Below are 144,179 nucleotides of genomic sequence, written 5' to 3'. Positions count from 1 at the left end.
ACATAGAAAACTTCAGAATGGTAACAAGTGATAACTACTGAATGATTTAATAATTTTAAATAAAATGGCTAGAAATCCATACTGACACCATGAATACCAGGAAAGGTCTACAGTAATTTTGGTGCAGGATTCCATGCTCACAGCTGAAGAGGGAATGGCACATACTCAACCCCAAACTTTAAATCTGTAAACACTCAACACGTGGGCACTTTGGCATACTGCTTTGCAGAATGTCTGAAGCAACAATCTAGGTTGATGAGATTTTTACAGCTTCTTCAGGAAAAAGAGCAAACAAAAAAATCACAACCATCACAAAATTCAGCATCTTCCATATAGGTCGTTTAGTATTAGTATTCCTACACGAATCATTATGCATGAAGTATTATTTGAAGTTCTGAATTGGAGGTGGTTCTTTGATTTACAAAATGGATGCATATGAGGAAAACACGTTACAAATAGGGACAAAGCTTAGTTAGGAACAGTCTTTCCTTTTAAGCTCTGTTTTTTGGCTATTAGTCATTAATATTCCCATAATGACTTTCATTCTTTAACTTACTATCTAAGGAGATTTTGGTCTGTCTCTAAAAAGCAAACATATAGTCTGAATGTATGCCAAAGTCTAACAGCTGTCTTCTGTTTGACATAGATCAATGCAAACACTGCCTCATTCTTTGCATTTAATTCTGCTTATCAGTTATTCCACTTTTTCAGTTTTAGAAGTACTGCATATTCAAACTGCTTTAATATCTCTAAATTAAAAACTGGTAATGAATACACCTATAGCAAATAGTAAACTCACAGCTTTATAAAAGTAGTATTAGCTGGAGAGAATAAAGAATTTATCCACAAATAACTGGAGCTTTTTAATAACTAAATACAGTACAGAAACCAATATATTCTGACAGGAGTTTTTGGGTTTGATAATTATTTTTTTTCACCACAGAGTTTTCCAGTATATTATTTGACCAGCTGTATTACGAGACAATCACATAATGACAGAAACATGCAATTATCTTTAATCACCTGATTTGTTCATTTCACTGAGATCAGTAAGATCAGCTCAATATTCAGTTTGTGTCTACATGTCAAAGATAAATGATTCTGCAAGTGATCCGTGAGATAATGGTGGCTACTAAATTAAAAAATAAAATATAAACTTTGCCCCCAAGACGTACTGTATTTGGGTCTTCTTACTCTCTTATAATTCAATCCAAGTTTTTAGCCTCTCTCGAACCCTTCACAGGGATGAGTCTGTCTTGAGAGGGTCATTTTGGTAAAACCTGTAAGTTTAATCATTACTATATGTGCCATTTTAAAAGTTGAGCTAATTTTACTTTGATTACTTGATAAGAAGGAGAAAACCTGGGTCCCTTCTACCCACGAAGGCTTTAAGCAAGGGGTGACCACCCTAAGTCCTTGAACAGATAGAGCATTCTAGGTGCAGTTCTTGCGCCACAGATAGTAATATTTTGCACAGGTGGGGACTGCTGCATATCCAGACCCCCACATGAAGGCTGATATGAGCCAAGAAGTGTCTCAGTGTGTCTTGGGTTGCCTTGAGGTCCATAGGCTAACCCATCCTAACTCCATCTATAATGGCATAATCAAACGCTGGTGATCGGTATTATCTCCTGCCTGTGAACAACCCTGGAAAACCCTGCCTCCTTGATCTTCCGTGGTGTGTTGCTTCTGGTTCTCTGCCACATGAAGACTGGTATGTTTCTCATGTTGCCAGGAGGCTGGGTTACCCTTGCTTTCAATCTTACATTAATGTGAGCGATTGCAATATTTTTCTATCTATAAATCATCCCCTGGGAAAGTCTGTTCATCCAGTAACTGTTCCCTTTTTTCCTCTTTCCATAAAAATACCTGGAATAACTCTCTGATGGTACACATCTACACTGAATTACTCAGCTCCCTAGTCCATTCCTTGTCCTGGTTTCCTGATGTCTGCATTAAATAAATGCTAGTTTTTGTAATCCTCTGGGGTTTTTGGTTTTGTTTTATTTTGTTTTGGTGGGGGGGTTTGTTTGGTGGTTCATTTTGTTTTGGGTTTTCGGGTTTTGTTGTTTTTTTCCCCTTGAGATAGCAAACTAATTCCCTCTTATATAAGACCTAAGTGTAATTTTGGAGGTAGCTCACTCTGGTCAAAAGGCAGCCTGGATAAGACAGCATCAGGTCTGCCACATGTAATTTTTTAGTCATATCCCAGAAGGTTTTGCACCCTCAAAACACCTCTACACGCCCTCATGGTACAGCCTAAGGCATGCAACATACCACTTCAGTTTCATGCTAAAAAAACTTTACGCTGCCAGGCTGGAAAAACACTGACCACCACAGAAAACAGTATCTGCCTTATGCCCACAGGGCATCATTACACCAAGTGCTTATGCAGTGTGCGTGTGACCTCCTTGGTTTAAAGTCCCCAGCAACTGTGGACATAACTCTACATCACTTGAGCTGAAGGCCAGGAGCTGGATGCAGCCAGCCAGGATATATAGCCAAGAACTCTTCCCATTATCAACTGACTTGACACTTCATCAAGCTTCTCTTAGTACCAAACTTGAGCAGTAGCCTCAAAAGTCAGTGGAAGACTAAGCTACGTATTGCTAAGCATAGCATCTGCTTGAAGAGGAAGTGAAAGTCTCAGAGCACTTGAACTGTATCCTGGATAAGACAATATCAGGTCTCACCACAATCCTGTGCAGGGAAAGAGAAAGGGGACTTGGTCTCCAGTTTCACGCTGGGGCTTGTTTGCTGCAGCAAAGTCAAAGCAATAAGACTCAAAGGGCATTTCTTATTAGTAACTTTTCTCTTGGTGTGGTATTTCCGTGCTTATCAAGGTGATTGATAAATACTGACATGCAGACCACAGCTGCTACTGTCAAGGTTTTTACATGTATATTCTCCTAGTCCTGTTAGCTGTAGCTCAGTGTGGAGTGACCTAGTATATTGGTCAGGTCAGAAGATGGTTTATTCTGGTGACAAGTAAGCAAAATATAACTGGTGATTTGCCACTGTGCCATAATTTTCAGATCAGAACTGTGAAGGTCTCCAAGTCTGTGTGTTAACAGAAGAACATGAGGATGGTTGCACCAGTCAGATCAGAGCTCCGTCTCCCTCAGTGTCCAGAGGGCAGTAGCAGGCACCTAAGGATGAATATAAAAAAAGAGCAAGCATATAGTGGTATTTCCCTGACATAACCTCTCGGTCTCCAGTGACCTAAAACTCAGGGATGTCAGGGTCTCTTTAAATTCTTTTTTTTTTTAAATGTTTTACATTAATGCCCTAAAACTACTGGCATGATGGCTGAGTTTGAAACCTGCCCAGGACTGTATTACTGACAGCATCGACTGCAGTAATAATCCCTACCAATCTACTTCGGCTCCTACAGGAGGAACTGGGTCTTCTTCCATGGAGACTTGCGCACTACAGCTGTAGCATTAAGGAGAATAAGCTGGCCTTGGAGTGGAGCTTAGTGGTTATAAAGAGTGTTAAAACCCCCCATATTTACATGAAGGTGAAAGAGTTTGTCAGGTCTGGTTTGAACTAAAGGCCTGGGCTGTATAAAGGTTCTTTATCAGCTCTCTGATAACTTATTTCAAAAGTGGGAGGATGGCTTATGTATGGCTGCCTTCCAGGACTCTGGCTCATGTGTGGGTCTACAATAAGGTGTGTGAAGTACATTTGAATGAAAGTGACGGTCTAGAGAGCTAGACCCTGCTCTGAGGTGCAGGGCGACAGGATGAGACGTAACAGGCACAAGCTGCAACTTGAGAAACTCTAATGTGGTATTAGGAAAAACTTTTCGCTATGAAGGTGGTCAGTCCCTGGAACAGGGGCCCAGAGAGGCCTGTTGGGGATCTCCATTCTTCAAAACTCAACTGGGTAAGACCCTGAGTAACCTGTTGACCTGCTTTGAGCGAGCAATGAGACCAGAGACCTCCAGAGCTTCCTTTCAACCTCAGTTACTCTAGGAATCAATGATTCTTTCAAGTTTGTCGAAACTGCAATGAGAAAATGTGGTTCCCTGGGAAAAGAACACAATATTCTCTCTAGATCAAACTAATTTGCATCAAAGCACCAAGAAAAAATATACTTGCAATCTCTCTGTGATTTATTTTTACTTTTTTAAAGGATTATTAATGAAGTAGTGATTAACAATACCAGCAGAGACACACCCAGCAAGACTGTAGCTATTGATGTGCACTTTACCAATGTTTTTGGGTTTTGAGATTTTCGATTATATTTGGTTCATAGGCTCTAACTCCTTCTTCATCAGAAGAGTTGGAAATACCTTCAGAAAAAAGTAAGAGTGAAAACTGATTGCCAGTCACATGAATCCTATTCTCCCTTTGATGACAACATATAATCTAGATCTCCTACAGTGTTCTTCATCCATGTATCTCAAAGCATTTTGTAAGAGAGTCTGTAAACGTTGTCTTCATTTTATAAAAAGAGACTTGAATATGGAAGGAAGCATTCAAGGCCACACTGAAAAGTACTGGCAGAGGTAGGAACTGAACCTGTCTCTCCTAAGTCAGGGAAACACAAATAGTGAACTTCTTATTTGACGATCACACCAAAAGCTGGGGAAAGAACTACTCTGGTTCAACCTAAACCAAAAGACGTGTTGGTAAGTTATCAAATTAGTGCTCAAATGCAAAGTACAAGTTACAACGTTTCCCGTTGGTTTTTCTAGCTAAAACATTTCCTTGAACTCAACCCAGATTTGGAACTGTTTTCTCTTTTCTACTTGGTGACTGTAATTATTTTTGCCACTACTAGGTGAGAGCTCCAGTTCAGAGTGTTATGTGTGTTTGGCCACAAATATCCCCAACCAGTACCAGTGAAACATCACAGAGCCAGATGCTAAAAGAAAAGCCTGAACTTCCGTCTCTTTCAAAGGACAATCAGTAAAAAATGCTAGATATTAAAATAACCTGATAAATAACCTGATAAACAGAGCATTATTTTCTTTTGTCTAGAATAGTTACTGCAGTACAAAGAGAAAGTGGACTAGATCTTCCATCTGTGCAACTTTTCTGGAAAGGGCAAGAGAACAAGAAAGGTGCCAAAAGAGCGCAATGCATTCAAAGATGTTGTCTAAAGAAACCATAATGAAAACTGCACCACTACCAGAGATGTGAGATGTCAACAACAATCTGACTCTGTTGTATATTAACTTGTAGGTACAGCTACAAATATGGGTCATATCAGACCAAATGTCCATTGATCCAGCATCTTGTCTCAGACAGTAGCCAAAGAGAAGGGTTTAGGAAAAAAATACAAGAATAGAACAATCGTGTAGAAATCTATTTGCTGATATACTGTCATCTTTCAGTGGTTTGAGGTTTAGGGAGAAACTGTATCCTCACCTTTGTGTTTATTAGCCCATGATGGACTTCCATTAATTAATCTAATGAAATTTAAACAAATTGCCATCAGTACTTAGGGGTGATGCAGTACGACCATCATGTGTGATGGAAGTACACACACTGCACTGGCAAACATTCATATGGAGAAGGGCTAACACTACTCTAACCCCATGTAAATCTGGACCTGTGCTAGACACACCTTTACAAATAAAGGCATCACCCATTTTGCTGATAATGTTCCAAAGCTGGGCTTTGGCTGGTTGTTCTTGTTTTCAAAACAACTCGCCAACACAGTGACTACCTTTGTGACCTATGTTTTGAGTAACACATGAAGAGTATTGAAAGAGTATTGTCATAAGGGGTGTTGGAAGTTACTGATCTGTGCCTACAGCCTTTTGCTGTGAACACTTCCTCTCCCCCCGCCCTGTCCTGACAGAAGATGGCTGTCATCTCCTCAGCTAAACTGGGAAGACTAAATCATCACTACGCTTTGATGTGGGTGCTGCCTCAGTCATCTCTGGTGTTGAATCCATGTCTTTACGATGAAGCCTCTACAGGCAATACTCTGCAAGTGTTAATAAACTCTTTGCAAAAAAAAGGCCAAAACAATTAAAGCAAGGAACAAATATTTATCAGCTCAGTAATTCACTTTCATACCTTCAACAATCTGTCTTTCGATGGGAAACATTCTACAGTTGCAGGGACACTCACCTGTCCTTGGGCTATGCAAATGTTGGAAGAAAAGATTAGTCCAATCTCCTGTACACAAGACCGATACCATTCACATTGAATTTACATAATGCCGGAAACAAAGGGTGAGCAAACCCAGCTGCCATGCTTTCTCTCTCTTTCTTGTACGTAAGTTATTACAGGAGATGACTGACCAAATTTTTAAACCCTTTAAAGGGCTTAAGGTGCCTGGTTCTTTTTTTGTTATTGTTATAAATTTTAAGCGTAAGACATTTCAAACAGCAAACATTTTCACACAAATGGCGCAGGTTCCTAATTTAGCACTTTGGGCAATGTTTTATTGGAGGGGAGGAGCAGGAAGGGGAAGGATTTCAGCCAGATGCACCATTAAGTTTAGGTGCTACTGACCCAAATACTGTATTCAGAGACACTGAAGGTTGCATGAACATATCTGATTTGTGTGCTTAAGTATAAGGACATAAATAAAGTGTAAATATAAAGTCCTTCTTTAAAACTCTGAATGTAGGACAGGTTTCCAGAGCTGATGATCACATGTAGCTGTCACTAGCCTCCTTGGGAAATATACATACTCAGCATCTGGAAATCAGACTACTTTTGTTAATTTTTTCAGCTTCAGGTCCTGGACACTAGTGTTTTGCTCATTGTTCTATATGTATGAGGAACACAGAATGGTAAAGCTAAGAAAGAGAAAAGAAACCAAAAAGCCAAGCTATCACTGTGGGGTTTTTTTTAACGTGAATAATTTCTAGTCAATCATGAAGTCTGTTTTCTTTTGTTCAGCTTTAGTAATGTTATCAACTCTTAATTTAAAAAAAAAAACACAAAAAATTCTGTGTTCAGTGAAATATACCCCAATGAGTTTGCCTCCTATTGTCAGGAACTACTTAATTAAAGTAAGAGAACTGAGATTTTGAACAACATATTCATTATAATGAAAGGGCTCGGGATCCTGAAAGGGTGGAACAACACCAGAAAGAAGGCATCTCTTTTGTCTGTCAATTATTTTGTTCTAAACAAGATGACTCAGGGCATGAGCCACAATAAAAGCTGACAATACAGAGGAAGATGTCCTACTTCCCTGTTGGCTACTGGCTACTCTTTCAGTGCCTAGGAAAGGATGGGGCTTTCATCCTGTGCCACTTGCTGTTTTTATCGATGTTGTCTTTGGAGAATGACTCAGCACTGTCTGCTACTGTTTCAGTGCTTGTAAAATTCCCATCCCACAAATAAAACCACCAGCAGTGATACTTGTTTCTTGCCTGCCTGCTGATTAACAAGCAGGTCTGGGTCAGCCTTACTTTGAACATAAACATCCATTTGCCATTCAATAATTTGTATTCAAAAATCAGTGTCAAGGGCTCCTTGCAGACTTGCAGGAGACGTATGTTGTAAAAGCTTTGTTTCAAATAAAAAGTGTGGCTTTCCCCAGTTGTGCATGATATTTGGGAGTTGTGTGGTCAGAGCTGTGTACCTGTGATGGTTCCTGCTTACTATGGTTAAATAGGGCTACCAGCTGGCTGGGATTCATAGCTGTGGGCGTATTCTGATTATTGCTCATACTACAAGCCATAAGCACCTAATAAACTGCAGTTCTGAAGCAGTTTCAACATACAAACCAATAGGAAAATCCTGGCTCTTTGAAAGCAAAGGAGAGGGGTGGAGGCCCATTGGCACCTCTGGTATTCACGCACAGTTTAACCTATGTGTTCCAAGTTGGCAGATCTCAGCCAGGTAGCTTGTGGAATAATTTATATCTGCAGACATGACTCTCGAAGAAAATTCTCCACATCACTCCACTCTCACCTTGCACCAACAAAAGATGTCCTCACAGAAGGTTTCTTCTGAGACCCATCCCATTTCTGCTTGCAGCCAGAGGTAATGTATAGGTTGCCTTTACTGCTGCTTGTGGTCACTTTCCTTCTAGCCTTAGTCAGAGCTTGTCCACTCCATTTATATTTGGGTTTTGCTGCTGGAGTAGTTTTCTCTTTTTATAATGAGCCAAGTCAGTTCATAAAAGCTGCGTGGCTGCCTGTGGCAGCACAAGGGGAAACTGCAGGAGTGTGCAGTCAGCAGTAGGAAGGGAAAAGATGGGAAGGGGAAGTGATATTATACTATATTATTACCTACTCTCTCTAGAACTTTCCTACTCTCCCCTAGCCTTGGTTACCTTAAATAATTCTGTGTTCTCAGCAGGTTTTGCTGCTTTAATGAGAAAGGGACTTTTATTTTCTAACTAGTAACCAATTTTTAATCCTTCTCAAAGCTTTTTCAGCCTGTGGATTTCAGCCTTTCTTAATAGCTTCTAACAAGGCACTTCACAAAAGCTATTTAGAAAACTTCACTTCTTTATCATGAATGGTTTGTTTCATCCCCCCTTAGTCTATGTAGCTTGGCCTTACACCACTGAAGTCGGGGACTCTGCTGTTTTATATTGGTTGGGAACCTAGCAGCCAAGAACCTGCTCCCCTAGTCTTCCTACGAAATTTACTTCAGAAGCATGATTTATAAAGGCAGGAGTATTTCAACCGCTATTATACTGTTCACATCACAATGCTATGTAATTCCATCTCTAATGATTTGCTTCAGAATATTTCCTTCCAACAGTTTTTCTCAGAAGACTAGTATAACATGGGCGACTCTCTAGCCAAGCAGCTTTTCTGAACCACAAAGAGCATAATTTTAGTCACCAGCATAGCTATTTTATTCCTTGGTTCCTTAGGAACTCCCAGGCAAACGACATCCAGTCCTGGCAAACACTCACCAATTCCTACAGTTTTTGTATCACATTTCTTTTTAATGCCTCTCCCTATGACAATGCTCTATCAGCAGACAAACATCAGCATATCTTTTCCCTTGTTGTGAGGACCACAGCAAAATGCCCATTTTGCTGCTGCCTTTTGATGTTCTCCCTTGACAGAAAATGTGTACTTTGTCTGGATTATGTTTATTTTTCCTTAGAGGACACAATAAGGAAATAACAAATGTAATGTCCAGAGAAAGAGCCCCTCTCCCTATTTTCATACTATGAGGACAGTGCCAAGAAGAGGGGAAACTACAGCCCTGGCTATGGGTGGAAACGCAACAAATGCCAACAGTTCAGATTATCATTTAATGCCATTTATAAGCGGGCAGCCCCCATTGATTCCCACTCAGAATCAGAGCCTTACTATGCAAGGTACTGCCAAACAATTAACCACGAAGAGAAGCAGATGCTTACATGGAGCTTATTAATACCTAGAGAGCTTATGTAATTTCTGGCATTTCCTGTTTCCAGCTGGACTATAAACAATATTAATAATTTACATCTTCAAAATTTTAATTGCTCTCCATAGGAATCCCAGTGAGATATGTGCTATACCTATTATTATCCATGTTTATGAGGAGGAGGAGACAGGAATGGTGAGTTGTATAAACACTGATGAGAAGTTCCCGGCATCTACCTGCAAAAGAGGCCACTAGATCTTCTCTCAACATATGCCTTCTCCCAGCTGCATCATCTATTCCACCTGAACTAGGAAATGAATGAAGGATGTAATCACATTTTGAGGGTGTAAATATTCATTCACATGTGGGCTAAAGAGATACTTTCCACTTAAAAACTATCTGGAATCTCATTACAACCAAATATGTTCAAGATGCCCTTCCCTTTCCTTACATTCCTGCCCGTTACCGTTGACAGCATACCTGCTGCACAGGCATAATGACGAGTTCGTGAGGAGGCTGCCTGCAGACTGAGTCTGGTGTGCCTGTTCTGTTTGGAGATACATACCCTCAGATACCAAGGGCTCCCAAGAGTTTTCCTTCTAGAAGCAGCAGCAAAGTTGTGACCAAAGAGGCTGCAGACAGGCAGGTGTGCAAAGAGGTGGGGAAAGGACGAGTGAGTTTTAACAGCACTCAAGTCTAGAGCAGACTGCTGAGTTTACCAGGAGCAGATCAAGGCATGGATGTGGATCCCTGGAAAGACAACGAAATCCTGTGCTGAAGTTGGAAGTGTTCCCAAATGCAAAGCATGCCACTTAAGAGTAGAAAACCCTGTTTGCCCATCTGTTGGTCTACGTGTCCTGGTGGTATCCTATGGGAAACCAAGTTTCAGCAGTCACATGCTGTGGATGTATGTGTTTTCATTAATAACTTCTGAATCCATAGTCCAATTACAGTCAAACTTGACAGAGACAGCAATCACAAAGATACAAAATTCCTTCACATTTTAGGAAAATAGGTGAATAGGTGGCAGAGTGACTCTATCAGCATGCTCACTAAGGGAAAGGCTGCACTAAACACTGATTAACAGCAAAGGACACACATGGGACAGAGATGCTACCAGTTCCCCAACCACAGGAAAGCTCTAGGCAGAGCCATGCTTAACTGACCAGAAAAACTCACTCTGCAGTCTTTTTACTGGTGTCTAATAAGGAGTGAGTTGACAAAGCAGCTTTGATATAACTGTTAAAAAATCAAGCAACTGTGAGATGCACATCCAAAAAACCCAGGATTTATGAATTCTGCTACTTGGGAACTAATTATTTTGATTCAAGAAATAGGATCTAAAGGGGGCAGCATCACATGTTCACATTTTTATTTCTATTCAGAAAACCACATCAATTCAGTGTATACAAGCACAAGCAGTTAACCCATCCTTGTTCACCTTTCTAGTCCCAAGAATAAAAACTTTAAAAAGACCTAAGCATCTTAGGAGCAAAAGTTACTGGAATGCCCTGGATTTCAGCACTTTTCGATCTTTTGTTTCCTGAGTACACCTACTGGCATTTTTTTGAGTGTTTGAGACCTACATGAACATAACAAGGGCTGTGTTGTGCCCTTGCATGGAACCTTGGAAATGAAAGGGCTAAGATAAAATGTTATCCAAACAACATAACATGAATCCAGAGTCTCCAATGAACTTTTCAGAAGATAGTTAACATGTAATGTCCAGCCTTGCTATTCCCATTCCATTCCCATTCCCATTCCCCCCTAACAGAATTTCTCAGGGTACCACTGACCTTTAGGTTCCTGCCAGAATTGTGCTGGCTGTCAATTACTTCCAGAAGTTTTCAAAAAGATCTAGATCCTGCTCTGGAGTGTAGTTTCTCCATCAAGGTAGTCAACATGCAGTCTTTGCTATGGATTCTCTGATTTGTTAGCACTTTAATACCTTACAAGTGCAAAACCCCACAATACCTTTCACTCTCCATATTATTATGATCTGAATTTCATTTTATGTTTAGCAAGGGTACTCATGAGGTGTCTCTTCTACTTTTGATCTGCTTTTCCCTATTTGAATCCCAAACTGGAGAGAAATACAGAAAGAGCATCTCTGAATTCTCAGCCTAAAAGCCAATGTTTAGTGAGTTAAATTTTCAAAATAAATCTCTTCCTAATGTAATATGGAAAATATATAAATACAGATTAAAATAAATTCAGTAAATATTTTTCAAACCTTCTGTGTCTGAAAATAAACCCCAAACCCATAGACTACCATGGCAGAACTGTCCAAGATAGTTGTATTTCTCTGCCCAGCCTGCAAGAGAATCCTTTGGATGGGCCTTTTGCCGGCATTGCATTCCTTGTCTCCATGCAGATCATCTGAGGCAGCCGGGAAAGAGGAACCCTGCTTGCCTACATCTTTACAATGGTCCATAGGTGCTACCCAATGCCGGTAAGGTGACTGTACCACCAGCTCATATTCTCCCTTTGAGGCAAGTGTTTCCCCCAGCCTCAATCCCTGTCTAGAGTGCTGTGGATAAATGGTACAACCCAGTCTTCTGATTATTATGAGACAATTAATGAGAAAAAGTATTTGGGATTTGCGAGTCAACACATGCTGAACATTTTAATCCATCTATTTCTGTGATGTTTTTGCCATCCTACGGCTCTGCAGCATGATATGAGAGAAAAAAACATGCAGGATAATGCAGGCCTTAAATAAACTTTCCACATTTTAAGTCTGATTTCCTAAGAAAATCCAGCTAATACTAAACCACTGACTATCCATCTGCTTATTTCTACTGGGATGAAACTCTAAAAATGAGCTGATTGACTTGTGGTCTAAGTCCCTAAACATAAAGTCTACAGAATAGTCTAGTCTGGCAAGGAGAATAGTGCTGTCTGCCCATAAGATGTTCACACTGCTTTCTCAAAAAGCAGACTTATTTAGTACTTACACATCCACAGTGAGGAAGAAGAGGAGGGTGTAGATTCATTTGTTGTGCAGATGCTGACTCTGCAAAGTTGAAAATAGCTTGTGATGGGCCAGCCTGCTGCACTGGAGGTCTGGAGCATCACTGAGGGTTATGGAGCAGGTATGCAAGGCAGAGGCAGTGAAGATCAAGGGTAAGGGCTTGAGTGGCTGGCATTTCCAGACCCTCAGAGTTACTACCTCAGAAACAGGAAACTGCAGTGTCAGCAAACAAATTTGCCTGCCTCCTGTTACACCTGAAGAAAGCCAAAAGGGAGGTTGCAGACAAGAAGTAGTATTGAGCAATACTCCTGACTCCCTTGAATGCAGAGCCAGCTCCTCTTCTGTAAGAGAATTGTGCTATCTGCCTGTAAGATGTTTACACTGCTTTTGCATTTCAAAAACTGAGTGCCAAGCAGCTGGATCTTTCCAGTCTCTTACTTCTGCCAGTTTGTGGGTGAGCATTCCACAAGCCAGTAACATGTCAGGCAGGATGCAGTCACGAGGAAGCTGGAGGAGAGGGAGAGAACTTTCTCAGAAAGCTGACTTGTGTACTTTTTCGATTCAGACTGAGCAGGGAATGGAGGCTTTATTCTGTGCAGTGATGCTGACACTGCCAAACTGAAAACACCTCATGTTTTCATGGGCCAAAGTGCTGCCATGGAGGATCTTGAGCATGATCTCCTCCACAACCTCTTTACGTTTTTAATTTCCCAATGGAGGCATAAGCGGTATAGAAATATAACTTGTCCTTTGCACATCTAAGTACTATAAAAAATCTGCACGGAGAAGCAGCTTTACAAAAGAAGCTCTACAGTCCTAAACAGCCTCATACAGGTACTCAATAAAGCATGTTCTCTGTTCTCTGTTTGAGCAACCTGCAAAAGTAAAAAGCATTCAGCTATAAACTGCCAGCCAAGAGCTGCCAAACTTAATTTGCCAGAGCATCAGTGATGGCCTGAACTACAGAGAGAACTAGTGAGGAAATGTTAACCTGTGTATGAGACCAGACAGCTTACAAGGAGGCTTTGCACCCACTCTATTGCTGCAGTTCAGACACAAAATTTATTTTGGTTTCCTTATTTGACCCTTTAAATTGACTGCCTTTGGTAAAATACTGTAGTCAGGATTTTGGAGTCACTGGACTCTTCCTTGAATTCCTTCCTAGGATTTATACAGATTGATATGCTGTGTTGATAGAATAGCTTAACGCTGGAGAGAATTTTTATTCCAAGCCAGCGCTGGTGTTAACCTGCTGACATGAGTTTCATTTGGCAGCTGTATTACTTTACTCTTAAATAAGTATTATCAAAAGCAGTATAGCTTTGAAGAAATGTTTTCTTGATTTTATAGTTAATCATTTTCATAAAATTGGTCCTAAGTTTCCTTTTTTAACATAAGCAATGTGAGTCAAGGCATCGTAGGCACTTGTAGAGGACATCAGTGATTTCATGTAAAAGCCTCACCAGCACCCTTGATTAGTCTCAGGATCTTACTCTGTCTTTTAAAAAATGCTAGCTGTGTTATTAATGTCTCTAATTAAGGGGGAATATAACTCCAAAGACATGATTTCGTGTCTAACTGTGCCATGAGATAAAATACACTTCAGCTCCCCATGATTACACCATTGGCAAAGGGTGGGGAAAAGACATACTCTCCCTAGGCAAATGCAAAGCTTCAAAGGCAGTAAGAGCCTGTCAACCTGCTAATCTCAAGTGGCACCAGAATTGGAACTGTCAGGAAGCACTAAATACTTCCCCAATAAATGTTTTTCCACAGTAGACATAACTGACCATTGAAAACACAGAATACTCCACATCATTAAAAAAACCCCAAAACACGGCACTATTATTCAGTACAATGCAAACTGAATTCCATTCTTGCCATCTCACTCTTCTTTTACTTATGTTAGCGATTATATTCCACTATACAGTGAGCACAAAAGGAATATTATCTGTTGAAGTGTGAGGACATCTTTCAGTCAACATCACTTAATCATGGAATAACAGAGTAATTCAGGTTGGAAGGGACCTCAGGAGCTCCTGAGTCCAGCCTCCTGTTCAGAGCAGGGTCAACCAAGAAAGCAAACCGGAATATATGACAATGGGTGGGGAAACTGGCCCAAGTCACTCTTGAGTTAATCTGCCTTTCTAAGTCAACAGAGCAGTACAAATATTATGCTGGAGTAATAGGTAGTAATTATGTAGAGGGCTTTCTTTATCTGTAACAGTAGTTGCAGCAGCAAGCAAGAGTTGTACCAGTCTTGTAGCAGGGGGTTACATGTGGAAGGCATTAGGAAGGGGAAGTGGATGAATAAGGAAGTATTCTCCTTTGCTTGATGGAAAGCAACAGAGTTTGCTGGGTTGCATGGTGTGGCCTGTGAGAGGACATGTGGTGGCCCGGCAAAACAGGAAGCAGTGAAATCTGCTGAGCTTTGGTTACTGAGGTGGTAAATTACAGGAAAGGGGCAAAGAAGTTTTGTGCCATTCCTGCCTCAGACTAAGTCAGTAAGAAAAGTCCACTGAAGAAAGTCATGCTGTAGTGAGTTATCCCAAAATCTTGCCTGTGGGATATGTATTTTTCATCCAACAGAGAAGAAGTTCAATTCAAGACAACTACTGAATTCCTATTTTCTCCTGAGCTCTTCCCAAAGAAAGGTTTACAAAAAATAGCAAGGTTGGTATAGGACAGGGTGACATGCAGAATGAAAGTAAAGGCCAAGGAAGGTATGTTCTAAAGCAACAAACGTGTATAATAACTACAGATAAAGACAGGTGGGTGAGTCCTGTTGATGCTTTTGTGGATGCCAGTTTCATCATTATCTTCTCTGCCACATCTGTCATGCTCCACCCCCACAAAAATTAGTAATGAAACCATGAAGGACCAAAGAAGCTATCCAAGTGTACACTAACTGAACATCTGAGCCAAAAGTCAAATATTTTACATCGATTTTGGTGAACTGTTACTTCCTATCAGGTTGGATTTAGTGTTGTTTATCCCCAGGAACACCCATCATACATTGTTTGTATTAGGATAGGCTCAAGAAGAGGAGAGAAACCATGTCAGAATTTCAATCTCTGTGATTATTCTTACCATAATAGAAAAGAAAGTTTCACAGTAGACAGCAACAGAAATTCTGTGTACAACCTTGCAAACTGGATTTGGTTAGAATCAGAAGCCTTTAATTTCTTTCAAAACAACTTTTGTATCAGTGAACCTAAATAATATGTGAACCTAAATAAATAAAGCTTTTGGGTAATACCTCTGCTGCCTTCTATAGAGCCATCGAAATGGTGCCTGTGACTTTATGAAACCATCCTGCGGCCCCTATGTTGACAGCCCATGTTTTATAACAACCAGAGGATGGCTGTTTCACATGGCAGGATGAACAGCCAGATAATCCTGTAAGGCAGAACACCTTCCATCTCACTCGGAAGGCATCCTCTAAATGCAGATAACAGCTATTTATCCTACAATGTTCTCCTGTTCATTTGGCAGCAAAAGCTCTGTAAGAATTGAGTAATCCATGCTTTCTGCAGGCCTTTGGTGAACTGTAGTAACCCTTCTGCCTGCCACTACTCACTTATCATGGACTATACAGGCAGGTTCAAAAATTCCCTTGTGGGCTGGCACTGCTCAGAACCACAATTTTGCAAACAGTTGTTGATCTGGGTGTCTTCCATTGCACTAGAATAACCCCAGGACTGGGACAAAAACACCCATTGATAAATGCCCTCCCAGGGAGGCCACATACACAACAATAGCATATGTTCTTCATTTAATTATGATTTTGCAAACATGCATTGGTAGTAAACACATCAGCTAAGCAATAACTATACATGCAAGCACAGGCAACGCAGGAGACCTATTAAACAAAGAACATCTACTGAAAATTGTACCTACTAACTCAGTGCTTGCTTGCAGCTAATTACCGTAACATCCAGGGGATGTTGGGACATGTTAAATCAATGATTTCTGTTTGTGTTTTTTTAATTGCTGTTATTCAAATACAATCTACATGTATCTTTTTTTGTCAAATATGCAAACTGGGCACAATTAAGAGGCAACAGGCAGCAACAGTGTAACTCAGATTCAACTCCAATGACTCTAGCAGTTAGACAATATACCATCAACACAATTACAGTAAGAAATGGTTCAGCTAGATCTACTGTTGAGGTTAGAGCACCAAGCAGCTGAAAGGCTTGTACTAGTGTGACCCTTGTTAAAATTTAATATGTACATATATATGTATATATCTGCATATTTTACTGTGCTTTTGAACACAGAAATATCACCAAAATGTTAAAGACAGCCTAAAAGGAATTCCCGTGAAGGTCATGGGATAATCTAGGTTGGAAGGGACCACGGGAGGTCTCTAGTCCAACCTGCTGCTCAAAGCAGGGTCAGCCATGAGATCAGACCAGGGTGCTCAGTGGTTTGTCCAGTCACATTCTGAAATGCTCCAAGGATGGAGAAGGCACAACCTCTCTGAGCAGCTTGTTCCACTGCCTGACTGTCCTCATGGTGGTACAGTTTCTCCTTATAGCAATCTGGACCTCTCCTGTTTCAAATTATGCTTATTTCCTGCCCTCCTGCCACGCATTGCTGTCATCTCATTCAAGTTGCAAAAGTCAACCACCAGGAATCTGACATTAAACCTTTATCAGTTTGCAGACTCTCTATTTTTCAGTGAAAGTACAGATCCCTGTATGATAAATTTAAGCCTTCTGAACAGGTAGTGATTTTCTGTGTCCCCTGACAAGTTGTTGAGGACCACCAGCTGGAAAGCACTGTCAACATACATTCCCAATTAAAGGAGAGAATGGCTTGTCAAGTTTCAGCATGGAAGACTGGGGAGCAGAAGGGTAGAGCACCAGTCTGAGTGGAAAAATGAGACTTGGCAGCAGATGGCTAGCAATGGAGAAACCTTAACATAGCAGACGAAGTAATTTTATTAAGCTGGAGAGGACAAAGATATAATAGAGAGAACATCATCTCTGTTCACTAATGAGAAAGAGCTGGCACCCAGACTGCTATAAATCAGTTGAGCTTCAGTTCATTCATTGAAGATATATGCCTCTTACACCACCTCAGGATTAGGCCCGAAGTATCTTATTCCCTAAGGAGCTATTCCTTGTCTTATTCTATGCATCATCTTCCATGTGCTGGCACATTATACACCAGCAGGGAGTTGCTTGTTATGTCTTTACAGTGCTGCACAGCATGGTAATTCATTGCTCACTGACATGTCAGAAATTTTTTTAATGATGTGCCTCTGCTGCTACAAAATACGGTGAACTCTGAATATTAAGTTTTATTTACATTGAGCATTCATTTAGATCAAGTGGCAAATCCAACGTCCTCATAGCATAGCTCAAACTCCTTTTGCCACATTCCTGCTGTTTGAACAAATAATCATTATTCATTTTTCCTTCTTTGGCACAAGTCAAAGGTGGAAAAGTCATTACAAGGACAAACAGTTCTGACAAAAAGGTTGTAGGATGCTAGAAGGACTGCAGGCAGTCTACTTGTGCCACTGTTTAGTGAGATTGAATGAAGGCTACATTAAACAGCTCTTACTTGTCTGCAGAATGGAAGGAAAAAGTGGAAGGATCACGTTCAGGTTTAAAATAAGAGCTATCCCAGGGATATGGCGGTGCGTATTTACATTCTAAGTCAAGCTGAATTTGCAATCTGATGCAATTCTGGTATCAGTCACTGAGTCAAAAGTCATTCCATGGTATCGCTCTAGATCTTTAATTATATCCCCTGTCTAGGCAGGTACTTAAGTACATGCTAAACTCTCACTTCAACAGGATCACTCACATGCTTCCAAGTTAAGACACATGCTTGACTGAGTGTCTTGCTTAATCATGGCAGAGCTTGATTAATTTCTAAGTCAAATGAAGTAAAGATTGTCACAGATTAAAAGGAATTTAGATTTGCCCCTCAAACTAGGTGCAATATCCTGTGCCAGGGCAGGTAAGGCACAGGGGTTAAACAGAAGCATGACACAACATGATTCACATCGTATTGATTTTTTATGAGGCTGTTAGGTAGATCGTTCACTGATGTAAATCAGCATAGCACCATCAAAGTTCACAAAACAATGCTGATATGCAATTGCACAGATTTACGCGCAGAACAGTTGGATGGCAAAGTGAGGAGCACAGAGGTCCAGTATCCCGAGGCTGCACACCAACTCTTACCTCTGCCGCCTCATGCCAATGCGGTGCAATTGCAATACAATCTTCAATACTGTAATACCTATTCACAAATTCTCTGCATAGCAAATGACAAAGATGAACTACATTTACTGTTATGCCAGTGCTCCTGGTGTAGCCTTTCCTCATTCATCAGTTTAATATCCAATCCATCTGCTGGACACCAAATGAGATCCAGGTCTCCTAGTGATGTCTCAGTTAATACGCACACAGTCAAGCAATTGTCAAGGCATGCAATTTAAATCTGTGTGACCTGAATAAACCAAACTGTATTTTTTTCATTGAGCCTAATGGATTATCTCCCTTCCAGATTTCAGGTTTCCAGTGTCTCCTGTTGAGATGCTTTAGTCTACTCATGAAAAAATACACCTTTCTTTATAAATATAAAAGCTAGAAAGAAATTCTATCCTTTGCACCAAACTGCTTCTGCTCAAACTTCCTAAAATAATTCTCTTTCAAGCAGAGTTCAGGTTCAGAAAACCTCAGCTCTATAAAAAAAATGAAGCAGTCATCATTTTTTTTGAAAAAGATCTTTAGATCAGAAACAATTTGTTTTAATTCTAATTCACTTTAGGTTTCAGCTATAACCATTTATAATACTGTAAATCTTAAAGCACTCCAGGAGCATTATAAACCATTTGATAAACCATTAGCAACTGTTTTCCCATTGTTTTACAACTAATCAGAAGAATGCATAATTACTGTACAATCAATAATAGTAAATAATAAATTAAATCCATGCTTACAGTATTGGCTTTACCTCAAGTATTCCAATTCCACTGTGATTAGATTTGGGATGTGAAATGTTGGGGTTTTTTTGAGGAAGCCAGTATTGAAAGGAAATAAAAATGCTTAGAGAAAATGCTTAGAGAAAAATATTAGAGTTTTGCTATAAGTGACAAACCTGTGTCATCTCTTATAAACTGTCTCTCCAACACTAAAAAAATATAAAACAGTTAGAGGGTCTTGAGATATATGTGAAACTCATCTGGTGAGAGATGCAAAAAATATATCAGTTTAGATCAAGAATAAAAAGGGAAAGGCAAAGTTCATGCTAAAGCTACATGAAGTCATGACAGATATATAGATAATACGCTTTAACCACCCTGCTCTTTTCTTGATTGTTGTAAACAGGAGTCACCACTGACTGTCAGGAGTACAAAGGCAGGAACAGATAAAAATGCATTTTTAGTATAGCTGATTCTTGGTGCTTACATTCATGAAACATTTATAATAACAAGAGCTTAACAAAATCTCCCAAAAGACCATACATCGACAAACTGGCACAGAGTTGCAACTATTTCAAATTAAAAGCTATAACCAACAGGAGTTAGGCTCTGAAGAAGGAGGTAAGATCCTGTTAAGTCTTGTGTGTATGGTCCTCCATATGCATTTTCACCTCTGACCCTTAAAAAGAGGAGTTGCCCAAGAGAGGTAGCGAAGACTCCTGAGTCACCTTAAAGAAGTGACACCATTTTAACTTTTTTCCTCCTTAATCACCCTGCTGTTACGTGGTGTTCATCTGCCTTCCCTCAGCTCACATAAACACAGAATCTCCATAGTTTTAACACCAAATAGAAAGGTAAATTGTATGGAATAGTTATTTTTAGGAAAGGATAAACACACACAGTTAAACACAAATAAGACAAGGGCATGTCCCTTGTCTCCAACAAAGGTGAAAACAAAAAGCCCAGTTTTCGCCTCCTTTCCACATCTGGTGTAGGAATTGTCACAGAATAAACACACAGTCCACTTTGTGGATTCAGGTCAGGCAGAAGCAGCTTCTCTATAGCTATAGGAGAGAACGCAGAGCAACAGAGTTCAGCCTTCTATCTATATGAACTCTGACTTAAAAGAAAGTACTAAGGCTTATATAAATTTAGAACACCTATAAATTGCTCCATGAAGGGGCCTAATATGGCAGAGCAGCATCGGCATAGAAGGGAACTTTGTTCCAACGGATGTACCTGTGTGGGCCTGGTAACTCAGAATCTGCAGCCATGGGGCCTTGACATACCTCTGTTCAGCTGGTCCATCTCGCTTGTGGTGCTGTTGTGCCCTTGACTAGCTTTCAGGCCTAGCAAGGCTTCCACACAATTTATTATCTGAAAAATAACGATGTTTCAGGCATCAGAAGATGCTTATTTTGCTCCTCCTGTTGCCAACTGGTTTATCAAGACTTACCAATAATTCAAGCCTTTCATATTGTTTTCCCGGCTTGTGGTATCCAAAGAAGTAGAGGATTTACAGCTTCAGATGTTACTGATGGAGTACAATAGAGCAGTGTTCGTTGTTCTTTACTAAATCCTACTTTACTTCTCTTCACTGTGTTTATACAGCTACTCCCCATCTGACCTTCTTCAGGGACCACTCACCCTGTTGCCTATGAGGCAATTAGGTGAATGGAGCTTGCAGGCTGACACAGTACAGTCCTCTTCCCATTTGGCAATCATTTCTGGCATCACCAAATACCTTCTCTCTAAACTGCTTTTGTTAAATAACTTGCTAAACTAGCAAAGTTAAACTAAAAAGCACATGATCCTCCAGCATGGTAGTACACCTACTGATGTAAAGACACGAGATCTGCCATCTCCAAAAAATACTTTCTGTGAAAGTAGAGAAAACCATAATTAAAACCTTATTCAGGGAGGCATTTTCTGCATGGTGGTTAATTCAAGGCTGGTGGTAGTCTTAAAATATTTTACTTTTTTAAATTGAGTTTTGGGGTACTAATAAAACTTGTCATAATACCTACTGACCTAAAGCCACAATCTGCTTTTGTATTTTCCTTCACAATTAGGCAAAAGTTAAAAGCTCCCAGCCCTAACTCAGAGCTGGTATTCTTCCTCCACCCTGAAAGGACAGTTTGTTGCAACATAGCACCAAGAAAAAAAGGTCGTCAGCCTTTCAAATCACCTCTTTGGCAGAAGACTACGCTACAGATTTCCTTTCCCCTGCTTGAGCCACGTGAGCTGTCTGTCCCTTTCTCCCCCACCCAACTCTCACCATGCAACTTTCTGTGTTGGGCTCCTTCAGCAGAGCTCACTAGATACCAGCCCTTCTATGGGGCTTGGCCCTAAATGAACTCAAGAGAGGGCCCATCACTGAAGAGCTGGGAGCTGGGGTAGCACATGGGAGACTTTCTTTGCTTGACTCCAGATCACAGCAGCAAGTTCCAAACATGACTTGCGAAGGGGTGAGGGGAAGAGGCAAGGGGACAGGGTTAACCACACATACCATCAAGCAAAGCCTGCAGAAGGGCTATGTAGCCACTGGGAGTCAAGCTAAGGACTTTGTGGTGTGAACAATCACTAAATCTGAGCTCAAAGGCAACCTAAAATTCAGCCCACAAGTACAGTATGGACAGGACCTAAATGCCAAGGCCGGTGGGGGAGGCTTGGCATCATTGCAGGACTCGCTGTCGCACATGGATGACTTGACCTTCTAAGAGCATAAAGGTGGCGGTGTCCAGGTATTAAAGTGTGAAATGAAAATGTGTCTGTCTGAAGAGAGTCTATCCTGGCAGGCAGGAAACAGAACCGGCATGTCCCAGGCACAGGCAGTTCCCACCCTCCCACCCACCCACATTCAGACACCCCATTTTAACTTTCAATAGCCAAGCAATGCCACTTGTCTGAGAGGGTAAGCAGCAACAACCCAAGGAGCAGCAGCTGGAAAGCTGTACCAGTGCAATGCTGATTTACCTGCAGGGTGACAAGAGGAAAAAGTTAAACATTTCTGTCTTCGGGAATTAAAATTACTGTCTTACTGCTTCATCTCAGTGTGTGAAGAGCAGGACATTGGGAAGCTGCAGTTCCCAGTGAAGGAGCTGCCCAGCAAGCTTCCAGATGACAGCTGGAGCTGCAAGCAGAGGAGCTGCAGCTTAGCAAGAGAACAGGCTGTCTTCAGCTGTTTTTGGAGGCTACAACATCCTGCTGTATCTACAAAAATAGGAGGCAAATCCTCAAGTGGTGTAAATCTGCATGGCATCAATAACTCCAAAGGATTGGTGCAAGCTTATATAAAAGGAGGAGTAATCTCAGTTTTGGCAGGTCTTAGGGCACTAATGATCACTTTGTCCCCTATTTGTACAACTCTAACCACAGTGGTACTTTGGCCCACATGTGGCCCCTAAGCTGCTAGGGCAAGTAGAAACAGTAGTAACTAACAGTTCTCACAAAACACTACACAACACCAGAACATGCAAAGGGTAAATTAAATGAAAAATTATAGCTTTACCACCCTGTTTGCCCTATAAGTCCTGCACCGTGCCCTACAGAGCAAGGAGCATTGGCAAAAGTATTAATACTTCAGCCACAAAATGCTATATTGATACGGTTATTCCGCTTTTACTTCATATTAGTTTTCCTTCCACTTTACACAAGATGGTTGCTGTAGCTTAGATGGCCTCAATCAAGTTTCGTGCTCTCTGGAAATCTGAGTTCATTTAGAAAACAAAGATAAGCCAGACTCTCTTTTACATGGTGGTTATAATTCAGCATGCAAAAGGTTAATGATCTCTTGAAATATGTGTATGTATATGTGACTTCCATACCTTTTTTTCCTTAACTTCTACCCAACACAAATCTCTGATCTTTTTAAGAGTCAGGCAGGAAACAGAAAACAGAGAGAGGAGGGAGAATACCCGAATTGGGGCCTGGGAAGGGGAGAGAAGCTTGCAATATCACAGAGGTCAAACTGCTTATGGAACAGGTTTTGGCTTTTTGCTGGCACCAGTCTAACAGTGTTTGTGATATCCTAGCCTAAGACTCCTACCAAATTCTACACCATAAAAAGCAGTCAAAATGCAGAAATACAGTGCCATGCACAGAAAATTCTGGTATTTCAGAATTCTTTTCTTCCCAAATAGCAACAGTATTGGTAGACTATTTTCTGTAAAAAGATCTGGAAAAAATCCTTTCTGGAATTACCCAAATCTGACTATGTTGAAGTGCTTTGTTTAATCTCTGTCATCTGACATATTACGCGCTGCAGCATGGCATGGCATAACATGTTAAACAATATTTGAATTGTCAAAAAATTAAATGAAAGGTTCTTAAATCATCCAAACCCCCAAACATTTCATATCTTGCTCCCAGTAACATTAGTTAAATGTTTCTGACTTTGCTGAACTGAGACAAAATTGCCATTAAAAATTCTGCTAAGAAATTTTTATTCTGCTTTGCTTTCTACTTTTCCTAATCGTTCTCAAATGTGTAAAGAGGTGACAAATATGTTTGATATGCTCTGAAACTGGAATAGAACCTTTTTATGTCCTGTTCACCCAGGTGTGAAGGACAGTACAAGGTACAAGTAGAAGGCCTGGCAAGCCAGGCCTTCAATGAGCTAATGGTGCTTAGAAGGGACCAGGACACTGTTGCAACATGCCTCCACTACAGCAGCTATTAGTCTGCTGAAAACTGAAATGGCACAATGATAGAAAAAGCAAATTAGAAACATGTGCAGGTATTGGGTTTTGACCCTCTGTTTGCAAGTCTGACTTAATAAAACTTCAATGTTTTTATTATATCTGGATAGGTTGCAGTTATGTTGTTAAGACAGGCGTAGGAAGTTAGCATTGCTCTGATTCTTTCTGGCTCATTTCTTAGCTAGTATTAATACTTGTTAGCCTTTGATAGCTAAGAGCAAATTTGGGCCTAGTTCTCCAAGAAGCATTGTCAGTGCTGTGGACTGGACTCATGAAAGAAGTGAATCATTTTGTCATAGATGAAGCTTGCAATATTACAGAAGTCAAACTGCTTATGCAGCGGCCTTGATCTGGGATACTTTCTGTGCATCTTTCATTACCACGCTGTTTTCCAAAATGAATGAGTAGTCCAGCCTGCAGAATTGATGTTCAGCTTTAATTGCTTAATGCTGTATCTTTTGCCTTATCACAGACAAACATCCCCATATATTTTAGCCTTGAATTAGTTCAAGTTTCTTTTCATCTGCTGTTAATTCAAAGGCTTTGTTACAATAGTCACTTTCATTCTCTTTCTCTTTCATCACCTGTCGCTTCCACTCTCTCTCAGTGTCAGTCTTTACCCTATCTCCAAACTGCAGGAAAAAAGAAAACCAACCTCCTCCATACCAGGGAAGAACGCATTTTGAATGACCTACATATTTCTACCTTATCTTGCAATGTCTGTTTCTACAGTGACTGTAATGAATACACACACACATCCAGCAACCTCATTTTTTTCACTTTACTTTTCTGTTTTCTGAAGGTGATGAAATTTAATGTCTATGGCTCCAAGAGACCACAACAATGTCAGGTCACAGCATGGGATTGGGAGAGGTGAACGCTATCCCAGCTGCTCGACTTATTGCAGTCCTTGTTGTATCAGAAGCAGAGCCTCAGAGACTGGGAGCAGTGCTCTTTGGTATTCAGGCTCTGACGAAGATTTAGGTGTTCCCACACGTTGAAGGGTTTCAGCCCCAAACTCTGACACCAGTTTCCTCCGTTATCTTCGGAAGTCACCAAACTTCTCTATGCCTTTGTAATGGGAATTAACAATTCTTGCCTGTCCGCTGCAGGATCTTTGAGATGGCAATCATTTTTTATTATTAGTCTCTGCCATGCCAAACACAACAGAACACTTATCTAGATCTGCAGGAATGACTGTATTGCAAACACTGGGAATAATTAGGAATAGCCATTAATACTGTTTTGTGTCATGGCCCATCTCAAGTAGTTTCTATTGCTTTGTTGGGACTACACAAAGATGGACTACGTCGGGGTCAGAAAGCAGATATCCAAAGCTGTAAGCAAAGTCAGAAGATGGCTTCACCTAAATTCCCAGTGAGGTTTTTAATTTCTGAAAACATTAAGCACAAACAAAAGACTTGGGGCATGCTAGGGATTGAGTTTATAGTGCATCCTATGCTCTGCTGTTAACAGTTCTTTGCATGGAGCCATACCTACACAGTGGAAATTAAAACAGACAAGACTGGGACTGTTCATTTACCAGGCTAGCACTTCTGCTGGGGACAGCTGTGTAAATCAACTTAGCAGCTACTCAACTAAGCTAAAGCAGCAAATTTCCCTAGTATAACCCACTGACCAGGTAAGGATGTAAGTCTTTCACAGCCTTGTAGTGTGGAGACTGGCTGTGTAGTGCAGGCTGTAGAGACTGAGAGGAAATTCCTCATTTAATCCCTCGTAGCAGCCATCACATCATCAAAGATTAACCAGCAGCTATCTACATCTTCTAGCAGGTGCCTTTCTTTCAGAAGCAAATAACTCACTCAACAAATTCTCACCAACAGTAGCTGCTAGAAATATTGAGTCCTTTTAAGACATCTTAAAAAAAAATTAGCCAACAAACAAGAAGTCCAAAAGACCACAGTAGATATTTCATGAAGAGTGGGGGCACTTCCCACGTTGAGGATCTAATTCTATGAACTCCACTCATCCTGTTCATGATATAAAGTACATGAATTTACAGTGGCAGATTATGAAAGCATTGGTCAAGTTCATATGCTGGCAACAGCCTTCTCCCATCAATGTTGCATCCTGTGCAAATAAACCTACCACTCAGATCTCTGAAAGTTCAGCTGACTTGAAAGAGCAGATGGCTTATGTTGGGGAAGACTAAGGCAGCCTGCATAAGGAAGCATTTTGAATAATCCACTGTTCACCATCTACTTCCTCGGGGGTTGTATGGTCTGTATTATCTAAGCACCATGCAGTCTGCCTGTTCCAGTGAAGCAGTGGCCTGAGACTGTGCTCAATTTAGCAGTTTATCTATCAAATATCAAGAAACAAATGATTTGCCAAAGTCACACAGTAAAGCTGGTAGTCAACTACCTGAATCCTTCCTCTTCCTAACTATTGCAAGGTGCTCCTATGAGGTGCTCTCCCCTTTTGTTGAAAGGCTGACAGTTGTACAGATTTTCTTGTTTCCTTACTCAAATAGCCATTCCCTGAGGACTAGCAAGAAGCCACACCCATCCTGTCAGAGTCAGGCTGAGCGACATTGGCCCGGCACTTTTGACTGCCAAGTCTAAATAGCATCAACTGTTATGCCCCTTAAAACAGTCACAGCTGGTTTACTATGCAGCAGGCCATCTGCTCATGCAACACAGATGGCTAAGAACAGAGCAGCTCTGAGCTTTGCTCTTTTCCCTGGCTCCAGGTCAAAATAAGAGGAGAGTTTTCATCTTCATATTATCAGAGAGATGACCTCTCTCTGACTGAGGAAGGCTTCTGCAACACGTAGGACAGTGTCACCGTCAGCACAGAGAACGGGCAGAGCAGCTGCAGAACGCTCCAGGGGGCTGCTCCAGCTACCTGGGACGTTCTCCCAGAGGAGGAGAAGATGACCACACAGCCCACCATTCCTCTAAGCACATGCACAGGTACAGAAACAAAGAGTTTCTGGGGACCCTCATGTCCTCAAATGTAAGGAGAAAGAAATCTTTTTATGATCAGACTTTACAAAATTGTGAAACACTCAGATACCACAGCAGTGTCTAAGAAGAGAAAGAGATTTAAAAAAAGAGGCAAGCTGTGGAAATAATGAAAAAAATATGGCTTGAAGAAGAGTACAGACTAGGCCTAAGCCTAGGACTTACAGCTCTAGAGTCTCATACCTCTCCTCTAACTCATCTGGAGTGTATTTAGCTGACTGTGTTGCACTGTTTTATATTCTGAGGCTCCTATTCAGAAAACTAGAGAGTTTGAGCAAGCTTGAAATCTGGTTTCAAGTACGTGGATAATCCAGCTGAAGTAAAAAAGATTACTTATGTGCCTAAAGTGAAGCAAATGCATAAATGCCTTGCTGAATAGGGATTAAAGTAATCAAGACAATTTCTACAGGTGAGAGATTTGCCACTGATACACATGCATACTGTTCCTGAAGCACCCAGCAACATATGAATTTTACTTCCAGCTTTACAAAAAGACAGAAACTGACAATGACATAGAAAAAGGATATATGCAAGATAGCTGTTCAGTGGCTAGAAAAAACAGTTACGTATGTGCTAAATCTTTAGGATTCTCATTCAAAAATAACCTCATTGTTGCTGTGAGACAAAGCTGAACATGTACACTTTGCTGAAGTTCTTCCTATTAACGTATGAGGCCTACTGAGATCCTATAAAGACCAAAAATTCAAGTAGTGCCAGGAAAAATGTTCCTTATTTAAAAACCTGGTGTCTGACTTAGGCCTGGGTCTTAAAGAGTTCCCTGGAGCTCTAGATGAAGTGGGATAAAACTACATGAATGGGAATTTTAAGGGAACAGGAAGGGTAGGGATACAGCAAAGAACCATGCTCCCAATTCCTGTTGTAAATGGCAAGCAGCGCTGAGGTTATTACTCATCTTCACATGAACCCTATTTCCTATAATAGTGACTTCAGTGTGTTCAATTATCATTTCACTTAAATAGGTAAAGCAACATAACTTATCAGAAATTACTTACTTCATCTTACGCTTCAAAAAGGCATCCACAGAGTAGAGTTGAGTAAACTTGGAATTCACTCTCTGATTTTGATTTCCTAAACCTCAGCATGAGGCAGGGTTATGAGCTGCAGATTGAGAGTTTGCCAGTACTTTACAAGAGAATGTCCTCTCTTGTTCCTTTCAGGTGAACTTGGGGTCTGGATTGTTTATTCTCAGCACCCTCCATGTTCTGCACATCTTCACAAGTGTCCCTCAGCTTACTCTCAATGAATTTTAATTTTTCCCAGACCACTGTCAGCAAATTTAATTTTCCTCAGACCTCAGCTGTAGCAAACCAAACAGTCTCGACTCAAAGCCAAAGCAGCACTGCAGGTGATTGAAATGAGTAGAAATGCTCTGCAGAGCATACACAGAGAGGACACCATTCTGCCTGTGAACTTTTTTCTAGAGCTAGAGGAGCCCACCTGCAAAAGCCAAAAATGGTATCTCCCATTGGCTTTCACTCAACCAAGACCAGAAGCTCCTTGAGAAATGGCTGACAAAATCTTCACTGTAGTAGTCTAGAAGGCATCTGCTTCTTTTGGTTTACACAGCACTTCAGCATTTCCTGTATTTGAACACACGTGTCCATGCCACTCCTTAGGAGGTGAGCATGGGTTCTGGAAATTGAAAATTTTCTTGGAACACAGGCATTTTGAAGCTTTAAAATCACTTGCAGCACTTTCACACTTAGGCTGATCCTGTCTCTCATTTCCTTGTCTGTTTCTGAGAAGCTGGTATAAGCCCTTCCGCTCTCAAGCTGTGATCACAGTATCAGAGCAGAACGTCACACAACTCGGACACAGTGAGATAGACTAGTAAGTAATCTCCCTCTGTAATGGCCAACAAGATCTCATCACTCATTCTGCACCTATCACACATAGCATTCTTATTAGTGTCACTTTATTCTGCATCTAAACTTTCCTGGAAAAATGACTGGAATGTGAAACAGGCAAAGACAGCAAAATAAAAATTACAGTTAACGAGTCAAAACACAGAGAGACTGAAGCCCAAAGCTGCTTACTCTTTTGCCATGGAGCTTGTCTGGATTTGCCCCATATAATCAAGGGCAACGTCTGGACAAATAGGAGAGTGACTAGAAGAAGAACCAGCACAATGAGAAGGGGAAAAAAAAAATCATACCTGTGAATTTTAGCCTAACTTTCAAGTAACACTGTACGGTTGTTGCCTGTACACAGATGTAGTGTTACATTCAACTTTACAGATGCACATGTTCTGTGAAATACTCTCCTGTGACGTTCTCTTACCTAACGAAGTTCTCATGATAACAGTATCCTGGGAACAAGGAGAAGGATAAATGAGATTTACAGTTCCCCAGTGTGATATTTAATAACATGACAAAAAGTTGATTGGCTAGTTGTTACTTTAGCTCTCTGCTGCTGGACATTGATCATTCTTTGGGTGACTTGAATTCATGACATTTCCACTCACTGTGGTTTGTTACATAGCTTGCAGCTCCTGTAAACAAGCTGTTCTTCAGCTGCAAGTCCCTGTACTTTGGGCCTTTAACTGCACCTGTTTATATTTGCTTAAAGGCAAGAACTGATAGAACTATGAAGTTGTGCTGCACCTGCCGGCCAGTGTTACGCATATGAATCTTGTTAGGTAAATCTTGTCCAGTGCATAAAGGTCCCTGTACAGATAAACTGCTGGCTTTCAACGGCATTCCTCACTGTAGTCTAAGAAGATATTATTTTATAGAGACTTCCCAGATTCAGGAATTTGCTCTTCCTTAAAAATACAAATGAGAGTAGGTCTAGGATGCTTTTTTTACAAATAGTGTCTCAAAAAGGTTTCCTTTGTTGTCTCCTTGAGTTAATGTATATTGTTTTGAAAAAAAAGTTCTTTGGGAAATGAGTGGAGATTCTTAACATGGTACTGTTAGGAAACATCATGGTCCCATGAGAAATGCAGGGACAAGACTATCAATCAACTCAGTCTCCAACTTGAGACTAAACTTGTTCTGTTATATCTCAAATCAGTGACCTAAACAAAAGCAGCGAGATGTGACACCCTGGTGCCTTTCAATTCTGGTCTTCAAAGACGAGACAGTCCCCATTCCTCCTTCTCTGCTATACCAAGCTATATGTTTTTGCTATGGCAAGAGGGAACCGTTGTTGCTGTTGTTGCACTTTTACTATCTTAATTTGGTACTCTGGTCCTGAACATAGAGCTAATTCCTACTCTGTGAAGGTGTTTCTCAAAGACTCTTTCTTTCAAAACTTCAGAGTACTTCATGTACTAAATATTTGCTCCAGCCGAATATTTAATGACATCTCAAAGTTTTGGACATGAAGAAAACAAGTTCACATTCATCTCTAATGTGGTGGGGTGAGAGAAAAATACTAACAGGTGTTATGCACACAGTAACATTTGACTGACTACTGACAAGTAGGCTTGACAGAATCCCACAGACATGCACATGGGAGGGACAATGCACAATTCAGGTGAGCACTCACACTGCCCGAACTGGGACTGGCAAACAAGACTGGACAAAATGCGAGGCATTCAGTGGCAGACATGTATTTGCATGATAAACTGGCAAGTGCCACTGAAAAAATATGTGTTGCTTGGTTCATTTGAACAGGGCTACCTTCTGAGAAAGATCTTCTGCTTTGCGCGCTTTCCCTTTGAGTCTATAGTTGGAAAGCCAAAGCTTTCTTTCTGAACACTGCTACCATTAAGCAGTGCAGAGAAAGTGGGATTCAGAGCAGCCAACACTTCAACGGCTGGATTGCACCTCTGAAGACTGCAAAAGAGAAGCTATGTGTTGCAAGTGCATGTTGACTCAGTGGGCAAGTGGGCATATTGTCGTGGTTTAACCTCAGACGGCAACTGAGCACCACGCAGCCGCTCGCTCACACACACCCCCCCCCCCCCCGGTGGGATGGGGGAGAGAATTGGAAGAGCACAAGTGAGAAAAACTCGTGGGTTGAGATAAAAACAGTTTAATAATTGAAATAAAATAATAATAATAATAATATGATAATAATAATAATACACAAAGCAAGTGATGCACAGTACAATTGCTCACCACCCGCCGACCGATGCCCAGCCAGTCCCCGAGCAGCGGCCCCCCCCGGCCAGCTTTCCCCAGTTTATGTACCGAGCATGACGTCACATGGTATGGAATGTCCCTCTGGCCAGTTTGGGTCAGCTGTCCTGGCTGTGCCCCCTCCCAGCTTCTTGTGCACCTCCAGCCTTCTCAGTCAGTAGAGCATGGGAAACTAAAAAGTCCTTGGCTAGTGTAAGCACTACCTAGCAACAACTAAAACATTGGTGCGTTATCAACTTTGTTCTCACCCTAAATCCAAAACACAGCACTGTACCAGCTACTAGGAAGGAAATTAACTCTATCCCTGCCGAAACCAGGACACATATTTAACACTAGCAGAAGCTTACAAGTGCTCGTCAAAGTTAGCTCTGAAGTAGAGTTTTATGTCTACAGCCAAGACTGGGCATAAATGAAAAGATGTAATAACTGGCATTTTCAGGTTGTAGCAGAGGTTACAGTGTGGTGCTGTTACATATAAATCCAGATGTATGAGCTTCGTAAGGTACAATGAGATTCACTAATTTTAAGGATACACCTCATAGATATTCCTACTGAACTCATAATGACAATACTTGGTACAGCCAAGGACTGTGGTAGAAACAGGTTGAAATAAATAGAAATAGGTAGAAAAAGGAAACATGAAAACACCCATCCCAGGCACGGACATGTCCCCATCGGCCATCTGGAAGAAATATTGCTCTCCTACTAACTATCCGACCAGTATCTCCATCAAGTAATTGGTCAATGACAGGCATACATTGCTTTGAAAAAGACTGGGAAAGCAACTGGAGGTGGATGCTTTTAAAAATGAAATGCCTAGATGGATGCTCTAATCCATCTCTCATACACGTGTTAGTGGCTGCATTCTGTTCCCAGATGCCCATGGAAACTTTACAGAAGAGTCATATGCCTTGTTTCTTCACTTTCATGAAGGCACAGGGCAGGATACAGGAGGCCTTCAGCTGTGTTATGCCACATTAATCTATGCAGAGATTTATGACCAAGAAGAGCAAAGCAGTCAAGCATGACTCAAGGCAAAAAAAAAAAAATCTTCTATTTTTTTCTTTTTGTGGTGGTACTTCTCTTCCTGCTGTCTGAATCCACAGAGTTAATCTGAAGAAATTCATATTTTTTGCAGTCTGCTCACCTGATACTGGCCAGTCAAACCTAGCTGTTGCTCATACTCCATCCCTTGACTTCATGGGGCATAAGTAAGTAATTTGCCACCTACCTGTTGTAGATGAAAAGCCAGAATTATACACTCAAAAGCAAGCCTGATTTTAGTTTTAGCATTGCAATCCCAAGCCAAGGCCAATGTCTCTCTACTATCTCCCTGGGAATGGTTTGCATTTCTTTCTTTGCAGTGCTATGACTAGCTCTATATATCTTCCTATTCATTTCCTCCTTCAGCTCTCCACCGCCAACTGCATGTCAGACTTTTCAGTACAAGGTTATGAATGCTTTATTGGCCTTCTTGTCTCATTGTTTTTGAAACTGTGCAGCGAGCAGGATATGCTTCTGTTTCAACAAAGTGAACATTCAGTCTTGGTCTAAATGCCAGCAAAGTGAACTAGGGAAAAGAACAATAAGCCAAAACACCCAGAGACAATAAAGTTAAAAGTAGGCTGTCACATTCAGATCTTTGTTGCATTCTTCTCTTCATCAAGAACTTTGAATCATGAATCTTAGGCAGGGCAGGGGACGTGTCTAGCATTATTTTCATGGCACTGATGCATGAACTTATTCAAGATGGGGGAAAGCAAATATTATGATGCTTGGCACTGGATCCCTATAGCTTTGATGTTCTTTGAAGTTTCATACTGCTTCAAAGCAGGAGGAGTAGTTACTTGTGCTGTTCAGATTACAAAGGCCTGCCAACAGGGGCGTAGCTCACATACTGGTCTATCGAGATCCTGAGTGGCACTGTCATCTGGCACTCAAGATTCTGCTTCATTTCTTCTCATGCTTATGCTAATAAAAAAGCACTATTGACACTTTTAGGATCTTGTTCATCCAGGGACTGCAAAACGCTTTTCAAAAGGTCAGTAAAAATATTGACAACATGTTAATGAGTGCAGAAGTCATCCACAATTTAAAGGGCTTTGTCATAATACTTCAAGGTATTCACTGCATACAATGAGCCCACTGAATCCTCATCAGTCAACTGTTACGGGTAATAGATCACTTTTGCACTGTTATAATATGCTGACAGCTAGCTAGAATAGCCTAGCTATAAAAACACCATCTTCCAAAAAATTAAAAGGGTGGGTCACAGAACATCCATCACAACAATCTAACTGAGACATTGCTATTTTGCTCTCACTGGAGCTTTCCATCCACTATTGCACAATGGCTTCTCCTTCTTAGTATTTTGTTGGCTTCTTAGTTTACCAGTGAACAATGAAGATGGTATATTGAGCCATCTGTTAGGGAAGTCCTTGATTTGATCAGAGATACATTTATACAGCTAAAGACATTGTTTGGTACTGAGCAAATCTTTCTGGAATGACACAGATTTAATCTCAGGTGAATATTATGCAAGTAGCATTTCAGTGACAGGCAGACAAGCTGATAAGATCTTTGTCCTCACTGTACAAATGAGTTTGGGTGCATGTGGGCAGAGGAAGAAAAAGTGGCTAAGAAAACAGGGGACATAAAGCTGGATTATTTAATAATAAATAATAATAATGCTGAGAAACAATGCTTTTTCATCTGAAACAAACAGAACAAAATATTGAGCAAAACTCTCAAGGAAAGTTGTTTAGAGAAAGAGAAAACATTTACCATGAACTGAAATACCACATATATCATTAGGAAAACAGTTAAATGTGAAGATCTCTCCTAACTCCACACAGTCACCTCTTCAATGAGTCAAATTGATTGATGACTTTTTGAAATCAGTGTAATAATAACAAAGTCAAACCTGACCCACTGAGTTTAACCTTAGCTGCCAAATTTAAACAATGGAAACAAGAGATTAAAGTATGCAAAAAATCTCAAAGTCAGAGCTGCTGAAATATATATCTTTCTGCTGCAACTGCCTCTGGAGACCTTGTCTGAGCCCCTCAGTGCCAAGCATTATGTAAAAACATTTCTTTTACTGTAGAGTTAACAGTCAAAATCAAGGAAGAGATAAGATTGGGAATGGAGAGAGGAGAAGCACATTTCTGAACTCGCAATCTTCTTCAAAGCCACTATGCAGTATTGTCTTCTTTGTGGATTGTTGTGTGGTTAGAATCAGATTTATCAGAAGACAGAAAAGCTGGTAACAGATCATCTTCAGTCCGAATAGCACTACATGAAAAGCCAGACTGTTGCCTGAAAAAAGAATCATATACCCAGTCCTCAGCTTTCACTGATGAAATAATCTCTGACACAGCCTGCCAGAAATAATTGCATCTAATAAACTGAATGAAAACACAATGGAATCTGTTATAATTGGGTGAGCTTAGGCAATTTCAGTTTGACCATTCTATGCAAATGATCCCTACATCCTGATCCACAAAACAAACTCCCCAAATCAGAAACTAAATGCAGTGTTGTGCTGGCTAAGTTCCTCTGTGCTGAGAAGGACCAGTCACATGCTGATGAATTGTAAATAGCACTCTGAGAAGTTGCAAGACTCTTAGGCTTGCAGCCAGTGGGTAACCAAAAAGATGGGCAACCATTTCCCTCTTTTGGAATCCTTCCAACGTCACTTCAGAGCTGGGAGCTGTCACAAGTGCTTTCACTGGCATAGGAGCTGTATCAGCTCAGTACACTATGGAAAGACCTGCACAATTGGCGGGCAAGTGAAAGGAGGGAGAAGAGGAACTCCCCCAAGCCTCTGTCTCAGTGACCTGCAGTCGCCTACAGGAGCACCACAGGCCTGCATTTCTGCTCTGTACAGAAGCAGTGACACTCTCAGAAGAGCACACCCTGCCCACAGCAGCCTCTGTGGAAAGAAATAATGGAAAGACAAGGTGTCTTTGGTGCTCCCCTTTTTCACACAGTCTGCCCTCAATACCTCTGGCCATTTCTGGAAGAGGTAAATGCTACATGTACTGTGAAATGGGAGAATTGGGCCTAAAAAATGTCTGCAAGTTCTCTACATGGCTATCTACTGACATCAGTGGAGCTAGCTCACTTCCAGAGTGACTCTCTCCCCACTTCAAAAGTAAAGACAAGGAGAGTCTGTTGTGTACTGACAACCCATTTCTCCGTCACAGTGTGCTGTCTGTAGCCAATAATTTGGCCCATTTTTATGGGTAGTGTATAATCTGGTATCCTAAAATAAGTCAAGAGTATGGCTGTATAAATGGTAAAATTCAGCAAATGTATCCCTGAAAGATTGAGTTGCCTTTGAAATATGACCTTTCTTTTACATGTCCCCAGCTTTTACTGCTTGAATATTCTTCAGGCTTTCTGAACATATTCACATTTGCTTTTAAATGTAACAACTTCCACGCCAAATTATACTTCAAGACAAAAAGGTAGAGCTTACTAATGGAAATGGGTTGCAAGGTTAAAGGCAAAGAGGTTACTGTTTCTCCATTATGCTCTGTGTAGGTGTTTTTACAGTATTTATCACATAATGGGAAGACTTAACAAATGTTCAGCATTTCCAATTCCAAATATTAAAAAATGAACTTGACTCAAATATCATAACACAACAGAAAATGTTGGTTCTATTCATCTGTCTTGTAGTTTTAAGTTTGTCGGTGTTTTCTTTTTCTCCCATTTGGGCCGGAAGTACTTTTACATTCAAAACAAAGGTATTCACTCCAGAAAGTCCTTTCTCAGCACCACATCCCAACTCAGGGAGTTTTTTGAGTCCCAACAGCAGCAGCCTCCTTGCTTTCCTTGAAACACAGGTAGCCTAACTTCTGCTTTTTCTCCTCTCTTCTGGGATGAGGCAAAAGCTGTAAGCTGGCTCTACCCAGGAGCAGAAATAACTCAGGCCACACAGAAAACACAGAGTAGTTAAAGATCTGTAGGAGAAAAATCCCAGTGGCCAGATCAAGTCCTCTCAGTAGAATCTGGGGGACTATTTAAAGATGTTACTGCATCCTTGCTCTGTTCTTAAACTTCTCCCGAAACACTGTGTTTTGGCTTATGTTGGAGAAAGACCTGGGGTCTGACCAAATACGTCTCTCCTCATGTTCTTATAGAATAGGGCAGGGAGGAGAGAAATGCTGTGGTCCCTCTTTGTGAAAGGGCAGGCCAGTCACTGATTTAAAATACCCACTTTTTGACTCACTTGCACATATTGGTGTATTCATACGGGGGTATGGAGTGCTGCTTTATTCTGCCATAATGGCTTGGAGACATGTCTCCTTTCTTTAGCACACTGTCATCTATTTACATGCTTTGGTCAGTGGCTCAGCAATGCCACCACTGCAGATAAGGACACTGCTTGGAGAGGAGAAGATTCTCTTTGTTGCTAACTGCATGCCAGCTCCTTGCCCATCCAGCACTGCTCCACTTAACTAGACACATGCAAATAGTTTCTATATGCTGACTTGCAAAAGCATTGCAAAATACAGGAAGGAGGAGAAAGGCAGTATTATTTTGCTGACTGGACAGAGAAGGCAGAGCCATCAGTCCTGTTCGTGAGAGCTACACAAATATGCGTGGCAACTGGATGCTCACAACGCAGTAAAACTGCTCTTACTGAACTGCTCATCTTCCAATCCTGTCACGTTAAGCACCATTATTTCCAGATAAAATAATGGCAACTAGCAGGAAGCAGGAGTCCGGACAAATTGTTCAGTGGCTATCTGCAATAGATCTCCTTCCAGAGACAAATTCCCTCCTCAGGGAAGGCAGGCTTGAGTTGTCTCTTTCACTGATATTACAAGGTTAATTCCATTTGTCCCAAGTGGTATTAACTCTACTCATGCATTCTGAGATTTTCTGTTTGACAGGATGTTCCAACTCAAAAACAACCATTGGGCCCAGAAGCCTGAGCTGAGAGCACAGGCCTCATAGATGGTCCTCAAAGTACCAAATCAGCAATGCACCAAGCAGACAGTTAACATTACACACGCACTTAAAGTTCATCATCATTTAGCCAAGCAGTTAAGCACACGGTTGAAATCAACTGCCTGTGTAAAGTGCTTTGCTAGACCAGATCCTTACATCCACCAAGATCTGAGACTGAGCTCTCCTACTAAGACGCCAGACAGGCCTGCAGGAAGGTGTAGTGGGAAGCCTTTCTCTTAAAGTTACTTGATTACATATTAGATAAAGTCACCACCTGTGGAGAGAAAAAAAAAATCAGAAGCCTGTGGGCATTGATTTTTGGCAATGATAATCTCTGAAAAGTCATCAGAAGTTCTGAAGCATTCTGTTGTCTTCAAAAGCCCAGAAATCAAACAAATCAAGTCTTATATCACTATATCCTAAACTGGAAAACCTCCTGCCTTGCAAGAACAGGCAAAATACTGGAATATGAAAACATTGTCATTGCAAAACTATTTTTAATACAGTAGTTAACAACACTTTGCTGACATCCAAATGCTGGATGCTAAAAATACTTTGTCTTCATTCTAGTGCAGAATTTTCGTATGCACAAAGAAATAGCTGCTGTCTTCTTCGAACACAGAACAGGTCTGACTTCTAAGGCTAGACACTGAAAAAAAGCAGAATCCCAGGGCTGTGAGCATACTCTTTTATTCTAAATTAGATATGCAGCTACTGCAGCTGTGTGGCAAATCAGGTCTTTGAATGTACAAAATGGCAAGAAGGCCATCTCACTGCAAATTCCGGATGAGGGTAAGTAATATTTTTACAAATTCTACAAGTACATTGATCACGGTGTTGTAAGGGACCCTTCCATCCTCTTGAAAATAAAGTATCGTAACATTTGAATAGTGAAACGATACTTAAAATGCTTTCTTGTGTTAAGCAACAATACTTATAAAATGTACTTATTCCCATAGACAGCAGAAATGGAACAATTGGATCCTCCAGTATTTCAGCCAAACAACTTGTCTTCAACAGCTTCCATATATGTCAGAGTCAAAAATAAACCTTGCTTCCATTTCAAATGTATAGGGAGATGCTATTCCTGATTCCTAATTACAGGCATAATCACAGTATGACTTGTGATTCTTGCCTGTCTTAATGGAGAGAAGAGCAAACTTACTATAAGGCTGTGAGGTTTTCCTTACTCTCAGGTTTTCTCTCTGTACCACTCTCTCCCTCCCAATAACCAGCAGTGATGGCCAGGAATACGAACACAGAAGCTTTGCCTTTGGCTCCTTGATCAGAACGTGTAGAAGTCTGGCTATTGGGACACAATGCAAGCCTCAGGTTTCTGGCTGTGGAAGGCAAGCAGAACTGATGTCTGATGTGATCAGAGTTTGGATTTCATCTTTTGCTATGCATGTTTTGAATTTGAGGGAGGAACAATGCTGAGCTTTTCTTGTGACTTTTCTTAATATCTATGATATTAAGATGCCACTTTCATAGAATCATAGAATAGAATCATAGAATCATTTAGATTTGAAAAGACCTTTAAGATCATGAAGTCCAACAATAAACCTAACACTGCCAAGTCCACCACTAAACCATGTCGCTAAGCACCACATCTACATGTCTTTTAAATACCTCCAGGGATAGTGACTCCACCACTTCCCTAGGCAGCCTGTTCCAGTGCTTGATAACCCTTTCAGTAAAGAAATTTTTCCTAATATCCAGTCTAAACCTCCCCTGGTGCAACTTGAGGCTGTTTCATGTCATCCTAGCTCTTGTTACTTGGGAAAAGAGGCCGACACCCACCTCACTACAACCTCCCTTCAGGTGATTGTAGAGAGTGATAAGGTCTCCCCTCAGCCTCCTCTTCTCCAGACTAAACAACCCCAGTTCCCTCAGCCGCTCCTCATAAGACTTGTGCTCTAGACCCTTCACCAGCTTTGTTGCCCTTCTTTGGACATGCCCCAGCACCTCAATGTCTTTCTTGTAGCGAGGGGCCCAAAACTGAACACAGTATTCGAGGTGCGGCCTCACCAGGGACGAGTACAGGGGCACGATCACTTCCCTACTCCTGCTGGCCACACTATTTCTGATACAGGCCAGGATGCCATTGGCCTTCTTGGCCACCTGGGCACACTGCCGGCTCATGTTCAGCCAGCTGTCGACCAGCACCCCCAGGTCCTTTTCCGCCAGGCAGCTTTCCAGCCACTCTTCCCCAGGCCTGTAGCGCTGCATGGGGTTGTTGTGGCCAAAGTGCAGGACCCGGCACTTGGCCTTGTTGTATCTCATACAGTTGGCCTCGGCCCATTGATCCAGCCTGTCCAGATCCCTCTGCAGAGCCTTCCTACCCTCAAGCAGACCAATGCTCCTGCCCAGCTTGGTGTCATCTGCAAACTTACTGAGGGTGCACTCGATCCCCTTGTCCAGATCGTTGATAAAGATATTAAACAGAACTGGCCCCAGTACTGAGCCCTGGGGAACACCACTTGTGACCAGCCACCAACAGGATTTAACTCTATTCATCACAACTCTTTGGGCCTGGCCATCCAGACAGTTTTTCACACAGCAAACAGTACACCTGTCCAAACCATGAGCAGCCAGTGTCTCCAGGAGAATGCTGTGGGAAATGGTGTCAAAGGCTTTACTAAAGTCCAGGTAAACAACATCCACAGCCTTTCCCTCATCCACTAAGGAGGTCACCTTGTCATAGAAGGAGATCAGGTCAGTCAAGCAGGACCTGCCTTTCGTAAGCCCATGCTGACTGTGCCTGATCGCCTGGTTGTCCTGTACGTGCCGCGTGATGGTTCTCAAGATGATCTGCTCCATAACCTTCCCCAGCACCGAGGTCAGGCTGACAGGCCTGTAGTTCCCTGAATCCTCTTTCCAGCCCTTCTTGTAGATGGACATCACTTTTGCTAACCTCCAGTCAACTGGCACCTCCTTGGTTAGCCAGGACTGCTGGTAAATGATGGAGAGTGGCTTGGTGAGCACTTCCACCAGCTCCCTCAGTACTCTTGGGTGGATCCCATCCAGCCCCATAGACTTGTGTCTAAGTGGTGTAGCAGGTCGCTAACCATTTCCCCCTGGATTATGGGGGCTTCATTCTGCTCCCCGTCCCTGTCTTCCAGCTCAGGGGTCTGGGTACCTCGAGAACAACTGTTCCTACTATTAAAGACTGAGGCAAGAAGGCATTAAGTATCTAAGTATTATACTTTCATGTATAATAAATCCCCTTTCTTTTTGCTAAGAAAAATGAGAAAAAAACTCACTAGAGAAGAATGGTAACAACACATTTGAGTACAAAGACCCAAGGGAAGCAGGAAGAAAATATAAAATTACTTGAATCACCACAGCAAACCAATTTCCTTCAGAGCCTTCAATACTCCTAGCCAGGGGGAATACAGCTGATGCAGGTTAAAAGCACTGAATTGCATGCAGAATAATTCTCAGTGGGCTCAAGGCACAGAGTTGGAATCGAGTTTCAAGCCTGAAGACACTGAGATCCGGGAACATGGTTCAGAAAACTATGAAGCCTGTGAAATGCAAAACTGGAGCTAGTTAATACCATAACTTTTTATTGCAGTTGAATTCCCCTCAAGGTCCAAAGATTTTGGTTCAAAATCTTGAAATCTCACTCAACCTTTGTGAATACTTGAAAGAAGTTCTCTCGTACTAGCAAGATCTCCTCAAATGCTGCTACTAGTTTGATGGCTGCTTATTTGGAATGAAATGCCAGGCAAGACAGACATTCCTTCATCAATCCATATACTGAAATATTATGCTTCCTTGTGGACAGCCAGAAACTTAAGTGAATGGGCAAGTTGTACTCCTTCCTCCTCCATTCTATTGGGAGAATTATGCAAGAGTCTCTCTCTCTCCAAAGTGTATAGGACAGCAAAATACGCCTATTACAGGATTAAGGAAGGTGGCAAGAGTGTTTTTTTCTCTATGTTGCATGATAGCCCTGGTGCAGAACAGTTCTTTACCCTGTCCTTCAGCCAGCAGTATTTCCAGATCTACCAGTGCAGGAAACAGCAGTCTTATTCCAGACTGGGAGATCTTGTTCTCCCGATTTGCTGCTCCTTTTGACCAACCCTTGCTATGGCCAAGCACAGAAGATACAGCAATTTCAAGATTAATTTATCAAACTAGAAGCTGATTTGATCTGGAGCTGCTTCATGTATCATTATGTTTACCTTTTCTGCAACATACCCAGATTTTGTAAGTTTAAAATCTCTCTGTAAAATCACATTCCTGTTATACATGTTTCCTGGACATTATCCATTTATCAGAAAGGTGCTTGGAATGAAAAACAGTACTGAAATGTTCTCCCTATATAGTGTGACCTAAAGATCCAAATCAACCTAAAACACTTTGGCAGAAAGAGATTAAAGGAAAAAAAGCTCTCCAAACCTGAATTTTCCAAGTGCTTTAGCTTAGCTCAGAAAATATATCCCCTATGATTCCTTGTGATGTAGTGTGAGCTTAGATTTCCACTAGTGTTAGCTAAAAGCACTACAGCACGTGTTTCAGAGACAGATTCCTCATGATAAAACGTGCAAATATTGTTCAGCAAATAGGAAAGTCCCCTGGAATCAGGGTTGAGTCTCCGTTGACAACAGACCAGCAAATCAAAGCCTGAAAGATTGCATTAACAGGAGAACCTGTCAAATTTGCCCATGTCTTGAATCCAGCACAATGCAAGTGACACATCAGTTGCAGGACAGATCATATCCTTGAGAGGGAGTCCTGCTTGTTCCTTTCACACAACTTCCTCTATCAGGACTTCGCAATTCATTTACAGGGAAAGAGCTGAAGTAGATTGTAAGCATTGAAAAAAAAATCCTGCACGGTTTAATAACGCCAATTCTGCCACCTAGTGACCAAGGAAAATTAACCTACAGTTTATGAATGGGCTGAGGGAGGATTGGCTCAAACTGCTACAACTGTGCCACAGCTGGCGGATGGGCACTGCAGCAATGCCATCAGTACCCACAGTTTACCCAGGCAGTCTGCCTACACGCTCAGAGCATAAAAGGGAGTAAGTGTGTGCTGCTCAGCAGTGCATGAGAAGGATGACCAAGCCAGTATGTAAAAGCCCAGTCTCCAGGTTCATTCATGAGCACAGACTGGAACTGCTGATGACTCTAGACCTTGTCTTCAGGGAACTTAGTAAGTAGGTTCAGCTATTGCCTGCACAGAAGCACAACACAGGCAGAGGAGAAGGCAGCAGACACTGATATTCCTTCCCGGTCCTTTGGCCTACTGGACAGTGAGACTGATTTGGACCTCAAATCTCCAGCGTATGGGTGGTGGTTCAGCAGGACCTTCCCGTGTTCAGAATTCACACAGGGAACCCTTAAAGTAGCTGCTCAGAGTGAAGCTTCACAGTACTGTTCTCCAGATCGCTGCCAGCAATCAGCACTCTCTGTCTGTGAAGCGTGTTGGCCATGGAATGATTCAATGCAATTTCCTAAACGTCAGATGGAGTCCTCTGAGCTGAGCCATGCATGAAAAAGACATCATCTGCATCCAGTGGAAATGTATGTGCTCTTCTCTGCCCAGGATCTTGTGGCCTTATTTTCATTGTCCTGTGCCATGCGCACAGGTTCTAGGAGGAGAGAAACCATTTAGGGTGGAAAGGTTGCTGTGCCTGCTGTTACGAAGGGAAACAGCAGATAGCATGGTGTTTAGAAATGTGTTTTCAGAGCAAAATCATGTGGGTTAAAACAACTAGCTTCTACACATCTGCCTTGGAAGCATTCCTATGCTAGATAGGTGTAAACTCATTGCTACCTGCTGCATTTCTCAGTGCTTACCTATAGCAAAACACTCTTCAAGCTTTTGTAAAGGGGATGGCAAATGGATAGAAAACTACAGCTGAAAGACTAAAGATGCAAAAAGTTGAGCTGCTTACAGGCCTGTATTACTAATTAATGAAGTCTGCAATTAATCATTAAAAACCTGGCAGGGCCAGAGCTGCAAATAGAATCCAGGCTTGCTGTCTCCATCTTCCTTGCTCTAACGACTTGAAAATCCTTTGTCCCTAGGTAGTTGTGCATCTGTTTTACACCCTTAGTAACACTGCTATAAAAAAAGCTACTGGAAGTAAAGCTAGCTATACAGCTTTGGTTTCAGGCAGCTGGTTTGTTCTTTCTTATACATCTGTAACTCAGAAAATTTCATCAGAATCCATGAAACCAAAACAAGGTGAGAGGAGAGTCCAGTCCAGTGTCTAAAGAATCCCTATCTCATACAGCTATTCAGCCTTGTCCCAAGAAAATAAAGGTAGCTATTCAGGAAGGTGTTTCTATTGCACTTCAGTATACACTTAGCTTTAGCTGGTTTCCCAGTTGAAGCTATAGCATTTAAGCAGAGCTTTTTCAACTGTGAGCTGGAAAAAAAAGGGAAGTAAAAAAATATTTACTCTCTCTGATGAGTGACAGACTTTGTGTCATGCAGCTACTTCTAAAATCTTTGAAAGGCATTCCCTCCTTTTGTACATAAATTCCATGTATTTGCCACATGGAATCCAAGGCACCTGGGATTATCACAGCGATACTGTAAAATACATGTAAATCAACAGCCACTTTGGTTTTTTTCTTCTCCATACTGTCACACAAAATAGAAATGCTACATTCTTGGTGATTAAACCACGTATTAGAACAACAGCAAGATTCTGGTAGGAGAGAGAAGGATGCCCGATTCTTGTTCCACAGTATACATATTTTATCCTCCAGCTCCATCTGGTTTCTCAGCCTGTCCTGTTTTGTTTGGGGAATAGGAAATTCTAGCTACTATTTGAAAGCGGAATCACTAAGGCAGTGTTTTTCTTAGGGGCACAGTGGAGTGGGGTGTAGAGATCTCTTAAGTGATCCATCTAAAAGATTCAACTCAGGTAAGATGTCTACTATATGTCTCTACTGTTTCCTGATAGGAATGTGTACGCAGCTTTGGTTTTTTGAACATACTGTCCTACATGTCCAACTGAAGGATCAAGAATTCCACAGTTAGCCTGGATGAATATTCCTGGATCTATTCTGCAGATGATCCCTAAATGACTCATGATTTTGATTCTCCATCCTGAGGTGCTGTTAAAAGAGATCTGATTTTCAGAGCTCATACTAGGTCTTGCATGTGTGTGCATGGTGGTGGTGGTTGTTGTTCATTTTAAATAGAAGTGAACCAAAGCACAGGTGCCTCTAGAAAGCGTGCAGTGAGAAGTCTTGTACACAGACAATCAGCTTGACATTAACTGTGCATCAGTACCACAGGTAAAGCATTTGTAGTTCTTCACATGTCAGAAGAGTCACCAGGCCACAACTCAGGACTCGGTACAACCTTCCTACTCCAGAGCAGTGAGGCGCGCTAGAACAGACAGACACAGACATGGAGCTAAAAATTTATTTCCTCCCAGAATTCCTTTTTTTTTTTTTCCTGATAGAAAGGGGACAAAACAATCCTTTGCAGATGTCATAGTCAGCTCTTCATAAAAGTGTCACTGAAATGGCTACAATCCAAAACAACTATTACCCTAACAAACAAGTGCTAATGACTGGTACTTCATGCCCACCTAGAAACTCACAGGGAGGAACAACTGCTGCAAGAGGTATTTAGTCAGACCCAGGTAAAAGAACACACAGGAACAGCAGGGGCCAATATCCTCTCTACTTAGAGTGAGGGTAGCTCATCTGCCTTTCCTTTACCAATGTATCACACACACTGTTTGACACCTACTTAATGACTTCCATGATGACTCACAGAAGAAACCCTCCTCACAACAGCATGAATCTGCACTATAAAACAAACGTGGTCCCTTCTGCAAGCTCAGTAGCTGAGGTGGAGGTTGTTTATTCCCCCAAGTCTGAGAATATGTAGAAATGTGACAGGAAAATACTTCATGGGCAATCCACTACCACAGAAGAGTTGTTCTAAAGAAGGACCAAATGCAGTCAGCTCTCCTAATTCTTTCATAGGTTAGCCTCCCCCATTGAAAAAGGTAGATCCACTCATTAGGGGGGTGGAAGAAGTCCCCTCTTCCCGTACCCAGCCACCAGCGCTGAGCAGCAGAATGCTTGCTTTGGAGACGTTGTGGAATTGGTCACTCTGATCAGAGAAAAGCTTCACAGTAGGATGACATTTATCCTAGGAAAGCCTCTGAGGTTAGGCTGTTTGGCAAACATGATGGAATAAAACCTGAAAAGGAGGGCAGGTCTCTCAATCATAACTGAAGCTCTTTGAGACTTTTACTTTACAATAAAATCACTTTTATTGCAATTGAGTTCTCTTGTTTTCAGAAATATTTTGACTAAGCAGTTTCTCATTGAAAACCGCAAGTTCTTTGAAACAGAAACTTCTTGTGGCAATGCATAAATCTTGCCCTAAATCTGTCAGACATGAATTTTGATACCTGAAGTACAATGTCTGATCTATACTAGAGTCCGCCCTTGGTCATTAAACCAAACATAACCAACTCTTCAAGGAGTGAGGCATTCATTTGAAAAACAAATGAACAGCAGCACAATACTTCCAACAGCATCTGCAATACCTTAGTAATTAGATGATCAACTCAAAAAGCAGCTTTTTTATTTTTTAAAAAGAAAAAATGTGGTGTCAATTCCTTTTTTTCATACTGCAGAACAAACAGCTACTGAAATCTGTTTTTGTGGGATGGTCACTGTTTACCACTGATAAGGAGGTTTTACTGTGTAAAGTCCAATGTCTAACATAAGTCGTCTGAGAGTCAGAGAACCTGTGTTTTCTCTATCTACACACAAATCTTCCTGCCTTTCACTGTTTTCATTCATTCATTGCTCCTGTTTTGCAAACACAGACTTGCCATACCCTCAACCTGTCTCAAATGCACAGTGCATCAGGGACCAGCGAGGGGGGCAGCTGCTCCACAAGGGAGGTGAGATTGTAGCTGGGAGCCTTGTTATGGTTCCCATGAGCAGGGACCTCACCAGCGAGGAGCCGGGATGCAGAGCCAGGGCCAGAGACAGTGATGAGGGTCAGACAGACCAGGGCAAAGCAGTCTCATGTCAAGACAGGCAGCCCAGCCAGTGGGTCTGGGTCAAGGTGAAGACCAGGTGCTGACACATCTGCTTACACAGCTGTTATGTGGCATAGCAATAGAACCTCAGCATAAGAGCAGCTCCCAAGGGAGAGGAGGGGCAGGCCCTCACCTCTGGCCTTCTCTACAACAGTTCTTACTAATGAAGGAGCTGACCTTGGGCTCAGACAGCTAAACTTAGCCAACTAAACTCCTGGAAGGTGGATGTGCTCTGGGCTCTATGTAACGCAGTTCTGAAGCAAGAAGGGAGAGGTTTCCTCATCTACTTCTAAACCTTGCAAGAGGCTTTCTGGTAATGAGCTATTACAAGCATCCATCTTGGATAGACTTGGTCAGTAGACTCCACCTCTCTAAAGTATACAACATTCCCACAGCACTGTTAAAAAAACACTTCTTCCACATTTAAATGTTTTCCATTTTTCAGCTTGGAAGCTGTCTCACCAAATCTTTTGAATTTCAAAGTGACATACTTTTTCACTCTTCCCCAATCCCTTCTACCAGAAATAGCTACAAGCACATCCCTGCCAGACACTGCATCCTGCCCTGGAGCTGCACTGTTTCTACCCAGGGTCTTTTGGAGGCTCTGTGGTCAATGCCTAGCTAGCTGCCTTGGTCAGGTTTCTGGAATCTAATCAGCAAGGTAACAGGGACAGTGACAGGAGGAATAAAGAAAACCTCTCCAGTCAGTCATTAGCACTCATCCCACCTTCCCCCATGTTCTTAGCATGCTGCCTGAGTCCCTTCACCCCAATATCTCAGTTCTGTGTCATTAATCACATGCTCATTAGTCCTGCAGCAAAAGTTAAACACTTCTGCTTGTCTGCCACAACTGTGATGATGTCACAGCAAAAGAGCTATTTCTCAGTGTCACCTGCTCAACAGTGATGTATCTTCAAGTGAAGCAACGTTTGGCATGTCAGCCTATTATCTACAGGCAAACTGTTTCTGCTTTTATTTTCAAAGTATTCTCCTACCTGGGAACTTAAAACAACTGTCGACGGAAGCGTTAATAGCAGGAAAAACTGGTGCAGGTGACTAGAGGCTGGAGTTTGAATTGTGTCAGGAAGAAGCAAAGAGCAACCAGAACATTCTGGAGTACTGTTAAGGCAATGGTTATGGGAAAGGCAGAGAAAAAAAAATTCCCGCAGACAAATCCTGGCTTTCTACACATTCTAAAACAAGTTACTTGGTGGATATTATTCCAGTATTTAGGGGAATACTTTGCCAAATGAAACAGATGTAGCCAGAACAAAACAAAACAAAACAAACCTAATAAAAAATTGACTGATTGTGTTCCTGTAAAATACTTCTGAGTTTGAATGAACAATCAGAAGCAACTGTATCTCTGCAAATTCTGCAGGCGAGCCATAGCCTCCAGGTAATCAAAGATCTGGTAATCAAAGATAGTGCTGACAAGAAAAAATGCTTGAAGAAGTTAATAGGCCTCACTCTTCTCAAGAATACTGTCAGCCAGTGTTTCTTCTTTGGTGTTTATACCACAGTGAGTATTGCAGATGTGCAAGTTTTTTTTTTTCCGCACCTGAGCTTTTTGTGGCCTTAGACCCCATAGCTGTTAGTATGAAGCTGTGTCAGCCAGCACAAGCCTGATTCAAGGGACACGGGCAGCCTGATATCTGATACTGCTCAGCAGATGCAACCTAAATCTACTGGAGCACATACATTGTTCACAGTACCATCCAGCTGTCCAGGACCAGTGAGGATGGAAACCCTCCAACTAGACCAGCTAGGTCACCCAAGCTCGATCACTTGCAAAGTTTAAATTACTTTCTTAAATAAGCAGTATGCTTTTTTTCAAAAAGAAAGTAAAGATTAACAGGAGCTGATGGATGCACAGAACTTCAGAAAGTCTCCTTCTTTTCTGCAAGCCAGAAAAATTAACGTAACACCAGATTTTCCAAACATTCTTATGATCACTTACAGGTTTTCACTAAGCAAAGCACTTGCCATGAGTTTAAAGTTAAGCATGTCTACATGTGTATGAAACTTGCAAATTGAGATCCTCAATTTCAAATAAATCTTGATGCCTGTTTATATATATGTACTTATTTTTGTAATTGGAGTGGTGGGCATTGTATAAAAAGAAATTGCTTTTCAAATTTTTAATACCCTCATTTTAAAGGTGAACATGAGTGACTCAAAGAACAACCAAGCAGCGAGGCTGGGACCTTTAAAACCCACCCTAGAAGGAAAACATCCAGTGAAATTCAGTGTGAAGCCCCTCATATCTTCTCCTGTTAGCTGTCACGCCAGCTGCATTGGCTGTATGTTTACTGCTGACTGCAGTATGGAGCTGAATTATGCTGAGCCCTGTGACAGTCCCATCTCTCTATCCGCCTTGCTGGTTTAAGTCAGCCTCAAAGTTTCAAAGGAGTACTTTCAAGGACTCATGCACAGGATACCCATCAATATTTTGAGCTCCATCAGTGTCTATTTACCTACATTCAGTATAGGAATGACGGCTTGTGTCCATGATAAAGCACTGTTTGGTCTTAAGTCTGCATCTGAGTTGAATGCCAATTCTGAGCCCACTGCAGTTGTTCTCTACAACAAATAGTCCGGACCTGTGACAATCTAGCAACCTCTAGTTGGCCATTACTATAACTAAGCTATAAAATCCATCACAGCCTAAGTCAGCCTCTGGAGAGCGATGTCTCTGCTTCTTCTCTCTCATACAAAATACTATACAGAAAGCCAGAGTGACACAACACATCAAATATTGCCATGTCTCCTTTCTTGTCTTACTCTGAGAAAAAGCTGAATCTTCCTTGATGAATGCTTCCTTGCATAACATTAAGGAGTGTAGAATGGAACAGCACCTCCCTGCACAGCCCCTCTTCCCATCTCGCCTAAGAAAACAAATGACAGGTCCCTTTAGCATAGGTTTCTTTAGGTAATGACTTTTCTCCAAGAGATTTACTGCAGCAGCCTTGCAAGAGATTTGTAGCAGGCAGTCCTCCATCTGTAGTCTTACATCCTCACTGTGAGAGCCATAATTCTCCTAGAGTTAAATGACAGGAGATCATAATGGCTAATCATGTCATATGATGATACTGTCTCTACAGGAAGGATTGCACTTGGCTTTCTGTGTCTCCTTTGGGCAACACAAAACTTTCTTACAAAGCTGAAACAAATTACATTTTTCTGGTTGCTACTGTGACATCAGTTGGACACCCCACCCCCACGCAATGGCAGTGTCCCAGCTATTTTAAAGAACACCTTCTGAAGAGTGGATTTCTTGGGTGTTTGGATACTGGATATGGAACATTTCAACCACAGATTGCTAGCACGATTCTGGCTCAGGCTGCTAACTATGTAAATGTGTGACAGGTGTTTCACTTGCATGAAATTATCTATTCATACAGTTCTTCATGCACAGGTGTCCAACATCAGAATGAAGTCCAACAGGTATTAAATAGTGCAAAGCAACATGTTTTAATATAGAAAGGATATTTATTTTACTTTCATTATGGCATGAATGGACTACTGTAGGCACAAAGCATATGCTTAGAAAGCCATTTTGCCAACCCACCAAAATATTATTCTTCTGATAAGTCTTGAACATTTTTGATAGCCACCAACAGACAGGACCTCCACTGTATACCTCCGTCCTCTCACCAAAAAGTTACATCCCTAAGAGTACAATGGACCAAAATTTTGATTCAGAACTGGGGAAAGATTTCACCCTCTTGATTCATTCAAAAAAACCCTCTGCTGCTTTCTCTTTCCCTGGAGTCTCCCTTTCTTAAATTGAAACAGACCTCACACGACCAATTTATGGGGCTGCAGCACAAAGTAGAATCATAGCAGGTTTTTTGACTTTCCCAGTAAGTTCACTGAATTGACCTGTTCCTCTGTAGTCAGACAGGCAGCAAAAAGAAAATCTTAGCTTTAACTTGTGAGAGCTCAGACTTACTGAGCAATATGCAACTTTTCTTACTCGGAGATGAAAAAGGCTGCAAGAATCCTGCCATTCTAATTGCAAAGCAGGATCACTCGAATGCTTTTGCCATGACTGACTAAAATTCATAACTGACAGGATCTTCAGTGTACAAGCTGGAGTTTGTAAGATACAGCCTCAATTCTCTTCTTTGTAACTGGTGTCCTGTGTGACTTGACAAAACCACCCATGCCATAGTTCCCCAACAGTAAAAAAGTGCAATGGCATAGTTGAACTTTTCAAGAAGACAATCAGTTTCAGGTGGATTCTGAGATATACAAAGTAACAGGGCCACAGGGCTCTGAGTGGGTCAGTGGCCTTTATCCCCACATTGCTCACAGAGACGGGCTGACATCCTATTTGCCACTTGTTTGCTGGAATGCCTTCTTGTGTTGTACTTTCGTTAGTATTCTGCTGAAATGAGCAGAATCGCTCCTAATCCTGCATTGATACATGTGTATGAAAGCTAACAGTTAGTTTGTTCACTGGGCACGTTATGGAGGGAATATGTGTGATTCTGTATTTAAATAGATTAAAAAAACCCCACAAAACAAAACAGGAATATTGAGGCTAAGCACACAGAATAGGATTTTTAAAAATGCAGAGTGGTTGCCAAGCATTCATAACTGCAGATTTATTCGTAGGTGGAAGAAGTCAGCAGAATGATAATAAGCTGAGTTTGTCCATTAGAAGAGGGAGGCAAACACACGGACTGTAACAATGCTTTGATGGTGCAATACTCAATTTTTAGTCTGCATGATGCAACTCTTCCCTTTTATTAACAGCAAGGCCAGGTTTGGGCCGCCTCTTGATTGAGCAGTTAGCCCACTACCAAGCCTGTTTGAAAGCTCCATCCCGAAACTCATACTTAAGAACATATCCAAATGGTCTGAATTTTATCTACTGTTATTTTAAAGGTATTTCTCTCATTAATATGGAACAAAAGCTATAGATTGTTTTGTACCTTGGAAAATCCTTAGGTGTTTAAATATGGGTGCCTAAGGTCAGGATCCTACACCTGGTGAGAAAAGGTAAATAATATCACACAATTCATGCTTTCTGGAATGTTTCCTTATCTTTTTTTTTTGTCCTCCCCACACTTCCCAGAGTAGAAGCAGTCTGAATACAACCTCCAGTTTACTCAAGTACTAAAGGCATTTTTATCAGTTTAGGGCCTTCTCTCTGTTGCTGTCTCCCTTTCTCAGTATCAGATGGTACTTCAAAAACCCTAACCTGTCATTCTGAGTCTCGCAATGAAATGAAAATATGGATAAAGCTCATCCTTCTTGGCTAAGGGGAGAAGGGCAGACTCAAAACTGTTATAGAACAAAAGCTAGATTCTTATAACACTAAATCTGGGCAGTCAGATTTGCACTTTAGCAGCTTGTGATGTAACCATGCCTTAGAGCAGATTACAGTCAGCTTCAGAAAGGAATCCATAGAGCACAATTAAAAAAATGCACTTAGGCATATGCTTAAAGTTCAACTTACGTATTACTGAATTAAGATTCAGCAATTCCCATTTCAGTCCCTTCCAGTTTCTTCCCGAAATACTAATCTGAATAAATATAAAAGCAAGTACAATCATGAATAAACAAGAACCTTTTAACTTTTCCTCTCCTTTGTGTGACTGGCCAAACAAAGCACAGTTAAACTAATGAAAGCCAGACACCTACAGCTGCTGCTATTACCACATCCCTGTCAAAAACGCAACTAATTTCCTCGGGCCAGAAGTGAAGAGAAGGGCAATTACTCTGGATATTATTTCTAGCACTTACATTTGTCCAAATACTTTCTACAGTTGTCACATACTTACACTAAACCCCAGTTACCTATGCTACAGCTGGTATGTCTTTACAAGCTTTTCCATAAAGGCTCCCCCAGCCAATGAAGGACTGGCATTTTTTAATCACTATAAAGCTACCATTCCCCCTACGCAGCTGCGGAAAGCTTCTGATTATTGACTAGAATGCCTTTTTGTTTTTTTTTTTTTAAGTCTACAAATTTGGGGTCAGAGACTGTTTTAATCCATTACTATCTTCTGATAATTGTGCTGAATGTATTTCGTCTAGATGCAAAAAGTAGGAGGCAGTATTTAATTTCCATGACAACACTTTGAGGTCCTAAATGAAACTATTGAAATGAAAGTCCGAAATGAAAGGACTATTTCAAAAAATTGAATTTGGTCTATTTAACAGACTGACTAAATCACATCTGTGGCACAGACATCATGCTGTTGTTACCCAAGCAAACGAAAAAGACAAACACTGGGACAAAAGTCAATTTTATAAATGGCAAAACTGAGGAATAGAGGAACTGAAGTGACATGTCCAAAGTTACACAAGAATTGACTATGGATTTCTTGTTATCTATTCCTGTGTCAATCACAAAAGAAACATGCCTCCTAGAGAGTGTTCCTGCAAAACAGTTCTTTGATGGTCACACCTTTGAATACAACAGAAACATTTGGATAGAATGAGGTGGAACAATGAGAAATAATGGCAATGTACATGTAAGTGGTAAAAAGGTATTTTATCTAGGTGTTAGAAAATATGAAAATTGTGTGAAGTGATGTTACTTGCCATTAAACTGAGAAGAGCTAAAAAAAAAAGTATGATTCACAGTTCACCCACATGCCAGTTTTTGTTCTATTTCAGAAGTCTTAGCAAGACTTCTTCTCTAGTCACAAGCTCTTTTGCCTCATTCTGCCTGCCAAAGGATCATTTTAATCTTAAGTCATCGCAATCTTATTTCTAGTAATGGATATTCTACTATATTGATAGAATTAAACCTGCTACAGAGTTAAGATTCAGCAAAAAAATACTTTAACTTAGAGCATCACTTAATACGTTTAGGCCATGTTCAAACACAACTGCTGGGCCAGTAAACTTACCTGTAGAGGGATTGCCAGTTTCCAAAGAGAACTCTCTTTCATTCTGAGGACAGCTGTTGCCTTTGTTGCCATTAATGACAAGATGCAGCCATGCAGTGACTTTACTGATTCAGAAGCTCTGAGGCATTTGTTGCTACCTGCATGGCTTAGGGACATGTCCCAGCCTACAGTTGCAAGACTGAACTTGCATCAGTTAGCTGTGCAGCAAGCATCATCCTGATGTGGTTTATGAAACCAGTTTTTTGTAGTTACTGAGGCATATATCTCAAAAGCGTGACACCTCCATTCGTGTCTCTGGGAAGGCTACAAAGCTTGCCAAAACCAGCTGCAAAAATGTGGCAATCAGTTGTGAATCCAGGGGACAGATTCACATCTCTTGCAATCACTCAAGGCTACCATTTCAGATGATTGGGTACTCTGCACGTTGCACCAACAGTAAAAGCTAGTCTGGAAAATGGGATAAACCACACTAAAGGCAGTATAAGACACAGGCCTGCCGGGCTGTGGATTTCTCAAGTGCCTCCCACCAGTAAGCAGAGGCACCTCAAGTCCTCTCTCACGCCTGCAAGTACTACAGGGCCACGCAAGCTGGCCAAGAGCCACAGCTCTCTTCTCCCTTTCAGGTAGTAGTAGCCACTGTGAAACCGCCCTGACTGGAGCACGGCTTCCCCACGCAGCTATTCCTCATGCTGTCCCTGCACTGGGCAGCGCCCCCTCCTCCGGGGGGCCGAGAGGAAAAAGAGGGAGGAACGTCTGGCCATGCCCAGCTCCGGAAAGGCGGCAGCCAGGGCCGCCGGGCCGAGCCAGGGCCGCCGAGCCGGGCCGGGCCGGGCCGGGCCCGCCGCGCGCCGCCCGCTACCAGCCCCACCGTCGCCTTGGCGACCGGGCAAAAGCGATTGCGCCACCGGAAGCGACCCGCGGCGCGCGGGGCGGGGCGGAAGCGGGGGCGGTGCCACCCGGCCGGGCAGGTACCCCCCGCGCTGCAGTACTCTAGCCCCGCCCCCGCAGGCCCCGCCCGCCTCAGGCCCCGCCCCCTTTCCCTCAGCCGCGGCCGCCGCCGCCGCGGGGGGAGGATGAGGGGGCGCCGCGGCGGGGTTGGTGCTGCAGCCGCGCTCGCCTGATCGGGCCCGGCGGTTCCCCAGCGGTCCTCCGCGCCGCCTCGCACCTCGCCGCCGCCGGAGCCGGCCGTCGCGGCGAGTGGATGCCCAGCGCCTGCCCGCCGCCGCCGCTGCCGCCGCCGCCACCACCTGGCGCCTAGCGGGCACCGCCAGGGCAGAGACCCGCGGACGCCATGGGCTGCTGCAGCTCCGCCGCGCAGGTGAGCGGCCCGCGCCCTCCGCCGGATCCTGCTCTTCCCCTTCCCCGGCCCTGCTGTCCCCCGCTGCCGGGCCCTGTTACACCCGCCTGCAGGCCTACTGTCCCCCACGGCTGCGCCGCCCCCCCCCCCCCCCCCCCCCCGTGTCCCTAGGTCTACCTCTCGTGCTGTCCCATGGCTGTGCACCCGCTTGTACCCCCCATAGCCGCGCTCTCCAGTGGCCGTGCATCCCCTTTTACGCCTCATAGCCCTGCTCTCCCATGGCTGTGCACCACTTTGCTCCCTCCCACCACCATAGCCCTGCTCTCCTATGGCCGTGCATCCCCTGGCTACACCTGTAGCCGCGCTCTCCCATGGCTGCGCACTTGCTTGCATCCCCTGTAACGATACTCTCCCATGGCTGTGAACCCCTTGCTTTCCTTTCCCCCCTCACGCCCTGCCAACAGCTCTGCTCTCCCATGGCTGTGAACCCCCTGCTCTTCCCTCCCATAGTCCTGCTCTCTCATGGCAGTGACCCCCTTTACACCGCCCCCTCCCAAGCCTTGATGCACGTAACTGTGCAGCGTTTTGCTCCCCTCTGTAGCTCTGCTCTTGCCCCTTATGGCTGTGCACCCCCTTGTTCACCCCCCGTAGCCTTACTGCCACCATGCTATGCACTTCCACCCTCTGCATTGCTCTGCACACTGTTCTGTGTGCTGCTTCCCCCCGTGGATCAGCATCATCTTGCCCCTTCTCCTCCCAGCTCTGCTATGGCTTTACAATCTTTGCCATACCTTGCTCCGGTCCCCTGCCATGGCTGCAGCTGAATACCTGCAGCTCTCCCCTGCCATCCCCATACTGCGTTGCATCCCCTGTCCTATGGCTCCGCACTCCCTCCTCCCCTCTGCCATGCCTCGATGCACCCCCCTACATAGCTCTGCACTTCTTCCTCTTCCCTGCAGCTTTTTCTTTGGGGTCCCTACTGCCCCACCCCAGAGAGAGGAGCCATCTCATGGGAGGAAACTTTCCAAGTCCAGGGCCTCCCCCAGGTCCACTGCCTCTGGAAAGGGAGACGGTCCTAATCCCAGCCCTCTTCCCCACTCCATGACCAAGGGTTCAGGTGCCTCCCTGCATCCTTTTCCCTGTGTGTGACTGGCCCCATGCACATCTCTTATTTCTGAGCTCGGTTTTTCTTTCTTTCCCCTCCCCCCTTGCTCTGCTTTGCCCTTACTGACTCCTTTTTTTTCCTCCAGAGTGGTGCTGCCAAGCAAGGCACAATCGGGAGCTCCACCCAGTGCTCCAGTTTGCGGCTCTGCTTCCCATTTTAACTTTCCCTTTGAACAACACAACCAGGGCTGTACTGTTTTTCGCTTGGCTCCTTTCTGAAGGCTGTAGGACGAGCGATCATGACTAACGCTATGGCTGTGCTTTGCTTGCCTGTAAATGTTCGTTTCCTTTGGCTGTGTCACTTGCGGTGGCTGAATCCAGCTTCCAGCAGACTGCTTATGTGGGAAAAGTCCATCTCTGCTGTCCCAGATGACTCATCACAGAGATGAGTTTTTGTAGCTCATCCGTTCAGGCAGGCTATTTTTTTTTTTTTTTTAACAAGGGCTCTGTCCTTCCAATGCAAAACACTGCAGAGAGCTGTCCAGTTGCAATAGGGGACATCCTTTCCGTACAGCAAATTTTGCTGCAAAGAGGAAGGCAATCAGCTTTATGGTGCATGAAGAAATGGTTTTGAATTTCAGAGAGGGAGATATATGCCAAACGTTAGGGGAAGATTTTAAAATTGTTTGGTCTCTGCAGTAGACTGCCAGGGGAGATTGTGGAGTCTGTATTGTTTGAGGTTTGCTAAAAAACATGTTAGATAAACATCTGTCGGGAGTGGCTTAAGGAAAGCTGATACAGACTTGGAGCACTGAGAGTGAAGTTGATGTTTTGAAGTAATGTTTTGAAGTCTTTTCCAACCTTATTTTCTGTGATTCCTACTGATTGCTTTTCTTAAGTGTTTAATAGGCCCTTTCTTATGAATAGGCCCTTCTTCTTTATGAATTTGAATTACTGTTCGCTGTTATTTTCTTAAATGAAAATGCAGGCTTATTTGTGGGTAACATTAGACCAAAAGCAGAAGAAATAGAGGATCAGATGGTTTAAATATCTGGCTTGTTCATAGGTTTCAACTAACTGATTTTCTTTTTCAGTGATATTTGTGTTCCACTGTCAGGGTACATGATGTTAATAGTACGCTACTGAACCTTTCATTTGCTTTCCTTATGTGTGGCAAGATATGGTACAGTAATTGAGCTTTGTATCCCATATATGTAACTGAAGTATAAAGAATGGTTGTTTATTTAATTCCTTAGCCATGAGCAATTGTGTGTCTCCTCAGGAAATCCAAATCAAAGGCTAGTTGCTGAATATTTTATCAGCAACAGTTTCGTCTGGTATATCGTTTGCAGAAACCTTGCTGCCAAAAATACAGCATTACATTAGAGCCTAATGTCTGTCTTATCCTCCCTTTTATCATTAACAATAAATGCTGTGTTCCTCATCTACCACTGTCTTTATACTTCCCCCTCTGTTATTTCCTCTTAAGCTTTCCTTGAGCAGGGGTCCATCAGATGTTCCTTCATGTTGCCTCACTTACTTCTTGCTTCTCCCTGTGTAGCTTCATCTTAGTCTGACATACAGTCTCTCTTATCATGGACTCCTCACCCTCATTCCTTACGACTTTGGTTTTCAAGTTGATTTCTCATTAAGTTTATTTTTCAGCTCTCTAGCCTATTTGATCTTCATATGCTAATCCCCATTTCTGTTTCTGAGAGAAGTGATTACTTCTGTTTTGATTTTGCCAGCCATTTTATCTGATTACTGCATCTCCAAGTCCCTTTCTCATGACTGCCACCTCCTCATCTCATTTATGATAATGCACCTACCTGTGACTGGTTGTTGAACCAGGCAGATTTCTTTGACATCTTCTTCCTAACTCTTACTTCATACTCAATTATCTTTTTTTTTTCCTGAATGCATTTCCCAGTTCCTTTGCTTTGCAGGCTGTCTAGAGCTCTGCCTTACGCTTTTCCCTGTATCTCTTCCCCTGCAGAATCTAAAGGTTTCCAAAGAAAAACTGATTAGAATTGGCATGTTTACCTTTGCTCAGTGCTCTTGCCTGCTGCTTACAGTGATGGATTCTCATGTTTGCTCTCTGCTTTTTCTGCCTTTAACTGCTTAGCCTGACCCCAAAGCCCCATTCATTCAATTTTTCTGTTTTAATTCCAAATTTCTGCTTTTTACCTCTTGCTGCCATCTTATTCCCTTCCTAATTTTATTCTGAGTTACTATCCTCCATCCTTAAAGCTGACAGTCAGCTCTAGTCTTCTTCCCTTTTTTCCAAACTCCTGGAACAGAAAAATTTATGTTTGTTGTCGTACATTCTCTCCTCTTTCTTTGTACTAAATTCATTCCAATCCAGGTTCTGTGCTCTGCTGAAATTGCCTTCATTAAGATCTCCACAGGCTCCTTCTGGCCAAGTTGCAAGTTTTCCCCTCCTTTCTTACCCTCCTTGATCTCTGCTGCTTTCGATACTATCTGTAATCCTTCACCACTTGATGTCTTATTTTCCCTGGGCTTCTGTAATACTGTCCTCTTGTTATTCTTCACTGCCTTCTACTCTCTGATTATTATTTCTTCTCCTCTACTGCTGTCTGTGCAGGTATTTCCAGTCTTTCTTCCCCCTTTCGTTAACTTACCTCCTATTCTACCAAATTTTTCAACTTGAACTGCTATGAGTGATGTTAACTTAAACTTAACACAACCATACCAGGCTTTCTTCCAGGTGTACTCATTCTTTTCTGTTATTCCACTGCTGTTTTACCTGTTGAGGTGCTTCAATCTGGAATACTTCTTTCCAGTGTATTTTTTTTTCCATTTTGGTCTTACTCCATGCTTGCACGAAGTTCTTTCACTTCCCCTGGTATAGTACCTTCTGTGGTCTGCACTTGTTCCTTATCATCACAACCAGAGTTCTTGTTTATGTGTTGTTCCTTTTCAGCATTACAACTGTTGTCCTCTTTGTTTCTTTAGCGGCTCATGCTATTCTCTACTTATTTAGGTGGACTTAGCTGTATTTTTTTGTGCTTGCTGTCTCTTGACTCTCACCATCGTCAAACTTGAGCTCATCAGGAAAACCTTGTGCAATGTCAGCTACACCTTACAGTTGTTGTCTTAGAGCAGTCTATGTACTCTTCATTAATTATCATGACCAGATCCTCCTAGCACTTCTTCGAACTGTAGTTGTTTGGCCAAAGTGTGCTGGCCTATATGAGACGGAAACCTTGTAAAGGATAAGAGAAAAAAAACGTACCTCTGTGTATCTCCTGTCTTGCAGTGCTTTTGGTTGTCAAGACCTTCATGTGGTTTCAGGCCACTATCCTCCTTTGCCATATCTTTAACATGAGCTTCTCAGACGGGCAATTCTGTCTAGGTGCATCTCTTTCAGCATGGATCTGCTGTGCAACAAATCTTAAAAAGTTTTTACTCATTTTTGATACAGGTGGTTTTTTTGTTGTGCTGTTTTGGAATTGATCTTCTCTTCCTAAACGTTGGGATCTTTTGAGCAAATGGTGCTGAAGCTCTGAGTTGATAAAATAATCAAATGTCTTTCAAATCTTTAGTTTCATTAAAAAAAAAAAAAAAGGAACCTGCAGTCGAGTGGCAATGCTCTCTTCCCTTCCTTTTAATTCTTCTCCTTCATCAGTGGTATTTTCTGCTATCTCACAGCATTAGTCCATTATAAAACTGGATTTGCAGGAGATAACTGTTGGTGTTCATTGCTCCCGTCTCACCATAACTGTCAGGTTGTGCTGTAAATCTGTTTGACTGAAATAATCTGTACAGGTTTTGGGGGTTTTTTGGTGTGGGTTTTTTTTTTAAGCAAGCAAACTTACTTTACAGTGTAACTCAGATTGCTCCACTGATCTGGTTTATAGCACAGCTCCACGGTTTGCATTGTTATATCTGAGGGGACAGAAATTTGTAGTTCATGAAAGGGAACAAGCTGTGGGGAGAAGTGAACCTTAAACTGCTTTCTCTTGGAGTAGCTGTGATACAGAATCCATTCTCCCTTCCTGCTCTTCTGCAGCTGAATTGAAGTGGGTGATTGTGGTTAAAAGGCATTTGCTTTGGCAAGGTGTTATAGGAAACAGGACAACTTACTGAGGTCTTTGTGTTGGGACTAGGAAATACTGTGTGTGTTTGTTTATTTTATTCTTACAGCTTTGTATGTTAGTGGCTTAATCCAAGATGTGTGTGAGAGAAGCTTGAAATCTTGCTGGAAATTGGAGGCATGGCTGGGACAAACAAAGCACATGTTATTCTTGGTGGTTTTAGCGGTGGCCTTGGTTTTTACAAGACTAAAAGGACTTCCCATTATGAGAGGAGATGAAGACAGATCATCCATTAACTTTCCCTTAAGCATCTGCTGTCAAAGCAACGCAGAATAAATCTGGAGTTCCTAACTTTTAAAAAAAATTTGTAGTTCTGATGAAATGTCTCTTCTGAGCTGTTATGGACAATACAGATCATTAATTGTACTTCAGTCATATCTTCAATTGTCAGAGGTTCTTGCAGGCAAATGTCTGAATATAGGGGGCATCAAAACATGCCTGTTTCATTGTGGGCATGGGTACGATCATGGAAGACGACCAGCTGAATAACCGTGTTGATGGGCAGAAACAGAATGAGTTGTGAATTCTACTTCCAGGAGCGAGGAAGCTTGACTTCCCTTTCAGCACATCGACAGTAGATGAAGCTTCTGTTCTAGCCTCTGGCAAGCAGATACAGTATGAAGGATGAAGCGTACAAGCAGGATCCAAGAACAGTGCTAATGAGTCAGGCATCTCATGAAGTTGTTGACTACTTTTCTGTATTCCTGGTCTGTGAGCTCTGTTCATTTCCTGTGAAGCATGAGGTGTCCTTTTACAAATGCCGTCACAAGCAACTGCACAACCTGTGCAAATAATTCCTTTTGATCTTAATGTAGAAAGAAATATTTCAACTACATAGATACTTGTAAGTACTCTTTCAAATTTATTGAGTTTTTCCCCTGAGGATTAGCTCCTTCTGAAGTTTAGACTATCTTTTAGTTGTATCACATCTTAAAAGTTTTAAATGGCATCTTATTTCCTTTACTTTGTCAGGTAACTCAAAGATTGACTTTTTTTTTGAATGCTTCAAGCAATGATAGTTTGGATTAAGGACAAGCATGGGACATTGTGTCCTTACAAGATGTTTTTTTTTTGTAAAGTGAAAACAGTTTGGAAAAGATTGATTATCTTTCATTGTTAATAGTGAATGCCAAATCCAGAGCTTATGTTACTGTAATCTAATTGGCACGTGGAATGCTGTCAGCCATCAGACTTTTAGGTTAGTAATTGTGAGGGTATATTGAGTATCAGCCAACCGACTGCTTTTATTTTTCATTATGAAGAAATGACAATGTTTGTTATGTAGTGAAATTGTCAACTGTCTTTATGCTGTTTACCCTAAAGGTGAGCTTTGCACTACCTGTGCATGCCTTTTTCTCCTTTGGGCTGACTATAATTTTTGTTCCTTTGAACTTATCTCAGTGGTTTCTTGTGTGAAAATCAAAACTTGCAAACCAACTTGACAGAAACTGTCTTCGTTATTTTGTATTTGAATCTTTCTCACTTGAAGGAGCTGTTGGAAAATTGTGTAAATCTTATGCTTTGCTTCTAAAAAACGGTTATGCAGTGTTGCCAGGTGACTTCTACCCACTGACTAAACTGATTGCTAGTTTCTACCTCTGTTTGATGAAACTATACTGAGACCTTTTTTGTGTATAAATTTTAGAGAACAAGTCTGTGTTGGTGAATATATAATAAGGTTCCTTTATGTTTTCCAGCCACTTTAAAGTTTCACTGATTTATGCAGTAAATAAATTTCATTGCATTGATTGGTCTCCTAGGCCCTCTCTTTTTTTTTTTTTTTTTTAATCTTCTAGGTAAGCAAATTTCTAATGTGGAATAAAAGTGTACAATTGTATGACAACAGCCTCAAGAACATATGTGTTCATATTTAAGAAGAGCGAAGAGTCAACTTCATTTTGAAGTTCAGCTTTGCAGTCCTAAGATTAATTTTCTCTGCTTCAGTATGATTTTAACACCCAGTGTGCAATGCACTCAAGAATAGGAGATGATTGCAGTATATAGGAAAGCTGAGATTCCATACTGCATTTTGAAGTGCTAGGTTCTAGCTGTCACTATTTTAACCAGTAATATTGCTAGAATATAGTGGAGGGTCATGGTGAGCAGAACATGGTGACTTGTGCCTGATACCCTCTCTTAATAAATGTGATGTAGTTAAGCAGCTGTTTACAGCAGAAATGAACTCTGGCCTGTTTTGTTTTTGTTTTAAATTGCAACCACTCTTGCTGCTCTGCAGATACGTTATTTGACTGAGGAAGAGACCTCTGAATGTCGTCTAGAGATCCGTAGAAACAAAACAGGAAACCCATTAAAGTGTTTTGTTCAAGGTCATGATAACCATGTCCTGGGAATGCTTTGTCAGACTCCCCCTAGTCTGCTATGAAAAACTGCAAAATAATTGCCTACTTATAAGGAAGTATGCTTATGTAATATGCTAATGGCTTGACACATTATTTCCCTTTACATTCTCCTCCCACCCTTTGTTCCATAAATCAGATAGAGCCTTCTTAGCGTTGGTTCCTGTTAATCTAATACGCTTTCAATGTCCTCGAGCACTGCCCTCTTATTGTAATCCTGAGTGGTTTTCCTTCTTGTTATGCCAGTATTTTGGTCCTGTAAGTCAGGATTTTGTATTTAAGAAGCTAAGTAAGTTTCCTCCCCCCCTCCTCCTCCCCCAATGTAAGCTTAAATTTTTTCTGATCTTTGTTAGAGGAAACAGAGAAAAAAGGTTCTGACAAGTTTTTATGGTGCTGATGACATCCTTTAAATGTAACTGGATATGGCTATTGGCTTCTCAATTTCCAACATAGCTCTGTCTTTTGGCTTTCGTACACAGTGATATGGAAGAACCCACGTCGCCAATGTATGCAGCAGTTAGTTCATAGTGTTCAGTGTAGTGCCCCAAGGCACGTGTTTGTGTTGACACGTCGTAAATACAAGCCTCTAACCTCACAGAACCCTCTGCCAAGTAGCCCTTTGCCTTAGAATGGTAGGAAGTTCTTCTGCAAGGATTGTAAATGCAATACAAATTTACAGGATTTTATGATTTTCAATTGACAAACCCATTTGAATGTAGGATGCATTTTGAAAGATTACTTAGCGAACTGCTATGAATGTCTCTAGTAAGTGGCAATGTCATTATTTTTCACAGCAGTACTGTGCAGGCCACGAGCTCTTAAAGAGCTGTGATGTTTTTGGTCTAGAATTTGGCTTTAGACACTTCAAAAGGGTGAAAAAGTTCTTTTTGAGAAGATTACTCATCACACACGAAGAGAGTGCAAAGAACAGGGGCAGTGTTTTCTATGGAATGTCCATCTTCTGTGGAGACCACTAATTGGGGAGTTCTGCTATGGTTTTTTTTTCTTCTGCTAATGTCATGTATTGTAGTTGGAAAATGTTTTACTAGTCCAAAATTTGAAAATATTTTGTAACGTGGGACTTGTCGTCTCGAAGTAAGAATAAAATCTGAGGATCTGTTAAACAGGTTGATGTACAAGTAGAAAATGCAATGTGATGAAGTAACTTGGTAGGCGCAAAGTATCTTCAAAAGTGAACTGTTGTTTTGTTTTTTTTCCATGACTGCTTTTTATTAATGATTAAGAACTGTGGAAGTACCAAACATGCATTGAAATTGATATTTTAATCCCCTGAAAAATATTACTGTGATATTTGTAAAGCATCCTTATTTCTTGCTGCTTTCAAATCAGTACTTAACAATGTGTAATGAAGAAAAGAAACAATGACTAAATACTTTGAGGGTTAAAAACTGGGCTTTTGTCTGCAGATGGCCTTATTTCTAAACTTCAAAACCTCAGCAGGTGTGCTGATCATGTCAGCCCTTTATTTAATCAGCTGTGTTATGTTTCAAGATAAATATTTAAGTTGTAGACTGAGGTCGAAGCATGTAATAAAGGAGTTTTAGAAGCAATGTTTGATATGAGTTGACTGAAAAGATGATATACAACACAGCATATGTCAGATTCATGAGTGAAGTCTCCATGTATGAGTTTTCAGGGTAAACATCTTTATATTACACCATCAATAATGTTGTCAGTGCTGTCTTATGTACTCTCAATTTTGTTTACATTATGTTGAAAACTCATAAATGCTGTGTGTGGAGTATGAGAACATTAGTGAAGTAGCACGTGTGGACATACTGAATTGATGGTACGCTTAGTCTCTGAAGAGAAGCAAGGTATAAATTCATTACCCTTTGGTGGATAACTTTAAAGCAGTATTACCCCATCAGAATCCTAGCAGGAACTCTTGAGTTTCGTATTTCTAAAGACCAGGTGCATCTTTTCAGTGGACAAGGCATCGGAGAACAAGTGGTGAATGTGGAGTTGTTAGGCAAATAAGGACGTGGGTGCTTATATGTAAAGTACTGGCATGTGGCTCTCGGTAAAATCCAAAAGCGTGACTAACGTCTGCTTTGCAGTATATTGAAAAATAACGCATTTTGGAATGCGATTGAAGCAGAAATTCCACAAAAATGGGCGTTAGACACCACCATGATTTGCATGTTCTGTAATGCAGTCCCTTTTGGAATTGCCCAGAGGTGTTCAGGCTTGTTATCCAGAGGACAGTGTCATCATGGAGGGCACTTGCAGGAATCATTGTATTGTTTTCCTTTCTTTCTAAAAACGACTGCCACTTGTAGCTCTAATAGTATTACAGTGATAAGCTCACTTGCCCCTGGAAGTGGGAGACCTACCTTTAGTTCTGTAAGTCTGGGGGAATTCAAGCCTCCACCTGCCAGGAGAATGCTGTTATCGGCAGGCTCTTTGGGATAGGAGCAATGCTGCTCTTCCCCAGAGGTAGACCCAGGACAAGTCTACACTAAGATTTTTTTGTGCGTGTGTGTTTATGGAGATATTTTTATTGATACAGCGTGGTTCATTCTTCCAGGGAACTGGTATAGTTTAGTAGAGTAAAAGTCTGGGTTTGCTGGTGCGTGTTCCTCCTCTAGTAATGGAGGCAATGATTTGCTGTATAATAAATCAAATTTATTGTGAACCTGAGAGAATCATCTGAATTTCTGGTAAAATGCAGTAAGCTACTGCTTGGTGCTTTATCTGAACACCTGTAGGTCATACACAGAAGTCTGTAGGTAATGGTGAGCATTTTAACTAGGGCAACTTTGTGCAGTGTTCTTAGGCTTTATGGTGCAGACTAAGGGGTTTCTGTAAAAAAAAAAAAAAGGTAAGATAGTTGATGAAGTCATGAACTAAACATGGTTTTAACATGCCAAGACTTTGCTTTGGACGCTTAAACAGAGTGCATTCACCACATGAAGATTTTATATAGAGAGATAGTTTACTTGGATTGCTACTTTTGTTCTCAGAAGTGTACTTGTGTGGGGAAGTGAGTGTGTTTTTTTGGGGGTTTAGGTTTTTTGGGCTTTTTTAGGAACAGTGTCATCCAATCTTCAGAGTAATAGAAGATCCTAGAATAATTACGACTTCATTCTCCCTAGAGGTAACAATCACAGACCTTCATATTGGCATTGTCAGGGACTCTAGGCTCTGTTTATTTGTGAAGGTATTAGAAAATGTCTGTGTCTTTTCCCTCCCTCTCAGTATTCCTTTGTGCAGTGCCTTTGACAGGTTAAAAGTTGCCTAATGTTTTTGTTTGAGAATATGAAACAACTTGCTAGATTTTAATTTTATATTCTGATGTTTTACACGCTTGTTCAGATCAGTCATTATCTACTAAGTTGGCTTTGTATGCAGAGAAATGCTGTATTTCATGAAGTAGTTACTGATTCATGTTTATAGGGAGACATACTTAGTCTACGCCTGTAATTGGTATCATGTATGTTTGAACCACTTTGTGGTCAAAATGTAGTTCAGATGCAGCATACTGGTCATCTTATTCACTGCAATTTAACATTCATAATGAAAGAAGAGGAATGGCTGGTAACTTCATTTAATGTCACAATGGCTGCAGCTGCTTATGGAATAGAGGACTTAAGTCTTGGTTTTAGGCTTCAAGTTAGAGTGATCTAGAAATGTCCTAAACTATTAATGCTTGGGATCAGGACTTGCTTCCTCTTCCTCTTTAGGCTCTAGAATTAAGATCTGTTCAGAGGTGGAAGAAGTTTCACTAGGACGATATACAGTCGCTGCTAGTTCTTTTCTTAAACAGCTGAATAGTGTAGAAAGGTGTGCCATGTCTGGACAGAAAAATGCCATGCTCTCTGATAAACTGGAGAATTACATTCTTGCATTGGAAACATTTTGGTAAACTAGTAAATTATGGTTCCTCTTTTTCGTATGACGTATGCTTCATGGTAAAGGCCAGCATGTGATTGGGACTGTTCTTTAGCTTGTAAAGATACGTAAAATGAGTAAAGAATCAGCTCCTTAAACGGTTATTAGGAAATGCTGACGAATGTTTCAAGAACTGCCTTTTTTTTTTTGGCAAGGTGGGGATGTTTCAATAGCATGTGAAATTGTAGTTTTAAACTTAGCTTGCAGGACAACTTCTGGACTGATGACTTCTTGGTAGCAACCTCTTTAACCTGGCTTGCCCGTTTCCCAAGGAGAACTCAAGAGTGGACCATGCCTTACGTGTCATTTTGTGGTGTGCACAGTACTGCAAATGGACCCACCAATTCTGAAGCATTGAACTTGCATTGTAGGTGTAAAATGGGTGTCTAACATACTCACTGTGCTATTGGAGTAAACTTAATGCTATTCATACAATCAGTTGAATCTCTGGCACTTCATGAAAACCAGCCTTCCTTCTAGGAAAGGTAGGTTCTGCAGGACTCAGTGGCAGTTTCCCACAAAAGATCCCAATCAGGATGAGTATCTTTTTTTGCCTCTAAGCACTGTTTATTAATGCTATGTGCACGCCATGGCTGTTTGTCTCCTATGTAGACGGATAGCTACACAGCTATTTCTGAATTCCTTGATTTACATATGCAAACAGCAGTCATTTCTATTTACTCTCCTGTATTGAGCTACAGTCGCATATACTCTGAATCCGGATGTTGCATCAAGGTGATAAAACAACAGAGAATTGAAAGGGGATGTAGGTAGGTGAATGTGGTTCTTAGGATGGGGGTTTATAACAAATTATCTTAAACTGCCACGTCAGTAATAATATCCCTGAGGATTTTTAAAAGTACAATAAAAACTATCCTTTCATTTAAAAAGAAAAAAACCTGAAATACTTGCAACCCAAAATTTTCAGTATCTTCTTATCATTACTGAAACTGGTTAGAAATAATAACAAGGAATATTCCAAGTTTTTCTACAGTGACACTGCAGAGCAAACAAACCTAAATTAATTAAAGCTATTTCAAAAGTTGACTTATGTAATCCTTCTGTAGTAATTTAAACTGCTGGCAACTTACATTTAGAAAAAATAAAAATCTTTGGCACAGATTACACACATTTCATTCCTTCAAGAAACTACTTGTTCCCCCCAAATAGTTCTTAAAAATCATTGATCCAACTTAGCTAACTTTGCTAACTTGGCAGTGATAGCTAATTCAACAGTGATAGTTGATTCAAAGATTCAATTGCGTTCCTGTGAGCCTAATGAAAGATTGAGGTCAAACTGTTGCTGCAGAGAAGGGGGCTGTAACAGAAGCTGAGTTATTCTTAAATGTTAGAAAACCTAAATGAGAAGGAAAAAAAGAGGATCAGGAATTGTTTCCACTGCATGAACTATAATCAGAACTTTTCCTTTGTTGGATATCAGAGGATCTGATTGTACTGTGCAGAAAGACCAGAGGAAATAAATCTTAACTAGTTCCATGGCTTCTAGAACTATCACTTTGGTTTTTGCCTGGGTTTTGTGCTTAAAAAACAAACCTATGTCCCACTGAAAAGAATAGTCACAGACACCATTTTGAGGAACAAACAGGAGCTCAGATATTCATGCATACCATTGTTTGTAACTGACAGCCTAACACAACAGTTCTGTGAAAGGAAGATGCGTCCTAAATTTTCTTAAATTTTGTAAATGATCTTAGGGAGGAAATCTTTTTAAAGGGCATGCAGTTGCTGTCATGGTTGAGACATTAAAAACTTGGAAGGTGGATGTAATATAGAAGGGAGACTAAGGGCCAGAAGAGGTTAAAAATTCAGTGTGCAGTGGTGAGGGGAGAGTAGTGGATGGATTTATTTTGTGAATTTATCCAGTCTTTAAGGAAAGGTCAAATAATGAATGAATGTAAATGGTGAAAGCAGCGGTGAAGTTTCCATACACTAGGTCTGTGTCTGGCAGTACTGTAACCCACCAGTTGAACCAACAGAAGTTTCAGAAATCATTAAGTGGTCTGAAAAGTCACATCCTTAAAGCATGGTATGAACTGCTAAGGGGGGAATGGGCCAAATGCTGAAGTGCCTGAGTATGCTAGGATCTGAAAAAACTTCGTAATTCTAGGCCTGATTGTTTAGGTGGGTGAATCAAAATGCCATGTCTTGTATTCAGTATTCAACAGAAAAAAAGTGGCCATTCCTAAGCGTAGAAAATATGAAAGCCTTTTCTCAATGTTTGCAAATGGAAAACTCGATGTTTTGCAGCATCTTCATCTTGTGTTAGAACCAGGTTGAAAGAAAAAAGGAAACTAAACCAAAAGAATTTGCTGCTTTTTAAGAGGGAATGTCAAAATTATTTGTGTGCATCTCATTTAAAAACTATTTCAACTTTTCTGTCTTATTTTCTGTTATTTTTTACTTGAAATGGAACTGATTTAAACCAAATGCTGAAGTAGAAGAATATTGGGTGACTATGTTTCATCTGCATGTAGGGTTTTATCTAGCATTACTTACAAGTAGGGGTAATGAACAATTTGTCATGGATGTGGACCTTCCAGGAGTTCGGAGCACCTGCACTTGGAAGCCTTCTCTTGAGCCAGAACGGTATAGCTCATGTAACTGGTGTCTCGTGAAATTTAACTCGGTTTGGCTTTGCTGGCTGTGGACATTGCTTAAAAATTTTGTCTTCTGTTGGCTTTCTTAACACTGTGTATGGTAGTCCTGGAGTTAGATTAGCAGTTTGGAAGACTTCCTCATGACTAGGGAATCTTCCTATAGGATTTTGATGGGGCGTCCTTCATCCTGGGTCTGTTCTGAGACTTGTTTTGGGCTGAAAAATGTGAGGGTTGTATTTTCTGGTTTGGTTTTGTATTTTGTCCTTAACTACCTGAATGAAGCTATGGCTGTATTCCTACAACCTGTGTGTTCATATGCAAATCAGAATAGTCCTATACTCCAGTTACTGGCTTAAACTCACTAGCCAGAGTAAAGCCTAGAGTCTAACCTCTCCCTGCGTCTCCCTTTCATCCAGTGGATGTTACTCAGGCCAGTTGTTCACTGGGTTGTCCTTAATTCAGCCCGTCTGTCTCAGCAGCATCTTCATTTTCTTCTTCCTGAAACATACAATCTGATCACAACAAGATTTTAGGATTTCTCTCTGCTGCCCTTCTCATGATGTTGCAACGTCTTCTGTTGGTGGCAAATTCCGTCTTTATCCTGATCTTATTCACATCTTTGCTACTTACCCACAGCTTGATTATCCATATATATAATACTGCAGATGTTCTTTGCTTGGCTTCTTGCTTCAGTCACATCACTCCCAAATTGTACATTGCATGAGACATTTTGTGTTTAAAAAAAATTATCTGTTAACTCCTTGCATCTGTAGTCTCCTGCTGACATGCTGTATTTTTACACTTTTTTGTGCTCTTATGTGTGTGTTGCGCTCTGATTGGGGCAGGTGAGTGCTTGTATGGTAGCATCCAGTACAGCTATTACAGTTAACAGTGAAAGTGGTAACCATTGGTTTTGTGCTATGCTGATACCTGTAAAGAAGTATGTTACAGTATGTAGAAGAGACGTAAATTCAGACCTGCTATTTGGTGCTGCAAAGGTATATTTTGGAAGTGGCAGGGAGAAAGAAATCTGGAGGGCAGGTTTCTATGTTTGTTTTGAAGTGATTGGATGCAATGAATACCAAGAAAATAGCCCCTTTTTATCCAACTTTCTAGGTGTGGAATTAAGACATAATTGTAAAATTGTGCTGCACCCAACAGTTCTGATTTGTTTTTGAGAAGTGTTGAGTTTGCTAAGTCTTCTGTAAAATGGACAGACATAAACTTCTGAACACACTCATTTGGGTTCTTGAGTAAATAACTCTTAAAATTGGCATGGAAGAGTTGTTATGGGCAGGAAAAGTGTTCCCAACCTGCAAGTTTGTCTTGGAGAGACACACTCCTTTGCCTGCTTTCCACTCTTGACTGATAGTGCTTCTGATTCTTTGTGCTGTCATAACAGCGCACAGGTATTCCTGTGCTTTGTTAGTGGCAAGAATATCCGTAGAGAACATAGCATAAATTATGAAAGCTCTGTTTTAAGAGAAAACTTAAAATGAATCAAATCACTTCAAAAAATTTTCTTTCTCCTTTCGGTTATCTAGCTTTCTTGCATCAGCAAATACTGAAGGCCCTTAATCTGTCTGGAGGAAAGGCTGAAATCAGTAGAAGTGCAGATTTAGGATTGCAGGCAAAGCATGTCTGCTAAAATTTTATGGTATTTCAGTTATAATGGAGACAAAGTATAGTTTCGAGACTGCAGAACAAACAACATTTGTTAGACCTTCTGTTGACCGTAGGTTAGCAATTTGCGTTGCCCAAGCATGAATATCATGGTCTGAGTAAACGTCTGAGGGTGTAGAGTGGACAGGGAGCAGTCACTAGAGAGACATAGACACCAACATCAAAGATGAGGATGAAGGGCTGTGAAGCTATGGAAGAAGATTCAGTGGAAATCCAGAATACCAGCAAGCAACTGAGAAGAAAACAGCAGATAGATAATGACAGCTAGCTTGGGTTGTAGCAAGGTCTGGAGAGAAGAAAGATTGGATAGGCTACTGGAGAAGGGCATTGTTCTAAAGATGTATAATTTCATACCATGTTAGTGTGCTAGCTGGTTAAATTGAAGGTTGGTGCCTTCTGAGTTGCCTCCAAGGGTACTTTTTGTTTAAAATACCTTCCTCTTTTTTTTTTTTTTTGTAATTATGTTTTGGAGCAGAGTAAAGGCTATGGACACAGAATGAATTCTTCTGTGTAACCTTCTAACTAGGTGCTACACCGTGGCATTTCAAGTTTCTTTTTGACGTATAAATTGCAGTTCACTTAGTAAATAAAATGGATTACTTATGGTAACTGTGACTAGTCAGACAACCTAAATCTTTGCCAGAGCTATTCCAGAGGATGTCCAGTGGCTTTTAAAAATCCTATTAAAAGATTTTGTTTGCAGAAGGTACAGAGAGGATAAAAAAGGTCCAACAAAACAAACAAATCACGCTATGTGGTGCATCTTACTGCTCCCTCTTATCAAGGGCAGCTTACTCTTAAGGAGCAGCTATAGCTGAAATTTATCTCTGCTGTTTGTAAATAAAAGTAAATCTCTAAAGAATCCAGAGTTCTTGGAGTGGATTTAGGAATAGGAAGCATGAAGCTTTACATATTTTATGTAATCATAATTATGCTAATTATAACAATATAAATGTCACAATCTTGTTGTAAATGTTACGTTTGAATAGTGTGTTAGTTTTAAGTGTGAACTGCCAGGATCAGAAGATGGTTTTGTTGAATGAGTGTAGTAGAGTGCATAATGTGACCTTTTAGCACCTTTCACTACTGATTATTGAGTAAAATAAAAAGAAGTTTGACTGCTCAGAAGTCAGAGTGGATTTGCACAGTTTTAACTGAAAATATAAATGTAACATCTGCAAGTGGAACTTCTTAATACAAGATTGCGAAAGTAGCATGGAATTCCCTAATGCAAAGCCAGACTACTTAGAAAACGGTGCTTTTTGAAGCATGGTGCATGCAGGATTTCGTTTATATTGTAGCCAGTTTGTAGTTTTCTAATAGTACTATTTTAAAAGGTTGCTTTGTGCTTGTGAATTAGCAAAAAACAGTCATGAATAGCAAAAAACCACCTTGCTAATATCATATGAGTTACATGCGATAGCTTTTTTGATAAAAATCTGCAAAAATACAACTGGAGATAAAAGCTGTTGACATTTCATCCAGCCATTCTGTTTTAATTCAGTACTGATGTTTGCTACCTTGCCAACAGTCTTGAAGATGCTTCAGAGTCCTGAGAGGAAAAAGGAATTCAAAATTTGAACAGGTTACCCCTTTTGCTCTGTCTCTGAAGAGAGCTGTTCTGTATTCTCCCTGTATCAATCTCCTTTTCTTCCTCAAGTATGAAAACGTGTGCATTTTTTGGGTCTTAGTAGATATACGTGAACAGTTAGTGCTTGGGAACTAATTGAAAAAGCTTGTCTGTGTAACTGTGTTTTTAAAGTAGCTATAATCAATATTTTTGTTAAAATAAGTTCTGATACGGTGGTTAGTTTTGTGCTACAGCCAATGCTCATTCTTTTCTTAAAATCATTCTTTTCTTAAAAACATTTTGCCTAGATGGCAAAATGACTGTTTTTAACAGACTTTAATTATCTTAGCAGTGTATACACACTTGAGAAATTTTACCTCATGAGCAGGAAACTATTTGAATTGCTTACAACTGACTCTTAACACCTTGCAATAGAGACTCCATCATTGAGTATTTCAACCTTTAAGTACACGACTTTCCTTTCTGGCACCTGGGCAATACTGACTAGGGATTTCTTTGCTGAAATGTTAAGCTCAGCTGCCTCTTAGCAGGTAGAGAACTGTTCCTTTAACAGCAATTTATTACCTCCTTTCTACGTGCACTGTACTTGTTAAACCTGTCAATAGTGTTTTAAAACTCAGGAGCTTTTGAAAAGTTTAACCTTTTATCCTTCTTGGAAAGCAGATTACTGGAAGTTAGCTGTGGAAAACTGCAATTGCAGATATTGTTGATTCCATGCCATTAGGTTCTCTTTTCTGTTAATAAAAAATAAGTGAAAATAACCTGTTTTGTGGATAAATACCTGTAAATTCCTGGGTAAATTACCTGTTTTCTGGATAAATAATTCTTTGTCGATCTAGCTTCCAGTGGAGGTACTTCTTTTGAAGTGTCTTTCATGAGCCTCACTCTTTAAGTTTTTTGACCAAGGTGCTTCAGCTATATCGGACTTTGAAGATAATACCTGCTGTACGTTAATGCCATGGAGAATTGTTTTCTGCCTTTTTCTATTAGGAGCAGAAGACAATTAAAAAAGTGTTGTTAACCTCATCTCTCTCTTCTCACGCAAGAGCTCCAAGCGAGAGTGGAAGCCTCTGGAGGACCACAGCTGCACAGATGTACCATGGCTGCTCTTATTCATCCTCTTCTGTGTAGGAATGGTGAGTAAAACTCAAAGGATTCTGTGAATGTTACATAGTTGAAGAGTTCGCACTCATTAGAAAGAAGTTTTAAAACCCTTCAGTAACTTAGTCACTGGGTAAGGTCAGGGTATACTGGCATGGGAGCCATCAGCTGTAGAACAGAAATGGGTAGTATGTACTATCAAAGACCTTCGGTAGGGATCCATAATTTATTGTTTGTGCCAGTTCTTGCTCCAGCTCCTCTTCCCCTGAAACTCCAGTTTCATTTGTAAGTGATTTTCAGCATGGTGAGGTATCACTTGACTCATGTTCTTTATGTGACTGTGGATGTCCCAGAAATGATAGCTTTGAGTCTGGTAAATGGTTCTGTGAATCACAGTAAACTTTTTGCTGAGAAACAATGATTCTGAATATCACACAGTTGACTGTTTTTTTCTTGGATGCTTAGTAGAAGCACCTACTATTAACAATCATATTACTAATGGTAAGATCTTTCTTTCCAAGTTATCCCAGCTTTGTCCTGTATGATGAAACCATCACCTTTCTCATGGCAGCCTCACAACACTGTGCACTTTATATTAAAAAACCAAATATCCAAGAGCTGCAGATTAGTGAAAACTAGAAATACATGTCTTTTAATCTTATTTTGTTTCATGAATCTACATATGCTGTTCTTCCTAAACAGAGAATATCTGTCACTGTCTTGCTGTCTTGTACTGCTGTGTTGCAAGCAGTAGCCCTGAGGACTTTGAGGCTTCTATGCTGTCAGCTTTCTTTTCCACTGTCCGGTGGTCTCTCGTTTTTGGAATTATTCCATGGAAAAATTTTTCTTTCCCCGAAGTGTTTGTCATTGGCTGTGCTTCAAATGCAAAGATAATAATGTTTTGTTTAAATCATATGAATCATATTCTCACTGTAATGTGAATATCTTAAAATCGTAAAAAGCACAGTACTTCCTAAAACCAGCAGCTCTTTTTTGTGGTTGTTTTTTTCCTGCCTTTTTTGATGTTCCCTGGCTACTCAGTCTACACCTACCTGTTCCCCCAATTATAAATTAGTCTGCTGTGGCTGAGTGTCCCAGATTTTCCTGTCTAAGCGATATGATACACAGAGCAATTATCCCATTGGGTCAAATACCCTGTTAGTTGCTGTTCTAGGGGACTTCACGTGAAGGGTCAGATACCATGATGGGTCAGGAGGGCATCCCCGCACTGTTATAAATTAGCTTAGATGGGAGAGGAATTGCATGGTTTCCCTTACCCTGTGTGTAGGGAGAAAATTCTTGAACCAGCCAAGAACCTGAGTACTACTGTATGTAAAATGCATGCTAGTAAGTCCTTTACAGAATAGTAAGGGATCTGAGAAATTGAAAGTGAGTGCTGGAAATCAGCTTTAATTATTACTTGTGATAGCCTTTTGCTCACTTTGCCCTTGTTTTCACTTTGAGTATTAAGTCTGTAAGTGCATTAGTGCGTTAGCAAGAGAAAGATAATGACCAGCTTGCTGTCTGGAATTTCTCTATAGTGATAGCCTGTCAGAGAAGGTCACTCTCCTGTATCTTCAGACCTTTAAAACCACCCACATTTTAACTGTTCCATGCCGACTTCATTACCTGTTGTCATCATCTCATCTGATCCTGTCACTGCCATCTGTTGCTGCACGCATTTGTCTCAGCTGCTTACTCTGCTTCTCCTTCTCAAATCTTAACTTGCCTCATCTGTAAAAACAGTTCATTGATGGTAGTGGAGCGAGCTGATGGTTCACTTCTCCTTGTCAGTGGTGTTGCTAGAGAGCTAATGATTATTTTGGGCCAGTCTCCTGTTTGCATAATCGCCGCCTTGATCTTGGTTTTGCTAGTGAAATATCTCTGAAAGTTCACAGCACGACCTGCCTGACATTGGGTATTTTCCACATTACTCTGACTGAGCCACTTTGTGTTCGCTTGCTCTGCGTCTGTTGCTTTCCTGCATTTGAACGCAGCATCTGGAACCATAGTGGCCTTGACCTGGTCACTTGTTTTAGAGGATTTCCTTAAAAGGAACTTATGTCAGATAGGCCTCTTCATTCTAGCTCATCTTTGAAAGCATATAATTTGAAGGGAAAAAAAAACCTTAAAGCAAGGAAATCTGGACTGTCTGGAATCCTCTAAGATGCATACTAACCCTTGACAACTCCAGCTCTGCTCATAGCTCTCCATCACTGTCTGCCCTTAGCCTCACTTCTGCTTCATGCACGACTTGCTGACAATATGACTCTCAAAAAAACACCTACAAGATTCTTAACTATGCTTGGATAACATGCCGTGTTAGATGTCTGAATCCTCTTTTGCCTTGCATTCAATTTTATAATTGCACAACAGATCTCTGTGGACGGTCCTTGTCTTTCCTTTTTCAGTCTGAAAGAATTTTTAAAGAACCTCTGCTTAGAAACGAACTAAACTGACTTTTCCCATCTGTCAGAGTATTACTAAACTGTTTTCTTTCCTCCTCCAGGGTTTTATCTGTGGCTTTTCAATAGCTACAGGAGCAGCTGCAAGACTGCTTTCAGGATACGACAGTTACGGAAATATTTGTGGACAGAAAAATGTCAAGGTGGAGGGAATAGTCAACAGTGGTCTGGACCTCACACACAAGAAGTGAGTATGTGATTCAGTTGCTTCATTCTGTAAACCAGGAAAGGCAAAATCTTTCTTCCTTTGAGAGTGGTTTTCAATAAAATGGGAAAAGGGATACGCTAACTCATTCCTACTTGTCCTCCACTCTTCTCACCTAGAGAACAACTATCTTTTGTAACAACCATCAAAAGTACTTGGAGAGTGTATGCTGACAGATGTACAATATGAGTACAGCTAAGACATTGAGGAGTTTCCCTTTCTTAACATCCACTTCATGTAACAGATTGTATCAGGCCACTGAAGAATCTTTTTTGTTAGTTTTAGGTATGACAAGTATTCTCAGATTTGGGAGCAGGCCTTTGATATCTGTGTAGAAGTGGTTTGCTTTTGATGTTGTATGCTCAGTTTCTGCCACTGAGTTTAGGGGGAGATGGGATATATCCAACACATGAAAATGAGACTGTAAAATTTAAACTGTGAGCAGAATATATGTAAGTGGCTTGTGGGGAAAATGCACAATTTTAAGCAGCACACAGCTCTTATTAAGCAGTGTCATGTTAAAACACATACAGGTCAGAACTAGCACAGGTATTTCCTATCTATTGTGCAGAAAAACATACTGCAGTAGTAGTTCTGGAGCTGAGTAGCAAGAATTCTGGACTGATGGGTTGAAAACCTGTGCATGTCTGTTGGGGTCTGTCTGCCAGTCAGTGCTCAGAGTGCATCTGTACAACTTGGGTGACTTGAGAAAGTAAACTATTTAGTCTGATCTTAGAACAGTGACAAAAAAGATGTTTCTTTCACTGTTGATTACTTCAAACAACTAAAAAGTCTTTAATTTCTGAGAATGATAGCCTTTTACTTCACGCTTTACCTTCAGACTAACAGAAAATCCGTAATTTGCATGAATTATTTTGGAAGGATGCTTTCCTAAGATCTGCTTATTTTCAGTTGCTATACTAAAGATTTCTAAATATCTGATTTAAGATTTAATATGGCTAGGTAATTGGTGTGTTTCCAGAAGAATTTGAGTTAAATAAAATAGCCTGAAATTTTTTACAGATATCTTCTGTCAAAAGAATAATTTCTTGATCTAATCACAGCTTCCAGGAGGGTTGAAGGGCTTAAAACTTATGCAGCGTAATTTTCCTACTTTTTTATACAAGTATTTTAGTGCTTTCTAAAATCAGGTGTATTCAGTACAAAATTGTCATTCTTGCGTTGTGAGAGAAAATACAAATTATAAAATTATAATTTTAAACTTACCTCTAGAAAGAAATGGTATCTGAGTTTGTGTGAAGGTGGAGAAACTCAGACACCCTATTGAAATGTAACAATTAATAGTGTAATAGTCTCCTACATGTGACAGAAATCAGGCCATCATGAGGAGAAACATCTACCACTGCTAAGTGATTTCCTCTTGTAAAGGCAAGATCGAAAGACAGCAAATAAAAATATTGAGACTATTTTTAACAGTTAATAGACAGAGCCCGTTGCTTGTCCAAGTCTTAATAAGGTTCAAAAGGGTTACGTTTTTCTAATAAAGTTATCATGGCTTGAGGATACACTCATACAGGATATCATCATTTCTATTTGGTTGAGGGTGAGAGAAAACCTTCTACCAAGGCAGATTATTCTATAACTGTTCACAGTGAAGTGCCTGGTACAAGTCCAGGGTACCCAGCTTTGGAGGAGGCCAGTTCTTTTATAAGCGAGTGATCCTTCCCACTCTCACACCATATAGTTTCTTCTGAAAAATTGCCAAGCAAATTTAAAAAGCTATCTGCTTCGCATCAGTCCCTAGCAGATGGAGTTCCTGCAGTGTCTGAGGTGCAGTTCATGGGAGTATGTCATGCTATTTTATAGGAATACTTTTCAGACAGCCTGTAAAAATAAACTCTTCTTCCTGCCCGTACATTTCAGTTTGTGTAGAGAAAGAAAGGGCTTTAAGCTCTACGAATGTGGTTCTGGAAACATGAAGTTATTCTCATTTCATTCTGCTTGCAGGGTAATTCTGTCTTCATTTCCCAGTCCAAGGCAGAAAAGCTAAATCATCTGTAAAAATAACATTTTCTTCCTTGTAAATGACAGCAACCCATCGGCACTGTAATGAGGAAGTGAAATGGATGTGGTCTGTGTGGATATGGAAATCTGGGTGGTAAGGGTGAAGAGCAGAATCCTCACAGCGATATGATTTGATCCATGTGCATCAGATATGCTGAAACCAGTGAGATGAAATGTTGGGAAGGAGGATTTTACAGCCTGGTCTCATCAACGAAGAGTGAATCAGGCATCTCGTTATTTTTACAAAGAAAACACAGTACAGCTTTAATAGGCTGTGCTCTAGAGTCAGACATGGGATTATAATCTAGTCCTGGCAGTGAATTCTCATTAAACCTATCTGCTTCAATAATAAATTAGCTCCTTGCTTTTCAAGTTCTGACAGTTATAAGGGGATTAAAAAATGACCCTTTCTTTGCAAATAAATGATGACTATGGTAGCCAAATATAAGTCCCTGAAATGCTAGTTCAGTCTGATTTTTGATCACCAATACTTTGCTGCTTGGACAGAATTCGGTTTGTGCTTGTTCACTCAAGTACGAGAACATGCGCATGTACAGCTATAGGGAAGAGTTAGGGTGGCATTCCACCTTAATAAATGCTGTTGACTCAGGAAAATGCTTGGGATTTAGTTAGTGGGAAAACCCACGGAGAGTTTGCAGCACGCATACAGAGAATTTGGTTGAGTGAAACTGTATATGCCCTACCCATAATTTGTTTAGAGTGGGTGTGATCACTTAATTCACTTCTCCTTTATTGTGGTAAGATGTTTGTAGATCACAGTGAATGGCTGTTCTGTAAAGTACGCATTTGCCTATAAAGAGAGGCCTTGAGGGCTGACAGAAAATCAGTGACACTGGCAAATATAAGAGTGTACAAAATACTTGAACGTAAGATAAGCTTGTTCATATGACTTGCCACAGTGCTTCCAGAATCAAGGTGTAGTGTACAAAATGATGATGCTTTGTCTTCCTGTTTTTGCAAGGGAAGAGGAGACTGGTGTATTTCTCATGGGCATGAATAGGTAATGGGACACTTGTCTAGTAAACTACCAGTCAGAAACCAAAATTGTTGTTTGGTTTTTTTTTTAACCTCTGGTCATTTTGAAATTATATTTTTAATTACTTGCCTAGAAATCTGGATTTTTCTTTCAGAAGTGAAAAAAGAAACACATTGCAATATAAGCTCAAAATGGTACTAAAGCGTAAGGAAGGTTATCTTATAGATCTGTTAAAAAAAAAGTTATGATATGTTTTGAAAAGTTGTAGTGAAGTTCATTTTGAATTACATGCCTCAGGATGGACAACTTGACCATATTTTCAGACACCATTGCTTTTGAAAAGTTAAACTCTTTCCTTATTTTCCTTTATGTATAGGAATCAGCTTAAAATTAAAGATGAGCTTAAAATTTCTTATTTTTATTATGGTGACAGGAGGTAGACATATTAAAAAATTACATGCAGTTATTTTTACTCAAGTAACTTTTTCCTCATGCTGTATTTCAGACATTCTTTTAACAAACTGATTTTGAGAAAAGTGGTTTGTTAAGATCAAAGAATCATATAACCATAGAATGGGTTTGGGTTGGAAGGGACCTTTAAGGATGATCTAGTCCAACCCCCCCCCGCCATGGGCAGGGACCTCTTTCACTAGATCAGGTTGCTCAAAGCCCCGTCCAACCTGACCGTGAACACTTCCAGGGATGGGGCGTCCATCACTTGTCTGGGCAACCTGTTCCAGTGTCTCACCACCCTCATAGTAAAGAATTTCTTCCTTATAGCGAATCTAAATCTACCCTCTCATAGTTTAAAACTGTTACCCCTGGTCCTATCAGTACAGGCCCTCATAAAAAACATCTTTCTTATAAGCCCCCTTTAAGTACTGAAAGGCCACAATAAGGTCTCCCCAGAGCCTTCTCTTCTCTGGGTTGAACAGCCCCAACTCTCTCAGCCTTTCTTCATAGGAGAGGTCTTCCATCCCTCTCATCATTTTTGTGACCCTCCTCTGGACCCGCTCCAACAGGTCCATGTCTTTCCTGTACTGAGGGCTCCAGAGCTGGACGCAGTACTCCAGGTGGGGTCTCACCAGAGCAGAGTAGAGGGGCAGAATCACCTCCCTCAACCTGCTGGCCACGTTTCTTTTGATGCAGCCCAGGATACGATTGGCCTTCTGGGCTGCGAGTGCACATTGTCGGCTCATGTCCAGCTTCTCATCCACCAGTACCCCCAAGTCGTTCTCTGAAGGGCTGATACTTCATAAAGATGCATAAAGATGCTTCCTAGGTTACAGAAAGAATTTCCTATAGCAAACAAATTTTCATTTGCAGTGTTGAAGCATCTCTAACAATATGATTACTTTGTTTACGTCAGTCTTTGTATTGCTGATCTAAGTTACTTTCTTATCAACAGATTAGTCTGTTGTTCTGAAATTGCAGTACAAAGCATGTAAGTACGTTCTTCTAGTGAGCAACAAAACCTGTTCTGTGGTGACACAGTATGGAATTTTTTGCAGTAAAATCACTTACTTTGAGTAAGTAAGCTTTAAAACCAAAAACCAAAAACCAAAATACCTTTTCCTCTGCAATGCTGGTGCGCCTAGCATTTTGAGTCTTGTTTTAGCTGCTAGAAATTAAAAAAATCTTACTTCTGTCTTCTTAGACCATGGATTGAAGCCACAGATTTGATAGCTTGGAGTTTGCTTTGCAGCTGCCTTATTGCTGTCAGAACTGTCTCTGAACCATGCAAGGCGGTGTTCAAATTACATGTGTCTGTTTAAGGGTATGCCAACACAGCACGCTTCTGTCAAAACTGCATACAGCACTATAGTTGCATTGTATTTCTAAATTTTCAGGCTTGAGTTAAAATTGTAGTGTTTTTTACGAAATACTGTAATTTCTTCTGGCCATGAAAATTCTAGCTTGGCCCTTGAGTTTAAATCACTGTAGAAGTGGGCTGGATTCTAGCTTGTTAATGCTGACATTCCTGACTTGGTTTCCTTAGGTAATACATGTTAAGGGACATTTGGAGGAGCCTCCTGTCTGGCCACCGGAGCCCAGCCTGATACATCCCAGGACCCAGGGTCTCTGCCTGGGCTGAGGGATGTGGATGGACAGGCACACATGGGACACTGACATGGCTGGTTACACGGACTGGCACTGACGAGGCGCTGCCTTCAACAGCACCCACAATGTGGGACTTAAATAAACACAAGCACAGTGATGTCCCCTCCTCCTCAAGGGCTGGCAGAGACAGAAGGTCACTAGTGCAGGCACGCACATGACACTCTCCAGGTTCACAAGCACATGCACATTTATGGATCTCCCAAGTACCAGCACAGCCTCTCTGCCCACCCAGCACCCCTGCCCTGATCCTAGGCCCCCTTACCTGCCCCATGGGTCGCCCCTACCTGACAGCTGGTCCAGCTTGGTGCTCACTAGCAAACACTCACACACTCATCCCACAGGCACCCCACGCTCACAGGTCCCCCAAACACCAGCACAGACCTTCCACCCACCTGACACCTCTGCCTGGACCCAGAGCCTCCTACTCACCTGCTGGTACAGCTTGGAGTTTGCTGGTGAGTTTCACATGTGCACACCCACTTCAGGGAAGGTACCGATGCTCAGCCCCTGCCAACAGCCAGCACCACATGGGCTGTGACCCATGGTCCTGCTCCAGCCACCTGTGCTGAGCCCTTCACCTCTGTAGCTGGTTTTTTTTGGGACACACATTGTTCCCACCCCAGTGGCTGGTGGCCAAGACCCCTCCCTGCCTCAGTTGCTGGCACTGAGACCCCACTCGCTTTGGTAGCTGACACCACAGGCCTGGGGCACCCAAACCCCTGGTCTGACTCCAATTGCTGGCACCGAATCCATCATGCCACTCCTGACAGTAGCTGGCAATTGATCCTTGCAGCACTTGCAGCATCCGTGCACGTGGGATAGAGACTGGAATTAGGCAGAGAGAGTTAAGAAAGCATTTAGTAAAAGCATAGGACAGACTGCAGGGATCAGGCGCCGGGCTCAGTCAGACCAATGTACTGACCAACATCAGCTTACACGCAACTGTCCCCTTTTACAACCCTTTCTGTCTGCCTCCCCTCTTTGTTTCTCCCTGAATTCTGTCCCATGCACATTCCCTCAGCATCTGGCACAGTCCCACTGACCCCTCCTGCATCCTGCACCTTCGGGTTTGCATCCTTATCAGTTGCAAATCCCTGCCTGCAGTTTCTTGATAGCCCATCAGTTGTGATTGATGGGGTTTGTTTCTGGTTATTGTTTTCATTAACACTAATTGGTCAAGTTTTATGTCTGAGTGTCTCCCTCCTTTTCCTTATCATCACAATTTGGCAAGGTGCTTAGCCAGATAATCTTACTGAAAGATAAGAATTCTCACACTCCACATATCCTTACCAATTAGTGCAACTGACCAGGTTTGTTCCTATAACAACCTCCCTTACCACGTGTCGGTCAGGTTTGACTCTGTAGGTTCTTGTTTGTAGCTCCTTTGGCCAGATACCCTCAAAGCAGCAGACATTCTCCTTCCACGTACCCTTACGGTATGGAATAGCAACTGCAGGAACTTGCCCTCATGAAGAGGAAGCTGTAACAGGAGTGATCAGTTAACACAAGTATTATATATCTTGGTATCAACTTGAGTATTTTCTTTGAAATGAAGGAAAACTGAGGAATTAGTGGCTTATTGCTCACATGCAGTTACTTTGGCTGTGTCTGCGGGACAGTTTTCATATTTGCACTTGCTTCTTAGACTTTCATGATCTATGGAGTCCTGAGATGTGCAGTAAGTATTAAGTAAAAAAACCCAAATAGTACTGGATAATTTTCATAGAGATGTGGACAAGGAAAGAGAATGTTTTAAGACTGCAAGTAGTCTATTACCGCATTACAGTTGATATAGATGACGTGGGTTTTGATGGACTTCTGGGAAGTAAGAATGTACTACGTACTAATAAATAATTCTTGTATACTGAGACTGGATAATAGAACAGTCTTTCTGTGGGGGAAAGTTAGGTGGCAGTTGGCATACAGACTGAAGTGTTCAGGCAGGATCTAAATGCTTTCTAGGACCAGAAGGGATTTTTATTGATTACGTAATGAGTTCCCATAGTGAGGACAGCAAAAACAGAAATGGCATTTTATATGGCAGTTTGGTGGTGTTTTCCTACGATGATGTTAGAGAATATGAAGAGAGTATTTCAATGCATAATATATCACCAGAATTGTAGGAATTTGAAAGACTTGTTCAACTTCAGAATAGAAAACCATTCTGCGTCTGTATTATACCATGAATGGACGGACAATACCGTAGGGTTAGCGTTTGGGATGAAATGTGTATAGCCAGGAGAAGATGTTAGCTAGGAAGCTATAATACATACTTCATGCATTGGGTTTTTAAATGACAGTGACGCATCATGGAAAGTTAACAAACAGAACCTCTTTAAAATACTGCACTTGAACATTAGATAGTTCAACTTGAAATACTGAACAATTTTTATTTCAAAATAAATACTGAAGTAAGCTGCTCAGTCATAAGGACCAGTGGTGTGGAAAATAAATCTAAACCAAAAAGCTGTTCTTAATTACTGCTATTATGTGTATTCATTAAAATAGCTATGGACTTCGTCCTTTTTGCAGCAAAGTATAACCTTATGGGGTTTGTTGGGTCTTTTTGGAAAAAGTTGGAAATCTTGAAGTCACGTTTAAGGTTGGAGTGAAGCTTTGTTTGTGAATGTTTAGACTCGTATCTGCGAAGAGGAACGGTAGAAGTGCAGCTGTTTTTATGCACAGCACCATTTGAATGGACTTGAATCTGGTAGAGTTAAACATCCTTTCTGTGTGATCTGGAAGTATATAAATATCCATATATTTGTGGTGCATATGTTGAGTACATGACACACTTTTCTGTGTTTCTGGGAAGACTGAAGGTTAGTCTTGGCTGAATCCTTTAGTTTGAAATGAAATTGATTTTGTTCAGTGTTAATTAAAATATAAGTAATTTACCTTTTTTTTCCCCCTAGGTATGTGTTCTTCTTGGATCCATGCAACATTGATCTAGTACATCAGAGGATCAAGTCTCTTGCTTTGTGTGTATCAGCTTGCCCAAGGAAAGAACTAAAAACTCTGGCTGATATTCAGAAATTTGCAGAAACTAATGGTATGCAAAAAGCATGTCTGTTTTTGTTAACGTACCAGATATTTTCATAGGATTAAAAAAAGACTTGTGCATTAGCTGAACTAAAAATGAAATATGTATTAAGAAATATCAGTAGAAATAATGTGATATTTTTATTAAGCTAAAACTTTAATATATCTTACAGTATTGATATGCTTCTGTTCTGTCATGTCTTGGACAGCTTTGAAAGCTCATTGTTAAAACAGGAGTACAAAGCATAACAATAATTTGAGGGAATGTCTGACTGTAGGATATGTTCTCAACTCCTTCGGAAATGTTCTGACATTGCTGCTTAACAGTAATGCTGTTGAAATGTCCTCATGTATATGGGGTTAGTGAGAGCAATGCTGCTATTGAACAGCACTTGCTGCACTGAGTGGCTGTGGATGTGAAAATATTCCTGCTTTCATTCAGTGCTACAGTGCGGTTCTTGTTTTTTTTTGTTTTCTTAGACTTTTCTTTTTTGTGTAAAGGAAACTGACTGTATTAACAAATGATATATTGTACCCCATCTCCCCTAAGAGCAGTACTTCTTCTCTGTACTAATAATACCGATATTACTAGCTCAATTCATATTTTAACACTGTATGGAATAAAATGCATGAGAGAACCAACTTTTGGACCTTCCAAAAGAAAGTGAAGATAAAAACTTAATTTGAGGAAATTTCAGGGGTTTTCAGCTATTCAAGTGGCACCGTTTGTCCTAAACTTCCCTACTTAATCTTTTAAAATGCCGCGGTAAGATGTCTTTGCAAGATACTTGGCTAATGATGAGTCAGTCTGGGTGACCAAGTTCAAAGCAGTGGAACTGATTACTTTTCATAGAAGGAAATGAAACATTGATTTCTGTTCTGGTACAGGTTATGTGAGTACTTCTTGTTTGAAAGCAGAGTGAGCTGAAGCGGCCTTGGGACACTGTTAGTGCCCTTGGGTCTCCCACTGCATTGTGCCCACACACCTGGGTGTCTGACAGCCTGAATCGGGGAGCTGAACTACCATGTGGCATGACAGCATGCGTGGAGCTGCACGAACAGCTGTGCCAGCACAGTGCAGCGCGTGGTCTGAGAAGGGGAGCTTCCTCGTGTGATCTGTGCACTGTTGTCAAATACAAGCCCACAGTGAAACTAGCCAATATCTACAGTTTTACTCTTTACCCCTTATCTGAGCATGCTGTGTTTTTCTTAACTAATGCAGGCCAGTTATTTGTTGGTGTGAAGTCAAGGTCATTAGTAGTGGAGTTTCTTGAGTACCTCTTGAAACAATGAAATGCAGCCATGCCTTGCTTTACTACAAACATTGTTTCTATGTTTGTAAGTCAAGTCTCTTATTAACTGTGCCCGAAATATGTTCAGTATAACTGAACTGGTGTACTTTTAAAGTACGCCAAAACCCACTCTTCCTAAAACTTGCTATGCCTTGTCCTCATGATTCTCCATTCTAACTGTATCTCTCTTAGTGTTTTAGATTTTAAAACCTAAAGGTAAAATATTTTTTTTTAAATTAATATCACAGCCAGTTGTTTCAGTTTACAGAAGCTTGGTCAAAATTATGAAACCTGGTGTTACAGCAGAACAGAATCATTAATGAGTTCCATTTCGAATTTTCATTATATGATGTTGGGCTTATCAAAAACAGGTACTAAACTAAACTGAGCTTTCCTTTTGTAGATGAACTTTCTGCAAGACTGGAATCACACCGTTCAGAGAAATATTGTCATCCTCATGGTTACATTTCTGTTTAAATGTTCACCAACCTGTGCAGGTTCCAAAAAGTGATGGTTTGCAGCAAATGAACAGCTTAAGTATTGATTACCTTAAATGTTGCCTATGTATAGTAAAAGTTCAAGCATGATTCAATCTTGCAACAGAGCAAGAACAGTGAATTAGTACCAAAACTATAGTACTCAGTAAACAGAATCATTTTTCTGAGAGCCACTTTGTAACTATGATAATGGGTTTAAATTAATTAATACTAGGATTATGTTTGGCAGTCTGTTTCAAGTGACCATAGACTCCACTGTAAAAAGGATAATAAGGAAATCTGAGAACTTTGAACATGACTGCACAGAGATTAATTGCAATTTTTATGTTTGTGATGATATCTAGTTAGAATTTAGAGTTCAGCTGTCAAGTTCTGAAGAAGAAGGAGGGCAAGACATAGGTGTTTGGTTTCTTGTGATAATCAATGCTGAATTTTCCCAGGCTTGCAACTTCTAACACTCAACAAGAAAACCACTTTAATGTTTTAAACATATGGGTAGAGAATGCAGTCAACTCTTAATTTTACTTTGCTGAGCCTTTCTGAAAGCTTTAACCCTTCCTGCAACCTGAAAATAGCAATCGTGCTGGAGATAGGTTCTGTGTAGGTTGTTGCATGTGCGTTTGAAGAGTTAGCCATTTTCACCTGGCACACATCCCATCCCTGAAATCACGTTACTTGTCCATGCACCTTGGAATTCTTTCATAAATTACTGTTTAAGAACCCTTCCATCCCAAAGAAATCCTCTGTTGTGCCTCAGCCTGTCAGAGGTGTTATGATAAGTCCAAATAAAGGTTTTTTTTATTTAAACATCTTTATCAAAAGACGTAGCATAGTAAGACATACTACAACATCCTTACATTGATTAATGATTTTATCAATACCAGGTATGATCTTCCAGCTAGCTTAGAATTTATATCTTTCCCAAAGTCGGACAGGCACTTGATTGCCTGTACACAACATGACAGAACTGCCAACCCCTAAGGTTCAGAGCAATTATGGCAGAGCTCCTACTTATTGTGCAGTACAGCTTGTATTTTTCTGTAAGCAAGATTATAAATAAGCGTTTAGGGCAGGGAAAATGCTTGCTTGAGGCCTAGAGATCATTTATGACAAAGCAGCCTTTTGGCTTCCTGAATCAGTAATGATGCACTTGCTATTCTGCTGTAATTTGGGAAATGGAGCTGCTTTGGTGAATAATGCTGCACCATTTCAGGACAGTAACTTCACTCCCACCCCCACTCCACTTGCTCTCCCCCAGTCAGGTCCTGCACTTGCAGTACCTTCCTGTCTAAGAAGAGGAGAAATCCATCCCTCACAAAGCCTGTCCGATTTTAGGAAAACAAGAAAGTGTGAACCTTCAATCTGTTCAGAATAATTGACACCCAGAACACTGGGAACCAGTTGGGAACTTTTACAAGAGCAGGAAAAACAGAAGGAAGAAGCTGGGCAGTTGACTGCTCAGATTTTCAGCCTGTGCAAAGGTGCAGGTTGTAAAATACAGGAATGTTCTAGAGCAACTCCTGGAGGTGATGCAGAAAGGTGCAGTGTTGGCTGAGAACATGTTCTAATGCTGTTCTTACACAGCCATGCTGATACTTGAGTTTGTAGACCTATGGACTGGACACAACTGAGAATATTGTATATTGTGAACCGGCTGCTGCTGGTCTCCCCAGGATTTTCTCACCCAGCGGAACACCTCAGGCAGGGAGTACTTGGGATTCAATGTTTTTGTTGGTCGTGGCACTTAAAAAATGATGTATTTTGAGTAATATGACTGAAAGCTGTTTTTTCCAGAAAGCTGATAGATGCTTCAAAAGTTAATGTCCATGGAATATTGCAGTGCTGTTTTCAAGGACTTGCCAAAGCATTTTGAAATATCCTTGAAGATATAATTCATATATGACTGTGCCAAATGAATAATGAAATGTCATTATTAAAAAGAAACACTAAACAGGCGGCCATAATTTCTGTCATGTTTAATTCAGTGATAACTGTACTGACTGGTCATTGTGGAAACTAATATTCCTATCTGTTGTGTAAATGACTGGATGCAGATTTAGGAACCTAAAATGAAATTTCTATTTTACAACGTGTTGGCAGGCATCTTGGTTGTCAGAATTCTGTAGCTAGGCCAGGCTAGTTGAGGTGCAGGTGGGCTTAGAGCCAGAGGTAAAGCTACATTAAATCTGCTACGGAGACTGACCTGAAAGAAATCAATAAAGGAAATCCGTCTGGCTAAGTCAGAGTAGGTCATCTCTCTGAGCTATGGGAAGGAACCATAGGGGAAACAAAAAGGATTTTTCTTTTGTCTGAAGATAATGACATCTTCATGTACAGTAATCAAAGTATGTCTTTGCAGTTACTGTTGGTACTTGCCTTAGAAATAGCAGTTGTCAGTTGCTGCCAGCTTCTGATGTTTTTCTTCTGCTCCCACTCCCCCCACACACTTTGTTTTTAGTGAAAGTGTGCTTGTTAAAACTTAATCCTTTGCTCATCATTTTCCTGAAGCCTGTTGTACCATATCAGTTATAGGCATCTTACGGTTAAAGAGATTCTGCACCACTAGGTCTTTGGGAACCTGGGTATGTTAATTTTGTGTGTCATTTTTTGAATGGCTGGAATAAAAGTACACTATGACTGGTTTTGAGATACGGAGTCATCCACTGCTACTCTACCTTATTACCAGAACTGCCCACCAGGGTTGTCTTGTGTTGGAAATGGATCCTCTAGCCAGAATGAAATCGTTTTCACAACAGAAAGTGGCTGCAAGTGGAGTCCTCCAGTAATATTGTGTTATTGATTACATCAATAAACCATTTGGAAAAGGGGAGGAACAGTGAGGTAATAAATCTTGCTGTGGCTACTGAATTATTTAGAATTATGTGAAAAAAATCTGATATCAATTGCAGTGGAATAAAATGTTGAATGGAAAGGAATGCCTGTCGAATGAAGGGGTGGGAAACAGCCATTATTATGCATTTAGTGTTTTACTTTAAAATGGTTGTTGTTATTTGGGAAAGAGATTGTGAAGCTACTGAGGATAGCGAGGGGATTAGGTGGAGGCACAGCATTGTCCAAAAGTGTAATGTTTATTAATTGTGAAGAGAAAAAAATAGGGACTGTATTTTGTGTAAACTCACACTCTGTTGGCATTATAAAGGCTGTGTTCTGGTCCTTCCTTGACGAAGTGTTTTCTTAACTTTTTTTAAACTTTATGTATTTAAACTTTAAACACGCGCACACATATATGTATATGAAGGGAAACAAGGATGATCACAAGAAAAGACCAATGATTCTTCTGCCTGGAAAAGAGAAAACTATCAGGAAGAATAAGGTCATTAAAAGCAGGAATAGCTTAGAGAAAGTAAAAAAAAAATTATTCCTTGATCTCATAACCTGAGTAATATGAAACTAGAGGTCAAAAATTACATTACTAGGCACCAAAGAGCCAGATTTTTTTCCACACAAGTTATGGTTAATTTATGAGACTTACTGCCATGAGGATATTTTAGATACCAAAAGATAAACTGTTAGAATAATAGTGTTTGGATATTTAATAGGAGGTTAGTACTCAAGGATATCCTTGAGCTATAAGCGGTGGAAAGCTAAAGATACAGTAGGGGAAACATCTGCTTCTGGACTAGATGGATTTTTAATTTGATTCCAGAATAGATGATTTTATTTAGCACTGGAAGAAATATGAGTGGAGGAATGGGTAAATTAATATTTGTTTTCAACGTTCTGTACTGTTCATAAGAATTGGGGGATAGAGAAAAGGATAGTCTGGGCTTTTTAATTACAACTCAAAATACATGTATATGAAATCTGACTCTAGGATTTTTTTTTATTTTTATTTTTTAACGTGCGGTTAGTTGTAACAGCAACTGTGCTTAGCTATGTCAGTAGTTCTCTTTGTGGTCTTCAATTCTGGAGACATTTAAAGATGTAAGTAGTGGGGTTTTGTGTTGGATTTTTTTTGGAACATTCTTGCAGGCACTGGAGAATACTTACTTCCACTTCAGTCCCACCTTTACTTATAAAAGCAAGCTGTAATTTCTCCTGCCCTCTGATGCTCACTCTTTTAAAAAAGTGATGGTATGTCTCTCTGCAACAACTAAAAGTTCAGATATACACAATCCTTACTTTCCTTCCTTTAAAACACACACTGTGCTTCTGGAAGGCACCAGTGGATAGATCTAGAGAATGAAGCTTGCTTTCTTCACTGAGAACAAATCTGTCATATTAATCTGAGAAGTCCTGGCTGCAAAGTGGGGACTGTCCTACGCCTTCTTGCTCATTTCAAGGCATCGCCATTTTCTAGGCTCTACTAGGGCTCAGAAATTAGGTTTAGGTGTTAAGGTTCAGCTCTATCCTTGTTTGGCCTTCTGCCTCTATTCCTGCACCATTTGCAAAAGGCATAGCTGTAATGTTTAGGTATGTTTGTGCAGTCCTCTGATGCTTCCACATTAACTGCTACTCCAGGCCGTAATCAAATCAATGGCTAAGAAGTGGAGTTCTTGTTTCCTCACTCATTTCCAGCTCTGGTGCTAATCTGTGCACACCTAAATGCTACTTCATTCCTAAATGAAGCATCAAATGTGAACTTGTCTGCTTCTGGAATGTTTTTGTTGTTCTAAAAACACGTAGGCAAATAGGAAATTTATACAAGCCTAAACTTTATGCATTCTTAGTGCTTGTATTCTGAGTAGAATTACTTCCTATAGTTGTAGACAGGGTATAATTACAGTTATCAGACCTAGCAGACAAAGAATGAAGAAAGTCTGGCCAGCATCGGTGTATTTCCTTTCATGATGGCCTGAACCTTTTTCCACTTGGCAGGAGTTTGTGAAGAGAGGGTCTTCTTGTCACTCCCCATAGGCACGCTTTTTCTGAGGTCATGCAACATTGTTCTCTGTTACTGGCAGAAGTTGGCAATGGATAGTAACTTACTACCTTCTGTGGAAGTAGAGCTTGGCATCCTACCTTTTCTGTGGTTTTTGGCTGTGAATTTTGCAGCAGAATTCCCTACAGATACATGAGCCAGTGTCTTAAGCTTCCACTTTTCTGTGCCATGTTGCTAGTCCATAATATGGTAAGATAATATGCAGTTATTGGTAGTGTACCAAGTTGTCTCATTGCGTGAAGCTTTGGACTGGTAATGTGGTTCAGATTAACAGTTTAGAGCTGATAGAGTTCAACAGGTAGATTTGAGTCAAGCTCTGGAGTGAGGAAAGTAGAGAAATGTTAAGAATTTCATCCTTGTGAGAGTCTAGGAGCCTTGACCTTCCTGAATACCAGTGAACTCCACCTCTGTCAATATCCAGCTGTCAATACCTCTTAGCTTGTATTGCGTGGGTTGTTCAAGCATAATCATCTGTGAGTCATGTATTCACAATGTTAGCTATGTTTTAATTGGTGACACTTGCTCATACAACACCCAGAACCCAAGAGGCATTAGCACTGGCCTGAAAGTACATAGGCCAATAGTTTTGATTTAAACAGTCTCACTCCTGCTAACATTTCTGTACGTTTCTATATCTGTGATTATGTGGACTTTGATTCCTGTGTTAGAGGACTTACGTTACTGATGGACTAATAGGATGTTGCTTGAGAAGGAGAGGGAATGCTTAAAGTGGAATAAGATGTTGAGTTTTTTAGCTATAATCTCTGCTTCATCATACTGTCTTTTAGAAGTCAGTTATGTCACATATGTGCACTATACAGGCATACTGTCAGTGAGATTCAGAACAGTGAGACCATACATGGAAGATCATATAAATTACCTTACCAAAGCTGTGGTTCCTAGTCTATCAGGCTGTGCTTTGCCACGTGCCTGCAAAAAAGGGTATGTGGAGCTGCTTGGAGCTGTGCCTGGCTTAACCAGAACATATTCCTAAGGTGACTGTTTTGCTCCTGGTGCTGAACCTATCCCAGGTATCTCTGTATAGTTTTGTATTTTTCTGCTTAAATCCTTGACCCTCAATATAAGTCCATGTTTTTAGATCTGGAAGTCCTTGTTTTAGTTCCTGCTAACACTGTTGAGAGATGGGTAGGTGCTGCTGAGGAGCTCAGAATGGAATCCAGAGAGCCCCTGGTGTGCTTTCCACCACTATCATTTGGGCAGTATTGATGTCAGTTATTTCCTCTGTGGGCTGGTCCTCTTAGCAGATGACTTAGGAATTCTTACCATTTCTCAAGCTGTGAACTGTTACATTGATAGTGATGCTGATGTAGCAGAGGTTTTGTGTGTTTGTTTACAACACAGCAAATACAGGAAGGAAAGCTGTGCTGGAGCTCTGGTCTCTAAAAGTAGTTTTATCTGACCACCTTGGGATAGTATGGAACTTCCCATTTGCTGTACTGCTGTGGGAATCAGGAGGTTATGTCTTGTTGTTCTGTGTGCTGTGTCCTCTGAGCACACAAGACCTTTAATACTCTGCCTTCTCAGCTGGAAAGAATCTTTGAAATAAGATTTTGGTCCCCCATCTTTGTCCTGGCTTTCTACAGCATCTTTACATAATTTGTGCTAATTGTAGTTGTTTTTAAGAATGCCAGAGGTAATGGCTCTTCAGCTCCTTACTAATTCAAGCCTAGCCAAAACAGAAAGAAGGAAATGGTGGCTTTCACTCCTACGGCTAGGTTGGGGTGAAAGGAAAGTTTGTCTTTTGAGATACTTTGCTCCAGTCATGGCCCCAAAATATTCTAATGGCTGGAGCAACTCTTTTCATGGAAAGGAAACCATGGAACAGAAGCTGTGTTGTGTCTCCAGAATACCACTTTGTAGGTGAAAGCACCAAATACAGCCCCGTGGGACCAGTAAACTGTGTGCTTACCAGTAGCCCGGCGACTGTTGCTCTGCATAGTTTAGAAGTATTTTTCTTCAAGGTTATAACATGTTGGGATCTCAAATCCAGTCCCTGTAGGACAGTTAGATGTTGTTCACCTAATGATTTCTCCAGAAGAAATACGTGCACTGCTGTAGGAAGCAAAGGATGTATTACTTTAATGATTCTTTAGTTTGTTCTCTGAATTCTACCCATAATGTTTTTGAAACATTTACGAGTGATAATCATTTAGGAATAATAGTAATGTCTTTAGTAAACTAATTATCTCAGCAAGGTAGATGATTCAAGTTCTTTAAGCTTTTGCAGGCCTTGCAAACTCAAACAGCAATAATAAGACTGGTTGTGCTAAGACAGTCTCTGCTAACCCAGAATAACTACTATGGGGTGGAAGGTTTGACAAAGAAGTCCATTCCTCCCGCTCTCACCTTACAAGATTCAAACTTTTATTTATTGATGCACAGGGACTCTTTTCTTAAGAAATCAGTTTAAGTTTGATGTAAAGTGATACATTGCTCAAGCACACGTTTGTGTTGTAGAACTCTGCCACATGGTATTAGAGAAGTCAGAAGGTTTTCAAAATGTAACGAAATAAGTATTTATGGGAATAGTAAAGATTTATTCTGCCTAATTATATAGGACAAAAGGAGAAATAAATCTCATGGACATTATTTCAGCTACTGGACTGGTAGTTTGTTTAGATGCAGGTTGGTTAACGTCCCTTGTCTGACAAGCTCCATGAAAATACTTTTCTGCTTGGCTGAGTTTGAAGAAGCACGCTGTGTGAGGTGGACAGCTGAAGGAAAGAGATCCAGAGGAGCCCCAAGAGCATTTCCCAGGCAAGAGCTGATAGTGGCAGCCAGAGTCGTCCACTGCTCCATTGCATGATAGGAGGGAACATGCCACTGGGTTCCAGAGGGGCCTCGCAAGGTGCCTCCAGTTTCCTCCACAGCCAGGGGTTTGTTGGGTTACCCTAGTCTACAAGTCCTACTTGAATGGCTTGTGACCTGTGTTGCAGATCAGTATCTGGCATTTGGTTTTGCTTGGCTTACATTTGTGGTACAAACAGAGTGTGTTCAGATACACCTTTGTGCAAAGAACCTAGATCTTCATTCACTGGCCATAGCAAATCCTGCCCTTTTTCCCTTCTGCCTGAACTGCTAGAAGTCACAAGGAAGCATGGACATCCACAGATCAGCTGTGTCCCTTAGGCTTATTCACGTCTGGGGGCCTCTGTATAAGATACTTAAACTGTAGTTCAACACTGATAGTGTTGAATGGCAAAATTACCAAGCTGGCACCGACTGTTCTGTATCATGAATCTGTATACAGTTGTCCAAATACAGTCCCCCCACTTCTTCCTATAGGACTTCTTATTCTAGTCATCTTTAGAACTTAGCTCTTGGCCTGTATTCAAAGCAAAATAAAATAAATGTAAATGTCTGCAATCTTCTTTTTCCTTCTGTTTTTAAGATAAACATGTGACTCTCTCTACTGCTGCCCTTCCATCAAATTCTGGAGTTGTTTGTAAACGTACTTGAGCAGAAGTTTTCATATCTACAAGAATAGAGTAAAAAAATTTGCAGCAGTATAGAGCCTTTTGTCCAAAAAGAATAATAATTACTTTTAGCTATTACGTTTACAACTATGATGTAAGGAAGGTAGTTTTGTCTGATGTCGGTTTATCTGATGCCGTGTTTTCCACATAAGCAAGTAGAGGCATAAGGATTCATATAAACAGTATAATTGAAAATGGAGTTCAGATATTTTACCTGATACCTTCCCTTTGCAGGAAATCTAACTTTCTTCAGTGGTGTATTTGGTGTTTTGGACCTGCCCCCAAAAAACTAATTCACAGAAGTGGTATTTAAGTAGTATTCCAGAGACTGCATGGGATAGCCTGCTCAGCTGCTCTCTGTCTTCTCTTCCAGTCTGTAAATAGAAGGTGTCTCTTCATAGAGGTAGCAATGTGACAATGGTAAACAAGATTTCTGCAAATAATATTCTACAATTTCTACAAATAATACGTCTGTTTGGTGTCACACAGGCCAAGATAAGGCTGTGTGTCAAAAGTCTTGGTTTAATTTGGGTAAAAGTGTGGATGTATTATTCACGTCCAGTTTGTAGAACTCTCTGCTACAAAGTATTTCTGGAGAGGAGACTTTCATAATGGAAAGAATTGAATATTATAGGGATGATCAGGATGTTCCTAGTTCATTATGTAGGAAAAAAGAACACTAAAGGCTTATGTATCCAGAGCCCTTGCACTGGAGAGTAAGCAATCTGTTAGCAAACAAGCTTGGGAAGAAACTCATCTTTGGATAGGCAGCTTATACCATTGGAGGCTTTCTTACCTCTTCCTCCAGTTTCTGAGAGACCGCTGCTCCAGTCTGATTTGGCAGTTGCTATATTCCTGGAGGCATTGGCTCAGATGTTCAGTGTCTTGATTATAGACAAATGGGAAGAGATCTATCTCGGTAATGTACTTCCATTAGGCAAGTGTCACGTACTAAGGAAAGCTTAAATTTGTTTGAATTTGGTTGTAGGCAGCTTGATCTTTATTGTGCTGTACCAATTTCTTTATAGAGAGAGGTTCAGCTTCGTTAAAAGCTTTGGTCATCTAATGTGGTCACAGCTTGTGTTATTTTTCAGCCAACTTTCTAACCTCAGCAGTTTGGTTCCTTTGTTCCTCTCCCTGAAGTCCGTAGACCGGTTGTGTTTTGAAAACACAAAAAAAAAAACCCTGAAAAAAACACTTGAATGTTTTCTTTCTATAATGAATGTTGTCTTATGCAATATTCATGCACTAAAAATCATCAAGAAGAGTGTGGTGGAGTAGCAGGGGAGGGTGACTTCGAAGTGCTTTGTGTCCTTCTCTTTTACACTGCATTGTGAATTAGCCTTTTTGATTCCAATACACAGATGTTGGAAGACCCAAAGCTAGATGAAGAGTGTCATTCTGTTACACTGAAGCCTGTGTTGGGCTTGATTCACTGTTCCATTACAGGAGGAACTGTAGCATAGCTTTGTGGTAATAACATGAGGAGCTGCAGAATCAGGACCTATATCAGTTTTAATAGCGCTTGCAAAGAATAGGAATATTTAATTTTTATTTTTCTTCCGCTTCAATCTTTTTTTTTCCCTCTCAACAGGATCCACTTTGTGTAGCTATGAACTACAGCCATCAGAATACACTACAGACCCAAGGGCCGCCAAGTTATGTCCTAAATACCCTGTTCCAGAGAGGTAATATTAACATCTTGTCTGATTGGGGGTGGAGGGAGCAGAGATTTGTTTTGTTCATGACAGCACATGAACATATTTTAGAAAATATGCAGCACAAATTTATTCTGTCTTACAGGTGGATGTTTTAGTGTATTATTGCCGTATGTTTTTAAAAGACATTGTGAAAGCAACTCTTAAAGAAAAACCTGAACTATCCACGCATGTGTTACTGAGAGTATTGAGCTGGTATCTCCAAGTTCTCTTCTGTCTCATGTAACTGACACTGTGCTGAGTATCAGCTGTTCTAACTGCCTTTCACCCTATAGCCAGCTGCCTGTCAGCAGCGCAGATCAGAGACAATTATGGAGCACTTTGGATCTTTGGGAGGAAAAAGGATGTATTCACACGCAGCTCTCTGCAGTGTTCACTTCTTACACCTTACCTCAGCCAGTCAGATTTAGCAAATTGCTTCATTTTTTATTCTTTCAGACCCCAAATGACCAATATGAGGATGGTCAAGTACCAAAAAGAGGGCTGTATTTTATAAACAGATCGATTTGAGTTTTATTGTTTAAAATATTTTACTAGACTGCTTTTTGTGAAGTAGGAGAGGAAAGTTTGTAGCTCCAGAAACTCTGCTAGCTATGCTGGCTGGAACTGTGGAGATGAGCATTGCTGAGAGAAGTGATCGGTTCGCTGTTGTGCACACCCTTGTGTCAGTAATTCCACTCACTCAAGAAGAATCATGTTGTGTTTTCTCAAAGTTTAGCTTCTCAAACATATTCAGTAGTGGGTTGTAACTGCGGTCTTGCCCTATGCATAGTTTTCTGTTACGGTTTTATTAACTGTTACAATTGTGTCAGCTCTAAAAACTTCAATTCTAAGTCTCTCTTGTCTGCATGGTAGCTTCTCCAGTGAATAATTTTTTTATATTGTAGCGACAATAAGTAGCACCTGGAATATTAACTTTTTTTTTTACTTTTCCCCACAGCAGATTAATATTCCATGCAGCTAACCAGCTGTTATAGCTGTAATACAAAAACAAATGAAAACTTCAGTGCCAGCTTGCATACTGAAAAGGCTTGTCAGTCTTAATTTTTGCCAGAATTACATTGACTTTTCTCACTGTGTGTTCCCATGTCATTCAGTCTGAATGAATATAGCTTAATAAGAAAACAGGAGGATAGAACAGTGTGCCAGAGTGCTAATGACACTATGTAAATGCCTCACAAAAACTACCTCAAGAGCTGTTTTGGAAAAGCTATTGTGTAGGTGGAGTATTTCCCCTTTTTTATTTGATATGAATAAAATGCTCAATATGTTTGGATATTTTCTGAGATTGAAAAGTCTGAACTTAATGCCCTAAAGCAAAAAAGGCCAATATTGTATCTGTAAACCACTCTGTTTTTCAGATTTTTATAGTTAAATTATTTGAGTAAATTAGTGTAATTTGGAGGGGAAATGGAATCCTGTGGTGACCAACAAATGAAAACCCAACACCCAGGCTGAGGCATTCAGGGAGAGCTTACCTAACACTCCTGTTTTCAGATTTGATCTGTCAGAGGTATGAACCATCATCTGACTCCCATTAGGTCCATGGGATGGAGATAGCGTATGCTGTGAGAACTCTCCCTTGATGTGTTCTGTTTTATGACCAGACTTCTTCGTGCCTTTCAGTTGAGGCTCCACCTTTCAGTGGACTCTGATACTCCAGCTTCAAGGCACTATGTCCAACTTTGACACAGCAGTGCAGTCTAGCAATGCAGCCAGCGATACATGTGTCTTCCAGAAACTGTGCCTAGCACATCTCAGCCACAGTAGAGCATGACTTTGCTGTTTAGTTTTGAAATAGAGGACCCTAGAGTAAAACCTATCCAGCTTTTCCCTGCAGTGTTTATCAAACAGTTGTGCCGAGCTGTGCCAAGGGGCTGCTCTGTAGAGGTTATAAGGAGCAGGTAGCAGTGGCACTCCAACCAGGCTCCCCACACACAGGTTGCTATATATGTCCAGGTGTAGTAGTGAGAGGAAAAAGCTCTCCTCTGAAATCTAGTACTTGAACAATCAGATGGGTCTCTTAACTTCATTTGAATATTGCTTTAAAAATACAATTTTTAATGTCATCATCTGCTGGCTTGAACTTTACTTGCTCTTGTTCATGATTAAGTATCTTGTTGTTATTCTTGGAAACATGTAATTCCATTTTGGTATGTAATATACCAAGTTATAATCAAGAGGCCATATGAAATAGCACAGGTCACTGAGAGTAGATCTATTACTGTATTTTTTATTAAACGAGACGCCTTACCTCGCCCACTCATTCAGTCAGAACCACTGAAATAGCAGCAGATCTCAAACGGTGGATTCTTAGGAGTCCTATTTACTCAAGAAAGCTTGTAGGAACCACTAACCTCTTTTTTTTTATTTATTAATTACAACAAAGTTAGACATTAATTATTGCACACAAAAATAGGTAACTTAAAATGTGTAGTGAAATTGCTATAGCTTAAGGGACATTAGATAGGTAATACAAACTCTGGTATGCAAAAAGCATTTTTTCCTCTGTTGGGATATATTTTGGAACAGTATTTTAATCCCATTAGCTTCTCTTTTCAAAATGGGTATTTTTGTATTTGGATGCAGGAATTACAGTCTTTTGCCTACTCCCAGCTCAGAATTTGCACTTTGTTATTGATATTGACAACTTCTAAATGCTCTAGGCTTTCTGCAAAGTTGGAGCAGTTAACAATTAAATAAACCTCTCAGATTTCAGTATTTCCCAGTATTACTGCATATAATGAACTGCAGTACACTGCATATTCCAAAATAGGCTATGTTGTAAGAGGCTGAGAGGAAACATCGGCTGCCTTTTAAATAGGGCAGCCATCATTATGGGTTTAGATTGGTTTTTAACAACTGTGACTAATTCACAATTACTTTGCTGTACTTAACTGCTGTCTTCATCACTACCTAGAAGTAGACCATCAATATGAGCATCTCCAAATGCATTTACCTATCAGCACAGTAAGTTTAAAACCATGTAATTTACAATCATCAGTCACTTCAAACAAAAACCTAGGTTCTATTAATTACCTAGGTATGGCAGGTGATCATAATTTTTCCTGAATTCTGTACAGAATAATTACACACTAATGGTTTTCAGCATCTGGTCTTTTCTTCCCCAAAAACAATGCATAGAAAGGATGTGCCTAAGGCAGCTGGTTTACTCACTACGTGTTTAAAATGACAGTTAGAATTTTGGAAATGCTTGGGCTTAACAAATAGTTATTGAGTACAGAAAATTGGTCGTATATAGGTCATTGCTGAAATGGGGAAACTGCAAAAGATTATGTGCATTACTGCTACAGTGCACTGAAATCTTTTAAGTAAGGAAGATTGGGGAGGTTGAAACAAATTTAGAGGTTAGAAGAAAAGACTGACTTAATAAAAGACATTTCTTTCATTGGATACAATTACAGGAGGGAAAATGTAATTCATGGAACATGTGTCTGAGGTGTAATTGGGAAGATAGATCAAAAGATGTAATAGGCCACTTTGAGATCTGACATAGTTTATGAGCAAGAAAGGCAGCTACTTAATGGGAAACGTTTGGAAAACAAAATTACCCACTTTTAAAGTGAAGTTTTTGCTCTCTTGTATCTTCCTCTGATGGACTGGATAACAGGTTCTGTTGAGCGTTCTGCAAAGTTTAATGCATAGCGTCAGTATTTTTGGGGAGGATGCTTCCAAAACATTTCAGGAATAATGAAAAAATAGAGGCACCTTTGAATGTTTTGCAAAGAACGTAGTGCATAATTTTAAGAAACTTAATGAAAGTAAACACTGTGATTGTAATCTTCAGTATGAGAGCAAGCTTAGTATGGGGAAAGACTAAGAATAAATACATTGGTTTTGCTTGGCAGCAGTTGTAAGTGCTGATGTCTTTTAGTATAACATCTATGCTTGCAAGAAGAATATTGTCATTCCGGGATTTCTTTTGCTGCAACTATGGGCCAGTACTCCATTCTAACACGAGTGAAGGGCATTGTTTCAGCTGCTGGTTCTCCACCTGAGGCTTGGATGAGAGACGTTTAAGCGGAAATAGGAACATGTATTTTCTGAGCCTTGCCATTTAAGGGTGGGAGGGTAATAATTTCCTATTGGACTGTGCACTCCAGCCTCACAGGGTTACTTGTAAGAACTGCATCACTTCCCATTATGATCATCCTCATTCCAGCAGCACTTGTGCATTCAACACATGGTTTCTGGTTATGATGTTATGAGGGTGGAGTGGTTGCATCTATTCACCTTTCATTTGTGTGTTGATGTGGCATTTATATTAAGTAGGAGTAATTTTTTTTTCTGATTTTTTTTTTCTTGTGTCACCAGTGCACCTATTCCATTCTTCCATCGCTGTGCTCCTGTGAACATTTCCTGCTATGCCAAGTTTGCAGAGGCCCTGATCACCTTTGTCAGTGACAGTAGTGTCTTACACAGGCTGATTAGTGGAGTTATGACCAGCAAAGAGATTATAATGGGACTTTGCTTGTTATCACTAGGTAATTGTTTTTCTCATTATTAGCTATTTCTTAGTACTGCATTAGGAGATTGTTAATACCCTCTAACCACAATACGAGCAAAAATATGTATGATAGCAATGAGCCCTTAGAAAATGGTTCAGAATGCTTTTTTTTAAATGTTATTTGACAGCTGGATAACTTATTCAGAAGCAATATACATATGCATTCCTGTTTTTTCTCCTCTTCCACTGATTATGAGATACAGAGGATGTGTGGCAGTTGATTAGCCAACGTTAGTTTTGGTATAGTTAACAGAGCACCCTCATTATCCTCATTTTTATTATAATATTCACCTTTCCCTTTTCTAATATTCATCTTCTGCTAACCCAAGTCCAAATATACCCTTTCCAAATAAAAAGGACAGGGTGAGAAGTGCACAATAGCACACTCGTCTAAAATGTAGGGAGTTTAGTTTGTTTCATTTAACGTACTTGTGCAGGGATATGAGAACTTTCAGAGGGAAAACAAGAAAGTTAGGTGCCCATTTGTTGTATTGTATGTTACCCCCTCCTCCCCCTTCCCCCAAAGTTAAAAACTTCAGACCTTTGAAAATCTCAGCCTTGTCTGAAGAGCTGGAAATCCCCCGGCAGTATAGAGGTGCTGAATCGTTTCTATACTTTTGAGATGCCTCTGGCCTATAGAGTGACACATTGCACTAGACTGAAGTGGTGTTTTAAGAAATTCTTGTGAATTAAGGTGGAATGCTACTCACCCACATAAATTACTTTCCTAATCAGTTTATTTTACTCTTACCAAATCTGAAATCCTAAAATGGGAAGCTCTAGGTACTATCCGTGTATATGAGCAGTGTGTGGTTTAGAAAGAAACACTGAGAAGCTGTACCAGATAAAGAGTTCCTTTGTTTTCAGTCTGCCTTTGTGGTTAAAAAAAAAAAAGAAAACAAAGGAGGATGCTAGATACCATTAAAAAAACCCCAAAACACAGAAGACCATTGAGTATCTTTTCAACTATAACTGGAAAACTGTTTATTCTTCTATCCTGACAGCTGCAGTATTTGACAATAATGTAGAAAGACTGTTCCCAATCTGAAAGCTAGTGGCTGATTAGCAGTGCTACTGTTGGGTTAGAGTCAGAAGTGAGTACGGAGTTCTACGTACAGTTAATTTAAAAAATATTTTTCATACCTTCATAGTTAAACAGAATTTACTTATTTTTAAACAATGGGTAAGATTGTGTGATTCAGAAAGCCAGGTTCCAGTGGTTTTCATGTAACTGCTGTACACAAATAAGTATATGCAAAACTATGTGCATGCACTTACACACACCACTCACTAAATCTTAGTTGGCTGAGATTGCAGAGGGCTTTTTAACATGCAGTTCCTGAATGGCAGTGGAACTATATGAACAAAGCTTGTTAAAGAACTCATTTTGAATGTTGAAAATAAAGTAGTAATTTTTTTTACTTTTTATTGGCATGACATTTTGGAATACACAGGTGTCACATTATCTGCACTTGTTTGACAAGTGTATTTGAGTGCAAATTCTGCTCTGGTCCTCAGGAGGTGTGCTCATGTTACCAGAGTCGGAGTACTGTCATATTTTGCTGTCTGTTTTGTCATTGTCTAAATACATCTCTCTCTGTATGTACGCATTATGTCTTGTATTTAATGTACCATGTAAATGTATTTATGCTCTCTTTGTTTTAATCAACAGTATCAAAGCAGAAGGTGTAGAGATGCCTAATGTCCTTAACTATCTGTGCAGTGAGTTTGTAAGCCTCAGAAAATAAATCTCTGTCTAAAAATTCTGTTAGAAGGTAGTTATCTTAGTGCAGTGGGAGAATTAGGAAGGCTATTTCTACTTGAAATAATTGCTCTACTTATTTTATTTGTCTTCTTTTGCAGTGTTGTCCATGATTTTGATGGTTATAATCAGATACATTTCAAGAGTACTTGTCTGGATTTTAACAATCCTTGTCATTCTGGGATCACTTGGTAAGTCTTGTTTGTCTCCCAGTTTCTGAGTGCCCAGTTCTAATCTTTGTGCTCCATGTCCTCAGGCCAGCTACACCCTGCACAGATCTTGGACCATGCATTTCCCTTCAGCTTTCCTTTGAGTCCTTTGCAAGACGAATGTCAAAAAAGCCACCTTTGTAATTCCAGTCCTCTCCCAGAGAGTATGTTGCTTCTTAGAGATTTGCTGCATTCCCTGCTTGGCTGGCAAGCTTCCTGTCAGCCTATATCACTAGAGTCCACATAGGCAATATAGGATATTCCTCACAGCACTTGTAGCACAGCCCTAAACTTTGCCTACTTCTTAACCTGCCTTCCAAACATGTGAGCAAGACAGCTAGTCTGGGTGTGTCTGATGGCATACCCACCCGTTGGGTGTGTTCAGGCCTGCAGGAATCAAAGGGCAACTATTGTTTATGCAGCCTCAGGGGACGCTTAGGATGTAGATGTGTCCATACAACCCTGACAGCTTCATCATCCCCTTCAGTCCTCCAGGTAGCTCTGTAGGTGTATCTAAGATCTGTTCTTGAGGAGAGGAAGCAAAGGTGCTTTTCTAGCATTTCTAATCAAATCCTTATATTTCCATATGACTCAAAGTCCTGCATGACCTACGTCATGTATGAAATGCAACAAGCCATGCCATCTTGGGAATGGCCAAAGATTGTCTCATCCAAAATTATTTAGCTTGCATGAAGATAGCCTTGCTTTATCACATTAACTTTTACATTTGTAAAACTAAAGTTTCTATTACTGATACTGAGTAGCAAAGCCAAAATGTATGGGCAGATGACTGTAGGGAAGGAACAAAAATAGAATAATTAAATTAGGAAGTACTAGCAATTTAATTCTTGCAATGCATGACTGCAAGGGATGGAAAAAAATCAGCAGACCATCTACACCTTTTCAGGATCACTTGTTTTTTCTGCTTACTGTTCAGAGGATCTCTGACCACAGAAAAGGGAAAAAATAGATTTTTTTTTTTTTTTTAAATTCATACTCTCTTTAGAAGCTGAGCAACTATGTTGAGTGAAAGGGTTGAATGACTTATTACCATCTGTTATTATATTCTAAAAAATTGCATCCATTACACAGACTGAATATGAACATGTCATTTGTGAGACTTAGTGCTTATTTGGTATTCACTGTTTGTTTAGGAGGCGCCAAAAGAGCATCTTCCATTTAGACCTGAACAGAGTACCTTCAGCAGAGACTTGTGATCTCTAGATAAGCTTAGGCAGCTGATTCAGAAATAACAATGGAACAGAGAAGGATACTCAAAAGAGATACTGAAAAGCCTCCCTGAGGGGCTGGAGTCTTGTGTTTAAGGAAAGTTCTACCTTGGAAAGGTAGCTAGAATATGAGAATTAAATTCTGTCCATGAGGCTAGGATTTCATAACAGGGGTTAGAAGAAAGTACCTCACACTATATTGGCCTCCTGAGCCTTTCACTGATGTTTTTTCCAGTGCCCAAAAGACATTGTCTGATGCAGGTGTAGCTATGTGTCATTAACCTGAGGTGCTGCTTTCGGTCTCAAGGCTGTTCCTTCTCTTCTCGATTGGTCTTCCCAGGAATTGTAGATGACTCCTTCTGTTCCTCTTGTTATTTTGCATCCTAATACAAAGGTCCCTCTCTGTTTCCCCTCCTAAATTCTTACTCCCTACCATAGTATACACATATATACATACGTCCTACCATATAACTCTTTATTCTTCTTTTTGTTACTCTACTGCCTGTCTAATGGGAGCTGTGATCTTCGTTGTTAGGGCTCCCCATGAACTAGTCCTCTCGTGCACCTCACCCTAAAACACAAAAAACTTCAATTCTCTTAAGTGGTCATAGTGGGGTGAGACTGTGAAAAGAGTATATCCACTTGAGAAGGGGGCACTTCTCCATCCTCAGAAGTTCTTGCTGGGTTAGCCATCAGTGCCCGTGAGCATTCTGTACCAGACTAAACTTAAAAGAAGAAACTGTTTAGTTTCTTTGGTACTAGGTAGTATAACTGTGTCCCCTAGAAGGAGCATCTTTCAGTTACCTTTTTTTTCTTTCTCTAAAACCTAGGTGGTACAGGAGTCCTGTGGTGGCTCTATGCTAAGCAACGAGTATCTGCCAGTGCTGTTGAGACTCAAATAGCCAAAGACAATCTTCAGGCTCTTCTGATCTATGCCATTTCAGCTACAGTCTTCACGGTATGCTTTGATAATTACTATATTATTTTCTTGTTCTGTCTTCCTGGTTGTCTCTATTTTTTTATTCAGGTGAAAGGTTTATATTGCACACATTTTTTAAGAGTTTATTTCTACTGCAAGCTCTGTTGCGGTGATTTTTTTTTTTTTTTTTTGCTTCCAGGCATTGTTCTGTAATATCTGGTTTTGAGTTAGGAGAGAGTTCCTGACCCCACAGCTACTCTCCTCTACTGTAAAATGTCCGCAGGGACTTCCATGAATTGGTACAATATTGGACTCCCAATCCAGTTTCACTTACGAGATTTTTGTTAGGTTCCCAGTTCAGAGGTACTTCATCATTTCAGTTTATTTGAAAGTCCTTAGACCATTCCTACTTCTGAAATAGGTTGTTTCCAAACTTTTTCCACTTACAGAAGGATCATTGTGAACTAAAATGCTAGAAATGATTACTGAACCAATTTATCTTCTTCAGGCCTTGCTGTTAGTTTCAAAGTGACTTTACTACTAAAAATTGACAATGTTTGACTAACTTATATAACAAGCTCACCACACCGTGCCCAAATATAGATGTTAAATTGTATTCTTTGTTAAATCTTGCTGATTTCACTGGTTTGTAAAACATAATTGAGGATAGAATCTGGTCTAATCTCATGAGCCTGAGGCTGATGGTAATTCCAAATACATAATTATGAGATTGGAATTCCCCCAAAGTATAATTTGGAAAATAATTTATCACCAGAAGAAGCTGATAGAGGTTTTACATTTTGATCTTGTGACCTTATAGATAGAGCATGTGTTAATTTGATGTGTTTGAATATCCTAGCTTGCTTATTTTTCAATTCTCTAAAATGTGATTTGGAAACTTCTCCCTCTAGGTTATCTTGTTCTTGATAATGTTAATTATGCGCAAACGAGTAGCTCTCACCATTGCCTTGTTCCACGTGGCCGGCAAGGTCTTCATTCACCTGCCGCTGCTAGTCTTCCAGCCATTTTGGACATTCTTTGTGCTTATCCTCTTCTGGACATACTGGATCACAGTCCTGCTTTTCCTTGGTACTACAGGTAAGCAGCTACCAGGCTTATTTTAAATAAATTTCACTTCATTTTTGCATGATTTCAGGCAGAGTTGGTTAAAAAGCATGTGGGAACCTCTAGAAAAAAACACGTATATTATGCTTCTGTTGTTATCTGCTTCAGTGACTTCAAAACACTTGTTTCAAGAAAGTTGTTGCGCATTTGAGTCTGCGTTCCCAGTATGTTACTTTGTGCCTTAGGCCGGCTTTTTGATTTGATGCAAGTTGGCATGTTGCAAACCACAAGAGTCCGTTAATAAGGCTGCTATAACAATTTTTCAAATAATTCCCTCTAGTTTTACAAAAACAGGTCAAAACCAGCTAATCTTACAGCTAACCTCATAAGGTATTGCATTGTATTGTAGCCAGTACTCACACAGAAGACACAGTAATGAAAGGGCTGTTGCACACATTTACTGTCTCCCAAAATGTAAATATACTCAAAGTAGTGCTCTGTTTTCCATAACTTAGGTGTCTAGTATTATTTCAGCATTTTCTAGGATTATTAGGGAGATTTTTCTGCTGTTTGTACACCATATCCTGAGAGCAGCCAATCTACTCTCAATTTCTGCCTGCTGTGAAGCGCATAGAAGATGAGAGCTTTGTTTGTGTTCAGGGTCTGACAAGAGCTTCTAGAATTAGTCGATCCTGTACGTTCAAATCTTAGTTACTTCAGCAGAGAAACCTAGCAACTGCTTTTTAAAATGGGAGATGTCTGTGTTATTTTGCAGTAAGTTGTGGACAATGGAGACCATAATTCATTGTTAAAACCTTAGAATTTTGAAATTTATTGTTTACTGCTGAATCAAAAGTAGGAGTGTTTCAGGTCATAGAGTTATTTCAGGATAATACAAAGTAAATATTTTTCATTTCATAGCCTGAAAGGGCTAAAAAAAAAAAAAAAAAAAAAAAGGCAAGGGATGGAGGTAATAGAATTCACATGTTCTTGTTCTCATTACTGTTGAAATTTTTAGTTTTCATTACATGCTGTGCTATGTGCAGAAAATGTTCGCCTCTGAAAGGGAGTTAAGTCTCAGTCCCATGCTTCAGTCTGTAAGTTAAAGATCACTGCACAGGGACTAAATTTGTAGCAGAATTTAGGCTGACATTATATTTTTCTGACAGAACTCTTCGATTGGCCTTGATTCTGCAAAGACTAATTTATTCTTTTAGCTTTTTATGCGCTCAGTATCTTCACTGATACCAGTTAAACAAAATCTTTGTGCAAATAGGGCCAGATCTTTTCAATCCACACCAGGAGAACTGAAAAAGTGTGCGTTACCTGTGTATGAGAAGAAGCCTACACTTATGAAGAGCTTGTTCACTAAACCCAAAATTATTTCAATAGTTCAATTTATTCACAAGAAAATACTGATTTTTTATATAAGCGTAAAAGCATAGCTAAGAAGGTAGAGAAGGTGCTATCAATACTAAGTGTAAACAATGGTTTTCAAGGTAAGCATTTTAAACACGTGATGTTACTTTCAGTATTTTTCTGAATCTCATCAGCTCTTCACATAACTGTTGTGTAAGATGAAACATCTCAATGTGGGTTAACACATTGAAATAGAGCTTATCCTAGGAGGGTTCTGACATGTATTGTCAGTCTCAATACATGATACCGCTATTCAGATGAGACAAGAGAGTCAATGGATTTCTGAATGTATGAAATCATATGTTTAGAATCTCTAAAGCTGTTCCTTATGTTTGTAAATACCTATAAAGCTACAAATATTGTTGAAATACATGCACAAAGACTTACCATAAGGAAAACAAAGGTGATTGTTAATGTTGACATCCAGATGTAATGAGCTATGAAGTTTAACATTGATTCTGACTGTATGAATACTATCAACAGAGCAGCAGACTGAAATTAAGAATGACTAAGGTAGGCTTTTATTATGTTTAATTATAACAAATTTTGCTACTTGGTGGTAGTTAGTTTTGGAAATTTTCACCATGTGGCTATAAATTAAGAAGTGTTGCAGGATTTTGAGTACACTCAGAATATTTTTTTAGTGCTTTTTTCAAATGCCATTATATGGATTGTCGCAAAAGCTGTATCTTTCTTATGAACAATCTTCCTAAACATGACATTTAGTAGTGTTAGTAGAAGAAGCTAGAGGGGTTCTGCTGTAGACAGTTATGAACTGCTAACACCATATGCTTCCTTCTTTCCGAGTTGATGTAAATACCATTTCCTTTTTTACCTTCATTTATTTCTAGGTAGTCCTGTCCCAAATGAAGAAGGATTTGTTGAATTTCGGATGGTAGGCCCTTTGAAATACATGTGGTGGTACCATGTAGTGGGACTGATCTGGATCAGCGAGTTTATCCTAGCCTGTCAGCAGATGACAGTAGCAGGGGCTGTTGTGACATACTATTTTACAAGGTAAGGACAACTTAGACAGCTCTACTGGGAGCAGCCTAGAAATGGAATTAGCAGAAATAATGAGGGGGATAGCGTTTGGGGAGAATACTTGCTTCCGTCCTGAAAGCTGGAGAGCCGTTGAATTGTATCGACTTTTTTTAAATCATGTCAAGTCCTAAAATGATCTGTTTTGCTGATTATAGATGGTATTCTTGATATTTAGGACTTGAAGCCGTGTTTGCCTTGTAACCTGTGCACATTGTACAGTCATGGATGATTGTTTACAAAGCAGAATGCACCTGGAATATAATCTGTAATGCTAATAATTAATGCTGATAAGCTCGGTAGAGATAAAAAAAATATTGAAAGCAATTGATTATTATTTTAATTGCAAAACAGTGCCCTTTAAATTAGTTACAGTGTTTCATTAATCTTTGTTACACAAGATTGCTTAAGGTGTTACTAGTCATCATTTACATATAGATTCTGACCAGATGATGTTCAACTAAAAAGTGATACAAAATATGTGTGCATTAAAGCTCCATATTTCGTTACTATATTTTTGTACTAAGTTGTGTATCAGGGCATACTTTATGGCTATTCTGCATGTATCTGCTAGCTATTCAAGAAGGCAATCTTAATTATTAAGCAATGGTCTACCAACCTTCAGGCATGAGAATTTTGCTTCACAGAGATAAGAAACTGATTTCAGAATCACAAACAGCTTTGGGTTTTAGTCTCTAGTATTTGAAAACTTTTCTGAAATTACAACTGCTTAAAATTTACCTTAAATAAGTGAAAATTAAAGTTCTGGTTTTAGCCATTTAGGACCCATTATTTTCAGAAAAAAATGGTATCAGGTGCTTTGTTAGTATTTCATGAGAATAAATGGTACTTCAGTGATCTGAAGTATTACATTTTGGTATGTAGAGCAGGACTATGGCAATAATTTTGGTAAGGAAAAGAAGCAAGTACACTAATATCTGTCTTACAAAAGTATAGTTTAATGAAGCTTCTCATGTCATCCTAGATCTAGTAGTTCATGATACATTTCTTCAAACTACCCCCCCCAAAAAAACCCCACCACATTGTTGTTCAAGAACTAGATGAGTAATTTTATTTCACATGTTCTCAAAGTCTTTTCCAAAGAATATAAATACAACTCCACTGGATAAAGAGCAGCATGAGTAGAGGATGTTGACAAGATACTTAGCAATGGTGGTTTACTTAAGAAAGGAAAACCAAGATGTTGGAGTGATGCCATCCCCAAGAAGTATCCTAAATACACATGTAGTTCAGCTAGTGGGTTTTGGTATGTGTTTTTAGCCTTTCATATGAAGAATATTGTATATAAAAATTTCTAATGATATTCAGCAGCCACACTTTATTCTTGCCATGTGCTTATAACAGTCTGCTTTTTAAAAAAACGGGTTTTTAAATAATGCATGCAGAAGTTTTTCAAGTGCATGAGTCAGATCACAAATGTTTAATTGGTTTGTCTTTTTAATTGAGACTGTTGTCTGAATTACATTTGACTCCTTATCTGCCCTAGTCTTTAAAACAATATCAAAGGCAAGGAATTAATTTACTGTGCTGACAGAAATTCTGTTATTTTATTAATGATGAAGTCCTCCAGTGTACCAATGAAATACATCTATGAAGTTATTACAGGATGTTACTGGGGTGTAATCTTGTGAATAATTAAACTAGATAGAGTAATGAACTAGGAAAATACAGAGGAGAGAGGATAATTTTGCATTGAAATAGATCACTTAGCAATGTGTATGCTTCATCTGTAGGTTTATGTATTTTCTGTCACCTGAGGGTGAATTATTTTTCTTTTAACTGTACCCTATCATCCCATAACAGGAATTTTATTTTAAGTTAGTAAGTACCCATTTCTCCCTACTGTTACCCTTTCTGCATTTTAAGGTACCATTCTAATCTGAAAAGTGACTTAGTAAGGAAGGAAAGGGCATTAATTTGGACTGCCCCATTATTTTGCATATTAGCAGCTTTGCACAGCAAATGAGGTGAAGTTTTCTATGGAGAAATGTTTTATATATGTTCATTGTTCATTCACCTAGCCGGATGGATTCCTTTCAACTCAGGCGATAACAGACGTCAAGGTGTTCTGCATTACAGACTCTGCCCTCAGTTACATTTACCTCGAAAGGAGGAAGTAGCTGGGTTGCCTGGGTGTAAGCCTCAGACCTCTTATGAGATTGTGCCCAAAAGGGAATAGAATTTGGCTTCCCCCACCTGACCTCTAAAAGTTAATTGGAAGAAAATACAGGGTAAACCTATTTTAATCATTAACATCTCAGGGGTAAGTTACACAGATGTTAGTTTCATGGAAACAAGACTCTACTTTTTTTTTTTTTTGAATGAAACTCACATGAAAATAACTTTCTCCCAAGCTGAGGAGATATTTTATGTTTGGAATGTTAGCACTTGTTCCTTTAATATGCTTAGTAGTATGTTTGTATTTCTAATAAAGAAGAAGAGCCATTCTTTAAATGTTGAATGACACTGTTCTTTGAGAGAGAAATAGAAGTGGCTTCCTTGGTAGGAAATATAAATAAAAACTTTAAGAGGGAATTGCTTCAAAACTGTGAAAGTGAGCATTCATCTGATAGATGAAAAATATTCTAGCCATGTTGCAATAAAATAGCTTGTTTTAAGGCTTAATACTTGGTTCCTTGAGGATATAATAGCTAAATCAGAAATGCAAAACATCTGAGAAAAGAATTTACCTAATTTACAAGCTTGAGAAGTGGGCCCTTATGATTTTCAGCAAGGCCAAGTGCAGAGTCCTGCACCTGGATTGCGGCAACCCCCGGTATCAATACAGGCTGGGGGATAAAGGGATTGAGAGCAGCCCTGCCAAGAAGAGCTTGGGGGTACTGGTGGATGAGAAGCTGGACGTGAGCCAGCAATGTGCGCTCGCAGCCCAAAAGGCCAATCGTATCCTGGGCTGCATCAAAAGAAGCGTGGCCAGCAGGTCGAGGGAGGTGATTCTACCCCTCTACTCTGCTCTGGTGAGACCCCACCTGGAGTACTGCGTCCAGCTCTGGAGCCCTCAGCACAAGAGAGACATGGACCTGTTGGAGCGGGTCCAGAAGAGGACCACGAAAATGATCAGGGGGATGGAACATCTCTCCTGTGAAGAAAGGCTGAGAGAGTTGGAGTTGTTCAGCCTAGAGAAGAGAAGGCTTTGGGGAGACCTTATTGTGGCCTTTCAATGCTTAAAGGGGGCTTGTAAGAAAGATGGGGACAGACTTTTTAGGAGGGCCTGTTGTGACAGGACAAGGGGGAATGGCTTTAAAGTAAAGGGAGGTAGATTTAGACTAGATATAAGGAAGAAATTTTTTACGCTGAAGGTGGTGAATCACTGGCACAGGTTGCCCAGAGAGGTGGTGGATGCCCCATCCCTGGAAACATTTAAGGTCAGGTTGGACGGGGCTCTGAGCAACCCGATCTAGTTGAAGATGTCCCTGCTCATTGCAGGGGGGTTGGACTAGGTGACCTTTAGAGGTCCCTTACAAGCCAAACTGTTCTATGATTCTATAATAAATAACAATAGTAATATCCTCTCCAAAGTCTCCACAAAGACCTCCAACAGAACAGGAGAGATGGGGAAGGCAAGTTTATCAGTAGCCTGGCTGAAAAAATGTTAGCTTTGTTTCTCACTTTTTTGGAAGATTTTGAACTGCACACCATCAAATGTAGTTTTATAGAAACTGCTAGTGGGCGATAGCAGGAATGCAGCCAACTGCTTGTAAGACTACCCTTAAGACATACTGATTCCTTATCCTATTCCTATTACTGCATTAGAGCCAAAACCGTGACTTGCACAGATCGTCATTGTCGAGTGAACAGTATACACGGAAAGCTAGCATAAGGATAATACATTCCTTTTGCACATTAGTTTGTTGAGAATTTGTAGTACTTCTGGATAATACTAAATACATATTGATCATTCTACTTCATTCTTTTTCTCTTTTCAACAGGGAGAAAAGGAACCTGCCATTTACTCCTATTCTGGCATCTGTTAATCGCCTTGTATGTTACCACCTAGGAACGGTGGCAAAGGGGTCCTTCATTATCACACTAGTGAAGATACCTCGAATGATTCTTATGTATATTCATACACAACTCAAAGGAAAAGTAAGAGAAATAGATTCCATTTTTCTTACTGAAACTCAATGCCTGACGTGTTTACAGCTAATTTAATTTAATCTGTGTGGGGGCTGGAAGTCTTGTTTTGGAATATTTGGTGTTCAAAGGACCGTGGGACTGAGAGGGACTGCTTAGGTTTTTCAATTTTTCAGTTACTGAAACACATGGGAATATTGTTTTCTTAAGATCTGTTGTTTTTACTCTTTATCTTTGTTTTTCCACATTCTTTGCTTTCCTAGGAAAATGCTTGTGCTCGCTGTATGCTCAAAGCCTGCATCTGCTGCCTTTGGTGTCTAGAAAAGTGCCTGACCTACTTAAATCAGGTAAGAATTTAAATATTCAAGTTTTATGTAAGGGCTGATAATATATGTGATTCCCAGAATGCAGTCTGAGGCTGACACATAAGGTATTGTACTTTGGAACTGAACTTCAGTGAAGGTACTTCAATCTTGTCTCCATTACTGAAATTACACTGCAAATCACTACTTTAGTCTTTGTTTACCTTGTAAAGGTGAGAAATAGCTGGTATTTATCTTTGTGCACATGGTATCTCAACTTTAAAACAATTTGTTTAGTGGTTGGAGATGTTCCTCCTTATGTGCACTCTATCAAACTATACCTGAGTTTCAAACTGTGTTTGTTGTCAACAGAGAATTAAGCTTTTTTAGGTGTAATTTTTAAGGTTCACACCATTGAAAAACAGTCAAATGTATAATGTCAAATTGTCATCATCATCTACAAAGTGGAAAAAGAGTTGCAAGTTGTGACACACTGGCTGGTCAGACCCCTTTGTAAAATAGATTTTATTGGCCTGTGGTCCCACCTCTGTTAAGTACATCTCTAAATATCTTTCTAATATCCCTTTCACTGTTGTTCATTTTTTCGCTTGTGGAAATACAGAAATAAAAGCAGAAGGCGGCATTTAAAAAAACCCCAGTATAATCCTTGAAAATTGTCCTGGCTGACTTTGAATGCAGTCTAGTGAGGTATCTAGAAATCATCTTGGTGGACTTGCATGACTCTCAAAATCTTTTATATTTCCAGCATATTTTTTCTAACTACTTAATTGCTGTAGTTATGCCACTGCTCACGTCGTCCTGCAGAGAAATTGCAAATTCTGTTTAATTAGTTTTTTGGAATAAACTTGTTAGTGCATAAATGATGAGCAAGGGAGCAGAAGAATAGTAATTCTCTACCTCATATAGTCTTCTGTCAGCTGGTACATACTGCTTGATTCAACAACTCTCAAGAGAATCTTCGTTCATTAACATCATACGACTTATTTGACTTATTCAGAAGCCGTATCTTCTCTCCCTTCTCCCCTCCCCCATCTGAAATATCTGATCATTCCATGAGTAAATCTTCAATCTGCTTTTCCCAGAACGCATATACAGCCACAGCTATCAACAGCACCAACTTCTGCACCTCAGCAAAGGATGCCTTTGTTATTCTAGTGGAAAATGCTTTGCGAGTGGCTGCCATAAACACAGTTGGGGATTTTATGCTGTTTCTAGGAAAGGTATGTCTGCTGTATACAGTTGTTACTGACCTACATCGTAGCAAGCTTTCTTTAGCAATGGCTTGCATCCCACATACAAAATGCCTTCAAATTCCTGTTTCTTAGCATGCACTTTATAACATCTAGCTGCATCATGTCAGGAAGGGACTGTCCAGGATAGGGAGGATAGACAAATGACCCACTTATATTAAGTGAAAGTGATCAGAAAGGAATAGCTGAAGATGATGACACCTTTTGCATGAATTTATTTTTAGGCAGTCAAGAGAAAAGTGATTATTAGAAGTTCTGAGTTTTTGATTGGTTTTGTGGTTAAAACTTAGAATTGTAAGGAAAGGAAGCATTTCCTCTAAATTCTGTTTAGTAAGGGCTTTCCAGGTTTATGTTGAAAATTGGCACATTATTGATCACCATTTGTGACAAAATTGGACTGGAAAGTAGTATAGGAGCCCGTTATGAGGAACTGCCAGCTTGGACTGAACTGTCTTCCTTATTACATTCCTCTACGTTTATTAAGTCAGAGTACAGTGGGCTGAACTTTTAAACCAGTAATTAAGTCAATAAGATGTGAGAAGAAATAAACACAAAAATGAAGATATAGGTGCTTGGGAGACCATGGAATTATATAAAGTGATTTTATGGAGGTGTCTGAAAGGTGTTAGGAAACAGGTCCCTGAAAAGATGTCTTTCACATTATTAGAGAAATGCACAGGTGACAGAAATGTTAAAATGAACAATGCAGCATATAAAAAATAGTATCAGCTAAAACAGTGCTGGGCTGTCAGCCTGTGTGCTCTATCAGTGCAACCCGGTATTTTCATAATACAATAAAGCTGACCTATTTTACAATTTCGTGTTTAGCTGCAGTTCATAATAGATTCAGAAATATTAAAAATGTTGGGTGCCACAACAATTGTTTTAGTCCTTTTGTTATTCCCAAAGACCAAACTGGTACCCAGTGAAATATCTGTTAGGGCCTCACACATAGCGCACTTCTGTGTGTGGAGACTGTTACATGAAGTGCCTCACATGAATTCTGATCTACTTGCCCTGTATGGAGATGAGACAGAGATAAGACAAGCTTGGAAGTTGTTTCTGGCAGCAAAACGAAAAACATACCATCCTCCCCCAGACCTGCCTTACCCCCTCCCTCTCCCCATGTCATTTACACTCAGGGATGTGGGGAATCCAGGAGGTAAAGATGTCATTACCACTAGCATCTGTAACCCCTAGTTCTAGCCCTGGCAGAGCAAGAAGCACATAGGTTAAAACCAAACCAAAGCAAACAAAAAAAATCAAAAGGCTTCTGCCATTAGAGTTGTCTTCTGTTTTCTTACTCAGGTCCTGATTGTCTGCAGTACAGGTTTGGCTGGGATTATGTTGCTGAATTACCAACGAGATTACACCATCTGGGTGCTGCCACTCATCATTGTCTGCCTCTTTGCATTCCTGGTTGCTCACTGCTTCCTTTCCATTTATGAAATGGTTGTTGATGTCCTTTTCTTATGTTTTGCCATCGATACAAAATACAATGATGGGAGCCCTGGGAGGGAATTCTACATGGATAAGGTTCTCATGGTAAGTTTCCCCTTGCTCTCTAAGGCTAAGGATATGATTTCATAAGATGGGTATTTTGAGAGTGAGCTCACTAGCTGAGCTTAATACTTCTTTTTTTTTTACCTGGGTTACCTTGCTGTCTTGTTCATGGCTTGATCAGCAAACAGTGTGGTCTGATGAGCATCAGATAAGTAATGATGCTTCCCTCCCTTGATGTCACTGGTACTGGCTTCTATACACTGGCTGTGAGATGAGCAGTTGTCTTGCAGAATCATACCTTTGGGTATCATTTCTTGCAAATGATACACTGCAGAATGGAAAGAATCAAAACAAGGGGTAAAGGATTGGTTTTCGTACTTTCCTAAGAAGGACCTCTCTTGGGACATGGAAGAGAAAAATATCAGAGTATTCTACCCCACATGCAGATAGTGACCACACTGGAGTTTTTCTTCTTTCAGATAGACAGGAACCACAATTTGCTTCTCAGTCTGTCATGCACAGAAACAACAGATACTATGTTCTGTCCTGGAGCCTAGATACTATGTCAAGGCCCTTTGCACAATTCAGTTCTTATTTGTTTGTCCCATCTTAGTCCCTGTTCACTCTAGCTAGAGACCAAGATGTAAAAATTCTGCTCCTCAAGCCATTCAGCTTGTTGTTGAGTAGGTAATTTTCTTGATAATGTTTTTAAGTGGCAGCTGTAGAATATGTCCCTGTAAAATGTACCCACATGTGTAGGCTAGAGGAAGACTCTCATGACTTCTTAGCATAATTTTTTTTTCTGATTACTTGTTGGAAAAACATGTCAAGAATTTAACATTAAAGTTTTGGTAAAACACTACAGAATCTAGCGTAAATAATAATTTAAATGGTAGCTCATGAGTTGCTTTTTAGCACAGAATAAGAGTAAAATGCAGCATGCTGTCTCAGAAGACAGTACAGATGAATCATAGAAGTATTGTGGGTTTCTTTAGTGAACAGTCAATATCAGAAAACACTAGCAGCTAAAGTTTACTGAAATTTGCTAAAGAATGCTTGCCTTTAAGAGAAGAAATTACATAAAATGGAATCAGCACCTTTGCTAATCTTTGTGAGTAGGCAATTCTGATCCGGTGAAAAATGTAAGAGTTTGAGTTGAGGAAGTTAGGGAAATCAACAAGACCTTGCAAGGAATTATCTCCAGTTGCCTCTATTTAATGGAGTTCTAACACTACACACAGTTCACAGGATAGGATGTAATAATGGGGATCTCTGGTTTTTTTGACAACCATCCTCCTACCTTCCTTCCCCGTAAAGGAGAGCATTGTGTGGTAAATTTGAAAGTTGTATCAGCACACAAGGCAAATACCTACCTGGTTTCCAGAGTTAAATGAGGGAGACCCTTGTGCTATTTGGCAGGCTCTTCTGGTACTTTGTGGACAAGTCTGACCAAGAGAAGTGGGAGGAGCAAGTTGTGTTGACATTTTGAGCAGTTAAATCTTGAAGTTGTGTATTGAGATTTGATGTTTGGAGTTTGCTCTAAGAAAGCACTTTTCACTTTATTACTATTTTTCAGGAGTTTGTGGAGAATAGTAGGAAATCTATGAAAGAAGCAGGCCGGGGAGGTGGAGCTGAGGGCAGAGAGCTAAAACCAATGGTAGGTGCAGATGAGGAGGTGGCGATCCTCCAAGAGTTTCACTTTTACTTCTTCTCCCTCTTTGTCTTTACTGACTGCACTTCTTCAGGAGAAGTTTTTGTTCTCTGTATCACTCAAGATGTTCTGCTTTTTCTGTTTGTGAGCTTGCCTATCACCTGGATGGCAGAGTTTTTGTCACAGCTGAGACCATCTCCTGTAAAAGTAAGATGAAAGGAACTGTGTCATATGAAACAAACGCAGTATCATTTCATTAGGAGTAGTATGCATGCTATGTGGTATGCACAGACAGCCCCAACTGCTGAGTACTCTCAAAATAAGATGACTCTGGAATTCATTGGGCTATTCTGACTTTAATCGTCTTTTCAGTCCTGAACTGAACAATTTTTGTTCATCTTAGCTCACTGTAAAAGCCTGAAGAACACTACTGAGCGCATCCATTGTTGCAAAGTAGGACCAGGCATTTAAAGCTCTCACCAAATTATTTTATACAGTGCCAAGGAATTGGGTACAGTGATTCCTTTCAACCTGCTCAAATGACATTTCTCCCAGTTGTTTGTTTTTATTGCCAACTACTTATGTTGCTTGTCTCTTGTGTGCTCTTTCCATCTCACACTGTCAGATACACAGACAGTGAACAATGCATCATTTATGCTTCTGCAGCCTGTTTTACTTATGGTGTGCCTGTTAGGAAGGCATTGCATGTCTGAGTAGCCTGGAATAAGGAACAGCTATACATGGTACAGATAACAGATAGGAGGATGAGTTTGGAAGGTGGAGAACTGAGAGCGTATGATGGAGACCCAGGCTGGGCAAGGTATGACTTGTCATCGTTCAGTACAACTTTGTGAAATAAAATATTTTTCCATCATTACTTTCTCAGAGTATTTAGGGCCTGACACAGTTCCTTACCACAGGGACAATTTTTAACCTAATGGAACCTAAATAAGTGTATGTTAACAGTAGAATTTTTTTTAAATGATGTATGTGAAGCCATGTTGCATGAGCACTTTTTGACCTAGCTGGAATGGGTTCCTGCTGTAGAATGGGTAGATGTGTAGCTTTGCGTGTTTCGCTCTTTCATTATAGCATACCAGTTTCTAGATTTGCTTATGCCTAAATGCTGCTGTGTTTATACATCTAAAAAACTAATTCTATGCTCATTTCCTGTTTTCTTCTGGGAGTAATTCTAGCTGCTCAAACAGACAATAATGTTGGTATTTTCAGAGTGGTCTAAACACTGTAAATGTAAAGCTGCTGTTAAAATGATTGAGAATTGGGTTTGCAAACCCTCTAGTCATATGCACAAAAAATCTCAGTCCAAAAGCGTATTATGTTAACCTCTAATTCAAACAACTGGTTTATCTTGAGTGGTTTTCCACTTACGCTCTCGTCAGTGCTAGCACAGACCACTACTCAGACTTTTGTACTTGACTGCCTAAAGCTTGGAAGTCAAAACCTTTATTCATCCCCCCTTGTAAAAGGGCAAACCAAGTACTTGCAAGTCAAGGGTGGTCTTGTTCTTTTAGGAACTTGACTCTAGGCACTTCAGCCTGGCACTGGCTGAAAATCCTCCTAGGACTGCTGGAGAAGGTGCTGAGCACTTGGGGCTCAGCCTGAGTATCACCTGCTGAATTACTCCCAGTTCTGCTGCTCATGCGATAGTCTTGTTTGGAACTGACCGGGCCTTGTTTTCTCACGTGGTCTTTCATTTTGGGGTGTTCAGCTCCAGTTGTATACGTTCTGAAATATTACGATCTCACTTCCTGACAAGGATGGGACACAGCAGTTACCTCTGTGAAATTTCTGATAGCTTTCCCCAAAGCATTGATAAAGGCCTCAGTTACATCTGGAATAGGATCATTCATAAGTCTATTCTGTACTAGTAGCACCTGTAGTCCCCAAATTGGGTGGTTGAAAATTAGATTAATTTTTCTTTTTTTTCCCTTCTGTTTTAAAAAATAGTCTTTACTGTTTTGTTTCAGTCTCCTTGAAATGTGGATATTTCTTAGACATGACAATTAGTTCTAAAAGTGAAATGCCCTAAGTGCAGTTGTATTTTAAATAGGTATTAATAGCAGAGATGAGGAAGCATTTAGGACCTTCTGTTCTTGTATCAAGGCACAAGAAAAAAAAAACCTTTTCACACTTCTTTCTTTATGGTTTCCAGTGACCCCTTTGACTCAGTTTCTCCTTGTCTTTTGGCATTTGTCTAAGACTGTGCTGTATGACTTTGTTTTCTAGGCCTCTGGAGCAAGTTCATCTTGAAACTAGCCAGCCATATTGGAACCCATTGACATTCCAAAACAGTATATATATACATATATACATATATATATATATATATAAAAAAATAAACAGCCAAAATCAGAGAAAAGGAACAGGGATTTAATACTTTTTTTAACAATTATTTTTGTGAAACATGTACTCTTTTCATACGGGTGGCTTTTACAAGCGGCTTTATCATTGTTCCATTTTTTAAATTATTCATTGTGGTCATGGAAAAGTTGATTCTTATCTGCTTGATATTTTACAATCTGGAGGAGGTATCATTGTAAAGATAATCTGAAATGATGACAGATTTCCCATGACACTGCTAATCTGCTGAGAGTTTTACTTGTTTAGTTTGTTTAAATTTGCATTAAATTCAGGACAGTTACATGTAAGGAAAACCTTCAAATCAAGAGAGTCTTAAATTTAGTTTTCCAAAGTTGGTTTCAGTGAGAGTTCATTCAGTTCGAATGGGTTTGTAAGCAGTCATTTTACTTTACAGCCCTGGTGGGGCACAGTTTTGTTTATCAGTATCAGATACCACAATAACCAACTCCTCAGGTATTCAGGTGTGTGGGAGCCCTTGCATCTCCTATTAAACAGAAACTAGAAAATGGGGACAGATAATTTTTATATGCAATTAACTTCCTGTTTTACCCTACTTACCCCTCTTACCTGTTGCCCGCTATCTTCCCCTTGAGTTCAGTAGCCTCCTTCACACTTCAGCAGTGCTCCTTTGAAGGGTATGGATTCTCCATATGAGCAATTGAAATAACAGATTGTTAAAGCTCAGTCTTAGCCATACTCATGATTAATTCATGACTAGATGTAACAATGCTGAGGATGGGGAAGAGAAATGAACTGTACTACTACTGTACAAAAAAGTACTGTATGCTTCATTTCATTTAATGCTGGAGAGCTTTGGGAGGTGGAAGGGACCATTCCTTGCCTGTTGTTTCATCCATATTTGTATGTACTGTAGCAGGTGGCTAAAACAGGAAAGGGCAGAGAAACATTTCTTTGGAAGTGTAACTGCCAGGATAGTTATCTAAAGTTATCCAATAACAACAAGAGAACGTGCTTTTTTATTATTATTCTTAGATATTTACATTTCTTTTCAGTCTGGAAGTTCACCAGATATGAATGCTAATACTCAATTCTTCAGCATATTGTAATGGTAAATGCTTAAAAGTGTATTTGCTAAAAATTCATGATCTGTCTATGCTATATACTCCTTTTGTTACAATTTTTTTAAGAAAACTATTTTTGTTAATGTAAAGTTAATATTTCAGAGCAGAATTTTTAAACTTATTGCACTAAATATAAGCTCTGTACAAATAAATAATGCCTCAATGGTTCGATCACTCCATTCAAGAAAATCTTTTGAAAGAGAAAAGCCCTTCTACAGAAGCTTTGCGGTGGAGTGGAGAGGTATGTCTAGGTAGAGACATGCACAACTCATGTTTAATAAGTAAGCAGTTCTCTGTGCTTCCTTTCAGAGGATCAGGCTTTTAAATTGCTGTCGAAAGTTTAAAAAAAAAAATGTAGTATCATGTAGCTAACCAGTGCTCTTACCTTTTGGCAATAGTGAAATATTTCACTTTTGCTTCTAGAAATCATTTGATAACTTAAATTTGTTTAGTTTTCTTTTGGTAAGCCAATTAAAAGGATTTACTCTTCTCATATCACAGAACCCAAACTATATGAAACATATGAAAATAAAAATACATTTAGAAATTATAGCTGCTGGGGAGGCAGGGAGACAGAATTGTCCAATCCCGCAAACACTTAGACACTCGTTTAAGTGAACCATATCAATAGCTCCACTGACATCAGGCGGGCTCTCTAAATATGGAAGCTGTAAGTTACACATCTGTGTAAGTGCTAACTGGACTAGAGCTTCAACCTAGGGATTCAGACTGGAACGCTGGTGAGGCCTTTCAGTGCAAGTTAGAGGTCAGACTATCTAGAAGCAGCACTGGAGCAGCCTTAAGTTTGTGGCGAGGAGGTGTTCCTACTGTACCAGTGGCTAAGACAGCAGTGGCACTGAACAACAATATTTGTGTAGATCAGTGAGGTTTAGCAACAGAAATTTAAAAACTGGCTCAGATGAACGCTAGAAACTGGATTCCAAGGCTAAGAGACTTACCACGTACGCAGTTGCTTCCAGAGAAATTAATTTCCATCTTGTCTGGAAGTTATTGGAGGTGCTTTGATTGAAGCCTTGGATTCTGCACATTTTGACAACAAATTTCTGCCATGTCCAGTTCTGCAAATTTGTGTTCTCTGCTCACTGGAAGTCCTGGGTGGGGGCTTTTCTCTGCAATTGCAACTAGGACTGCAGTTGGAAACAAATTTTGTATTTTTGTATGACTTGGCTGCACCATTTTTATAGCAGTTTATCCTGTTTTAAAAAGAAATTTGTTTTATTTACATGGTGTTTAAAAGATACAGGCAACACTTTTCTATGGTTAGTTGTAATGTTTAAGTGACAAATCTATATCATTATAAAGTTCTTAATAAAATCGTGTGCACCATTCTTGAGTGTATATCCGGCATGCAGAGGTTTTCAGTCATGCCAAAGAGGCATTCCATCCACGCAGGCTTTCCAGTGGTCATTTTGAATGTCCTTTGAAGTTCATTTGCAACCAATCTACAAGCTGCCCTCTACCAGCTCTGTCTTGTGTAAGGACATAAGCAGAAGACTGACGTCTGAAGAGACAACTTTTCAGGACAAATTTAGACTCTGCTTTCCTTCCCTAGTGGGGATAGTGGAGTAGGAGAACACTTCACATGTAAATCCCCGGTTGGCAGTAGAGGTGCTGGGGTCTGCCAGTGATGGATTAAATATTTTTTTTGCCAGCTGGTTATTAAAGCCAGTATATGGACTGCTTTATGGGAAGCAGTTTAGACTAACTAGAGAGTGATGCTGCACTGGGAATAACACTGCAAGAGGAGCAGGTGAGACAGCTGAGATAGAGAAATCATCTCCTTGGAAAGTCCACTGAACCAAGCAGTGCTAGAGGACTGGAGATTCAGGCTGGACAGTTGGGGTTTAAAAACCAAGCCAATGGGATTACTGGTTCCCAGCATTTGGTTTCTGCATATGGTCTGCATCATAGCCTCTGATCAGCTAGGTTTCAAAGGAAAAAAAGCATGCTATACTTTAAATTGTTTAATTTTTTTCCACATCATTTTACTCTCTGTTGTGTTTGGAAGCTGAGCAGCAGTGTGTTGTCTTTTTTGCTTCTTCCAGCCCTAGAGAATTTTTTTTGTTCTTCTAGCTCTCGTTTCTGTATTGCTCTTTCAGCAAAGGAGTGCCAAGTGGCACTTTGTCGCACCGATCTTAGCACATGCCTTCTCACCTTCCCGAGGCAATGATTCAGGATAACACCTGGAATGAATGGGAGGGGGAGTAGGTGCTGAGCTGAAGTTCTAGGGTGGGTTTTTTTGTATGATACCACTCCATCACTGTGCTTGCTGTGGTTAGGAGTGCAGCCCGTCACTTCCACAGTTTCAGTGCTGCTCCACAGCTAGAGTAAATATATGGTATGGCCAGCTTAGAATTGCATCTTCAGCCTTCCAGTAGCTTGTGTTCACACTCCCAGCTGCCAAAAACAGGACTGGGTTTTACATGTGGCCTTAGCTTGGCATGGTAACCCAAGGACTTTCTGCATTAGGAAAGCATGTCCTAGACGGGAGAACTTAAAGTGGAAGACCCAGTTACAGGTTGTGGTGGGTTGACCCTGGCTGGCAGGTAAGCCCCTACTCCATTGCTTGCTCACTTCCCCCGGTAGGATGGGAGGAGACGTTGGAAAGGCAAAAGCAAGAAAACTCATGTGTCGAGATAAAGACAGTTCATTAAGTAAAGGGAAAAAAAAGAAAAAGAAACCCAAGTGATGCAAAGGCAATCACTCACCACCTCCCACCAGCAGGCCGATGCCCAGCCAGTCTCCGAGCAATGGCTACTTTGGAAAACTTGACCCTCCTCCCTTCCCCCTTCCAATTTTATTGCTAAGCATGACTTTATATGGTATGGAATATTTCTTCAGTCTGTTCAGGTCAGCTGTCCTGGCTGTGTGCCCTCCCACCCTCTTGCCCAACCCCAGCCTACTCTGCTGGGGCGGCAGAGTGAGAAACAGAGGCGGCCTTGACCCTGTGCAAGCACTGCTCAGCAACATGTAAAACACTGTTGTGTTATCAACACTGTTTTGGTCGCAAATCTAAAACACAGCACCATACAGGCTGCTGCGAAGAAAATTAACTCCATCCCAGCCTAACCCAGTACACAGGTCCACTTACCCAAGAGTTAATCCAAGACTCACTCCCTGCGTTTCTGTATAGCACCTTCTCAGGGTGGTTACTTCTTTCTGAAAGGGCTTTTTCAGCAGCAGGCAATTAGCCTGCTCCACAGTGCTCCCTTTCATGGAGGGAGCAGGGGATGCTAGCTCTTACTCTTTCAGCACAAAATGGGGATATAAAGCAGAAATGAGCCCTTTCTGTATCAGTGTTCTGGCAATTGAGCAGCCAGTGTTGGAGACAACATACTTAATGTGCCATCAGGGCATGCACTTTAGTGGTTTGCTCTGAGTGGTTATTATGTATTCTATGAATGTATGTTATAGAGTCAGAATAAAATGCATGTAGCAGACATGTACTCATCATCACCATCCAGTGATCATTTGGTTCTGAGTGCATATTACATGTTGTATTGAACATGGCACTGTCATTTTAAGAAACACTCTTAAGATTTAAAAGTAGATACCTAAGAACATCCCTGTTTTTTAAATCATGGCTTTGCCTGTGCAGATACTGTTTACTAAATCTAAACGTCACAAGTCCATTGTTTCTTGGAACAGTTTGCGTGTCACATTATCACCACAGAAATCCTGTTTCATCTTTGTGGAAAAAAACCCTCGTGTTTCCCAAAACAAAACCCAACAGGCTTATTTGAAGCATTTCTTGCACTGAGCTTGTTTGTTGGGATGATGGAAGTTTACTCTAAATATTTCATTTTTAAATGCTCTTTCAACTATTTCATCTCTGCAATTATTTCCATCACATAACAAGAGATTATGAAGACTAGTAAATTTGTATTTCTTGTGTTCTGTAGCAAATACTGTTCTCAAGGTATTTTTTTTCTTTTATATTTAGCGAGATGAGAGAAGAGATGAAACTTGTCTCTTGTGATATGGGTCATGTATAAAAGGCAGAATTTCTGGTCTGGGATGGAGCTGTGATGTGTCTTGCAGTGTTTGCAAGCTGATGCAATCAAGCCAAAGCTCTTCAGAGACATTAGGATTATGAAAATATTTCTAGGGACAATAGGTAGCATGAATCCATCTAAAAATACCCATTTGGAGGCTAAACTACCTGGCATTCATTTGACAGACATCAGTTAAAACAGAACTAGCAGAAAACCAGCAAACACCATCAGATTCTACTCCCCTGCTCACTGAAGTGGTCAAGTGATGTGTGAATATGATGAGCAGAATTTGGTGTTTCAAGCATTTGGTACTTTTCTGTAGAAACATGGGACTCCCCTTAGAACCAAAGTTGCAAGAATTCAGAGCAAAAGTACCAGCTGAGTTTAGCAGAGCTAGCCTAATTTCAGTAAATTTAAAGACAGCTCTGGCCTCTCTAAGTATGTGATGGAAGACGCTGGCAGCACAGCTGGCTACCATTCCTCAAGTGCACCACCACTCCCCTCTGGCTTGAGTGAAATAGGGGCAGCAAGGAAGTATGTCAGAAAGGTTTTGTGAAATTAAGCAGCTGATTACTCCTGAAACCCGTCAGAAGTTGTCAGAAGTTGAGCACTGACTGGAGTTCCCACGAAAGTCATCATTTTTAATTCTGAAATAAATACTGCGTGTGCTCCAGTGTTAGTATTGGTTGGGTCCCTCCCTGCTCAAACTGAAAAGGGAGAATCTCTCTCATTAGAAAAACAGTGCTGCAGTCAGTGAGGCGGTGTCTCCTAGGGGAGCGAGGGAGGAAAAAATAGAAAGGTGCTTTTGTTTCTAATGTAAGCCAAAAAGCAGCTGCCAGAGGTTAGGTGGAGCCATGGAGAGCAGGATTTCACAGGTAGAAAATATTCCGCAGGATCTTCACAGTAGTTAAGAAAACTCACATTCCAATTCACAGACATCTCACAGCAACATCCCCTGTGCCCTGCTTTTATTTTACTCTGGAGCTCTTCAGAGCAAGAAAGAAGGTGGAATCCTATACCTATAGAAAGGAATTATATCTATACGGTGGATTGTGTTGCTGATTATAGCAACTGCCCTAAGGAAAAAGGAAAATTTTCTGAACAGATTTTAAAGGCTTGACAGTACTTGCATTGTCATAGTCCATCAAAGCTTCATCTGGAAACAAATTTTTCATCCTCTTTCACTCATACTTCTAACAGGGCAGTCAAACCCCTGAACTGGTTTAGTGATTTACATTGAATCAAGATCAAGTAACAAGTGCTCCTTTTTCCAGTGGAATGCCACCTCCTTTGGGAATGGGAAAAGTAAATGTGACACTGTTTATTGTTGTCTGAGAACTTGAAATGTTTTATACTGCAAGCTGTGAATGCAGGAAGAGAAGGGAAATTAACAGTGCTGATCTAATCTTAGATTTTCTGTGTAAACTGACATTGTGCCAGAATACTGATGCAAAACTGTATTTTAGTCTAAGAAATGTATAGATTTTTTATTGTATCAAAATAAAGCTTTTCTTTTTAAGTAAGAAAGATGTTTCTGTGTCTTCCCTATGGGGTGCTAAGCCGTGCTCTTCCTCTTAGGAATACTATCTCACGGCCCTGAAAGCAAGCAGAGTCCATCCAGATCTTTGCTCAAGCTTTGCTTAGCTCTGTGCCAGCCCTTTAGCTGAGTAGCTGCAGTAGTGCTGGGCATGGCTTCTTGTCTCTCCCGCTGTCCTGGTGCCAAGAGAAGTGGTGTGATGCTAATGCTTTGTTGAGCTGGGTGGGGTGAATGGCGTTTTGTAGAGCAAAGGCGGTCCCTTATATGGACAGCTTAGGGGGAATGCAGAGTAGGGAGGGATGAAGGAAATCTCGTTATGTATTATGAGAGCTATGCAAACTGCACATCCCAGCGCAGCACCTCTTGTGGGGCCGCCACCTTGTTCTGCGAGGTCCTGTACATGCTCCCTGCTCCCAAAGCAGGATCCCTGTTTGCAGAAGTGTTCTAAAAAGGCTGGATAGCTGAAGATGGATGGTGAATAGAAGCAATTGATAAGAGCACCTGTATAATCTTACTAGCAGAGGCACGTACAATTGCAAAGACTCCTTCCCTTCTCCTCTCCCTCCCATGGGCACAGCACATTTCTGCTTTCATTACTGCCAGTTTTTTAATACAGTAATAAACCAAGCTGAACAGTATTTTCTTGCTTGTATTACTTTTACTGCAAACCACTTCAGCACTGCATTCACATAAGATGGTTTACTTTATCTGGGAACCACTGCCACTTCTGAACCCATGGCTGAAGCCATGTGGCAAATCACTAAATACAGTTAGGACGAAAAGGACCATCCAGCCCACCAGACAAGACCTCTGCCCGCAGGCAGGGTCCCATGCTGTGGACCCAAGTGTTCTGCTGCATATCTCAGTGTTCTGCAGTTCCTCTGAAGGTGTGTCCCCATGGCTCCAAGTGTCTTTTTCATGGTTTATTAGAGGTGAAGCTGCTTGGTTAGATGGGTTTAGCTGCACGGAGCAAAAGTGACCCCAGAGATGCCCTTCTTCCTCAGTAGAGGTGTAAGGGGCTGGAGGTACGTTGCATACAGGTTATGAAAACCCCATCTGGTTTCCACTGGGTTTTACCTGTGTCAGAATTGCAGAACAGGAGCTCTTTAGCTCTTCTCAACCTCGCCAGTGGTAAGGGACTGAAGCGCTGTCTGGGGACAGCAACGATGATGCCCCCAGCTCTGAAACAAAAGTGTTTTGTGGCTTCCAGGGAAAAAAATACAAAAAAGGAAGGGGCTAAAAATGAGCCAGGGAGAGCTAGTGAGAGAAGCACATGCAGGGAGAACAGAACAGGACATGGGACTTGAAGTGGAAGGAAAAGCTGAGGGCACTGGGGTGGAGTGGGCAAGAAAACCAAGGAAGCTATTAGCGGGCAGGAGAGCAGGGACGTGGAGACAGAGGATTGGAGCTGCAAAAGCGGGATTTGTCCTTGGCCACACAGTGGTTCCCACTGCCCAGACACTGCAGGCAATGAGCACATACCTCTGAACGCTAGCCTCGGATCCCTGCTCCCCGAGCTGCCCTGCTCCCCCACCACAGCTGAAGGACCAGTCTCCCTGCTTGCAGGGTAGCACAGCTCCCTGGCTGCCGAAGGAGCTCTCCTGCCTCGCGCAGAGGATGGGGCCCTCTGCGTGCAACCCTCAGCACACAGAAAACGGTCTCCGAGCCAGCGCGGCCAGATCCTGTGCTGCTGAAGTCTGGCACGGCTCCTTCCTCCCACCAGGGGCCACTGAGGAGCTGACCCAGTTTTAGTCACTGGTATTTAGATGTTTAATGAAGATTAGCTAGTGCCCAGGGAGAGATTATTTAGAATTTCTAATTACTATTTAAATTATGAATGTGTGAAATGGATGGAGCTTGCACTCCCACACAGAGAGCACCTAAAAAAAGCTGTTTTTCTGACATCTACTGCCATACTCTCCATCTAATGCTCAGTCCTTGTTTACCTTGGATACACTAAAAATAAAGTGGAGGAAAATCCAGTGCCAGGGCAGATTTTCTGAGACCCTTGCTAGAGCAGTCAAAGCTAGAAATAAAGCCTATGACAGAAGCTACTGAATTGTTTTATCTAGCTACCTCAGCTGACAGTAATCGACTGGGAGAGAAATAAACGGGTGAGCAGGTATTTCACACTGCAGTGCTTTGAAGAAGGAATCGCAGGCCTGCACCCTGTGCCCTGCCAAAAAAAAAAAAAAAGAGTGAGTCTGCCACAGTCCCAGAAACATTGGTAAGATGTCCCTTGATTTTAATTACTTTTCTGACAGCTCTTAGCTGTATTCTAGTTTTAAATACTAAGTCCTGGAGTAATAAAAAAATACAAAAATTGAGCAAAAAACATTCAGTAGGCATTTGCAATGCCAGATGGAGAAGGGTGGTCTGACCACCTCTCCTGATGGCGGGACCTGCCACGTTCCCCCATCTTTGCTCCAGGGGCTTCCAGGTGAGAGAGGGGCAGCTCAAAGATGTGGACACCTGCCTGGGGCCAACACAGTGCTGCTCCACCACAGACCTCCTCTGTAGCCTGGGGCTCATCACTTGCTGTCTTTGTGCCTCCCTTTCCCCGCAGATGGGGATGCTGTGAAGGTGAGTACATTAAGGATCAGTAGGCACCCGGGTACTGCAGGAGGAGGGACCAGCCGAGTGAAATAGGGGCTGATAAGGCTGGGGGAAGTTGGGATATGAAAACGCCTCTCTGCAGCTGCAAGGGACAGTGAATTAGGCAGAAGTTACAAAGCTTGAACATGCTTCTGAAGAGGGAATTTTGGGGATCTGCAGCTCTGCAGGAGGGTGACCAGCAGGTTATGACAGGTCATGGAAATTATACAGACATGGACACCTGAGACTCATCCCTCTTCTGATGCTTAAATATCTAAACACTCAATGCTCCACTAGCAAACTCCCTCCAGTCCTTTAGTGGGCCTTGGTAGCTCATTAGATACGTGAAGTCATCCTGACTTCCTTTCACCACAAGTCATCTACTGATTTGTTTCTGACACTTGTGGTTTCAGTGAAAGCTTTCCTGGCACAGGTTGTGATTCAATATCCCCTGTTTTCTGTATTGGGATTCATTGTCCTGACCTTTCATCAACAGAAGGATGGAGCGGCAAGAACGGTAACAACGTCAATCCCAGGGAAGGAGGGGGGGAGGGCTCAGAAGAACATCTTGAGAGAACCCAGGGGTTTATTTTGCTTTTTAAGCCTCTGATAACTGAAAGCAAACCATGCACCGTGCACTCTGTGACAGAACCAGACTGAAACAATATGTCTCAAATCCCAGACCAGGAATGCCACTGCAAAAGCCTGCAAGAAGGAAAATTCACTTGTTGGAAGGCACTGCTGGGTCTCTTCCAAACCTCTCCAAATTGCACTACCCCTAATAACAACAGCAAAACTTGGCTTGAATAAAACGCTGGAACATTGCTGGAGAAAGTAAAGGGATTTCAAAGCATGAGTTTGCTGCCTGTTTCATAAAGTCTGGTAGGAGGACTGCGGAGGACTGCCTCATACCTATGAGCACAGAAGTCCTGCTGCCTCCAGGCAAGAAGCACCACAGCTTGATTTTGAAAGCTCTCTGGTGGTGTATTCATTCATCGTGAGACAACAGGACAACAAGAAACCTCAGAAGGGCCTGTACTGCATCACAGCGGGAGACCAGCCTGCCAGAAGAGCGTCCGAGGTTCACACTGTCTGTGATGAAGAGGAAACTTGAGAGCTTTATCAAAATAGAATTTGCTCTGAAAAAACCCCAGCACAAGAGCGTGCAGGTCTGAATTTCCCAGAAGATGCACAGCTTGAAAACCTGTTAAGCTTCAGAAAGAAAAAGGAAGCAAAGCTTGAATGAAGGATATTGGAGAACTATACACAAACCTGACGTTTATGTTCACATCATTGTGTTCATAGGCCAGGGCCCCCAACCTTCCTGTAAACATAATTTGGACTGACTTTAAGAATAGCACATAACAAGGCAAGTAAAAAGTGCCCATCAAATTTCTGAGCCGTGGGGGCGAGGAAACTGTTGTTCGAAGCAAGCTGAACATTTGATATGTGGCCACAAACTGTGCTGGGGCTCCAGAAGGGCCCCAGCCATGGCATGGTGAAGAAAGTGGGAGGAAGGAGGGAATGGACTGATGACCTGCCGAGCCAGAGGCAGGAAGTCCACAGGGGTAAGTCGCAGCAATGGCAAAGCCTTGCTCAGTGTCCAGGCTGCACAGTGCCTTGTATTTGCACCTTGTAGCTATGCCCTCCCCCGCTGAGCTCTTGGAGATGTTTTCCAGCTAACTCTTCTGGAGGGATCAGGCTAGAAAGGCAGTAAGTAGGGAAAGGGTAATGGAAAAGCCAATAAATATGGAAAAGGCAGTAAGCAGTAAATGAGATGCCAGAATACAGAGACCTTCCTTAGAAGTGGGCTGCAGGAAAGCTCAGAGGGGATCCAAGAGCATTACCCCGCCTTGCTTATTGGAGGGATGGCAGCAATGCATTCCTTTGCAGGTGGGTATTTTTGCTTGCCTCTACCAATTGCAGCTACCCTGGGTGAATACAGCTGCTGCTCCGGGCAATTAAAAAGAATTAGGTTGTCTTTGGCTAGAATTAAGCATTTGCATAGAGATGTCTGGGAAAACTGTATGAAGACAGATGAGCGCCTGCAGTCTGAGGATCACTGGATTTGCAGCAGAAGGGCTTCTGGAGATAGCCTCTCTTGAGCATCTTACTTGTGCAAGGGGGCAAAGCTGTCCTTGTGCCTGTTCTGACAGAAAAACTGTTAAGAAGGTCTGGTAAGAAATGATGCAGCACTGCAGGCCAGGACACACAGCTTCTTGCTGTGATAGCGGTAACACAGCAGGCAAGTGGTACTGAGCATGTCACATATCTGCAGATATACCTATGGTGTGCTTGTGCAGGTTACCTAGTAGAAACTATTATAAATGATAAGCACTTCACACTGAAGTAGACTACTCTTTAGAAAAAAAGAGCAGCTGCTCCTGAGCCAAAGGGTTAATTTTTTTTTGTATTAAAAAAGCCTAGACAAATACAAAATTTGTGTTTTCACTCTTCCAGATGAGCCCTGCCAACTTGCTCAGCCTAAGGGCACAGCTCAGTACAAGGCATAGGCAGGATCATGAGCCTAAACAGTAACAGCTTCATCTGCTATTCTGTTCCTTCCTTTGCAGTCACAATAATGAAATCCAGGGGGAATTAAAAGTATTCTGGCTGCAGAGCCCATCAGCCAACCATTGTAACTTGGCCATGAAATAAACAACCACAGACTAGCAAGCACAATTAGCTAGTAAGATCAGTGCTTCATCATAACCCCATTTTAAACAGGCTGCTGATAGAGTAATTTTGACACCAAAATAGCATTGCAGGAAATGCATATTCCCTGAAACTCATTGTCTGTTCAATTAAGCAGTGTTACAAAGAAGCCAGCAAGTGATTTTCATTGTGGGCTGTCACCCGGAGGAATTTCTCTGCAGAACGCTGTGCTCAGACCTGTGCCGACCAGCAAATTTTCTGTGTCGTACCCTTCCCCCAAGCACAGCCAGGAGTGCATGGTTACAAATCCTAGCTGCGAAGGTTTTATGCTGCCCACAGCTCCCCCTCACGGACCTCAGCTGGGAGAGGTGCCGCGGCCACCCTGCTGCATGCTCGGCTCTGCAATATCCTCCATAAATAACTCCATTCGGTTCAACTTGGCATGCGTTGAGCTGTATTTATTCTTCTGGGGCACTACAGGCCTACTCTTTCCCCTAAGCATGAAGATCAGGAAACCGAACCAGCCATGCTCGTTTCACTGCAGACTATTTCAGTGAGCTCCTAGAAAATGGAGTTTGCTGGGGCTGCCGGATCTCGCTAGCAGCTCAGAGCTCATTAGGGAATCTAATTTAATGCCCCGGCAATGTGCAACTGCTTCCCGCAGCATGCATGGATGCAGCGCACTCCCTGGGTTTGGAAGCCCGCAGCAATGGTGCTTCCACTGTCCCAACTGGAGACTGAGTGCAGCTCTCTGAAAAGAAATTGCAACATTTTTCTTCTCCTCTAGTTTCTCCCTTAAGAGCAAACTGCTCCCTTTTACATCTATTCTAGGCCTCTAACACACCAGCAAAGGGCCGTTTGTCTCACGAGAGCCCATGGCATGAAATCTTTCACCGCAAAAATAATCCCGGTGCAATTAAGTCTCCAATCTCTAAAGGCACCTCCTGGACCAGCTCCCGTTTGGGACAGCCCTGTTCTGAGACGAGCTGCGGTGCTGCAGCTGGGCAGCGCGGCTTCACATGACCCTTCCTGTGGCCTGTTATCTCCGTGCCCCCTCTGCCTTCTGAGCCTGCCCCGAGGGTGGGCTCCCTGCTGTGCCAGGATTGCTGTGCCGTTTGCTACCCTCTTCGCTAAAGGACTATTGCCAGCTCGATGACCTTCTGACAGATGTTAACGGTGTGTGTCCCTTACCTCCCTTCTCCTCTAAGGGGGGGGCTGACTTGTGTCAGCTTTTGCCCCCCCGCAGCCTGTGGTGCAGGCACCTGGCGTGATTTCCGTGCTGGACGCAGCCAGCCTATGAGCGCTGCGAGGAGCGTGAACAGATAAGAAGCTCGCCTCTCAACTGGCCCAGCCCAGAGTCAGGAGATGGTGCACAAGGCACTGGCATTGCCGGTACCTAACCTCCCCTAGTTCCTGTCCTTGCCTCCTCCAGCTAGCTTATCAGAGTGCAACCCAAGGCGATGCACCCCAGGTTATTGCTCTCCAAAAGGTAGCAGGAAATTAGCCTTCGGGGCAAAGGTGATCTGCTCCCTTTGTGTTTCAGTTACGGTAAATGTAGGACAGGGTCAGAACTCCCATTTCATGCTCCCCAGCTTCTTGTGCTTAAGGAGACTTACGGCTCATCATGCCCAACTGTACCGTGTTTTTCTCCTGCTGCCAATCTTCTTTTGCTGTGCAGCCAGACTTCCCTGCAAGATATGGGAAGTTAAGGGATCAGATCCATCATCCACTGCTGCTCTCCTAAGGGGGCACACATACGCAACACTGCCTTCACAGAGATGCAGAAATGTAACTTTCAACCCTTTTATAATTCTCTTCTTGTCCTTGAGGCTCACATCCCCTGAATCACTTTTTTTACCTTGTCTCAATCACTGCAGTCCTATTTTTTTCTTTTCTTTGGACAGGAGATCTTCATGCCTCATGTAAAACTCAGTCTGTGCTTCTGCTGCCCATATGCTCAGCTGCTTTCCTTCTCCCATCTGCCTTACACCCTTTCTCCTCCCCCACACTCTCACCCAAGCATCGCCCCAGTTGTGCCTCCCTCTGATTCTCTGCTGTCCTCTGTGATTTTCCCAGATCAAGCCCTTGGCCCCAGCCTTGAACACCACGTGTGATCCCCATCTCTCCCCTACCCCAACCTTCCCTCCACAACACCTCTCTGCTCTTCCAGCTCAGACCTGAGGTGTCACACAGCCATTGCTGCTCACCGCAACTCTTGCTCCTGCAATCTGGGACAATGTTCCTCATCTTTCCCCCGATATCTCTGTCCTTTGTCAAGCTACATATCAAATTTGTCTATCTCACAGTTTAAACATCCCTTGGGGAAGGAAAACGGAAGCTGTCTCCGTTCTGCAATTCTGGCTTGCCCCGATAACTTCAATAAAGGTAGGCAGATAGACAACAGCTTCAAATCTCTGCCCTGCCTTTTACAAGATCAGTTGATGACCATGCAGTTCTGCTGCTATTTTAAGCTTTAATCTCCTTGCTTTGTAGCTAAATGCTGGCAACAGAGAACACGGATGTGTTGCTACCTCCTTGCACGTCCATGCTACAGTTCCTGTCTTCTGTGTAGGTGGATCATTGTGCAGCGCTTGGTAAACCAGGGGTCCCACTCCAATACAAAATGTTACTGGTGGAATTTGAATTGCACTTGGCTCTGCCCCCCCTTAATTGCACTACAAGCAGAGTGGAGAACAGAAATGCACTTTCAAGTGCTTTTAAACATCTTACCCTAAAATGATTTGAACAAAGACCCGAAGGCCTTATGCGTGGTGGTTTTCAACTTCACTCTTCAAGCAGCATTTAAGTGAAAGTGCTAGATGCAGGGTCCCTTGTTGGCACAGCACTCTGCGCATGGCAACACAACCGCAAATACAAGCTGCAATCTATTTACATTTCATTCAGAGATGGAGCCTAGACTCAGATCTAAACAATCCTAAAGCTTTGTTTTAGAGTGTGTTTTGCCTTGGGTCCAGTTATAGTTTAAATACTGTAATTTATTTGAAGTGCTCCCTTTGAGAAAACAGGAGGAAATTACGCACTCCACATCGGCTTCAGTTAAGGTAACACGGGGAGACTCCCATTGATCTCTGTGGGATCTCACTGCTCTTTTCAACTGAAACCTGGGAGCACCCTAAAGTGACTAGTGTTTTCAATACCTGGCATTTTTTAATTAAAACTTCCTTCAGTTAGTGACATTAGCAGAGCATAGTGCCACATGTTGTTACCCACCTCTCCTCTGAGAGACCACTGCTGGTGGGTGGCAGACCCCCATGATCCTGGGCACGCGGACCAACATACATGCAAGCTCTTCTAATGGTGGGTGTGTCCCTGCCGCGGTCTCATGCTGTCCTCTCCTGTGCGGACCCTTGGCATCCCCTGGTGGGCGAGGGCTGTGGGGCACAGGGCCAGACAGGTGCCTGCAAGAGCAGGGACTGAGGGTGCCTGGGGCATGGGTGGGGACAGGGAGTGCAGCAATGGGTGCTGCCAATACCCAGGTCTGGGGGTGCTTGTGGGGATGCGGTACAAGCCTTGGGATAATGCAGGTCGCTGCAAAGCCAGCAAAAGTGCTTGCAAATTTGCATCCCCCATCTCTCTGCCTTGTCTTTGCTCTTCAAATCTTTTACAAAGTTCTTCAAATGTCCCCAACAACTTCGGTAAACTCTATTTGCCTGAGCGAAACTGCAGCCACTTCAGAAGAGGACATGCCCCCAAAGAGGATCCAGTAAAAAACACTATTAATTACAAATGCCTGTCAGTAATCAGCGAGCTACCCATTTGGCCAGCTGGCCAGCAAATGGTGGGCTCTTCCAGCCAGGCACATCCAAATTGCATTAGCAGGAGGCAGCTGTTTCTGTGAAGAAAGGCGTGCACAACGCACAGACATGTTCTCGAGGACCACAACAGCCTGCTTTCCATTGCAGGTCTCTGGCAACAGCTGCACCCTTCTAGAGGAGCACGTTGTGGAGCTTCACTGGTCTGGGCGGCCATCCCACCCTGCAGAGGAGCTGGCAGGCCACGATGGGCACGGGATGTCTCTGACTGGTTGAAGCATGGCTTATCCTGCCCCAGAGAGCAGGCAGGCACTGTGGGGAAGGGAAACAGGTCTGCTTGGCCACAGGTTGTGAGTGAGGAGTGGGTGCATCACTTCCTTTGCAGGAGAGTGCTGGTGGTGTTGGGGTGGAGTTGGAGCTGGCTGTCCTTGGGAGGAAGGTGTGGGGCTGTCACCAGCTGCTCCTCCAGCTTTCAGACCATCCACAGCTCCCAAGATGAGAGCCAGGATTGCCGTCCACGCCACAGCCTCCAGCTCCATTGTGCCCAGGCTACGGTCTGTGTGTGTGCAAGAGCTTCCTCCTGTGCAAAGCCTTCAGACCCCACCACCCTGTTCAGCAAACTAGCAGTAACTAGTGGATAAAAACGACAGGTCATGCACCATGTTTTGAGCTACAGCATTCTTGCTAGACACTGATCACAGGCAGGTAACCTACTGCTCTCTTGCAGCCAGGCAGACTGATGAAGACACAGTGCCATCAGCTGGGCGCTTGCAGCCACCTGCCTGTCACTGGAGCCCAGGTGACTTCCCTACCAGAAGGCAGGGGCTTCATATAACCACATCTTTTGTGCTCGACAAGCTCTTTGTGGCGGACAACAGTGCACGCAGAGCGTGTGACTGCCCTAGGTGAGGAGGGCAAACCAGTCTGCAGGACCAAAAAAATGGTCTTGAGCCCATTAAGAAGACAGTGGCCTAATCCTCGCTATGAAGCAGCTTTAGGGAGCCTTGCGTCCTCCATGGTGCACCCCACCATCCACCAGCACTTGCTCACTGCCTGAAGGCAGGCATGGCAGCAGCGGTGCCCCTGGCACTAGCAGCAGTCTGCCACGGGGGCGAAAGCCTTTGCCCATGATTTGCTTTGGGAACCCCTTATAAGGAAAGTGGAGGTCCAGGTGGCAAGTTGGAAAAGTAGTATTCCTTAACTTTTAATGGCCAGAGGAGTGTAGCTGACCATACAGCCCAGCAAAGCACAGCCAGCCTTGAAAATCTTATTAATTGTGCTTCCTCTTTTCCAGACTGCAACTGGTCTCTCCACTGGAGTATGCCAGCACATCTCTCCCTGGAGGTTATTTCCTCATCTCCTCTTACCTCCTGCTCCCTCACTCTCTACTGGAAAAATAGGCAGCAACAGACCCTTTTTCCCAGGTGTGCTTGCTTTTATGCCATGTGAAAAACTCCCTTTCTCTGCTCTTGCTCCTGCTGCTGCCTCTGCTCCCCCCTGGTTTATCTGCTTGCTCTGCCTGTCTTCTTTCTGCTCCTGGCTGGATGCAGGGCTTCTCAAAATCTGGTTTTAAAATGTGAAGTGACTTCTGGACTGTGTGGCTCTGGGCCAAGCCTTCACAGCCAGTGGCTAAGAAATGTACTTATTCACTGCTTTTCGACATGGGTCAAAGCTTATTCCAATAAGCGCTTTAGCATGAGAGGAGCAACTTCAGAAACTGACAAAATGATGTAATTTGAAGAACTCAGCCTTCATCTTCATGGATGGGTGACTCCTGAGCAATAGACTTAAATTTGTTTTCACGTAATGGGTTTTTTTCATGAACTCCCTTGGCTCTGCTTTATTTGAGTGGTGTATATGGGTATATCCTACCTGTATAGGTAGATCCTGTGTCCTGAAGAGTTCCTCTCTCTCTCTGGGGGAGGGAAAAAAGGGAAAGAAATTCACAGTAGTTAAGCAAAATTAACTCGACTGAGCTGGGTCCTTTTGAAACTAACCTCACCCAACAGAAAGAGTTGGTAGTAGGAGAACAAAATTCACAGTGGGGCAGGGTCCCAGAGATGGCACAAGCTCGGTGCTGTGCTGCGGCACTGATGTGCTACCAGAGAGCTCGTACCAGCACAGGGCAACAGCCTGCCATCAACAGAACTGGTTTTACTGGGCTTGGATGCTCCCTTTTATTATTCCCACAGCTCATGTATTTTGACGTAAAGCCAGTTCCCTGGGATGAAGGATGGCTATTTTATTTCAGTCCTAGTTATCATGAGCTCTGTGACAACCTGTGGCACTGAAAATACCCATTTTCTGTAGGCTTAAGTGTACCCAAAATGTGCACAACCCATCTCTGTTCAGTTTCCTCTGCAGCCATATACAGTTTTTATTATCACCCTACTGATCTGAACAAGACTGTGACCCAGGGCACAGCTGCGAGTGTCTCTCTGATACTTCTGGTACCATGGCATGGGCTGGGAGCCAGGGGGTTTAGAAGCCTGCCCCAAGGGAAATACGCTCTGACAGTGATGGATGGAGGAGCTGACTTAAAATACGGGTGCACAATGGTATGTGGTATACGTAGGAGGGTCACGCACGGTAGCAATATTGAGAGTATGAAACTTATGGATATGGGAATAAGAAGTGGGAGAGAAAATAAATGTGGAATTTGACAGTAAAAGGTACTCTGGAGAAAAACACAAGGTGTCTAACTGGTTAGCTCAGGTATGATTTTCCTCTCGTGTCTTCAGAAATTTTTTAAAGCAAGTTTTGGGGCACGTGCAGATAATAACCTTTGTAAGAACATGTGGAGTGCCAGGAGCGCGTAAAGGCCCTTTCACCGAAACCACAAAAGTAATCTGCAAGGGGCAGGATGTTTAGGTCTTCTGGAAGAGGTTGTGGTTCATTGGCAGGCCAGCAATACTCCCCTCCCCGAGCTACAGGACCGCGTGCTGGGGAGCCTGTTGTGCATCCATCTCCTTCCCAGCTAACTGTGCTCACAGAAGTCAGGTTTCTACACAGGCAAACAGCAAAACCTCCAAACCCAAGCGCTGTGGCTGATCGAGGAGGTGCTCTGTGCCACATTTCTTCTTTTTTTCTTATTTTCCCTCCCCCTCAGAAATATCCAAGGCTTGAACTCCAGGCTGCACAGAGCAAGGGAGAGGGAGCCAGCACAGGCACTCTGCTATCTGGTGCAGGATGTGTCCTTAATGGATTCAGGCTCCAAGCTTTTTTGTAACAGTGATGATGTCAAGTTGGAACTGGGGTGAAAAAGATTTCATCCTGCCTATCCTGATTTATTGTGTACCAAGTGGTGATGGTGGTTTTTACACCAATCACACCAAACTCCTTTCCTCCCTCCTCTCAATTCAGTGCCACTAAAGACAGATTTACCACTGACTTACAGTGCTTTAAATGGGGAAAATATTTAAAAAGCTTCAAAACCTCACTTGACACCTTATTTACACTGGCATGAAGGTATCATTAAGAGAAGAGCAATTCAAGTCTCAGTTCTTTTTTTGTTTGTTTGTTTTTCATTCTAGTATTTTTTAAAAATGAATGCCTTAATGTGTATAAAACCAGCAATGCAGTAGATTTTAATGTGCATTCCAGGGGAGGAAAACCAGTTGTTCAAGTCTCAGAACACATTTTGCTCTCTTCCCTTTCTAATTGGAAGACTTCTAAGAAAATTCATCAAAAATCAAAACCCCACTATACTAAGTATACGTATATAACACACAGTTCTTAACTCAAAGCAATGTTTGTGTGTACATTTTAATTCTATGGTTGCACAGCCTGTTGAAACGATAAAGCAGATTTGATAGCCACAGCCTTCTCTGCATGCACATAAATAAAACCTCACTGTGTTTCCTTCAGTGCAGTGACTAACTGATCCAAACAACAGTGGGAAAGCCTGCTTTCCTCTGCCCACTGCCTTCTGTTCTTGATATGAAGCAGAAGACTCTGAGAGAGGCACACCTCTACCAGTTTGGGAATAGCAGGGGGCATTTTATTCAAAATTTCTCAGTTCAGTTCTTTAACTGCAGCCAATATTTTCTTTGTTTAAAAAAAAAAAGTTCAGAAGTTGTTAGTGGGAAGAAGGAAATTGCACAAACCTTATTTTCTTGAGTCATGATAGAAACGCTGCAGTAATTATATTTAATATAATGAGCCATCACCGGACTGACTTCTGAGGCTTTGGTGTTCATCAAGGTAATGAAGCGATAATCAAGCACTGAAGGAGCAGCACTGTCACGCTCTCTTAGCCCATCCACAGTGACTCCCAGAAAGCCCTGGGCACGGCCCACGAAAACCCTCCTATCCAGCCCCGCTATTTTCAGGTAGCTTGCTGGGAGGAAAGCCAGGGAAGTCTTTATTGTTCTTAGATGGTTTGGGCAGACCAAGTCCCGTACACCGAGGCATCCAGGCTTCTCTGCTGCTCCACCAATCCTCCTCTGATTGACTGGTTGTGCTGGTGGTTTCTGACCTTCTGCTCAAAAAGAAAAAAGAAAAAAAAAAAAGAAAAAATTGATGCAGCAAGAAAAGTCTGCATCAATGAGGAGCCTGTTGGGGCAGTTTGTCTGGGACTCGCCCCTTGCTTTGGTACATGCCCACACATACACCCTCAAAAGCACAAAAGGGCTCCAGGTCGATAGTGGGAGTGAGCTGCCTTGTTTTTTTAAGACACAAAAAAAAGGCCTTTTCAAAATAACAGGTCACGGTGACTTTGAGCTGTGCAAGGAGAGGGGTTAGCTGATGCCAGAGCCACACTGAGTTAAACGTAAGCAACTCCGATGTCTGTAGCAGTCATCACAGGGTCCAGTCCTTCTCAAAGCCAGCACAAAGCAAATATACTGTGTTACAAAGGCCATCCACGGCTGTCTTTCTACCTTGTTATTTTGCTAGCTTGGTTTCTCAGATGGAGTTTTAGAATCGATTTTAACTACTTCCAAGCCTTCTTCCACACAGAAATGCAACAACCTGCTGCCTCCTCCTCACATGATACATAGATGTATCTGGCACTGCAAATAAATATAAGGACTGCAGTCCAACTACTGTTTGAAGAAAATACAAAGATGGCATAATCTGATACTTGGAGCTGGAAGAAAAGAATATTAATATTGTAATTCTCATTAGTTTCAAGATAGTAAGTGCTCCTAGGAGGTGGACAGGTAAGGCTAAATCTTGCTTTATGTTTCAGGTGTTAAACTGTAAGGAAGCAGTACGTATGGTGCCAGAAGAAAGTTGCCCTGGGGCGAAGTTCCTCCTTAAATTTCTAACCTCTGTTTTGAAGACAAATTTGATAAATAGATGTGTCTAATTTACCATCCTGTGTGGTGACAGATTAAATCCAACCTCTACTTGTATTATTCTGTGATTACCCAAGCTGGTCCATTCTTGTTTTAGGGAATCATAGAATCATAAAATGGTTTGGGTTGGAAGGGACCTTTAAAGGCCATCTAGTCCAACACCCCTGCCGTGGGCAGGGACATCTTCAACTAGATCAGGTTGCTCAGAGCCCCGTCCAACCTGACCTTGAATGTTTCCAGGGATGGGGCATCCACCACCTCTCTGGGCAACCTGTGCCAGTGCTTCACCACCCTCAGCGTAAAAAATTTCTTCCTTATAGCTAGTCTAAATCTACCCCCCTTTAGTTTAAAGCCATTCCCCCTTGTCCTGTCACAACAGGCCCTCCTAAAAAGTTTGTCCCCATCTTTCTTACAAGCCCCCTTTAAGCATTGAAAGGCCACAATAAGGTCTCCCCGAAGCTCTTCTTCAGGCTGAACAACCCCAACTCTCTCAGCCTTTCTTCATAGGAGGGGTGTTCCAGCCCTCTGATCATTTTTGTGGTCCTCTTCTGGACCCGATCCAACAGGTCCGTGTCTTTCTTGTGCTGAGGGCTCCAGCGCTGGACGCAGTACTCCAGGTGGGGTCTCACCAGAGCAGAGTAGAGGGGCAGAATCACCTCCCTCGACCTGCTGGCCACGCTTCTTTTGATGCAGCCCAGGATACAGTTGGCTTTCTGGGCTGCAAGCGCACATTGCTGGCTCATGTCCAGCTTTTCATCCACCAGTACCCCCAAGTCCTTCTCGGCAGGACTGCTCTCAATCCCTTCATCCCCCAGCCTGGACTGATACCAGGGGTTGCCCCGACTCATGTGCAGGACCTTGCACTTGGCTTTGTTGAACCTCATGAGGTTCACACGGGCCCACTTCTCGAGCTTGTCCAGGTCCTTCTGGATGGCATCCTGTTCTTCTGGCGTGTCAACCACACCACTCAGCTTGGTGTCATCTGCAAACTTGCTGAGGGTGCACTCGATCCCACTGTCTGTGTCATTGATGAAGACATTAAACAGTACCGGTCCCAGGACAGACCCCTGCGGGACACCACTTGTCACCAATCTCCATCTGGACATTGAGCCATTCACCACTACCCTCTGGATGCAACCATCCAACCAATTCTTCACTCACTAGATAGTCCACCCATCAAATCCATACCTCTCCAGTTTAGAGAGAAGGATATTGTGGAGGACCATGTCAAAGGCCTTACAGGGGTCCAGATAGACAACATCCGTAGCTCTTCCTGTGTCCACTGATGTAGTCACTCCATCATAGAAGGCCACTGGGTTAGTCAGGCAGGACTTGCCCTTGGTGAAGCCATGCTGGCTGTCTCGAATCAGCCCCCTGTCCTCCATGTGCCTCATCATAGCTTCCAGGAGGATCTGTTCCATGATCTTCCCAGGCACAGAGGTGAGACTGACTGGCCTGTAGTTCCCCAGTCTTCCTTTTTTCCCTTTTTAAAAACGGGAGTTATGTTTCCCCTTTTCCAGTCAGTGGGAACTTCACCAGTCTGCCACAACTTCTCAAATATGACGGATAGTGGCTTAGCAACTTCATTCGCCAGTTCCTTCAGGACCCACAGATGGATCTCATTGGGTCCCATGGACCTGTGCACCTTCAGGTTCCTTAGATGGTCTTGAACCTGATCTTCTCCCACAGTGGGCAGTTCTTCATTCTCCCAGTCCCCGCCTTTGCCTTCTGCGGCTTGGGCAGTGAGGCTCGGACACTTGCCAGTAAAGACCAAGGCAAAAAAGTCATTGAGTACCTCTGCCTTCTCCATGTCCCAGGTAACCAGGTCTCCCATTTTGTTCCAGAGGGGGCCCACATTTTCCATCTTCCTTTTATCCCCAACGTACCTATAGAAGCTTTTCTTGTTACCCTTGATGTCCCTGGCCAGATTTAATTCTATCAGAGCTTTAGCTTTCCTAACCTGATCCCTGGCTGCATGGACAATTTCTCTGTATACCTCCCTGTCCTTGCTTCCACCCTGTTGCTTCCTTTTTGAGTTTGTCCAGGAGCTCCTTGTTCATCCACGCAGGCCTCCTGGCATTTTTGCCTGACTTCTTCTTTGTTGGGATGCATCGCTCCTGAGCTTGGAGGAGGTGATCCCTGAATATTACCCAGCTTTCTTGGGCCCCTCTTCCCTCCAGGGCTTTATCCCATGGCACTCTGACCAGCAGATCCCTGAAGAGGCCAAAGTCTGCTCTCCTGAAGTCCAGGGTAGTGAGCTTGCTGTGCACCCTCCTCAGTGCCCTAAAGATCTCGAATTTCACCATTTCGCGGTCACTGCAGCCCAGGCTGCCCTTGAGCTTCACATTCCTCACCAGCCCCTCCTTGTTGGTGAGAACAAGGTCCAGCATAGCACCTCTCCTTTTTGGGTCCTCCACCACTTGGAGAAGGAAGTTACCATCGACGCATTCCAGGAACCTCTCGGATTGCTTATGCCCTGCCGTGTTGTCCCTCCAACAGATATCTGGGTGGTTGAAGTCCCCCATGAGGACCAGGGCTTGTGAGCGTGAGGCTGCTCCTATCAGTCTATAGAGGGCGTCATCCGCTCGGTCTTCCTGGTCAGGTGGCCTGTAGCAGACCCCCACTGTAATGTCACCTGTCCTTGCCTTCCCTTTCATCCTCACCCATAAGGTCTTGGTTGGCTCCTCATCCATCCCCAGGTGGAGCTCCATGCACTCCAGCTGGTCATTGACATAGAGGGCAACACCCCCTCCTCATCTTCCCTGCCTGTCCTTCCTAAAGAGCCTGTATCCCTCCATCCCAACACTCCAATCATAGAAGCCATCCCACTACATCTCCATGATGCCAATAAGATCATAGCCCTGCAGGCACGTGTATATGTCTAACTCCTCTTGTTTATTCCCCATGCTACGTGCGTTTGCATAGAGGCATTGAAGTTGGGCCCCTGATGAAGCTGGAGTTCCTTTGTGCTGCTCTTCAGGTGCTCTCCTGCTGACCTGTGATCCTTCTCCAGGCTCTGGGCATCTATTGCTGGCCCTGGCATCAAACTGGTAGGAGTGGGATGGATTGAGGTTCCCTCCCCCAGCAACTTTAGTTTAAAGCCCTCTTCACCAGCTTGGCAAACCTATGACTGAAGATGCTCTTCCCCTTCTCTGACAGATGGACCCCGTCAGCCCCCAGTAGACCAGGTTTCTCAAAACGAGTCCCATGGTCTAAGCAGCTGAAGCCCTGGCTGTGGCAACAGTCCATTTGTTGATTCGCCAGATTCAACTGGTCCTTTCAAACCCCTTCCCTTTGACCGGCAGGATTGATGAAAAAACTACCTGCGCTCCCGAGTCCCTTACTGCCGCTCCCAGGGCTCTGTAGTCCTTCTTGATAGTCCTCAGACTGCTACTGGCTGTGTCACTGGTGCCCATGTGAAAGAGCAGCAGCAGATAATAGTCAGTGGACTGTACGAGGCTTGGTAGCCTCTTGGTGACATCCCTGATACAAGCCCCCAGTAAGCAGCACGCCTTTCTAGAGAGTGTGTCCGGTCGGCAAATGGGTGCCTCCGTACCTCTCAGAAGAGAGTTGCCTACCACTGTCACCTGTCACCTTTTCTTAGTGGCGCTGGTTGTTATACGGGGGGCAGATTGGGCTGCATTACTCGGCTCCAGCATCTCTCCTGATGTGATGGGTCTTTCCTCTTCCGCCTGCAGAGCAGCGAAGCCGTTCTGCAAGGGCACCTCAGGCTCTGGGGGAAGTCTCTGGTCCTCCAGCTGGTCCTTGCCAGCCTTCTGCTCATACATTAGCTTAGTGACCATCTGCTTGTCAGGTACTCTACCTAACAGGGTTTTTGTCTGGGACCCAGGTTCCCAAGGGCTGCCAAGGATCCGCACATGTTCCTGCCACGTTCCCCGATTTCCCAGTCTATAAAGCAGTAATATGTCATTACAGGTTCCTTTAGGGCCAATTCTAATAATCTGAAATATTTCTCCTCACCAGTCCTTCCTCTTTTAAAAATCTCCCATCATGGAAAAAAAGAACACTAACAACTCTAGAGAAAATCTTCTTAGTAGGTATTTTGTTGCTCAATTTATGTTCACAAGAGTGCTGAAGGAACCCATAAAACTGTGGGATTATTTCTTCATGGTGACCCTTCCCTTTGCATTTGCAGTTTTGAAATGAGAAAGCATATAGGAAGATGTGTGGCTGGACATAATCCAGACCTGGAATTAAGAAGTGGGCCCACAACTTCAGAAATCAATTTAACCACCCACCCCAACACACTGCAAAGGGTTTCAGAGCCAAATATGCCCCTTCCTGAGGCTGATGTTACTGGCACCCCAGGTGTCTGACCACAGGCAGACTACTACCCAGCTGCCAACTTCTCTCCCAGGCCAAGACA

General features: G+C 41.5%; 1 protein-coding gene and 1 long non-coding RNA gene across 3 annotated transcripts; one reads left to right on the top strand and one right to left on the bottom strand.

Annotated features, from left to right (window-relative positions):
• Nucleotides 1-54,115: 54,115 nt before the first annotated feature.
• On the top strand, nucleotides 54,116-121,265 carry SLC44A1 (solute carrier family 44 member 1). 2 transcript variants are annotated; one of them, XM_076363130.1, is made up of 16 exons: nucleotides 54,116-54,212; nucleotides 72,624-72,713; nucleotides 75,188-75,330; nucleotides 83,407-83,543; nucleotides 95,317-95,410; nucleotides 99,776-99,945; nucleotides 101,832-101,921; nucleotides 103,999-104,126; nucleotides 104,999-105,185; nucleotides 107,423-107,588; nucleotides 111,581-111,737; nucleotides 111,989-112,072; nucleotides 113,131-113,268; nucleotides 114,607-114,843; nucleotides 116,378-116,458; nucleotides 118,700-121,265. In XM_076363130.1, the coding sequence occupies exons 1-16, from the start codon at nucleotides 54,186-54,188 to the stop codon at nucleotides 118,721-118,723; spliced, it is 1,953 nt and encodes a 650-aa protein (XP_076219245.1). In that variant the 5' UTR covers nucleotides 54,116-54,185; the 3' UTR covers nucleotides 118,724-121,265. The 2 variants fall into 2 exon arrangements, with proteins under 2 accessions (XP_076219245.1, XP_076219244.1); XM_076363129.1 differs by lacking the exon at nucleotides 118,700-121,265 and having other exon boundaries at nucleotides 116,378-117,362.
• LOC143173105 (uncharacterized) lies at nucleotides 78,768-81,052 on the bottom strand. Its single transcript, XR_012997471.1, has 2 exons — nucleotides 80,921-81,052; nucleotides 78,768-79,648 (listed from the first exon to the last, which is right to left on the bottom strand). It is a non-coding gene; the product is annotated as an uncharacterized LOC143173105 (long non-coding RNA).
• Nucleotides 121,266-144,179: the final 22,914 nt, after the last annotated feature.

The sequence above is a fragment of the Aptenodytes patagonicus genome, chromosome Z (assembly GCF_965638725.1).
Source record: "Aptenodytes patagonicus chromosome Z, bAptPat1.pri.cur, whole genome shotgun sequence".
Classification (NCBI taxonomy): domain Eukaryota; kingdom Metazoa; phylum Chordata; class Aves; order Sphenisciformes; family Spheniscidae; genus Aptenodytes; species Aptenodytes patagonicus.
This window is presented reverse-complemented; position numbering and strand designations above follow the sequence as displayed.

Coding starts and splice junctions, on each gene's coding strand:
- SLC44A1 (XM_076363129.1), top strand. CDS start 54,186: ATGGGCTGCTGCAGCTCCGCCGCGCAG. Junction 101,922..103,998: donor TGTCATTCTGGGATCACTTG/GTAAGTCTTGTT, acceptor TCTAAAACCTAG/GTGGTACAGGAGTCCTGTGG. Junction 114,844..116,377: donor ACATGGATAAGGTTCTCATG/GTAAGTTTCCCC, acceptor ACTATTTTTCAG/GAGTTTGTGGAGAATAGTAG.